General features: G+C 53.0%; 1 protein-coding gene and 1 non-coding gene across 2 annotated transcripts; one reads left to right on the plus strand and one right to left on the minus strand.

Annotated features, from left to right (window-relative positions):
* Positions 1-22,293: 22,293 nt before the first annotated feature.
* LOC116477507 (U6 spliceosomal RNA) lies at positions 22,294-22,399 on the plus strand. Its single transcript, XR_004250480.1, has one exon. It is a non-coding gene; the product is annotated as a U6 spliceosomal RNA (small nuclear RNA).
* A 4,557-nt stretch (positions 22,400-26,956) lies between these two features.
* On the minus strand, positions 26,957-95,729 carry NECTIN1 (nectin cell adhesion molecule 1). Its single transcript, XM_032167709.2, has 6 exons — positions 94,831-95,729; positions 44,542-44,892; positions 43,682-43,984; positions 43,232-43,349; positions 41,294-41,445; positions 26,957-31,268 (listed from the first exon to the last, which is right to left on the minus strand). Exons 1-6 carry the CDS (start codon positions 94,907-94,909, stop codon positions 30,718-30,720), a joined length of 1,554 nt encoding a protein of 517 aa, XP_032023600.1. The 5' UTR covers positions 94,910-95,729; the 3' UTR covers positions 26,957-30,717.
* Between the last annotated feature and the right edge of the window lie 46,182 nt (positions 95,730-141,911).

Genomic DNA, 141,911 nt, shown 5'->3' on the forward strand with positions numbered 1-141,911 from the left:
ACAATCTATGTGATAAGAACGATGTTTGAAAAGTGACTAGCCAGGTGCCTGGCATGCAGCAAGTGTTTCACACTGTCATTATGATCCCTTCTGTTGGAACCGGCAGGCCCATGCTGTGCAGACTGGGATGTGGGGGTGCACCTCAGATGAGAAGGAGAGTGGCACAGGAGCTGCCCAGCTGCTGTTTGAGGAATGGATGTTGTGTCCACAGTGAGTTCTAGCTCAGTTCCATGTCTCTAGGTTGGTTGAGGAATAGCAAATAGCTGGTGGTCCTTTGTGCCCTGGGTAGTATCAGAAGGTGGAGGCTGGGCTGGCTCTCTGGGCTCAGTACCCTGGGAAGGGAATGCTACCTCCCTGGGGGCAGGATTTGGCACCTCCAGATGAGTTCATGTTGGTACTTCCTGCCAAGAGTGAGGATGGCTGTACCGTGGAGACAAAGGCCTGGCTCTCCTGCCAGTGCCAGGAGAGTGTGTGTTATCTTTGGGTCCAGGTGGTCTGGCCTGGGTCTCTGGGCTGCACTGTACAGTTAACACCCCTAGCCCCCAAGTCTGCTGAAAGGAGCCAGATATGGGCAAAGGTGGCAGCCATTCAAGTGGATGCTGGCCCTCTGAGTGGCTGGGAGTGGGGCCAGGAGGAGGGGCTGTTGGCAGCACCGGGAACTAAGGTGCAGAGTACAGAGCTGGAGGTGGGGCTTGGGGGAGGGAGAGGTAGGCACCAGGCTGGGGGGCCAGACTCATTGGAAATGCCAGTCTCCCAGAATGGTCTGTCCAGCATCCAGTCACCCCTTGCCCAGGGTGCCTGCAGTGCTTGGGTGGGCCTCCCTGTGCCGCCCTGCCCTCACCTCCTCCACCTCATCTGTCTGGTTTCCCTCTAAGGCAGCTGGGCTCATGGCCAGGCTGGGTGGTGCTGGGCTGGGGGCACTCTCCTCAAGGTTCGGTTGTCCTTACCGAGGGGTGGTAGGAGGGGGAGACCCCCAGATCATAGTAGGGGGGCTGCAGGGACAGCTTCTGCAGCTCCTCCTCCTCTTGCTGCTGCTGCCTCCGTGGGTCCAGGTGGACAACCTGGAAGAGAAGGCGGTGAGTGCTGCACAGACCTTTCCATGCCCCTGCTCCAGGTGGCCGTCATGGACTCCCAGTTTGATTGGGACTCCTCAGTTCCCATGCACCCCCATCCTGGCATCCCCCACACTGGTGGCTGTCTTGGAGGGCACAAGTGCACCCTGAGCCTTTAGCTTTGCTGGCTCTAGCAGGGACCCAGCTTGGGGCCAGGCACCTACGAGGTGCTCAATGCATTTTTTAAATGAAGAGAGGACTGTGAGGTAGAGAAGAGGTCCCCTGGGAGCCCTGGGTAGGGAGAGTCCTAGGGTGTCGTCTCTTAGGGTGAGGCAGATGGATCCCTCTAGCATGGACCTGGCCTTGTGGGAACTGGACCATGGAGGCATGGGGGCTCTGTCTTCAGCTTGGGCTCTCTCCCTGGGGCCATCTCCCATTTTTCTCCATCCCCGCTGTCCAGGGACCTTGTCCTCTGCTGCCTCAGGCCCACCTGGATATCCTCAGGCACAAGGGAGCTCTGCCTGCTGGGAGAAGGCTCCGGCTTCTGGGAGAGGGGCAGGTCAGTCCAGGCCACTAGACAGCTACCAGTCCCTGAGCCCCACTCACAACAGCAGGCCTGGGAACTCTGCTTCCCAGGCAGCCTCCTGAGAGGCCAGAGCTTGGGCTGGGTGGGGCTCTTCAGGGTCACGGGTTAGAGGCTGAGAGTGCCTGGCCACCTTTCCCGGGTGTCTCTGCCCCAGACCCCAGCCCAGCTTGGGATGGGAACCATGTGAGTCTCAGGTCTCCTAGCTCAAAGGACAGGGGGGAACCAGCAGCAGTGCTGTGCGCCCTCACCCAGGGCAGGCATGAGGCCTCGGGTGCACAGTATGCGGCACCGACAGCCTTAGCCAGCACGAGAAAGAACACGTGATGCAAGATTTTAAAGATGAAAATCAACGTAAAAATCCATGATGAACAAAACGTCCACATTGTTAAGACAGGATCCGTCACAGTGGTGTGCTGGGTGCCTGCGGCGAAAGGAAAAGTCACTTATTCTAATCCTGTCTTTATTTACAATGTGGACATTTTGTTCATCATGGATTTTTGCTTTCATTTTGATTTTTTTAAAATATCACATTAAAATATGATTTATCATGATGGTTGAGGGTTTTGGCTCCCCCCATATACTTTGTGCCTCTCTCTCCTCTCTGGTCCTGGGCCTGCCCTCACCTCTTGTCAACGGCTGGGAGCACGTAAACTCTTGCAAATTATTTAACCTCTCTGTGCCTCAGTTTCCTCACTATAAATCGTGGATTGTAATCACGCACCTGCTCCTCTGAGCTGCTGTGAGGATAAAATGCATCTTTATGAAGCCCCTCTGAACTGGGGCGGTGCCTGGCACGCAGCATTCGCCACTCAGGAGGGGCAGCTCTTCCTGCCAAAGGGCTAGTTCCTGGTCCCCCAGGGTGGGGAGGCCCTGGAAAGGCCCTGAGCTTTCACAAGTTTAGGTGCTTCAAGTCTGGGGCTCCCAGGGTGGTGGGGAGCAGACCAGTGGGAGTTTAGTGGGCAGAGTCCTGCCTGGCTCACCCGGCCCCATCCGTCTCCGGTGGGCTCTTCTGCTGCCGGTTGTACAGGAAGAAGACAGTAAGCACCGCACCTAGGATGAGGAACACGGCCACGGTGCCCCCCAGGAGCCTGGCTGCACTTCCCAGACCCCTCTGGGGGTGGGGCTTTTCTGGAAACAAAAGATAGGGAAGAGAATTAGAGAAACTCAAGCGACCCAAGGAGAGTCAGAGATGTGAGAGAGTCAGACCCTGAGGCAGTACTCTGTCCTTGACATTCCATCCCCAGCTCCCCTCCCCATGGTGCTCCAGTTCTAGGAGGGGCTCCCAGTCAGTGTGGGACGGAGCCTCCTCCTCTAGTTCCCTATGACCCTGTAACCCCAGACCCTGCTCTGACTGTGGGATCTGGGGCATGGAGGTAGAACGAGGGTGAGGGTGTCTCCTGGGCAGGCTGCAGGTGCTGAGATGGGGTCCCCACCCCGTCATTCCATTTCTGGCCCTGCAGGGAAGATTCCTGTTGAGGAGTTTAATTTCTTTCCCCTCCCTATGCAATTAAACAAGCAAATGAACTAATTGGTGCTTCGCCCTCCCAGCTTGGGAGAAAGGGTGAGGATCAGGAGGGAAAGGCGGGAGCTGGGAGGGTCCATGAAGAAGGGGCACCTGGCGGTGCCTCCCGGGAAACCAAGCCTCTTCAGTACAGATAGGTGAAAAGCCTAGAGGGCTGCGGTCTAAGGTGAGGGGGCTGAGCCCACCTTCTGGACCCACCTGGCCATGGACCCAGAAGATTGCTGGGCTTGTTGAGGTATTTCACGGTCTGAGCTGGAGACACTGGTCTGTCCCCGAAGCCCAGGAGGCTGCAGAGACTGACCCTGTGGCCAGGGGCACATGCTGCTTCTCAGCGGTCCAGGCTTGGCTGTGAAGCCACAGCTGGCTCTTTCAGTTCCTCCTTCTGCTGGGCTCTATTTCTCACCTCTGACCTTTACAACCCCAGCGTGGAGTGGGGGGTAGGGACTAAGGAGAAAATCACACACTTATGTACTCCTTTCTCTCCTTCTTCTCCATTACCATATTACATATAATTCAACACGGAGAGCACCTGAATAGAGATGCCAAAATTGCAGTTCGCAGTAAACATCATGGAGCCAGTTTTCCTAAAGTGGAATTGACAAGTCCCTTCCACTCACTCACTCACTCACTCACTCACTCACTCACTCACTCACTCTGTCTCTCTCCTCTTCTCTCTGCTCCATTCCAGTGCCCCGAAGGAGAGGGTATCTGGCTCCCAGTAAATGTGCAACCCCTCTTTGGCCTCTCTGCAAAGGCTCTGGCCCCAGCATCCATCCATCCACAGCTGGTGGCTGTGGCCACCTTGGGAAGGCAGTTTCCCGTGTTGCCCAGGCTGGTCTCAAACTCCTGAGCTCAAGTGATCCTCCCGCCTCAGCTTTCCAAAGTGCTGGGATTACAAGCATGAGCCACCACGCCTGGCTCCAGAGTGATCATTCTAAACTACAAATCAGATCAGGCCACCTCCCTACTTAAAATCCTCCAAGAGTTTGTGGCCTTTATCAAAGCGTCCTAGGGCTGAGGCCTTCCATGACCTGGTTCCTGGAGGAAACGCCATGCCACCCCCAGCCTGGACCACTTGCAGCTCCCAGACAGGGAGCCCCTGCTTCCTCTCATCCTCAGGTGCTAGTAGGAGCCACTCTGTCTACCAGGGTCTCTCTTTCCTCCCCCTTCTTTGCCAGGCCAATCCAGCCTGCAGGTTTAAGCTGGATGTGCTTCCTCTAGAGAGCCCTCCCTGCCTCCTCCACCCGAATGGGGGTCCTCCTCTGGACTTCCCCTGTACTCTGTTTCAGTCTCTTTTCTTTTTCTTTTTTCTTTTTTTTTTTCAAGACGGAGTCTCACGCTGTCGCCCAGGCTGGCGTGCAGTGGCGTGATCTCGGCTCACTGCAAGCTCTGCCTCCCGGGTTCATGCCATTCTCCTACCTCAGCCTCCCGAGTAGCTGGGACTACAGGCACCCGCCACCATGCCCGGCTATTTTTTTTTTTTTTTTTGTATTTTTAGTAGAGACGGGGCTTCACTGTGTTAGCCAAGATGATCTCTATCTCCTGACCTCGTGATCCACCTGCCTTGGCCTCCCAAAGTGCTGAGATTACAGGCGTGAGCCACCACGCCTGGCCTCTTTCAGTCTCTTTTCTACAGACTGTGATTGCACTTCTGACTTGTCTCCCCAGCCCTGCACAGTGCCTGGCATGCAGAAGTGCTGAGTAAGTGTGGTGAATGAATGAAGGCTTGACTGAATGAATGTGTAGTGGACAGTTCTGGGAGAGGGTCCACCAGGCCTCTGGAATCTCACCTTCCACTAGGGGGAGCTCTCACTTTGAGTCCAGCCACCTCCACGCTGGATGCTACGAATTCAGTTTCCCTGGACACAACTCAAACCTATATCCCCTTTTCTTCTCAGCACAGCTGAGGCAGGCTGGCATTTCCAGAGGGCTAGGGTGGGAGGGGGGAGCAGTAGGGAAATGAACACATACCCTGTCCGGCTCACAGAGTTCAGGTTTCTCTTCTACCATGGTTGGCCCCACATGGGATCCAAGCAGGAGAGAGAGACAGGTTCAGGACAAAAGGCTGGAATTTCAGCCCCTACTCCCTGCATCCAGGGAACTTCTCTCAGAGGCTTTCACCCATCACCACCTCATGGACTCTGCAGCCACTTTGCCAAGAGAGGGAGGCAGCTGTCTCTATAAGGGCCCTTTCGTCATCCTTACAGTGAAAACAAAAACACAGCCATTCCTCGGTATCTCTGGGGGATTGGATCCAGGACCCCTGGCGAATACCAAAATCCAAGCATGCTCAAGTCCCTTATATAAAATGGTGTAGTATTTGCCTATAACCTATATATTTGCCTATAACCTCCCATATACTTTAAATCAACTCCAGATTACTCGTAATACCTGGTACAATGTAAATACTGTGTAAATGGTTGTAATACTGTATTATTTAGGAATAACAAGAAAAAGGCGTACATGTTCAATACAGACACTACTCTCCATTTTCTTTTTTTCTGAGTATTTTTGATCTGCAGTTGGTTGACTCCACGGATGCAGAACCCATGGATACAGAGGGCTGACTGTATAACTAGTGAGTCTGTGAATGCACTCATGTGGGCATTAGGAAAACCAAAGGCTAAACAGGGTGGGATGTGGTGGGCAAGGCCTCACACGTGCCAGGGCCACAGTGGATAACTCTGATTTCGTTCCCTCCAAATTGCCCTCTTTCCCTGTCCCACCCTCTCAACATCTGAGTGCAACTTCCATTGTTACCGTGGGCCTTGCCTGATCCACCTGGAGGGTCCCACCCTAGTGGAGACAAATTGAGACGTGGGGACAAGAAAAGGGAAATCCAAGGAGGAGAAATTGGCCTCAAGTCTCTGGCATGCAAGGCGCTGTGCCAGGTGCCTTGGCTGATTTGGGGCATATGTGATCCTCATATTGAGCCTGCAAAATGAGATAATGCTATCGCTGATGAGCAAGATAAAGCTCAGAGAGGTTAAGTAATTCGTTCAGGATCGTCCAGATAGTCCGTGGCTGAGGGCACTGGGATCTGTGCCTGTGTGCTGTCCTCCTTGCCTCAGGCTGTGGGGTCTTAGTATTCCTCATCCCTCACTTGGCATGGGCCTGCCATCCCCCCTTTCATCCCTTATCAGACATAGCCCTGCCTACCCCCTCCCTGAATAGGGGGGCCCTGGTTGCTTTTGTCTCTGAGCCTCCCCTTGACAGCTGTGAGGAAGGGGCCTGGTGCTGGCCCCAGCCAGAACCCTGGCATTGAGCCCCCAGACACTCTCTGGTTACACCGTGACAAATTGGTTCCCCCGCTCCCAGCTCCGCAGGCTTGAGGGCAGGCCCAGTCACCTGCAGGCAGCCGGGTCTGGCTGTGAGAAGGGCCTGGGCCAGGGCTGGAGTGTGAGGCCCTGGAGAGCTGGAATCAGTGTCGGGGGGCGGGGGGGCCTCCAGGGAGCACTTACTGCCCGCCAGGCTCTGGGCTGGACCCCGTCCTTGCAATGATCCTGGGAGGTTGGCTATGTGCCTCTTGCTGTACTGCAAAAGGGCAGAGCAGTCAAGTCAGTGGTCCAGGTCCCACAGCTAGGGCTGCCACAGCTGGACTTGGGTCCAGTTGACCACTGAAGTCTCTCTTTGTTCTGTTAGTCATCAGGGCTTGGGCTCCTCTCAATGGCTTCCCTGGGAGAGCCTGCACTCAGTCCTGGCTCAGGCCGCAAGGATGGCCTCTGGGGGTCACACCAGTGACACTCCCTGGGCCTCAGTTCTCTCACCTGTCACATGGTGATAGTGCATCTGGTTTTCCTGTCCCTCAGACTGAGATAGTGAAATCCGTGGTTGGGGGTAAACACAGACGGGTTCATTCTGGGGGCTGCAGGCCGCGTGCCGCCGGGGGCTTTTTGCTCTTCTAGGAACAGCTCTACTGGATTCACTGAGGCCTCGTGGTCGGGGAGCCTGAGGAGCTTTGGGTCACACCCAAGTAGCCAGCAATCTTCACCTGCTTCTCCGGACCACCGCCCTCTTAGCCAGATGTCAGTGTTCCTGCACCCCAGGCTTCCCTCAGGGCGGGAAGCGAGTCCAGACATCCAGCTTCACAGCGTGCTCTCTTGCCCTACCTGTTGTTCCTCCTTCAGTTAGACAAATGTGTGCCTCACACTTCTATGTGCCAGGCATTGTGCCCGGTGTGAGGGGCTTGTCCCCTGGCTAATGGAGGAGTCATACACGTGCACAAATAAGTACGCTATTTTGTGATTCATGCTGTAAGAGAGATCTCTTCCCACAGAGCAGGGGGCCTTCTGAGCAAGGTTTTGATAGCATAGTAGGAGTTCACCGCGAGGAGAACATTGTAGGCAGATTGAGGAGTGCTACTGGGGCACGTGTGTGAAATGTGGGGTATATGAGGGAAATTCCAAGTATTGGATATGGCTGGGAAATGGGCTGCAAAGGGAGAAAGACAAGGAATCAGGGGTCTGGGAGGAAGGAGCAGAGCACGCACAGAGGTTTAGATTTCTAATAGGTGACATTAGGTAATAGTAATGCTCTCTTTTCTGCCGCCTCTCCCTGGGGACACAGACACTACCTTTCTCATGAGCTGGACTGACCAGGGCTCTCCTGGAGTCACCTCCTCCAGAGCTCCCCAGGGCAGCCACTTGGCACTTATGCCCCTGAAGCTGTCCCGGGTTGGTCTGCCCTCTGCTTGTCTCCTCTGATGCAGGCCACGCAGGTGTTTGCGGGGAGCCAGGAGCTCAGAGCAGGCTGGGAGTTTGGACTTGGTGCCTGGAGGTCAAATTGGCTGGAGGAGGGGCTGATTTTACCACCCAGGGCCCATCCAGTGGCTGAGTCTGCCTGGCCATGTCTCCAGCCCACGTGTGCCGGACTGACCTTTCCCCCAGTGACCAGAGAGGCAAGGGCTGGAGGCAAGTCATCCTGGCCAACCCTCCTGTGTTCAGAAGGTCGGGGGCAGACTCCAGCGGTCTCACTGCTGGGAGGGCTCCCAAGTCTTATCTGAATGTCATTGTTATGTTGAAACCCAACTGTGAGAACCCAGGACCCCATCCACAGGGACAGGAAGCTTCTGACTTCATGGGCTGGAGCCAGGGAACCTTGCAGGCCATCAGGACTTCTGGCACACCCTTCATGCTCAGGGACCAACAGTGGCCATCCCTGCACTCCTGTAGCGTCAGCATCCAGGCTAAGCTCCTCAGCCTGTCCCCCAAGGCCCAGTCAGGCCCACGTTTTGTCCCACACGTGCCTTGCTGGGTGTTTCCAGCTTTCTCTGTCTCCGTCTCAACATCTCATTTCCATTCCATCTTCCCAGAACTGCAAGCTGGGCTGGCTGCTGCACCGTCACACGTGGGGGTTGTGGGAATCTCCCCTCCCCTTGCTGGGAGGGGACATACCCCTCTCCTCCTCAGTTTAGCTCATACAGGAGGGGACTCTTCCAAGTACTTTCCTCTGATCCATGGTGGCGAGGGAACCCACCTAGAGACTCAAAACCGAAGAAGTCACAGAGTTCTTTCCTTGGCTCAAACTCAGCCAGGCCTCTGTCCTCTCCTTCTCTGAGGCTATAGGGCTCGGAGGTTCAACCCTCTTGTCTACAGCCTGAGGTGGCCTTCGGCAGGCTCTGCCCTGAAGCTGCTGGGAGTCCCCTGCATCCAGGCCTTTTCCTTGAGTTGGGCTCCCGGTCACTTCCTCTAGCCTGGACTGGGTTGCATTTCAGCCTTGTGTCTGTTCTGGTGGGCCCCTCAGTGCAAAAAGCCTTTTCTCCTTGGCCACACAGAATTTGCTCTGGTTGTGAACTCAGGTGGAGGTCATCTTGAAGTCCCCTTCTTCAGACCTCCTGGATGGAGGCTGGAGGCCCTGGGCTCTGCAGTCCTGCCCTCTTTCCTCCCTTGCCCGACTTCCAATCCATCTCCCTGGAGCTGACGTAAAGTGCTTAGTACAGTGCCTGGCACATAGTCAATATGTAATACATGGTTGCTATTTTTGTTATTAGCTATTCAATAAATGGAAACAGATGAAGTTGCTGCTGACGGTGATGGGGATGATGTCGGCCCATCCCCCCTCCGTGGAATCTCTGCTGCTTCACCTGTGCTGGCTCTCTGGGCCAAGTTAAACCTGCGGTCATATTATCATAATATCAACTATAGGTTTCATGTGGTTTTACTTAAATTATTTTATCTGATGCCCCCACCCCTTTGCCTCTGTTGACAGGTGGTAACTGGAGCTCAGAGAAGGTTGGTGAAATGCTCAGGGTCACACAGCTCACTGGTGAGGGAGGTAAGGGAGGAACCCAGGCATCCTGGTTCTCAGTGCAGTGCCTGGGGCCATTTTCATGCCCCCCACTGCCTCCATCTCTCAGTTTATCTGCAGAGGAAGATAGCTCAAGGGTGAGCTGGTCACCTTCTTAGCTGTCTAATCTTGGGCAAGTCACTCAAACCCCTTGAGCCTCAACGTTTTCATTTGTGAAATGAAATAAGAGCAGGACTGTTGTCGGCCATGAGTGAGGTAATACTGCATGTTAAAGCATGGTGGCTGTGGACAGTCGGTGCTTAGTGAGCATTGGTTCCTGAAGGCAGGGACACGTCTGCTCCTGAGGTAGACCTGCCAGGCAGCCGGGGCTCGCATCCCTGCTCTCATCCTGCCTGTTGGCTTCTCTCATCCCTGCTCTCAGCTTTCCTTAGTCCCTTCACCATCACGATCCATGGGCCACACACCCCTAACTGGTCTAGGCCTGTACAGGCCTCAGGATTAGGGGCCAGAGCTTGGGTGGGTGGGTGTGTGTGTGTGTGTGTGTGTGTATGTGTGTGTGTGTGTGTGTGTGACAGTGACCCCCTTTGGGAAGGGTTGAGGATTGTCACTTCCCACTTCACCTATGATGTTCCCTCTATCTGGAATGCTCGCTCCAATGTCACCAGCACCCCCGCCTCACCGCTCCCTGCCCTCCACACCTTGAGTTGTCATTAGGAGTAAGAAGGAACCTGAGCAAGGCCGACTCTGAACCCCCTCCAAGCTCAGGCTCAGCTGGAGAGAGTTACTGGGATTTCATGCACATTCCTGAGGGGAGAGGGACTATCTCCCTGTTAGGGACCCTGCCACTCAGGGACCTGACTCCCAGTCCTCTTGGAGGGGGTGGCTGATCTGTTACACACCCAGCCTGCCCACCTCCTCTGGGTGCCCTCTTGCCTCTCCTCTGCCAGCTCCTAACACTTTCCTCCCTATCTGCTTCTCACAAAGACCTTCCTTAATGCGGGGGAGGCGGGGGCAGGAAGCACCAAATCTGCAAAAGCACAAAGTGCAGTGGGAAAGTCATGACTGGATTCTCCCCTCGCCAACAGTGTGACCTTAACTGTGCTGAACCTTAGTTTTCTGTAAAAGGGAGAAAGGGGACTGGGCGTGGTGGCTCACGCCTGTAATCCCAGCACTTTGAGAGGCCGAGGTGGGTGGATCACCTGAGGTCAGGAGTCCAAGACCAGCCTGGCCAACATGGAGAAACCCCATCTCTACTAAAAATACAAAAAATTAGCCAGGTGTGGTGGTGGGCGCCTGTAATCCCAGCTACTCAGGAGGCTGAGACAAGAGAATCACTTGAACCCGGGAGGCGGAAGCTGCAGTGAGCTGAGATTGTGCCACTGCATTCCAGCCTGGGTGACAGAGTGAGACACTGTCTCAAAAAAAAAAAAAAAAAAAGGTCAGGTGGGGTGATGGTGGTGGTGTGATGGTACTGGTGCAGTGGTGGTGGCAGTGATGATGGTGGCGGTGGTGATGGTGGTAGTGGTGGTGGTGATGGTGATGATGGTGGTGGTGGTGGTGGCAGTACTGGGCCAGCTGCATGAAGATGAGCACCAGACTCTTCCAGCACCAGCAGGATCCTCCTTCATCACCCGCCATGGCTGAGGCCTCCTGGAGCCACTGTCCAGCAACCAGCGGGACAGCTGGGCAGAGCAAAGGGCCTGAGACTGTTTCTGCAGAAACAAAACATCACTGGTTTGGGGTCATTGTCCCCCGAAGAGCTCTAAAAACAGCCATGTTCTAGGGTCCCAGCCAATGAAACCCCTGGGGCGAGCCCAGGAAGCTGCCTGTTTAGGGAGGGCTGTGGGAGTGTCTGGGGTCTTTGTCAGGTCTCTCCAGCCACCTTCCCTCCCTCAGTTGCTGGCCACTGCACAGGGACTCCCCACACCCAGGAGGCTTCCATTTTCCCCGAGGGTGGGAATTCCAGTGGGTCTAGGTGGCTCTGAGGGAGCCTCCTCTCATCTAGGCTGGCAGGGCTCCGACACTCCTGGCCTCCCTTCCTGGGGCTTGGGTCTGGGGCTGGAGCAGGAGGGCATGGATGGCAACAGCACTAGAGCAGCTGAGTGGGACTCCTGCCTCACTGGCACTGTGTGCAGAGTCAGAAAGATGTGAGTTCAAGGCCCACGGAGACAATCCCTGGGCATCTGGGAGCTGGGCTACAGTGCTGGATTCAAAAGCAGGCTCCAGGCCAGGCACAGTGGCTCATGCCTGTAATCCTAGCACTTTGGGAGACCACAGCAGGTGGATCACTTGAGGTCAGGAGTTTGAGACCAGCCTGGCCAACATGGTGAAGTCCCATCTCCACTAAAAATACAAAAATTAGCCTGGCATGGTGGTGTGTGCCTGTAATCACAGCTGCTTGGGAGGCTGAGACAGGAGAATCCTTGAACCCAGGAGGCAGAGTTTGTGGTGAGCCGAGAGTGTGCCACTGCACTCCAGCCTGGGTGACAAGAATGAAACTGCCTCAAAAAAACAAAAACAAAAACAAAAGCAGGCTCCACCCACAACGCATGGTCTGGAGCTGGGTGGAGAGGAAGAGGGAACCTGTATTTGGGCTGGTGAGAGGAGGGAATAGCAGCCTAACTGCCCCTCTCCCCACCCCAACATACATACTTCCCCAGGTCTCAGAAACAGCCTGTCCCCTGACCCTTCTGCTTCCTGTTTTGGGGGCTCATCACTCTCTCCCAGTCTTGGGTGCTCAAGGAGACCCTCACCCACCCACTCGCCCCACCAAGACAGGATCTTCCTGGATGGTTTGAGGGGTGGTCTGGGGAGGGGCCACACATCCAGCTCTTTCAGGCTCTTCCCTTGCTCCCCATCTCAACAACCCCTACGCCACACACACATACACTCAGGCCACCCTGCTCCTGCCAGCTTGAGCTTCTTGCTACGACAGTCACTGCCAACGGGGACAAGGTGTTCTTCCACCTTATTTCACCTGGGACAAGATGAGCATTTTTTTTTAAGAGGAATGTTGCCAGGCACAGTGGCTCATGCCTGTAATCCCAACACTTTAGGAGGCAGAGGTAGGCGGATCATGAGGTCAAGAGATCGAGACTATCCTGGCCAACATGGTGAAACCCCATCTCGACTAAACATACAAAAAAATTAGCTGGGCATGGTGGCGTGTGCCTGTAGTCTAGCTACTTGGAACGCTGAGGCGGGAGAATTGCTTGAACCAGGGAGGCAGCGGTTGCAGTGAGCCAAGATTGTGCCACTGCACTCCAGCCTGGCGACAGAGTGAGACTCCATCTCAAAAAAAAAAAAAAAAAAAAAGGCCGGGCGCAATGGCTCACACCTGTAATCCTAGCAGTTTGGGAGGCCGAGGCGGGTGGATTGCATGAGCTCAGGAGTTCAAAACAAGCCTGGGCAACACGGTGAAACCCCGCCTCCTAAAAATACAAAAAAATTAGCCAGGCATGGCAGTATGGGCCTGTAGTCCCAGCTACTTAGGAGGCTGAGACAGGAGAATTGCTTGAACCCGGGAGGTGGAGGTTGCAGTGAGCCAAGATCGCGCCACTGCACTCCAGCCTGGGTGACAGGGCGAGACTCCGTCTCCAAAAAAAAAAAAAAAAAAAAAAGAGGAATGTTACCAGGAAAATAAGAAAAACAGAAAATATAAAAACACAGGAATGGCAGAGTTTCTGGAGCACCTATTTCTTCTCCTGATATAATTGATCATCCAGCCGCAGACTCACTAGAAATCTGTCCAGGTCAGCCCCGCCGGCAGAGTTGGGCTACTCAGGAGGAAATGAAGTTCTGGCCACTGAGGTTTCATGCGCGTCCGTGTGAAGAGACCACCAAACAGCTTTGTGTGAGCAACAAGGATGTTTATTTCACCTGGGTGCAGGAGGGCTGAGTCTGAAAAGAGAGTCAGCGAAGGGAGATAGGGGTGGGGCCGTTTTATAAGATTTGGGTAGGTAAAGGAAAATTACAGTCAAAGGGGTTGTTCTCTGGCGGGCAGGAGTGGGGGTCACAAGGTGCTCAGTGGGGGAGGTTTTGAGCCAGGATGAGCCAGGAGAAGGAATTTCACAAGACAATGTCATCAGTTAAGGCAGGAACAGGCCATTTTCACTTCTTTTGTGATGGAATGTCATCAGTTAAGGCAGGAACCGACCATCTGGATGTGTATGTGCAGGTCACAGGGGATATGATGGCTTAGCTTGAGCTCAGAGGCCTGACAGAGGGTATTCTAGCTGGGCCTTGGGGTCCCTTTGGTGGAAAATGACCTTGAAAGGTCATTGCATAATGATAATCCTTTACGCTGGCACAGAAGTTCATGGTTTATGAAGACTTTTCACCTGCATTCTCATGTATTTGCTGAATCCTAGAAAACACGCCGAACATGGGTTGATAGTACCATTTTACAGATGAGAAAACTGAGGCACAAGAGCAAAGTGACTTTTCCAAAGTCACATAAGAGGAGTGTAAGCTTGCTGGGCTTTTCAGTTGGATTCTGAGCCGTGCTGGGGCAGTGCTACTCCAACTTCAGGGCACCCACGTTTCTTTTCTTACTCGGTCTGGCATGGAGAGCCCACCCCCACCAGCTTGCCTCTTGCTCATCTGTTTACCCTCTTCTTCCAGGTACGTCCACCTTTTCAGGGCACTTAGAAGGCAGGAAGAGGTGATTCTGGAGTTAATGAGCCATCAGCAGGGGGAGTGGAAGCATCACCCTCCCATGATCATATTAGCAAGACAGACCCCGACACCCAGGAGGGAATGGGTGGAGGAGGGGACCTGAAAGCTTAGAATTCCCAAAGCAAAGAGCCAGAAGCTGAGGGGCCTCCTGTCTTCCTGGAGTGATGGAGGTTGATGGTTGAGTTGTCTGTCCATCTGAGCAGGAGGCCCTCTGTCCTCCCAGGACCCCACGCTGTAGCCTCAGGTCCTTGTGGAAAATCCCCCAAATCGAGTATATATTAAGATAACCTCAGCATGGTCTGAAGTAATTAAAATGAGAGGGGATTTAGATATGTAAATGCTTCTGTTAAAGTTGAACCCCGTGGAGTTTCTCCTGGCCTGGCCGAGGTGGAAGGCACAATCCACCCTCCTCAGGTGGAGTTCTGGTTTGAAGAGTGCGTGTGTTTTTTGAGGGGATCGGGGAGAGGATGAGCTCCAATACGCTAGGGTGACTGAAGCCTCAAGGCATCTGGGGAACTTCAAGACTAGAACATATTTATGGATGTGGTGGGGAGTGGGGTAGTTTAGTTCTGGCAATTTCCGTGAGCAGCACCATGGGAAGCTTCAAATCAGGGCAAGAAGAGAAATGGGGACAGCTGGCCTCCAGGTCCTTCTTGGGGAAAAGCTGGATCTGACTGGGATTGGGGGTGGCTGTGGGCTGGGTGAGGCGGCATGGACATGGTAGTTCCTGTGCACAGGCAGTGGGCGTTGCATCTTGCTTGCCCCTCACTGCAGCCCTGGGAGTCTCAGCCATTGTCGTCTCCATCTTACACTACTTTCCCCAAATCACTAACAGACAGACTTGATGATTGAACCCAGGCCTGCATGACTCCAAGACTGGGCCCACTGACCAGCGTTTGTGTGTGTCTAGACTGTGCTTTGAGATCCTAGAGCACTACCTCAAGCTGGGCTGTGGATGCTCAATGCATTTAGTAAGATATAAGCCAAAGGAAAACTATGAGCCATGATGGCACTTTGTTTCTTTCTAAAGGGCAGTTGGGGCAGTGTAAAGAGCATTTGGCCTGGAAAGACCTGGATCCAAGTTCTGAGTCTACTGCTCACCCCGCCGTGTCTCCTTGGGCAAGGCACTGAACCTCCCTGGGCCTCGGGTGAATCATCAGCTAAATAGGCCTGGGCAGACCTGCCCCTTGCTCACCTCCCCTGGGTGATGAGGATCATGGCGCCAAGGTCCCCTTCCTGCAGGTCAAGGGGCTTGGTCTATTCTAGTTACTACTGGCAACATTTACATGGAGATTTTCATGCACGTCCATGTGAAGAGACCACCAGACAGGCTTTGTGTGAGCAACAAGGCTGTTTATTTCACCTGGGTGCAGGCAGGCTGAGTCCGAAAAGAGAGTCAGCAAAGGGAGATAGGGGTGGGGCTGTTTTATAAGATTTGTGTAGGTAAAGGAAAATTACAGTCAAAGGGAGGTTGTTCTCTGGTGGGCAGGAGTGGGGGGTCACAAGGTGTTCAGTGGGGGAGCTTTTGAATCAGGATGAGCCAGGAGAAGGAATTTCACAAGATAATGTCATCAGTTAAGGCAGGAACAGGCCATTTTCATTTCTTTCATGGTGGAATGTCATCAGTTAAGGCAGGAACCGGCCATCTGGATGTGTACGTGCAGGTCACAGGGGATGATATGATGGCTTAGCTTGGGCTCAGAGGCCTGACAGAGGTCTGTGCTCCTTCCCAGTGCTGCGTATTCTACAACTTCTCCAGATCACTTCTGTTCTACAAAATCATCTTCCATAGCATCTTTTACAGGAAGTCTTTCCTCATGAGCCCGGCCTGCCTCTGATGATGCCGTTTGATACCAAACACGGTTCCCACGAGCTCAGGTTTCACCCTACCTGGGGCATTTGCTGATTCATGGGTGTATAGAAACTTGTATGGGGCCCGGGATCCCCTGTGGAGTTAGGCTGGTGCAGTCTCCTTCCTCTTTCCCTGATGCCAGGGCATATATGGCTCTGCCCTTCACAGTTTCTATGGCAGCAGGCAGAGGGTAGGGTTGCAGAGTGGTTAGAGACACGGCTTCTGGGGCCAGACTGCCTAGGTTTAAAGCCCAGCTCCTCAATGGCTAACTATGGGACTTTGGGAAACTCTCTTCATGTCTTCATGTCCCTGTGTTGGGAATGATAGTAATAGTAGTAATACCTACCTCCAGGGATGGAGGTGAGGATTCGGTGTTATAAAGTATGTTGAACAGTGCCTGGCACTTAGGGAGTGATATCGTTAGTCTTAGCTGTTTTTATTTTTTTATTTTTTATTTTTTTTGAGACGGAGTCTCGCTCTGTTGCCCAGGCTGGAGTGCAGTGGTGCAATCTCGGCTCACTGCAAGCTCCGCCTCCCGGGTTCACGCCATTCTCCTGCCTCAGCCTCTCCGAGTAGCTGGGACTACAGGCGCCCGCCACCACGCCCGGCTAATTTTTTGTATTTTTTTTTAGTAGAGACGGGGTTTCACCGTGGTCTCGATCTCCTGACCTCGTGATCCGCCCGCCTCGGCCTCCCAAAGTGCTGGGATTACAAGCGTGAGCCACCGCGCCCGGCCTAAATGTAAATAATTCTTCTTGTTGTTAGGCTCCTGGGACTCAATTTCCCCATTTGAGAGTTGGGGAGACTGATCTTTGAGGTTCCATCTGGTTCCAACGGTCTGTAATTCTTGGATAGGTAGTTAGGCCTCTTGCTTGGGGTTTGCATGAGTTGAACTACAGGGACAAAAGAATCAGACATGGAATAGGACACCTGTGAGCCCAGGCTTTGGAAGGGAGAATTTGACCTCTGGGAGGTGACAGCAGAAAACAAGAGGGGGCAGAGGGTTTCAGAGGGAGAGCCTTCCCAATCAGGGAACTTTGGGTACTGTCCTTATCCCAGAGCCTGCAGGAAGGCCAGCACCAGTCCGCTGGGGGTTCCAATTCCCACTTGGGCTTGGGTGTGTCTTCAGAAAGAGTATCATGTGAGAGACCTACGGTTTTCATTGATCAAGCCCCCAGATCTTCCTAGGGTGAACAGATACTTCTGTGGAGGAAATCCCGGAGACGGACAGCCCCAATCTTTCTTGGGGGGTCTGTCCTTGACACCCCACATTCCTTAAGTGGGCTGTCGGAGGAGACATGGGGAGCCTGCTCCTACCATGGTTTTCCCTGGAGCCCCTTCTCTGCTCCCCTCTCGTGGGGGCTTGGATTGTTTATTTCATTAGCAGGGCAGCTCTTTCACTTCTCTGCAGGGAGGGCAGAGTGGGTCACTCTCACAGTGAGGGATGAGACCATGCCCACCCCAATCCCCCCACTCCCACTGCAGCTGCTGCACACCGGACTTCTCTGGAAGCAACCCTTGGCCACTATCACCCCAGGCACCTGGGCTCAGGATCAATTGCAGTAGATCACGGAGATGGAGTGGGGTGCGGTGATTCATCACTGTCAGGGCTGTCTAAGAGCTCTGGGGCGGACCTGCTACCCAGCCCTCTTGCTTTGTCTTCAGGAGCAACTTGGGAGAGGCCACTAGGCTCCCATCTTCCATTGCCCAGGCTCTTTGTTCCATATGCAGAGAGGGGTCATGGAATCAGAGAGGCAAAGGGCCTTGCTCAAGGTCACCTGGTGAGAAGTGGCAGAGCTGGTTGCAGAGCCCAGTCCCCTGCCTCCTAGTCCAGGCCTCTTGCCAGCATATTACCTCCCTCCCGTCGGCTGCCATCCAGCCCTGACTGCCTGCCCTTCTCTTCTAACCTGTTATAGTCAACAGGTAAAATCCCATTTGGTGTGGCTTGCTGTCCCCTGTCCTTCTTGTCATGAAAGCCCCAGGAAATTTCCATTGCTTAGGGTCAATTGTGGGGACCAGAGGAAGGTTTTCCAGCGAACCTCACCCGGTGTGGTCACCATGACACCTCGAGGCCTCATGCCAGTCACTCTGTTGTGCCCCACCACTCCTGTTTCTTGATGGCTGGCTTGTCCTTCCTGTTCCTGCGGGATTGCCCCAGAACACATCTCCTCCCCCTCCTCCTCTGGCTCCACTCATCCTGTCCCAGCCTCTCCAGTGCCTCCTAGGCCACCAGAACGGGGGTTTCTTCTAGGAGGGCCCCCACCTGGCTGATCAGATACACACCAACCCTTCCTCTTGAGCTCCAGGGAATGTATGACAATAGGCCTTCAAACATACTGTTTTTTTAAAAGCCTTGGAAACTTTCAAAATCCTATGTCTCTGATAGTCATATGAACAAGTGCTCAACATCCTTAGTCATGGGAAAATGCAAATTAAATCATAATAACATACCACTACGCCCTTGCCAGAAAGACTAAAAGCTAAAAGGACGGATGGCACCAAGAGTGGGTGAGAAGCAGAGCCATGGGAACCCTCATACGCTGTTGGTGGGAGCGACATTGGCACAACCACTCTGGAACACTGATTGTATCTACTAACCCTAGTTCCACTCCCAGCAGAAATGAGGGTGATGGGCCCCAAAGTTACATACAAGAATGTTTGTAGCAACTTTATTCATAATTGTCCCAAACTGGAGACTGCTCTCAACCCCACTGATGGTACAAGAGAGAGGCACATTGTGGCCTTTTCACACTTTAGGATAATAATACACAGCAATGGACAACAGACCTCATGGGTGAGGCTCACAGACATCATGTTGAGTGAAAGAGCTGCAAAAATAGTATACTCGATTCTATTCTATGAATAGAATAGACTAGGTATGACTCCATTTCTGTGAAGTTCCAGAATGGGGGTCATGCCTGGGAGGGAGCATGAATGACTCACAGTCTTGATCCGGGGGTGGTGACATGGGTGTGTACAAATGGAGCTGAACCCCTAAGATCTGCGCGCTTTACTCTTGTTACCGTATTCCTCAATAAAAGAGCTTGAAAATGAAAAATAACAAAGTACCAAAATCTTACACAGGATCCTGGTAAGTAAAAATGATCACGGTTGAGACCTATCCTCTTGTTTCCCATGGCAGGCGGCTCCTGGGGCATTTCTGTGGATAAAACTGTAGAAGGCACTGGAAGCCTTTGCTCTGGCGTGAATGTGGCCTCACGTTCCTGCAGCTGGCCTCAGTGCCCCCTGCAGGAGGGTGGCCCAGTGCAGGGATCCCAACCCAGCCGTGCCCTGAGGGACACATCCCAGTTCCTCCAGACCCATGCCCCTCCAACAGGCTGGTGGGTCATGGTGCGAGACGATGTAAATCAGAGAGAAAATAAGGGAGTGGTGCTCACCACGTAGCCAGGAAGGCATAGAGCTGGGATCCTACCTGGAACTTGGCAAATGTCTTACTTCTTGATGTTGTTTCCATGACGAGTTCTGTTTCCCCGCTTAGGGCAGATACCCAGTGGTGAAAATAACAGTAAGTAAGAACACTATCCTAGTTCAACACAGCTGAGCAGTCTCTTCTAGGTGTTCTGTTGAGTGCTTTACAAGGAGTCCATTCTCCTTTAATCCTTATAGCCGTTGGTGGCAAGTATCCCTATTACCTGTTTTACAAATACCTTACTCCATATATGAACTATCTTTATTCATCCCAGCAGTCTACTCACATAGATTGAGAAATAAAATTCAGGAAAGGCAAGCACCTTGCTGAAGGTCTGCAGAGCTGATAGGTGATGGAACCAGGGATTGATCAAGGTCAGTTTGACTCTAAAGCCCTGTCTCTTTCCTTGCACCAGGTTTTCTATAAATGTCTGCCATGGACTGAACTGATGGAATAAGCATCCAAAAGGAATGCCACAGGCTGAGGCCGGGCGCGGTGGCTCACGCTTGTAATCCCAGCACTTTGGGAGGCTGAGGCGGGCGGATCACGAGGTCAGGAGATCGAGACCACGGTGAAACTCCGTCTCTACTAAAAATACAAAAAATTAGCCCGGCGTGGTGGCGGGCGCCTGTAGTCCCAGCTACTTGGAGAGTCTGAGGCAGGAGAATGGTGTGAACCCAGGAGGCGGAGCTTGCAGTGATCCAGCCTGGGCAACAGAAGATCCGTCTCAAAAAAAAAAAAAAAAAAAGAATCCACAGGTGAATGTGACCTCTACCAAGTAAAACATTGCAGAGTGATAAGTTTACATTTGGGTAATAGGCAGCCCAAGTACAGAGTGAAGAAGACCTGCTTAGAGGTGGCACACATGAAAATAACTCAAAGGTTTACTTGCCCATACAAATATTCATCCATCCATCCCATATCCATCCATCCAACCCCCTCCTGCCCTCAGAAGTTTAACCACCAGGATTGAGCCCCTCTGTGTCCCATGCCAACCTCCTAAGGTCAGATGGGTTTGCTGTGCCCACTGTGTAAGAGGGGGTAGGCCAGGTTCAGGGAGGACACACAGACAATTCCTCACCCCTCCACCCCCATTCCCTGCTGGTCAGACCAGCTCCAGGGATCAGTATTTAATACCTGGCCCTCAGAATGAGAGGGAGATGGCTGTGTGTGTGTGTGTGTGTGTGTGTGTGTGTTTTTCTTCAGGAACACCTTTTTCTTTTTTTTGAGATGGAATCTCACTCAGTCGCCCAGGCTGGAGTGCAGTGGCACAATCTCAGCTCACTGCAACCTCTGCCTCCCCGGTTCAAGCAATTCTCCTGCCTCAGCCTCCTGAGTAGCTGGGACTACAAGTGCCCACCACAATGCCCAGCTAATTTTTGTATTTTTAGTAGAGATGGGGTTTCCCATATTGGCCAGGCTGGTCTCAAACTCCTGACCCTGTGATCTGCCCACCTTGGCCTCCGAAAGTCCTGGGATTACAGGTGTGAGCCACTGTGCCTGGCCCAGGGACTTTTCTTTAAAAATAGACTTAAATTTATTTTTTATTTTTTATTTTATTTTTGAGATGAAGTTTCACTCTTGTTGCCAAGGCTGGAGTGCAATGGTGCGATCTTGGTCCACTGCAACATCTGCCTCCTGGGATCTAGCTATTCTCTGGCCTCAGCCTCCTGAGTAGCTGGGATTACAGGCGCCCACCACCACGCCCAGCTAATTTTTTGTATTTTTAGTAGAGATGGGGTTTCACCATGTTGGCCAGGCTGGTCTTGAACTCCTGAGCTCAGGTGATCCACCCACCTCGGCCTCCCAAAGTGCTGGGATTACAGGCGTGAGCCACCGTGACTGGGTAACAATTTTAGGATCACAATAAATTGAGTGGAAGGTACAGACCGTCTATGGGAAATAGACTCCCTACCTCCACATAGGTATGGCCTCTCCCACTATCAAAAATCCCATACTAAAAACAAAAGAAAAAACATTCTACACCAGAGGGGTCCATTTGTGGTAGTTGGTGAACACACACTGACACACTGCGACTGGTCTGTAGGTAACTGGGGTCGTTTGATGTTGGCGTGAGGGCTTGCTCTGAGCTGGCCATTGTGACAGTGCTTTCCCACAGCTACTGATCAATGGGGTCAAGACTTGAAACCAGGTTTGCCTGACTCTAAAGTCCAGGTTCCTAACAGCTGTGTTGCCAAGTGGCCTGATGACGATAGCATAGGTTTAAATATATCTGAAAAAGTGGTTTGGTGAGGAGTAGCCATCTTCCAATATTTGAAGGACTATCCCAAGAAGGCTAGATGGAGTTATTCTGTGTAGCTTCCCAGGGAAATACCTAAACCAATGGGTGAAGCGTAGGGGAGGGAAATTTTGTCCGCATAGAAGGGTAGCCCTGTGGCATCAGGGCTTACCTTCAGAGGTAATGAATTGCCCAGCACCAGAGGCTGGGCGCATTTGGAGGAAAACCCCTGTCTTGGGGAAGGTTGGGCTTCACCACCTGAAAGGTCTCTTTTATTTTGATTTATTTATTTTAAGACACAAGATCTCATTCTGTCGCTTACCCTGGGGTGCAATGGTACAATTAGAGCTCACTGCAGCCTCCAACTCCTGGGCTCAAGCGATTCTCCCACCTCAGCCTCCCAAGTAGCTGGGACCACAGGTGTGTGCCACACCTGGATAATTTTTTAATTCCTTGTAGAGATGAAAGTCTTGCTATGTCACTCAGGCTAGTTTCAAACTCCCGGCCTCAAGCGATCCTCCCACCTCAGGTCCCCAAAGTGTTGGCATTACAGGCAGGAGCCACCACACCCAGGTAAAGGCCTCTTTTGACTCTCATTTTGGTCCGTTCAATTTGGTTCAGCCTCTGTTGAGCACCCACTCTGTGCTAGCTCTGGGCTGGGTACTGGGGATGAGTAAGACATGATCCCAGTGCTTGCTTCGGCAGCACATGTACTAAAATTGCAACGATACAGAGACGATTAGCATGGCCCTGTGCAAAGATGACATGCAAATTTGTGAAGCATCACATTAAAAAAGAAAAAGACAAGATCCCAGTCCTCAAGGGGCTGCCAGCCTAGGTTGGAAGGCAGCTTGTGCCGTTCTGTTACTTGCTGTCTCTTTTTGCCCTGGATGCCATGGGGGCTCTCAGGGATGAGGGTCCCAGGAGTGTTGCAAAATGAAAAGGAGCTGGCTACTGAGGGGAGGGTGGGTGTGAGCAGGAGGTCAGGCTGGGGACCCTGGCCAGCTAGTCTCTGGGTCAGTCATCCCCAAGGAGGTCTTTACTCACTGTGGAATGGAAGAGGCCTTTGTTAGGGACCTTCAGGCCCATCCTCAGGCAGAGAGCCGAGGACTCAAAGAGCACAGGCCCTGCCACCCTCCCCTTCCACCCTTCCGCCTCTCTCCAAGGGTCCTCCCTCATCTGCTTAACGGGGATAGAGGGGAACTGTCACCTTCCTTCATGAAGCACCTTCACTTCTCCTAGGTTGACAGTAACATGGAGCAAGGGGCTCCACCCAGGGCTATGGGACCTCCTTCCTGGGCTCTTTCATAATCCCTCTTCCCCTTCTGACAGATGCCCAGGGAACGAGCACCTATAGGTGGTCTAAACCCCAAAAACCTGCTTCATGAGGATTATGGGTGTGGCTCCATCCTGCCCCCTACTTGCCTCAGGTGGTGACCTCCATTGCAGTCACTGTCATCGGGATCCCAAGTCTCACAGGTGACGAATGATGAATATGAAAGTGATGGATGACAACAATAAATAGCATTATTCGGCACTCAAACCCTATGTATCTTAACTCACGGAATAACTCAACTTGCCACCCCTTCAGTCCTATTTTCTTATCTCAAGACCCACCTCTTCCTCATGACTGACACCTGGGGTGGCCTCTGCCTCCACGCTGGCTGTCTATTGGAATCTCCTGGGTAGCTTATTAAAAATACGCCTGTTAGGGCCAGGCGCGGTGACTTACGCCTATAATCCCAGCACTTTGGGAGGCCGAGGTGGGTGGATCACAAGTTCAGGAGATCAAGACCATCCTGGCCAACATGGTGAAACCCTGTCTCTACTAAAAATACAAAAAATTAGCTGGGTATGGTGGCACGTGCCTGTAGTCCCAGCTATTGGGGAGCCAGAGGCAGGAGAATCACTTGAACCAGGGAGTCGGAGGTTGCAGTGAGCCGAAATTGCGCCACTGCACTCTAGCCTGGTGATAGAGTGAGACTCTGTCTTAAAAAAAAAAAAAAAAGCCTGTTACAGGGCTCAGTGGCTCACACCTATAATCCTAGCACTTTGGGAGGATTGCTTGAGGCCAGAAGTTTGAGACTAGCCTGGGTAACATAGGGAGACCCCTGTCTCTATAAAATAATAGTAATAAGACTAGCTGGGCATGGTGGCAGGTACCTATAGCCTACTTGGGAGGCTGAGGCAAGAGGATTGCTTGAGCCCAGGAGGTTGAGGCTGCAGTGAGCTGTGATTGTGCCACTGCACTCCAGCCTGGGTGACAAACCAAGACCCCGTCTCAAAAACAAACAAACAAAAAAGGTCTGTCTAGGTCCCAATCCGAATCCCAGAGGCTCTGACCCTATTGGCGTGGGGCGGGGCCTGATTTTTAAAAATCCCCAGATGATTCTGGAGTGTAGCCTGGGTTAAGTTCTCTGCGCTCAATGGGGCCTGTGATGTATGTTGATGATGCCCTGTGGCTGGTTCTCAAGCCAAGCGGCCAGCTATGTGCTTTTCTCCATGGAGCTCAAGATGAGCTTGGATGCAAAGTTGCTAGAGGCGCCAGCTTAGATGAGGCCCCAGCTCCTGGAGGGTGTATATGCTGTGTGTGTGCTGTGGGAGGCATGCTTGGCAGAGGGGAGGCTGGGGTGAGGACATTGCCTGCAGCGCCTCATCTGGGAGTTGTTCCGGGGATGGGGAGTGGAACTGCAGTCTCCCATAGAGAAGGACTTGGCCTGGCTCTGCCATCAAGCCGGTAAACCTGGGGAGAAAATAGGGTCTGGGGTCCAAGAAGCCAACAACTAGGTAGAACCCAAGGACTGCTCTGCATCATGCTGCTTGGCATAGTGTCTGGAGGATGTGGGGGCAGAGCCTCCAGCTGTGGGCGCCGGTACAGAGGTGGTTTCAGAAGCAGGTCTAGCTGGCACTCCCCTCAAGCGTTCAGAGGGCTTTCCTTCTCCAACTTTCCCACCCAATCCATGTCCTTCTCATTCTTCAAACCATGTCAGATAGCACCTTTTCCAGGAAGTCTTCCCCAATGAGCCCCATCTGACTCCGACAACTCCACTTAACACAAAATATGGATCCTGCAAACTCAGTTTACATCCCACTGGGGGTTCTTGCTACTTTGTAAGGGAACAGAAGTTTGTACCAGATCTAGCATCCCACCACGAGTCAGGCTGGTGCCACCCCTTCCCCTGGGTTCCTCCCCTCCTGCTGCTCTCAGGATGTGGCCGTGCCCTTGAGCATGATTGGCGCATGCTTGGGCCAAATCATAGTTTCCTCTCTAGATTGTAGTTCTCCATGTGCAGAATGAGTGTGTTGGAGTAGGATGATCTCTTTTAGAACAACTAATGTAAGATGGTAAATTCTCAAGGCTGCCCAAAATACTCTTAACAGATCTCTGTCTGGAGAACTCCGGCACATCCTTCAAGGCCCAGGTGAAATATCACATCAGACCCTCCCAAACACAATGACCCACTCCCGTCCTGTGCTACCCCAGCGCTTTACACACAGCTCTGCGACAGCCGATGGCTAGTATGGCACTGGACATTTTGGAATCGGGGATACCCAGCATTCTGAATTCTTTAGAGCTGGGGTGCTGGGTGTGGCTGTCACAGCATTACAGTCCCAGAGTGGCCAAAAATGTGTTGTAGATGAATAAATGAATTCCTCAATTCATCAAGTTTATCTCCTTAACCATCCGCAACCAGGAGTGGGTAGGATAGGGTAACGGAGAGAAAGGCCTCCATAGTCTCCAGAGAGGAGCTTAGTCCTGGGCCCACCAGCCAAGATAGGGATATGGTGGGCACATCCCGGGGGGACCTTAGACACTCAGACAGGTGCTGCTTCCAGGCCTTTGGTCCTCTGCTCTGCTGAGGGTGGTGCTGGAGGGATGGAGGCAAGGGTTGTGGTTTGGGCAGAAGGAGCCACAGCCTAGCAGAAAGTTCTTCCAAGGCCCAACTGGAATAGAAGACTAAGAGTATGCCCTTGGACTCCCAGTATCCTTTAGGCCGGGATGTCTGTAAGGGGACATACTGGCACCAAGTCCTGGGGAAGGGACCGAGTCTAGCTTCTCCAGCCCAAAGCTCTGTCCAGAGGGGTTGTGCCTGAGACGAATTGGCTTGCCCTCCTTCCGCTGCTGGAGAAAGTCTTGGCTAATTTGCTGGAACGCTCTAGTTAAATGCCAGTTAGGATGTTCTGTCCACTGCTCTCTTCCAATATATTAATAATGTAATTACGCATTTATTGCCTGCACAAATTAAAAATTAACCTAAACAGCCTGGAAAACTGAGGAAGTGACCGCTTAAACAACCAATTTGCATCTCATTCGAATATCAACATCTAAACACAGCCCCTTCTAGGGTTTGGCCTTCCAGCGGGGGCTCAGCCAGCTGCCAACAGCTGCTGACTTCTGCACGCCTACTTCTGCCCGTCCAGCCCCAATCCTGGGTGTGGAGGATGTGGCCTTGCCCACAATGGGCAGGAGGGTTTTCTGCTAAGCAGCCATCTTGGCTCTATTGTTCCTATCCCCTCCCTTTCCCAGGGGTCGTTGGTGTGGATTTCAGTGAAAGGAGATGCTACTGGGTGCAGGGGGTGACGGAGGGATGGCTGGGACGGGGCAGTCTCTGAAGCCCCTGCCACTCCCAGCCCCAGGATCGATTTGTCCTGCATTCCAGCCCAGGAGATGGGAAGCAGATGGTGCTGGTGGGCAGAGTGGGGAGGTAACCAAGGAACAAGAAGAACTTCTCTCCAAACAACCAGCCCCCTGGAGACAAATGGGAGGCACAGGAGGGGTGGGTCACAGGGAGAGCTTGCAGGGGATGGGTCTGGGAAGTATCTTCGAAATAGAAGATGAAAGGATAAAGCTCTCAGCTCTTCTCCATCCCCAGGGACCTAACACAGCAGGTGTGACACTGCTGGTTTTCTTCTCCAAACAGCCACAGGAGGGGATGTGGCAGGAACAGGACAGCAGGAGTGGGTGATAGGGGAACTGGAGTCTGGGGCAGGAGGCACCCGTACCCCCAGGAGGGCACCAGCCGGCACAGAGCTTTCCCTCTCTGCTGTGTGCACCCCCAGCCCTCTCAGGCCTTACTTTCTTAAAGGCCTCCCTCCCGTGTCTGTGGACGCCCACCCCTCCCTCTGCTATGCTGTCGTCAAAGTCCACGGTCTTCTCACCTGCATGGAAGATGGTTCTGGGGCAGCCTGTGAGCAGTCTCCCTCAAGGCCCCTGCTCCTCTGGAACCCTGGAACCTGGACATGGGGTAGGGGGTCCCTTCCCCTCACTATCCCTCGGTGCCACCCCCTCCAGCTCCACGCCTTCCCCGCCCCCACTACCATGGAGCAGGGCAGTGATGGGATGCAAACCAGTTTGTTTTGAACACTTTATTTATAAAAAAGTACATTTTTTTCCTCAGTACATTTTCAACCCATCATTTTTTTTAATACAAGTAAAAGGGGGTGATGCAAACACCCCCAGGTCAGAACCAGGAGGATCTGCTGGGCTGTCCCTGGACCAAAGGCGGAAAGGGCGACAAGACGCCGAAGCAAGGTAGCGCATCACGCTCGGAGGGGAGGGTGGCAGCTTCTCCTGGATTCTTTTCATTTATACAAAAAAGGAAAACCAATTTTTTCGACCAAGAATCCCATTCCTCACAGCAGGGGTCAGAAGAGCAGCAGCACCAAGTGGGACAGGGGCTCCTCCTGGCCTCGCAAGCTGGGCAGTGTTGGCAGCAATGGCAGCAGCAGAGGGGCCTGCCTCCTGGCATCCTCGGCACTGGGCGGTGTGTGAAGCCTCCCTGTGGGTGTGGGGATCTGGGGCACACTCACTTGCCCCTCACTAGGAGAGGGTTTCTGTTGGCATTCAGGCTTTGGCGGTCTCTGTCTGGACCCCCGAGGCCTGGGAGCACTCCCCTCCTCCCAGAAGGAGACACCTGTGTCTGCTTGGCTCAGCAGAGCTGCCCACACCCACCTAACACAATTCCCAATTTCTCTGCTCTGAGGAAGGCAGAAAAGTTATTGCACCAGTGACTTGGGCACGTGGGGGTTGGCTGGCAGAGGAAGCGCATGCCCGGGAAACAGGGCCCCTATAAAGCTCTCTTATAGCCCAGGCACTGGGAAATCTTCGTTTCTCCTTAAGGGCTTTCAGCAGGCTCAGACCATTCCCTCTGCCACATCTGTGCTGAGTGGCCATCTGGCTGTGCATGCACGCATGTGTACGTGTGTGTACACATGCCTGCGTGTGGGTGTGTTGGAGGTGTGAGTGTGTCCACTGTGGGCACATGTGCTGGGTCCGAGGTGGTTGCACTTGCAGGCCTGTGTTCACCTACTCTATGCTGCTGCTTTTCAGACCCTTCTGATAAAAGGGGACTCAGCTGGTTCTATTACACATTAGAACAATATCAAAATCTGTAAGGAAACAGGGGCATGGGTGTGGGGTGGGGGGCAAGGACAGGGAGGGCAACAAGAGGCAGGATGACAACTGGGGAGGCCTTGGCACAATTAATACCAAGTTTATTTCATTTCCAGCAAAGCAGAAGCTCAGCTCATGCTGTGGACATGAAGGAGAAGCAAAATGTCCTCATCTGTCTGCTGGGCTAGACCTCCCTTTTGCCAGCTGGCTGTGTCTGTGGGCCCAGCAGTAGTGCCCACCTTCCCACAAACTTGGGGCACAGAAAACCTCACATCCCTAGGTCCGAGTGATGATCCCTGCCTCATGCCCACCCTCAGCCCAGGCTGGCAGCTGCTCGGTGGGTATACTGAGGCTGGGCCCCGGCAAGTCAGGAGCCTCCTATGTGGCCCATGCTACATGGACCCCAAAATTTGTGCTTTGCTTGTGGGGAGGGTGTGGAGGTGTCTTAAAGGGGAACTCAGTGCTTTGGCTGGGCTTGGGGCCTTCAAAGTCCATCACAGAATGGGGAATAGAGGGTGGCAGTGCAGGATAAAGGAGATGCAGGAGGAGACAGGGACAGGAAATGCCTCTTATTAGGCAGGCCCCTGGGATTGCCTCCTGCCTGGGGGAAAAGGGGACCAAGCAGAGGGGCCAGAGTGTTGTAAGGTGTGATGGGGCAGTGATATAATGTGGAAAAGGTCCCCTGCCCTGGGGGGACACTAATACTGCTGGGAGAAGCAGCCCAGCTCCTCCACCTCCCTCTGCCCTGTGGCTGGAAAGACTCCATAATTTTCTCCCCTAACTTCACCCCATCCAGTACCCCAAATGTGTAGAGGGGAGAGCCGCACCAGGGCTGGCATGGCTTCAGACTTCTGCTACGTGGCTACTGGGCAGCCTGGGCTGGGGCCAGGGCAGTGAGGGCCAGACAACGATGACCCACCTGCTGGGCCCAGGGTTGCCGGGGCAGAAATGGAGCTGGCTGGGGGTTCAATAGCAGCACCAGGGAGAGGAGGGGAGGGGCTGGGGGGGGGGCTCCCTTAGGAAGCCTATGGAAGGGTAGGTCAGTGCCCGTGGGGCACAGAGTGGTCTGCCTCCCTCCTCCCCAACACTTGCCATCCTGCAGAGCCCCTGACACCCTGGGGTGAGTTAACTGGAATCCCAGTGGGCAGGCATGAAGGGCCGAGAAGCCTGCCTCTCCATCCCAGGGTCCTTCCCATAGGCATGCCTGTCTAGAGTGCCAGGGGATCTGGGAGCAGATGGAGGAACTGAGGCACTTTGAGCTGGGGGACTGAAAGAGGGCTGGGAGGGGTCTTCCTCCATTACATACATGGGAAGACCCGGTCTGGGGTGGCTGATAGGAACTCAATGTCCCATTCAAGGAGGGAATCTGCACTGAAAGGGAGGGCTTCTTCCAGGCCCTCCCCTCATCCCAGAATGAGGACCAGGGGTGGCTGAGCAGGAGGTGGCCTAGTGGCCCCACCCCCCCTCACTTTCTGCCAGGCCCGAGGCTTTGACAATGGCCTTTGTGTGTGAGGCATTGTATGGACTCCTCAGTCCCTCGGACTGTGTTTGCAGAGCTTCTGCCATGTGGGCTTCCTTCTCCACTACCCTCCGTGTGGATGCTTCTTTACCTCTGACTCCTGCAGGTGGATCCCCCTGGGATCCCAGCCCTGACTAGCCAACAGAACCAAGTGTTGCTAGATAAGGGAGAAATCAGAGAAACCTCCACGCTGTAAGAAGCAGTTTGGGGAGGGCCTGAGATCCTAGGGTGGAGGCACCGGGGGCCCAGTCTCGGCTGTCTCTGGAAGCTTCTATAGGCAGACCCCATTCTCAGCTTAAAGGGAGAACGAGGTGGAAATAGACGGGTGGGCCTTGGGCAGTGTCTGGATGGGGCAGGGTATGGGACCCCAGGGGAAAGCAGGCAGAGAGGAGCAGTGCATGCGTGTGTGTGTGTGTGTGTGCACGCGTCAGCAGAGGCAGAGAGCAAGTGTGGGCCGGAGCCCACCTGGAGCCCCTAATGGAGGGGGCACATTGGGGATAAAGAGGGGATGCATCAGAGCTAGGCCAACTCCACTCTCTGTGGGCCAATGAGGAAAAAAAATGTGAAACCACCCTCAGCAGGAAAACACTGCCCAAGGCCCCACTTAACAAACAAGACTCCCTGGGAACTGGGGAGAAGCCGCACCCCTCCCCCTACCTCTTGGGCGCACCGGCTGTCTAGACCCAAGGTCCAAACTCCCGGCTGCATCAGCTTTCATCAGCGGGTGTTGTGTTCCCTCTCCCCGGGAGGAGGAGCAGCATCTGGGGGTGTGGGGAGCTTTTCCCTCTTAGAGCCCCTTGAGCCCTCCACCCCCAGTGAAGAAACACAAATTCCAGTGTTGGGGGGCGGGGGAGGCTGGCTCCCCAAACCCTGGAGGGATGCCCAGGTACACAAGGCGAGAACAGGGCTCCCTACACAGAGGGCAGGCAGGTGGGGCCCGTAAAGGGAAGATACAGTAACACTAAAGCCACAGTCGAACACAACACCATGGGGAAGGGCGGAGGAGAGGGAGGAATTAAAACACAAAGCCAAGTCGTGGCTGCCCTGGGCTCCCCTGGCCCCCCAGGAGTTCGGGGCTGGCTTTGGGCAGCTGGGCAAGTCTCTGTTCAGCTCCTGGAATGGGAGGTGGGGGGCGGGCAGGGGGCGTGCGGGGAGGGGCTGGGGAGGAGCGGTCACAGACAGAGGCTCTGGAAGGGGGGGCTACACGTACCACTCCTTCTTGGAAATGAAAGACCCGTCGTTCTGAGAAACCATGTTCTCAGCCAAGTCCAGCTGCTCAGGGTCGTACTGGTAGCCCAGAGTCCGGTCCCCGTAGCCGTCCTGACGGGCCTCGGCCTCATCCACGGTGAAGTAGGGCCGCTTGGCGTCCTCGTCATATTTGGGGTGGGGGCCGCCCACCTTGCGCTCGCCCCCTCCACCGCCCTCCTCCTCCTCCTCCTCCTCCTCATAGCTGCTTCCACCCAGCGGGCCGGCCTTCTTCTCGTCGTCCGAGTCGTCGGGATACTGCAGGTTCTGCGCCATCGGTGGGTGGTGCTGGGGGATGCCTGCCTTGCTGTAGCCGTTGCCATACACGTGCTTCTTGGTGCTGTAGTCACCCTTGAAGGTGTGCCGGCGCCGACGCAGGGCGACCACGATCCCGCCGACCACAATCAGCACCAGCAGGACGCTCCCCGCCACGCCCCCAATGATGGCCGTGGGCACCGGCCCGGCGCGCCGCCCATGTTCGGGAGGAGATGGGGTGTAGGGGAATTCTGGGTGAGGAAAAGAGATGGAGGGGACAGCATCAGCGTGTGCTCCTGGGGTGTAGAGGGGGGTGGGGGGGCAGGGAAAGGAGAGGCCAGGAAGGACAGGCTGTCTGCACCCCAGGTTTGAGCAGCTCCAGTTCGAGGCCCTGCAGCACCCCACCCATCCTGGAGCCCTAACATGCCACAGCGTTGGTAGCTGGAGTGAGAGACAGGCAAGAGGAGAGGCAGAAGGCAGTACCCACAGCACCAGGGTCTTCCATCCCCACTGTCCTTGGTGTGGTGCTGGCCCAGCTCAACCCCCATTCATGGTGCAGTGAGACACATGTGCCAGTTCCAGCTGTAGCACACTGTCCACCTGTCCACTCCATGCCATTCACAGCCACAACCCTGAGGAGGTATGCCATTCATTCTCATTGGATATCCGAGGAGCTGAGGCTTGCAGAGGTTAAATAACTTGCCTGAGGCCACCCAGAAATGATGCAACGTTGCTTCTCCTGCACATAGAACGTGTGCAAATGTCACTGATACCCTTCTGCCAGACACCTGGCAGTCACTCTGCCCCCAACACCATCAACTTGGCTTCCAAGAACCAGGAGCCACCTAGGTGTTCTGCACCTGATTTTGTCTGCCTGCAGGGCACAGGGAAAACAGGTTCCCAGGCACTGGCTCAGGAGATGCCCCATGAGTGCCAATCAGCTGCCAAGGTGCCAGTAACCAGGGCTGTGGTTCTTGGCTGTGGTCTGGGCCTGCAGGGCACAAGCACAGGGCAAGGATGGCAGAAATGGGGATGAAAGCATGTGCATGTGTGCGTGCATGGCAATGTCGAGTACACACAAGTTGGCACATGCACACACCCTTGCCGTCATAGCAAGCCCGGCACTCAGGGAGCACATGCTGGGAGGGCCTGCATGCCTGTGCCGACATGAGGAACGTGAGTGTGCAAATCTGTATGCTCCGTGGACACAGCCGAAATGAGGAGGCAGGAAAGGTGAAAAGAAGAGAAAGGAAGCAGGTGGGACGGGAGAGAAGGCTGGGTGGGTGGCTTTCTGTGCCAGTGGGGCCGGGCCACAGTACTGTTCTTTGGCCAACACTGCCCCTTCCCTTGCCTTACAGGGCCTGGGAAGGTGGCTGAAACCAGGGCCATGCCACAGGCCAAAGATGCCCTAAGGTGAGGCAAAGGGAAATGGTTCCTGGCACCACCACAGGGTGGCACCGGAGACCACAGCTGGCCTTGGTCAGAGGCACTAGGCTGTGGGTCTAGGGCAAGCCCAGAAGGCTGACCTTGGCCGCTCAGGCCCTCCTTGCTCCAGGCCCATGTAAAGGGCCAGTTTGCCCGTATACTGTTTGCCTGTATACTGCTGCCGGCTCACTCTCTGATTCAGTATCTCTCACTCCATGGGAATCATGCTCCTCCCCTGAGCCTGCTCCTTCCTCCCGGGGCATGTGTGGGGTGCTGTCCCACTCTGCAGGCTGCAGCAGGGTGGAGATTCTAGGAAAGAGGAAAGGCCTTCCAGGAATTTGGGCTGGAAGGGCTGACGAAAACACAGGGCCCAAGGAAGGGGAGGCCACTCACTCATCCAAGGTCACGCGGCTGAGCCGGGACTGCCCAGGGGCTCCTGTACACGTGGGCGCTGGCAGAGGAGCACTGCCATGGAGGACCCCACTCCCCACCTGCCACCACCATCCTTGGTGCAGGTCAGCCAGCAGCCGCCCAGTACATATTCACGGGATCTTTGTCCTGACCGCCTGTCTCCGCAGCAGCCTCCCTGGAACTTCAAGCGTCTCCTGGCTCACCAGGTCCCATCCGTTTACCACCCTCAAAAGGGCCCCACAACTGCTCCCCACGAGGTGGGAGCAGCCTCCACCAGGGGTACACCAGAGGCAGCTGGGAAGAACCTAGCCTCCTCTGTACTCAGCCTGCCTGCCTCTCCTCGGTTCTCACCCAGATCTGAATGGTCTCTCCTGTCTACACCTGCCTTCCTCTCTTCATCCATCCCTCCCATCTATCCTGCTAGTCACGGGATATGAGAAACTCACAGCCTCCCCGGGGAAGAGAAGGACACTCAGAGACAGCACATGCAGATGTTAAGGAAACTGGCAGGGAAGTGCAGGGTGCAGGGGAACGAGGTGGTGTGTCTTGGCATTAGAGAAGGCTTCTTGGAGGAGGCTGGACTTAGAGAGGTCAGGAGGATAAGGAAGCATCCAGATGGAGGGAGCTGCCATTTTTCCGAAACATGTCCCTTGCCTTCCAGTACAAGATTCCGTGGTTCTCGGCTTTCCTCTCTGAGTGCTATCTCCAGCGGTGTTGCTCCTTCTCTCTGTTCCAGCTGTCTCGCTGGATGCTTTGTCCTGGGACCCTCAGCCTTGACCCTCTGCTTTCTTTCCTAGTGACAGACTAGTATCAACTTCCGGAGTCACCCTTATCCTGCTGGCTCTCCAAATTATTTAGGGTACATAGTTCTCACCCAACTCTGGGACTGTATCTCCACAGCATCTCCCAAACTGTGGCCCATGGAATCTCAAACCATTGGCTCAAAGGGTCAGCAAAAACAGGGGGGTCAAAATGTTGGCTTAGACAAAAGCATCAGAGCCTGTTACCTTCTCGTGCACACCGTGAACTATTAGAGGGACACATCAAATGCCATGTTTCCTAACATACTGCAGCATGAACCCCATACCTCCTGCCTCCAAGACAGTCTCACATAACTGATACCTAGGTGGACACAGTAGAAAAACTGACCTGTAGCACATCCTCATTTGGAATTCTTACCACCACTTCAAAACCCATCTGTACCAACCTGGTTTGCCATCTTCCTTCTAACCCTCTCCATTCAACACAACTTCCTGTCTCCACTGTCACCACCATGGAACTTATGCCAGGTTTTTTTTTTTTTTTTTTTTTTTGGAGACGGAATCTTGCTCTGTTGCCAGGCTGGAGTGCAGTGGTGCGATCTGGGCTCACTGCAAGCTCCGCCTCCCGGGTTCACGCCATTCTCCTGCCTCAGCCTCCCGAGTAGCTGGGATTACAGGCGCCCACCACTACACCCGGCTAATGTTTTGTATTTTTAGTAGAGACGGGGTTTCACCGCGTTAGCGAGGATGGTCTCGATCTCCTGACCTTGTGATCCACCCGCCAGGTTTTACTGCAGTGGTCGATTCCTAAATCTCCCACTTTTGTTTTGCCTCTGCCTGCCTTGAGTCACCCCACCCTCAGTCACCAGGTTAATCTTCAGCATGTAGACACAACCACTCGCTTTCTCAAAGACCAGCAACGGCTCCCCAACTGCCTGTTGGGCTGTGCAGTCTGGCCTTCAAGGCTTCCGTCATGCAACCGTATCTTGGGTTTGGTCAACTCAACTTCCTTGCTGTCCTTGTTATCCAAGTTTATTCCTTACTGCAAGCCTTTACACATGCAGTTTGCCCCGCCAGGAATGCCTTTCCTCATCCTCCCTCCCCACCTATTGCACTTCTCCAGCCCCTTCTTCAGGAGCCTTCTCTTCTCCAGTTTACCATGATCTTTTTCTTTTTCGAATTTTTATGTACTAATGGTCTGCACCTCTCATTCTGGTTGCAACAATTGCTAAGGTCATTCCATTAATCACATACTGACATAGCATAGTAAAGCCTGTATAAATTGCAAATAAATGCAAATTAGAATTTACCATGGCTGGCTCTGGTCCTTCTGCCAGTTTTCAAATGGCTAAAGTTCTTCTCTTCTGCAGGAATGAGGACAGGGTTTGAGGAAGTGGCAGCCTCGTGATCATTTGGGATTGACTCATTTCAGTGTGTTGCAGTAGTCTATAAGCTCACTATTGTTACCTTTGTGCTTTCTTCAACAGCAGAGACTCAATAAAAAATAAAGCTCTCCTACATTTTCCTCAACTAGGTTGAATTTTCTGGACCTCTCAAGCCACATCATTGCAGTATGGTAGAGTGTACGGTCTTACCTGTTTCACAAGAATGACTGGTGTCCCAGCTAGTTTGTAAGTTATAATTGAAAATGCAGGCTGGGCACAGTGGCTCATGCCTGTAATCCCAGCACTTTGGGAGGCCAAGGCGGATGGATCACCTAAGGTCAGGAGTTCAAGACCCGCCTGACCAACATGGTGAAATTTCATCTCTACTAAAAATACAAAAATTAGCCAGGTGTAGTGATGGGTGCCTGTAATCCCAGCTACTTGGGAGGCTGAGGCAGGAGAATTGCTTGAGCCTGGGAGGTGGAAGTTGCAGTGAGCCAAGTTTGTGCCATTGCACTCCAGCCTGGGCAACAGTGCAAGACTCCGTCTCACAAAAAAAAAAAAGCACCTTGAACCTGACCTCTTCTCACTGTCTCCATCACTACCACCCCGATCCAAGATACCCTCATCTTTCATCTGGATTATTGATTGCAATAGCTGCCTAACTGCTTTCCTGATTCCACCCTTTCCCTCTGTGGACTGTTTTCCACACAGCAGCCAGACAAATCCTGTTGAAGTGTAAGTCATATCAGCTCAGAGCCCTCCAATGACTCTCCCTAGAGCCTTAACATGTTCTGCGTGCCCTACGCCCTGCCCCACCTCTGAAGTCATCTGTTCCTGCTTTCCTGCAGGCTTGCCCCACTCCTGGCACACACTGCACGGGCTGCTCTGCCCCCTGGAAGCTACTTCCCTAGGGGCCCCAGGTTCACTCCTTTACCCTCTTTGGGACACAGCTCAGCCCCTTCTCATCAAGACCTTCCCCAACTACCCTATTTAAAACTGCAGCTCATAAGCCCACTCCACCTGTGTGGTCCCCAACACAGGATCCCCTTACCCTCTTTTTTTCCTCCTCAATTTCACCTTCAAAATTACTACTTTTTTTTTTGTTTTTGAGACGGAGTCTTGCTCTGTTGCCCAGGCTGGAGTGCAGTGGCACCATCTTGGCTCACTGCAACCTCTGCCTCCCGGGTTCAAGCGATTCTCCTGCCTCAGCCTCCTGAGTAGCTGGGATTACAGGCGTGTGCCACCACGCCTGGCTAATTTTTGTAATTTTAGTAGAGATGGGGTTTCACCATGTTAGCCAAGCTGGTCTCAAACTCCTGACCTCAGATGAGCCACCCGCCTCAGCCTCCCAAAGTGCTGGGATTACAGGCATGAGCCACTGTGCCCAGCCTACATATTTTTTAAAAATGTATTTTATCTATTGTCTTTCCTCCTATGCGAAAACGTAAGCTCCACAAGGATAGGGACTTTCTGTCTGTTTTGCTCATGGATTTATACCAAGCACCTAGACTGCCTGTCATGTGGCCAATGTTCAAGAAATATTTGTTGAACGACAGAATGAATTCTACAATGGCAAAATTATGTCTTAGACATAAGCCTTGTTCTAGGCGGAGCAAGTATTAAGGAGAGACTCAAATAAACCTGCATGGGGCCCACTGGGACCTTGCTTCTCTGGAGTGGGTGACAGGAGGAGTGGTGTGGTGGCTTGGGACCAGATTATACTAGGTTTTTTTTCTCCTCCAGGCCTTCTGTTTAATTTTTTTTCCTAAGTCCTTTTTTTTTTTTTGAGACAGAGTCTCGCTCCATCGCCTGGGCTGGAGTGCAGTGGTGCGATCTCGGCTCACTGCAACCTCCGCCTCCCAGGCTCAAGCAATTCTTGTGCCTCAGCCTCCTGAGTCGCTGGGACTACAGGCACGCACTGCCACACCCGGCTAATATTTTGTAGAGACGGGGTTTCACAATGTTGGCCAGGCTGGTCTCGAACTCCTGATCTCAAGTGGTCTGCCCACCTCGGCCTCCTAAAGTGCTGGGATTACAGATGTGAGCCACCACGCCCAGCCAACTTTTTTCCTTGAGTCCTGAGGAGGTTTACTCTTTCCTGGGGATCTTTTGGGACCAAAGAACCCTGGTTATTTTGTTTAGGGCTGGGCCTGTGTAGCAGCTGCAGAATGGCTGGGATGACCTTCCAGCATCAAAGACTTTCGAGTGAGGATACTGAGTGAGGGAGAGAAGAAAGGAGAAGCGTGGGGACCTAACTCATTTGCAGGCAGAAGGGGCTGTCTAGCGTGGAGTGGAGCGTCCTCCCCTCCCCCTCCATCCCTCCAGCTGTTACACTCAGCCAGTAGCTCCTGTCTCTGTGCCAGGAGCAGAGCTGCAAGGGCCGCAGCTGGGAGGAGAGAGAAGAGCCAGGCCACAGGGTCATTTGTGTTTGCTGGCAGGGGCCCAGCCAGCCTCCCTCACATCCTCTTACAAAGGGAGCAGCTTGTCCCCATTCCTGAAGGGTTGTAACCTCTCTTCTGGGGTCCCTGGCTGGCCAGGACAGTGGGGAAGTGGGGGCTCTGCATGCCTTTGTGGTTCTGGTTCTCTGACTGAGGTAGGTGGGCTGGTGCTGGGGGCTTTGGATAGATCTGAGGTGGAGTGAAGTGTTAGGGCTTACAGTCTGGATCTAGGATCTGGAGGTTTGGGGTCAAAGAGAATGTTTGGGTTTGCCTCCAAAACCAATGCCTAGCGCTTCCTCAGGCAGGAAATGCTCCGACATCAGATTAGGCCTGGAAGCTGCAAGAACTACACCTCCCAGCATGCAGTGCAGCCAGCCACAGGGAGAGTGGGAAGGCCTGGGGTCCACCTCTGGGAAGCCCTTCTGTCCATCTGCAGCTGCAGCAGCTGTGCCTCGTGTCAGACCATCAGGCAGGACCTCGTCAAGCTGGGGGAGAACCGAATCCTCCCAGAGACACGGATGCAGCTGCCTTCTCAGACCTCCCAACACACTGCCATTTGCTGGCTCAGAGAATGGCACGTTGCCACGGCACAGCCACGGGCTCCCACGTGCACACTCAGCATGCAGACGGAGCCTGCTCACACTGGTTCACATTTACATGCCCAGAGACACATGTCCATACCATGGCTGGGCATGCACACTTGCAGGCTCACACCTGCCTCCCTTCCAGGACACTGGCCTTCAAGGCCCACAACTCTGGGTCTGAAGAACTCCAGGCCTGACGGGCAGACTGTGACCCTCACCCACAAGGGATGAGCCCAGGCTTCACTGGAAATGTGAGTTGGGACAGACACCCCACACCCTGGGATGGGAGTGGGGATGGACATCCTATACCCTGGCAGCCTCCCTGTCCTGCTCTTGGGAGTGGCGAGAGGCTGGGTCCCAGCTGGAGAGGCCTGGCCTGTCTCCTCCCGACACCCACAGGGATAGAGGCTGCCTCATTTGTTTTTTTTTCAGTCTGGTCGAGGCTGCACCCTGGGCCTCTCCCCACCTTATCATTACCCCAGAGAGAGAAGGGAGGAAGCTTCATTTTGTGACCACTGGGCCCACCCCATGAAACTGCTCCTCCATGTAAGGGCCTCTGAAAGGGGCTTCTCTGGGGCCTGTGCCCACGGAAGCACACACAGATTCTGTCGGGTCCATCTCCTCAGTGCCCCCATCACCACAGCCACAGCCCGGGCCTGTTGTTTCCCACTAGGGACTCACTCATGGTGGCAGCTCCTAACAGGTGTCCCAGTGCCATCCACGCAGCCCCCTGAATGCTCAGTCTAACCCACACACCTCGCCACGGTGCTTCCCAGCTGAGAGCCCTTCAGAGACTCCCTGTGGCCAACAGACAGAAGGCCTTGCTCCTTCCTCCCTGCCCACTCTGCTCCAGCCATTTTCCTTCCCATGCTTCCCTGGCCTGGGCACCCCGCCCTCCAGCCCTGCCTACTCACTCATCTCCCAGCAACCACTCAGTGCTCCCTCCTCGGGGGCCCAGGTCCCCAAGAAGCCGTGCCAAAGCGAGTCTGCGCAGGTGTGCAGTGGCCCAGCACACACGTGTTCTGCACACGCGTGTCCCTCCAGCACACCCCCTGCTGCCCACCTTCTGCCCTGCCCCAGTCACTCCTCATTTCCCTTTCCAGATGCGCCCAGGGCAAAGTTATTACCTGAACGAATGGCCAGAATGAAAAATTAAATTTCCACTTATCCCTCTCGCTCATGCATTCCCTCTGGACCAGTGGGGCTTAGAGCAAGGGCATGGCTGTGCCCTGCAGGATGGGCTCCCCAGAGAATGTGGCAGGCACTGGCCAATGTGGGATGGAGAGTGGTGAGGTCAGCTGCTGCTTGGAAATTGCCTGAGAGCACAAGAACAAACAGCCCTGAGAAGGCTCAGGCCAACTCCCTGAGTCCTCTGGAGGGGGCTGAGAGTCCCTTCTGAGGGAGGCCAGCCGCTCAGTGCCTGAGCCTATCAATGATTCAGTGAGTGCCATGCGTCCCTGGCTCCTGCCTAATGGGGCTTTTCGGCAAGAGCCACGTTGTGTCCCTCTTCCAGCTGGGACCCTAGGTGGCCTGGCCCTCCTGCCCCCAGCCCACACCCCTCACATGTTGATAGCCCACCATCAGGGGAAGGTATCGCCACGTAGGGAGTACTGCATGATCGTGAGAAGCCTGAGACAAGTGTGAGTATCCCCATATTAGAGGGTAGGAAGCCAAGTCTCAGACAGGTGAAGCACTTGCTCAAGGCCACACAGCTAGAAAGAGCCAGTGTGTGAACACTTAGGCCAGGTCTGTGCTGTCCCCCATGTGACAGTGCCTCCCTGACGGGTAGTCATGTTCCCTATGGCCACTCCACATGGAACACAGGCCCTGCCCTTCCCACCTCCCCCTTGACTCCCCCAGTATCTCAGGGCTGGAGCTTGGGTAACCATGAGGCTCCTTTTGAGCTCTACTTGGACTTTCCCCGCTGAGGAGAAGTGTGTGACACCGGCCCCTTCCACCTGCCAACCCGTGGGAACACCCCAGCTTTCCCCAGGCTCCAACCCTGATGCTCCTCCTCCTATGACCAGTCTTGGGGCCAAGGCCAGGGATTGCAGACAACAGCAAGTGGCTCTACACTCCCGCCCCTGGGCGAGAGACGTGACAGAACGGCTCTGAGGACAGGTAGGTGCAGACCCTGGACAACTTCACATGGCTCTTTCTGCAGCTGTGCCCTAAATACACCCACAAAGGAGGTCTCCCACTCCCGAGACACTGGCTCAGAGCTCATGAATCCTCATGGCTTGCAGGTGTGCAGTGGCTTTGTGGCCGGAGTCCAGGAACTGCCGACCAGTCTTCTGTGTCCCTGAGCATGTTACTTCCTATATCTCAGTCACAGTGGGACACCACTTCCTCTTTTAAGACACTCTGTCACTTTGTCACCCTGCAGCTAGCTCAGGTCCACTGTAAAAGACACTCTCCATGTGAAGTTGTGATGGCAGTTTACCCCTGTGTGGACTTGTTTTGATGCTTCCATTAATAATAATGATATTGATGGAGGTCAGGGTAATAATCACGGAGCATTGGCCATTTATCGACAGACTGATCCGTGCTAGGTGCTTGACCTACATCATGCAGAATTCTGACAACAGCCCTTCAAGGCACATCATACTGTCCCCGTTTTACAGATGAGGGCCTGTCCAGGGTCACAGCTGTCTGACATTAAGCCTATGCTCCTTTCACATCCCAGGTGAAGTCTCTCCTCAGAACATCCTACCTCTTGTCCTCCCTTTGCCCGGATAGATAAGTTGACAGAAGAAAGCTGCAGGGAAAGCTCAGTTGCAGGGCACACAAAGCACTATGGCTTTGGGCTACATCTTCGCTTTCTCTCCAGTCTCCCTGCTTGAGGTAAGCCTCACTTTCTGGCCCATGAAGAGGTCCTCGACCACAGGTGCAGAGCTTGGAGGAGATGAGCTCCACCTGCAAACCTATCCCCACCATGCCAGCATCCCACAGCGTGTTCTGCTGGCAGATCCACGGGCAGGCTCTATTGGCCCCCAAAACAGCATTGCTGTAAACAGCACTTCCTTCTTCCCTCCCAGAGCCTTCCTCCTGCCCCTCTCTGATTGGAGGTCACCCTGAGTGTCTCATTTGCACCCTTAAATGAAAGAAAGAGAAAAGCAAAGCAAAACCAATGGCCAGAGCTCAAGGGAGAACTAGAGAAGCAGGAAAAGGAGATAATCTTCCTGCAGTGGCACCACTCAAAGGTGAGGGATGCAGGTGGCGAAGGAACCCGTGGGTAAGGAGAGGCTGGGGAGGATGCAGCTTCCTACCTGTGATATTGACCTCCACCTGGCCTGAGCGTGTGCCGATGGGGTTGGTGGCCTCACAGATGTAGGTCCCTGCCAGGCTGTAGTTGATGGGTCCCTTGAAGAAGAGGGTTCTGTTCTGGGCCTCCACACCCTTGGGGAGAGAGCCATTCAGCCTGTGGGAAGTGGGAGACACAGCATAGGGTTATGACTCTCCAGCCTCAAGAAGCTGTTCCTGGGTCAGCCACTTGGCTCCAGGCCCCCTAGACCTTTTGCTGAGCTTGTGTGGTAGAGTCCGTCTTTGAAGGAAGAAAAATAACAATAATAATCTCTTTCACTTGGTAGTTTTGTATTATTCAGCTTTTCATATTTGATCATAATATGGGAATATAGGCAGGCTAGGTAGGTGCTGGTCCCACTTAACAGATGAAACCTGAGGTTCAAGGCCAGGGAACCATAGCCGGCAGGCAGCAGCATGGGAGCTCCAGCCAAATCTCGGGACTCCTGGTAAAGTGCTCTTTCTACTTTCTATTCACGTCTCATGGTTGTTGGTCCTTGGTCTTCTGGGCAGCTGGTTAATAATACAGATGCCAGCCGGGCGTGGTGGCTCACGCCTGTAATCCCAGCACTTTGGGAGGCCGAGGCAGGTGGATCACACGGTCAGGAGTTTGAGACCAGCTTGGCCAATATGGTGAAACCCCATCTCTACTAAAAGTACAAAAATTAGCTGGGCGTGGTGGTGCACGCCTGTAGTCCCAGTTACTTGGGAGGGTGAGGCAGAAGAACTCTTAAACCTGGGAGGTGGAGGTTGCAGTGAGCTGAGATTGCACCATTGCACTCCAGCCTGGGTGACAGAGTGAAACTCCATCTCAAAGAAAAAAATAATAATAATAATAATACAGATGCCTTGGTTCTAACCCCAGATCTCCTGAAGCAGAACCATTGGGACAAAGACCTGGGAATCTATATTTGACAAGCCACTCAGGTAAGGAGACAGGAAGTATGTTCCATTCCACTACTTTGTGTTTTTGCTGGGAATGTCACAGGACCTTTTCATGTGGGAAGTGACTTGCAAATTTGCCAAGGACAAGGGATCTTCTTCCTTCCTCCTGACCCCCAAGGACACAAAGCTATTCTGTTGAACCTAGCAGCTCCTGGGTCCGCAGAGCTGAAACTGTCCAGCAGGCTCTGCCCACTCACACCTTCAGAAGCACTTTTTATTCCAGGAAGTGGAGGATCATAGGTAGGACATACCAGTGCCCTCTGCTCCCCAGAAAAAGAGGACAGACTGCTGGGCAGCTGTCTCCTGGCAACCCATATCAACCTTCTCCTTGGTTCCCCATGTCCCTGTCTTTCTGTGTGTTCCATCCAGCTCTTCTCTGGGAAGAGCCTTGGCCCCAGCTGTCAGAGCCGGCTGGAGGGGAGAAGGCGAAGGCACGGCAAGGCGAAGACCGTGAGGCCAAGAAGGGGGATGGCGGGCCGCAGGGCACGTGCTCTATGAGCACAGGCGTTCTGGGCTGGCTGCTGCCTCCTCCCCAAGAATCTGGGGGTGCCAGAGAGAAGGAATAGGAACAAGGAAAGAGCTGAGATGCTCCAGAACACCGGCTTCCCTGGGGATACCTCGATAAAAATAAATACTGGGGGGTTGGGGTGGGAGTGACTCAGGCTGAATCACCAAAGGAAAATGACAAAACTCTTTATTAGGAAGAGGGAGGGAAGCAGATCACAAGGGAAACCCCTCTGGCGGAATGGCTTGTTCCACTGACCCTGACACTGTCACATATGGACGTAATGTATATGTGTGTGTTGCAGGGTGGGGTGTTCTCTCATGGCCCTGCTTCTCACTGAGCCCAGACCCTAATTTCTTCCCTGCCTAAAGGTAGAGGTAGGGTGGTTGCCCCTCATCACCCGTGGTCCAGCCAGCCGTCTTCCAAGGTGACTGGTCAGCCCTGCAGCACTTACGTGGTCCAGTGGTACTCGGTGGCTGGGGGGTTAGCATCAGCTTTGCAGGTGAGCTTCACATCCATCCGCTGCAGGTACCAGTTGCCATCAAACCCCTCAATGGTTACCTCAGGCTCATCTGTGGGGCAAGGGATGTTTGAAGAGAGTGAGGTGAGGAGAGCGGGACTTAGAACAAGGGAACTTCAGCCAGGAAGGGATGGAAGGAGCAGTGGCATGGAAACAGCCAGGAGAGAGGGAAGCGTGGGAGGGAGGGTGGCAATCACAGAGCCTGGGAGTAGAAACAGGAGGGGGACAGGGAAGGAGAGAAAATGAGCAAAGGGAGGAGATACGGGAGACAGGAGGGGAGAAGAAAGCACCCCCAGAAAGAGAAAGGGGGGAGAAAGGCGAGGAGGAAGGAGGAGGGACAGTGGCGCCCACCCCAGGAGGCCTCTGGCAGCCACCCCTGCTCACACTGCACGTTGAGAGTGAGGCTTTCCTTGAAGCGGTCCATGTGGTAGTTGACGATGCAGGCCAAGGATTGCTGGTGGGCTTCCCTGCTGGGCACCAGGCGGTAGCGGCTGATGACCGTCACTGTGCCGTTGGGGTTCCGGATCTCCTGGTACTCTGCCTCACCTTTTAGCCGAGTTTCCCAGGATACCACACTGGGAGGCTTCCCATTGGCTGAGGTGCAGGTGGCCACCAGGACCTTGTCATCCTGCCCCTTCTTGGCTTGAAGCACTGCCTGGGTACCCTCTATCCAGTTGGTGGGTTTGGCTGCGAGGAAGCAGAGAGAGTGATGGGACTAGCCCTGTTGACTTGTCCAAGATGCACCAGCCAAAAGGCTGTGGTGTACGTCAGGCCTTGTCTTCAGGTCCCCTTGGCCATCCCTGCCTCTCAGCTGTGCTGCACCAAAGATTGTCCCAGAACCTCTTGCAGGAAGTTCATCATGTCTAACGTTATGTCCTCCCTGCCCTACTAGTCATATCCCCGTCATCGAGCTTAGGCCTCCTGGAGTCCCGGCATGTCTAAGGCAAGCAGTGCAGGTGGCTCCTTTCCTTACCGTGGTGTCTGATGCTGCTGCCAGCACAGTGCCTTGTGGGCTTCAACCTGAAGAATCACGTTCCCCACTGTCTAGAGCTAAGCCCCTGCCCCTAATCCCTAGTGAATTGTAGGGTGGCCTGGCTAGAAGGGACTGGAAGCCTCATGCCTGGAATGATGGGAGCATGCCCACCCAAGGGGGACGTCTGGGGTCACTGAGGCATCCTGAGGATGGCCAGGCCCCGAGGTCACAGGCCTCTGGATGAACAGGGAAGGGGCCCAGGGCAGCTTACCCATCACCGTGAGATTGAGCTGGCTTTCCCGATTGCCCGTAGGGAAGGTAGCAAACTCGCAGATATAGACACCTTCATCCTCCAGCTCCAAGCGGGAGAGGCGGATGGTGCCATCGGTGAAGGAGGGCCGCAGGAATTCCACGCGCTCGCGGTAGGGAGCCAGCACGGACACGCCCATGGATGGGTTATAGATGGCCACGTTCTGCTTGGAACCATTGGTGGACTTCTGCCACGTGACCTGGGTGATCTTCACGCTGGGCAGCGGGTTGGCAAAGCTACAGTGCAGAACCACGTCTGTGCCAATGAAGCCATACATGGAGTCGTTCACCTGGACCACCTGGGAGTGGGCGCCTGGCCAGGAGGACAGCAGGAAGTGGTCAGTGTCAGGCACAGCCTTCCTCCACCCACAGAGTTCCCTGTGCTCTGGTCTTGTCTTTTATAGCAGTCATTATTGTTTTTACTCTGATTGTAAAAATATTAATTACTTGTTATAAAAACACTCTAGGCAACACTGAAAAATCATGAGAAGAAAGTGACAACATCTCATGATCCTTCCACTCAGGATAATCTTGAAGGATCTATCTTCTTTTACTTTATATCTGTGTATATCCACATAACCATCTATTTTAAAAAGTCAGAATCATGCTGTACATATTATCCCATAAGCTGCTTTTTTACTTAATGATAGATTATAAACATCACTATGTGTTAGTAAACATACGTCTGCACCCTCATTTTTGGTTGCTTTTCGAGCACAGCCCCAGCCTAGGAGCCATGCACTGGCTGCTTTGTCTTCCTGGGCCTTGGTTTCCTCCTCTGTTAAATGGGGTGGAGAATCCAGTCCTCTCTACCTCACGAGGTTACTGGGGAAAACAAATGGTGTGATGGACGAGAAGATGCGTCAGAGGCAGGAGGCTCTGGGTGAGCTCGAAGGCCCATGGTGGCTGTCATCATGGCCACCCCTGCTGTCTTCTCCCTCGTAGCTGAGTCCCCATCCCCTGGGGTGCACTAGCTGGGCCCCTCTTACCCAGCTAGGCAGAGGGAAGTGGGCACTGCATAAGGCCAGGCCTCTGCTGGCTCCCCATGGCCTTCACAGCCAAATGTAAATGCCTTCTCTTGGCAAGACCTCCTTGCCACATCTCTCCATCAGCCACCCTTTCCCACCGTACCAGACTGGGCCCATCCTCAGAACATGCCACATTCCTGGTTTCCTTCCCTCTTCTTCCCATTTATTCAGCCACGATATGCCGAGTGACATATTCCAGGATCTAGTGTGAGCATTTGGGTCATATCAAGGAGCAATTCAGTCCCGGCCTCCATGGAGCACAGAGCCTATCCACCCAACACTCCTAGACTCTTACCCAGGCAGCTCCCTCCACCTAGACGGCCCTTCCCCTTCTCCACCTGTGGATGGCCCTCTGAGGCCACCTCCTCCTGGGAGCTTCCTTGATCTTCCCCACCAGAGCTAACCTGGCCACCTCTAGCTTGGCTCTTTCCTGCCTTGGAAGGTGGTGGTTACACATCTGACTTCTCCAGCAGATTACGAACTCCTCCAAGGACAGGGTCTGTCCTTTCCATCTCTGTATCCCCAGTGCCCAGTGCAGCATCTGGCACATAGTAGATGCTAGTAAATATTTGTTACTACACAAATTGCAATGGAAGTCAAGAGAGCAGACATTTGCAAGAAGGAGGGAGTGAAATTCCCTCCAGTCTCCACACGGGTTGTGTTAGACCCTTTAGAATGTCCTTTGTTTGGGCTTCCTTACCCCTGAACTTGGCTCAGCTCCCTTAACGTGGGGCAGCTGTCCTCAGCACTAGGCTGTACCCTCCAGCTCTCTCCTGAGTCCTGCCAACTCCCCATAAGCCTTGTCCTTGCTGTCATTTGTATACTTCATGTCTTTGTATCCTTACTTCACTCACTTTATTGAGCGTCATCAATAGCATCAACACCAGGACCTGTACTGACTCAAGGCAGGGGGAGGGTCTAAATGACCCCCCAAAGGAGTCTGGGATCCAAGAGTGGGAATTTGGGGCTTATGCTCACTCACCTCCTCGGCATGACAGGGATATTGTAGCAGCACAGGCTCCTCTGAGGGCCCCAAAACCCATGGTCAGTGCAGTAAGTTGCTCCCCTCTCTTCCGCTCGAGAGGCCACAGGCCGGGTCTCTAGGTCACTGCAGTATCCCTGGTGCTCAGCATAGAGTGGCTACTCAAGAAATGCTTGCTGAATAAGTCTATCTTTGGCTTCAGCAAGCCAGACCCTGCCATGTTCTGAAAGTTTCCCTGAGGTTCGCCCTTCTTTGTGCTGATTCACATCCACACAGCCCTTCAAGGTTCATCAGGCCTATCCCCACCTTCACCCCTCCAGCTGTTCCCTGTGCCAGCCTGTGGGGTGCTTCAGAGCTGGTGCTCCCTGGGCAGAGGCCCCATGGGCTGGGAATACGATGGGAGAAGCATCCAGCCACGAGTTGGGAGGGCTGGGCTGTAGCCTGCCTCTGCCTTTAGCAGGCAGTGGGACTGTGGCCAGTCACCTCCCCTTTCTGAGCCCTATCTTCCTCTTCTGTAAGGCAGCAGGCTGGCCTCCCGAGTCCCAGTGGTCCTCCTGGCCCTAACTGTCTGATGGCAGCCCAGTGCAGCTGTGGCCCCACTCCAGAAACAGTCCCACGGTGAGGTCAGTGGGCCACACGGTCCAGCACTCTTGCTGACGGGCTAGTTGGCAAGCAGCTAAATGCTAGGCCCTCTCCAGCAGGATAATTGGGTGCTCCCCACCCCTCCCCCAGCCTGCTGGAGGCTGCCCAGCGGCTGAGATAATGTGGGCATAATTGGGGAACTTGCGCCACACAAAGCTAGGAACAGGAAAAGCCAGTTGGGAGGGCTTGGGCCCCAGGTGAGAGCGCAGGGAAGGGGTGTGGGCTCCAGGAGCCATTTCGGGATTGGTGCCATGCATGGATTGGTGCTATGCATGGTGGACCCGCAACGGGACACAGCCCTTTGAGCCCCTGCAATCTTATCTCCTCTCATCCCCTGAAGGTATGGAGGCAGGCAGGGCACAGTCCCAGGGGCACAGGCTGACATTCATTGTCTGTCTTCAGTGGTGACCTCACCCTCAGAGCTGTGTCAATGCCAGGAGGGGAGATGGCTGATAGCGGCCAGGCATGGGGTGGGGAGGGTGCTGCAAGGTGGCCGGGCACCCCAGAGGCCCCCTCACGTCTACCAATCCCTCACCAGGCAGGGGCGGCCCACGTCTATGTTGGGGTGGAGGTTGCTCTTTTCTGTGCACTGTGGCACTCCCAGAAGCAACCACATGGTGGGGAAGTGAAGGATGTTCGTAGCCTCTCTCTTACTGGGCACCAAGTGGGTGCCCCTAGTCCTGGCCCTTTTTGCCCTGGTGATGGGCAGGGTGGGGTGGGGCAGGGAGGATCTTTAAGGAGCAGGTACAGACTCACTTTGGTGTTTGCCTCTTTGCTACATCTGACTGCTGGCAGGGTCGGGGAGGTGACCCAGGGGGTGAGCATAAGGGAGCTCTTGGAGTAAGGGGTTTGGGGTCATTGAGGGTGGGGACTGGATCCCAGAGTTCTGGAGCAGGGAGGTGCTGGAAGATTGGAAAGGCCTAAAAACTCCACTTCTCCACTCCAAACTTAGGGACCGGGAACCCAAGCCTCTTATTAGGGGCTGCCTGCCTTGGTCCAAGGACTCAGGGTTGGGGAGAAGGACCCTCATTCTTTAGATTGGGAGGTTTTCAGAGGGGAGCAGAGTCCAGGTGACTCTAACAGGCAGGGTTAGAATGTTAGAGTCAACAGAGGAGCAGGGATCACCACCGGAAAGAAAGAAAGAGCTGGATGGGGGCCAGAATCCTGGAACAGGTGGGCCATGAGAAGGGACCAGGATTGATTAAAGGCAGCCTGCTCCAGGGACAGGCAGCAGAAACAGGGGCTTAAATACTGCACAGCCCCTCTCCTTGCCAAGCTTCTCCAGACAGTGCAGCCCTGACAACCTGAAAGCTGAGCTAGCGTCTCCCACCTTTTTAAGGGCTGTTCCGTCACCACCCTTTCAGGCAGCATGGCGGGGCTGTTAGGAGCCAGGCAGTAGGGGTTTGCATTCCACCTCTGCCATTGGTGAGCTGTGCAACCTTGGCCAAATGACTTAACCTCTCTGTAGCTCAGTTTGCACCAAGGTTGCACATCTGCAAGATGGGGATTATAATAGTTAATACCTGCCCTATAAAACTGCTGTAAGGATTAAAAGAGGGAGTCCATGGGAAACTCAGAAAGCAGCACTTAGGACAAATGAAAGGCTCATTAGATGCTAGCTTCCATCATCATCATCATCACCATCATCTTTCATCTATGAAGCAATAGGCCTCCCTCCCTGGAACTTCATTCAACAAATATTTGCTGAGAACCTACTCCATACTGGACACTGTAGGGAGTGCTACTAGGCGCCCCTCTTCCAGGACGCTCTTGTGACTGTCATCTCTTCCTACTCAGCTGACAGCTCTATTCATACCCCAATAACATATAACACTGACTTGTACCCCTTTATTTTCTACTTCCTGGCATATGTGTCTAGCCTGTCTACTGTCTCCCAACCAATTGTAAGCCCCTGCAGGAGATGAAAGGAGCAGGCCTGGCCTTGGGTTGAGCTGACCATGTCACACCTGACACTGGCAGGGTCCAGGGCTTGGGGAGTTCCCGGCTGACTTTCTCTGATTCCCTAAACAGTCAGGGCTGGTCCACAGAACACATCCTGTCTCCTTCCCCGCAGGTTCCCTCTTACATGAGAAGCAGAGGCTGGCCCAGATGTGGGAACTGGGACCACTAAAATGGTAGCATATTGGAGCTTAATGGACCATGCACTCCATCACTTACAACGGCTGGAGGGATTAGGTCACCTGCCCAGGGACACAGAACAGCAGCACCCAGCCCAGTGCTTTCCCACCCTGCCACAAAAACAGACTCTGGCTCAACCTAACTCCCTGGGGCCTCTTTCTGGGTGGTGTCCCTTCTAGAATATAACCTCAGTGCCTCCACTGCCCCTTGTGAGAAATGGCACAAACACCAGCTACAATACTGGTGTGGCCACTGCATCTGCAGGTCACCTGACTGGGTGTCAGGTGATAGGTCAGAAACAGGGGCTTTGGGGATCCCAGGTATGTATGTGTGTGTGTGTGTGTGTGTGTGGCGGGGGGGGGGGGGGGGGGGGGCGGACACTTGCAGGAGGCTGCTATGTGCTGAGCAATAAGAGCCAGAGAGGTGGGGAGTGAAGGGCAGAGGCATCCATAGAACCTGTGCCCTCAGCAGAGGGGCTCTTGAATCCCACAGATATCAAAAGAATCAGTCTTTTTTTATCTGACCTCAAGCACTGCCTATATTCTCCCTGACCACCGTATGAGCTCCAGGATCTGGGACCCATGCCCCTGGGGCTTGTTCTCAAGTGCCTCAGTTTCTCCACTAGAGCTCAGGTTGGGCAGTTCAGGCTGCCTCGCTTTCCAGAAGTGCTGAGCCAGCATGACGGGCCTCAGGCCGGCCCCCTGAGACGTCACAGACCTGCAAACGCCTGAGCTCAGCAACAAAACACAAAGGCTCCTCAGTTGTGGCGGACAAACCTGCTCCCCAAGGCCCTGCCTGCCGTGGAGCTCATCCACAGGCCAGTGCCACAGGTTCCCACGCAGCGGGGTGTGGCACACTCCGCTCCCCACATACCCACTTCCAGCAGTTTCTCCTCCTGCCGTTTTAAACCCCAGACCCCTCTCTTCCTAGCCAAGCAGGCTGGAACTGGGCTCAGGGGTAGGTGAAAGTGGGTACCTAGGTGAGGTGAGGGGGATTCGGGGCTTCCTGGCACGAACCACTTCTTTTGTCCTGGCTGTGCCAGCCCACCCCAGCCCCTCCTTTCCTGAGACTCTGCCTGGGGGCCTTGAAGTGGCTGGGCAGAGGAGGCCAACCTGGCCTGGAGTAAAGTGGAGGCACATTGCAGAGAGGGAGTGGCTCTGTGTGCACCTGTGTGTCTGAGGTGGGTGCTGGGCTCCCCTATAAGGGCCTCTGTGAAATCGATATCCTTCGGGATGCATTTCTAGGGCTTTCCAGGGATGCTCCCACCCCCACCCCAGGAACTGGCAGAAGGGGACAGGATGTCCGGTGAGAAACCGGCTAAGTGGTAAGTGGGAGTGACTCACCCACTGGGAGGGGCAGGGCCTCCATCTGAAACCCTGCTGAGGCAGCACAGTGACCTAAAGGTTATAGGCCCCCTCCTCCCAGTGCAGCCGCTTCCCCGAATGTCAACGCCCAGGGCTGGCCAGCTCCATACCTTCTGAAGCCAAGGCCAGCTCCACCTGGGAGAGACGCTGGTGTGGAGGAGCGTGCAATCAGGACACCCGCTCCCTTTCTGGGGTCCCCTCCTTTCACCGGTTTTGCCAATCAGTGTCACCTAGACTCCGACCATTCTGTCAGCAAAACCCAGAGGGTCAGGGCTCTCACTGAGCTTGTCCTGTTTCATTTCCCCATTAGTCCAGGAGATTCACGGGTGCCCAGGCTGCCCCCTCCTGCCTCCAGACTCCCCTCTACACTCAGGAAGGGGAGGAGGGCTCAGCAAGGCAGCAGAAGCAGACCCAGCAGACCCAGTTCTTGTCCTGGTGCTCCGGCCACCTTTCCCTGGGGCTGGGCACAGTCTGGACTTGAGTCCTGCCTGGCCTTGCACTGCTGTTAGTCTGGCATCTCTGTCTCCCCTGATGCCTGCAGTGCAGAGACTTTGGCTGGTGGGAGGTGCTAATAACATCCCACGAGCCCACAGTCAGGGGCTAATTGCTACCATCCAAGTCAGTGCCTCCACCCCTCCTTTGGGGTCACAAAAACTGCCGATGTTTTCCTCTTGCATGATGACCCCCTAACTCCCCACATGGAGCTGTTTAATGATGGGCTGTGGAGCTGGCGCCCAGCGCCTTGGGCGGATGAGCACAGTGCGTGGGAGAGGAGGGGGCATGGCAGCCTGGGAAAAGCCCCGAGAAGGAGCCAGTGCAAGAGCCCAGGATCTTCCAGACAGGCCAGGCTGGCCCCGCTCTGCTCCCCCAGCAGTGCAGAAGCCCCAGGGTGGCGGCAATGATGGGGGTGCTCTGGCAAGTCCCGCCTCCCTCCAGCAGGACAGGCTGGGGGACAGAGATGAGTCAGGGAGCTGAGTTTTGCCTTCTCATACCAGGTGGCTGAGGACACCTGGACTCTGTCCTGCAGGCCTGTTTCATGCTGGCTGCCCCATCTCCATGGCCCATCGTGGGGCCGGTCCTGAGCCAGCCTTTGACTCTGTCGTGGCACCCCAGGAACACAGAGCCTCTCTCTTGGCCCTGCCCACCTCTAGCCTTCAAGGCATCACCTCTTGGATCACTCTCCTGTACCTGCCACCTTTGCTCTGCTCACCTGGACGTTGGGAGAGGCGAGCTCTGGTCCCCACTACTTGGTCACTGTTTTTCTATATGGCCTTGGACAGGGTGGTTTCCTTTGCTGTAAAATGGGAGTATTGGCTCTGATGACCTTGGGGGACTGCATTTTGGACATGACCTGTCCAGCTCTCTCTGACCCAGCTGTGCCTTTGCCTTGGATCAACTTCTGGGGACCTATCTACCAAGTGGCTGCTCTGCCTCTCTACACTGCCCAGCTCTCCAGGAAGACCTCCCAGGTGAAGTGGGATGCCAGGAAAACCCAGGCCACAGCATGGCAAAGCTGGAGCACACAGGGACTCTCCTGCAGTCAAGTAATCACCAGGTCTTACTGATGCCAGCTCCTAAACAGCTTTTGAATTCCTCTTGATTTTCCAGCCCCGCTGGTCCCGATTCAAACTTCCTAAGCCCTCTCCCACTAGTGCACACCTCCCTCCACCTCACCTTCAGCAGTCTCCCTTTCTTATTTTCTCAATACTCCCGGGCTGGGATTTTTGCACTAGCCCTTTCCTTTGAACCTTAGCACCTGCCATCTCATGCCTCCCTCCATTTCCCCAAGCTTTGCCCCTTGCCCAGGCCTACATCGTCCCTTCCCTAGTCCACTGCGACATCACGCTAAGTCTACAGTCTCCTGCCTCCAGCTCCGCCCTGAAACTCCTTCACTCAGCTGCCAGAGGGATCTCTGTAAAATGCAAATCACTTACTACTTCAGACCCTCCCATGGTAACCTGCAGCCCTCAGGATGAAGTTTTTCCAGGCTCTAGACCCTATCTTGGGCATCCCCAACCTCCAGCCACTTCCTCTCCCAACTTTCTCTCTCTTCCTTGCCACACTGAACAATCCGGTCGGTTCAGGTTCCTGCCTCGGTGAAAACCGCACCACTACCCCGTTACCCGCGCAAGTCCTTTTCATTCCCCCCGGAATCACCTTAGAGTTGACTTTCAAGGGGGAGGCTTCCCGGAGCCCTCCTCTTCCCACCATCATGGGTTGCGTGTTCCTGCACCCCCAGGGTCCCAGTATCTCGGCGCGCACCTGTCATAGCATTTCTCCTACTGAGTTTGGAAAAGGCCAGGACTTCAATCAACCCAGTGCCCGGCACATGAGAAACACGGGGGGCCCAAGTGGCAGGTGGAAAAGGCTGTGGGCAGCTGGGGGCCTGAGCCAGGGTTAGCCATTTCTCAGGTCTGACTGCAGCTTCCTGGAAACTGCACATTATCCCAAACGCAGAAATGGGAAGTGAGGCCTCACACCTGCATGGAAGGGAAGCAGGTCAGGGTCCGAATCTTCTCCTTCCTTGACTGAAAGCAGGAAGCCACATCCCAACAGGGGGAAGGTTGGCCCGATCCCTCACCCACCTCCAACCCCACAACTTCTGCTTGCTTCCCCGAGACATTTCTCAATTCCTTTCCTCTCCTCTGCCCCAGTTCCCAGCACCTGGGCCCTCTTCCTTCCTCACACCAGACCATAAGGTGACAAACATTTTTCTCACCCAAGCAAACTCCATCCCCGAGGCCCTGCTCTGGAGATCTTAGCCTTGTTTGTGTCTGCCCTCCCCGGTTCATCACCCCTCCCACCACCGCTGGGGCTTCTGCTGTCCCAGCCTTTCACGGTCTGGCCAACCTGGAACCCCCTGGCTCTGAGGCCAAGATTCAGGCATGTCCCATTGTCTGCCACTGATGCCAACCCTCTCCACCCCAGCTGCAGCAAACGACACTGTCTCGTAGCAGACACGGCAGCCTGGATTTCCCTCGGCAAGTGTGCATTTTTAATGACACATTTTGGGGAGTGTAGGCAGCAGCCTCTTTGGAAGGCTAGTGTGGGGGTGGGAGAGGCGGGGGGCTGCCGAGAAAGCAGAGGGAGAATTCCCCAGGCTTCCCCGGAGAATCTTTTAAAAGCTCAGTATTGACATCTGCATTGTCTCAGCCCTGCAGGCTTCATGCTGATGTTCAACACCTGTTTGGAAGCAGAGGGTTCTCGATCTGCCTCATCCCAGGAGGGGCCTGTGGGGCCACCCCAGCGCCCAACCCTCCCGATGCCCTGTCCAGCTATGGGCAGCTGCCTGCTCGGATGGCTGTGGGGGTGAGGGGAAGGCAGTGGGGGGAGGTATACAATGCTTACCTGCAGGGAACGCTCATTCTAATAGGGATGGGGTGGGAGCTCTAGGGGTTGTGTAGAAGGCCTGACAGATGAGACATTAAGAGGAACATGGGTGGGGGGGGGTAGAAAGTAATCTATGAGCGCTGACTTTGAATTCAGATAGACCTGGGTTTGTGTCTGCTGCTTTTTAGCTGGTTGACTTCGAGAAAGGTGCATTAATCTCTCCATGCCTCAGTTTCCTCATGTATAAAATGGGGCCAATAATAGTACTATCTCCTAGGGCTGATTTGAGGATCCAATGAAATAATTCGGTTTTGCTCTTGGCATAGTGCTTGGCCCATAGCTATGCTACACAAGCAGTTGTATTATTCACTAGGAGAAAGAACCTACCTAGAAATCACGTGCTCTGGTTCCCTGATTCCCATCCCGGCTCTAAGCCCACCCTGTGATCCTGAGCAGACCCCTGCAGTGATGAGGCTACTCCCCCAGGGCACGAATGAACTCTGCACTAATGACGTTTTGGAGGCGGGGGGACTGTCCTGTTGTGGGGGGCTGTCCTGTGTGTTGCAGAAGTTTAGCAAGATCCCTGGCCTCTACCCAAGTGCACCCCCTCCACTTGTGATGACAAAATAACCACAGACATTGCTGTATCTCCCATGGCAGGCAAAATCATCCCCGGGTAAGACCACCGGCCTAGAAGAAGGGAGTAAAGCTCAGGCAGGGATGGTGGAGCTCACGATGGATATGCAGGGCTGCCTGTGGCAAGGTGGTGCAGAGAGGAGTGGGAAACATAGTTGGGGGGCACTCTGGTGGGGAATTGTCCTTGTTTGTCCAGGGACAGAGGGTCCAGAGGTGGCTGGGAACAGGGGTGTAGGTCTTCCTGTCTGGAGAGCCTGGGCTCTGTAGGAGGGGCAGCGAGTTGTGTTTGGGGGAGACAGGTAGAGAGAACAGGGCCCTCTGGGGAGCTGGCTGTCACAATGTGGGTTATAGAGTGGCATGTGTGTCCTCAGAGGATGCAAGAGGGTGGGTAGGGGCAGCGAGGGGAGGGACACAGGGGACATGCGGTGGGGTGTTGTGAGCACCTTTAGATAGGGAGGGGAGGGAGGCTGCCAAGGTAAGGGCTGGGCTAGGTTTCTAAGAGCTGAAACAAAGTCAGGCAGCGTCTTCCTTCGGCTGGTAAACTGCTATCATTTTGGAAGGATTTTCACCTCATTTGGTTTCTGCTTAAGTGAAATCCACAACATGTGTTCTGTGCATTAGTGGAGTGTTTGTGCTTAATTAGTGGCAAATTCTTTCATATTAAAGTCATTAAGTTTTGCAATTTGCGCTCCTCACCCTGGGCCTGGTTCTCCTGGCTTTTCTTTGAACACAGGAGGGCCTGATTGCAGACTTGCAGGTGGTTCCAGCCTCGCAGCCTCAGGAGCAGCACACACATGTGCACGCACACCTTCCCTGTGGCATTCAGACCCTACAGCACCAGCCCTTGGGCCCGTCCCACCCAAGGCTGGCATCTGGCACTCCCAGCACTTCCATCCATGCCCCAGGCACCTCCTGCTCCTAGGCAAGGCTTTGGAGTCAGAATTCTGCCTGCCCAGAGGCACTCTGCTGTGGGAGGGAGCTGCAAAGTGAGGGACTATCGGTTCAGGCTTCAGGGTGTGGGTGGGGCCCTGCTGCTGAAGGGGCAATGAGGAGAAGGCAACCTGACTGTTCAGAAGGTTGGCCCCGCACATTCCAACCAGGCAGCAGGGCTAGGAGCTCCATGAGAACTGCCAGAGCAGCAGGTGGGGGCCACTGGAGCAACACTGGGACGGAGGGCTCTCGACCCCGTCCCCTCAAGAAGGCCTTGGTCTCACCAATCCCCACTGCAGTGACCCCTGAGATAATACTTTGTAGCCACAGCACAGTGGTGACCTTGAACTCTTGGGACAGCGAGTGGCGATCAGTGACCAGGGCCCCAGAGCAATCTCTTCCCTCCACCTGCTTCCAAAGCAGCTTGAGAAGAAGGAGGTATCTGCATAGGCACCAAACCTGCTATTTCATTTCTGGGCAGAACTCACTGGTCTGGACCCAATGAGCGATACTGTGTTCAAATTGCACATAAGGTCTGGGTTAGACATAACATTCCCAGGTGGGGCTGGGCCTTCTGCTGAACCCTTCCCTGTATGGATGATACAAGAACTGCACCAGGCCTTGGCACAAGGTGCTCAGGGCCTCTTCTGTACCTGGACTTAGGCGATGCCAGGAAAGGGAGTTGTGATGCTGGAGGAGACAGCCAGAGCTCCTTTCCTTGCAGCCCCTCCTTGGTGAAACCTCACCCTGCAGTGTCTCAGGTGGCACAACCATGGACTGAGACCCCAGCAGGCCAGCCTCTCCTCTTTCCGTGTTTCCTGGCTCAGGGCTGTCTCCATCCAAAAAAAAAAAAAAAAAAAAAGCCTTCTTTGCTTCCTTGCCACCCTATGGACTCTGCTCCTGAATCAGGGACCTCAGAGCCGGTGGGTAGCAGTCTTTATCTGATGCACTTCAATGACCAGGGTCTGGAGCCAGAAAAAAAAAGGGGGCGGGAAACGGAACTGGCAAAGGCTTAAAGTCGAGTTTTCTCTTGACTTCTTCAGCTAGTGTGGCCCCAGGAGCCCCCACCAAAGGGTCTCCAGCAGGGCTGCTGGAGGTGGGCCAGGAGGGCGAGTCCCCCAGGCACCAGCAGATCAGGGCCTCAGGACTGCTGGGGTAAGAGGCAAAACCCCTGGCTCTGTGTTCCCTCAGCTGAGAGAACCCAAAGCCCAGAGGGAGACCGGCCCATGCCCAGATGTTCAGGTTTATGTCTGAGTAGCATCTGGGTGGGGCCTGGGGTGGGGAGGGTCCCACATCACAGGATGCCACAGAGGTGGGGGAACTCAGGGACGGGGCAGGGACTCTGAGTGGCTTTTCCATCACTGTAGAAGCCACTCACTTTTCACACCACCCCCACCTCAACCTACCTTCCGGCTCAGCTACCACTACAACCCTGATTCTCTCCCCTGGCCAATGGTCCTGTGAAAATGGGCAGTTATCCTCCAAACATAAGCAATGGCCTTTTGTTCAACTAGTGCTGAGCCTCCCAAACTCATCCACCCTTTCTGAGGACACCAGCCTGAGCTGGAATACCCCAACTCAATGTACTTGCCCCAGTGTTAACCACCGAAAGCATTCTCCCCAACCACTCACAGAAACCCCAAGAGTAGCCCCCACCCAGGTCTCAACATCAGTGCCAACCTAGACCACAACACAAACCCGGGTCGTGACCCCAACCCTAGTGTTAACCTCTTCCTGGTTTAACCACAGAACGAAGCAAACTCCAAGCATGGCCCTCAGTGCAGCAGCAGGCCTGAGCTCAGCTCCTCTGGAGCTCCAGGTCTAAATCCAGCCCCAGCTTGGGGTCACCCTGGAGGGCAGGCAGCCACAGCTCACAGTTTTCTTTCCACCTGAGAGTCCCCTATCTTGAGGTGGGCAGGGAAAGTGGGATCTTCAAAAGGTCGTGACGTGGGGTTTTGGGGAGAGGCCAGCTGAGCTGAAGGCTGCTCTGTGGGTGGTCTGCCTGCGGGGGGCACAGTGCTGACCACTCTCTGCCTTGCTCTTGCCCCACCACAGCAGGGCCTGTGGACACGTCCAGGTCCCTGGGCTGTCCCTTTCCCCAGTGCCCAGAAGGCTGAAAGGGGCGGTGGGAAGGCAGAGGCTTCCTTGTTTTTCCTGGTGCTAATGTCAGCCTTGGCACTTAACTAGCAGTAGGACCTATGAACAAGTCTCATAACTTTCCCGAAACCCAGACTTTTCACCTGTAAATGGGCTGGAGCACATCCACCTCGTTTGGGTGGAGGGAGAGCTCCTGTATAAAATGACCTCCTCAGTCCCAGGAGTCTTCTGGGAGCCCTCCTGCCTGGCCTGCCCTGCTCCCAGCTCCTGGCTGTCATCCTCCCTTCCTCCCTCTTTCTCGGCAGCACTGAAATCATCACTTGGCAAAATGCTGAGGGGAGCACATCCCTCCTCCGCTGCGGCCTGTCTTCTTCCTGCCCTGCCAGGCAGGGGCATGTGGGGTGAGGGGCCTGAGAGGCAGAAGGTAGAAGCCCTGAGCCTGGCCGCATGTCCCCAGCCCCACCTGCTCCCTCCCAGCGTCCCCAGTGGTGTCAGAGTTTCGAGAGTGGGGTCTTTCCCATGCTTCCCCCGCCCGACCATCCCTCTGCCCAACACGAATCTATCAGAAGCCTCGCCCAGCCCCGCTTCCAGCTCAGACTTGTCGGGGTTTCAGGAGTCACTGGGTAGGGGCTGGCGTGCCAGGGCCTGCTCTGCATCCTGCCTCACGGAGGAGCCAGCACGTAGGCTCGGAGCTCGCACCCAGCTGCGGACGCAGCTCAGCCTCGGTGGCCACCTGCTTCCCTTCCCTTCCCTCCTTCCATTCCCACACCCTCTTGGCTCTGTGCAGAGGGGCCCCTGAAAGCCGAGGAGTGGCTTGTGGCAGTGATATGTGTGTGTGTGTGCGTGTGTGTGTGGGTGGCGGGGGGGGGAAGTGGACCCCATGTTTGCCACATCTGGGAAGAGTGTTGCCTGCCCCCTTTTGGCCACCCCAAGGTTGGGCCCATCCCCTTAGCAGCAGCAGAAGCTGGGGCTCAAGTGCTCCCCTCCTTCCCTCCCTGGGGGAGAAAGTACAAAATGGTCAGGTTCCCTGCCAGGCCTCTCCCAAAGGATGGCAAGAACAGTTAACACATGTGCACTGCTGACCTGTGCCAGGCCCAGGGCTGGATATTTACATACATTAATTCACTTAATCCTTACAACACTCCAGGAGCGAGATTGTCCCCTAGAGATGAGGAAACTCAGGGAGGTCAAGTCATCTGCCCACGGTCACAGTCTCCAAGGCTGATTCTGATCGGGGCAGTCTGTCTCCACAGGTGATGTTCTTCACCACACTCGTGGCTCCACGGCCTCCCTCTCTCCCCTTCCTGGGGAAAAGAGCGGCCAGCACCCTCTGAACCAGACCTGGGTGAGCAGTCCCTGCCTGCTGGCAGTGCTGGCCTGAGGCTGACGACGGGGCTGCTGGGAGCTCCTTGTAGAGAGGGCAGGCACCATCCCCCCGCCCCTGCCTCTCCTCCTTCACTCTGGGGGAGGCTGAGCTGACACCTCCGCCTCCCCCAGGACTACAGGGGCTAGCAACCCCAGCAGCCCAGCACAAGGATATGACTGAAGACTCCAGACGTGAAAAGCCCCCATTCTTCCCCTGTTCCCCTTGCCTCCTCATCCCAGAGCTCAGAGACTTGACTTCCAGTCCAAACCCTGCCACTCTCGGGGTGTGTGTCTCTCTGTCTGCCCCTCAGCTCCTCCACCTGTGAAACCTGGAGGTGGCACCCGCATGCTTTGCCTCCTGGGGCTTTGGGGTGGTGAGGACCAAGTGAAAAAGGAACACTGAGCACCTCTGAAAACTAAGGGGTGAATGACAGGTGCGTATCAAGCACCTGTGATGTCATCCATTTACATGTAAAATCTCATTTAATCTTCACAACTACCCTGGGTGGGGAGTCCCCTCAGCCTTGGGCCAAGAGAGGAGAGTGACTGCCAAGCTCTGTCCTTTCCCAAGGCCTAGGAATGGAAGGTGCTGTTATTCTTTTCCTCGTTTTTCACTCAGCCCCTCCCACTCTGGGCCATGACCACCATGAAGCCCAGGAAGTGGCAGCAGGTGCTCATGAAGAGTCAGCAGAGGCTCCTCACACCCCTCCCTAAGTTGGGGCACTGGGGTCCTGCAAGGCCCAGCTCAGCCTCCAAGACAAGCAGGGGGCTCCAACACACCTCTAATGTTGAACGGTGAAGCTGGGCTTCCGCAGCAGAGGCTGCTGGGATAGCACACCAAATTAGCTTAATGAGCGAGGCCCAGCTTTAATAGGGGCCCTCCGTGTTGCAGTGCTGACTCCTGCTTTCATTTTTAATGCTGGAAAAGGGTGAGTTTTCTTTTTCTCTCTCCCCTGTGCATTTTCACCCTAGCTAATGACTCCTCACTCAGAAAGGCCCCTACCACTGCTAATTAGATTTAATTACTGGAGTAATTAATGATTTGATTGGAAAACTAGAATATTGTGGGTGAATTTTGTGTATAAATAGGAAAGTCAAAGGGACAGGGAACTCAGGCTGAGACCAGTCTGGGGCAGGAGGAAAGACCAGGCTGAGCATTGGTCAGCTGGCAGCTCTGAGACAGGGACTCTCTGCTCTCGGCTCCCCATTCACAGAGGGGGAAATGGAGGGGCAGAGAAGGAAACTCTTCCAAGGCTGCCAAGAAGTTGGTGGGAATCAGGGGAAGCAGGAGCTGGCAGGGTCAGACCCAGGGAGAAGAGGGGGGGAAGGAGTGATTTGAGCCTGGATGGCTTGGCTGGCTCAGCAGTGTGATCATGGCCCAGGAGCACCTGGGCAAGAGTCATCAACTGAACACTGGCCCATAGAAATGTACTGTGGTGGCTTCTCTTGTTGTGACTACAAAGACCCTGCCTCTGGGTCACCAGATAAGCAAATAGCTCAAGCCAGGAGGCAGCCAGGTGTGGTGAGAAGGAGCAGTTGGCAGTAGGCAGGCAGTTGGGAGGCCTGGGTCCCCTGGAAGGTCACTACCTCTCATTGCAGAAGGTTCCTGACCTTCTGTCTATTTCCTGCTTGGCTCACAGCCACATGCCTTGGCCTGAAGAGGGCAGGGTGGGCGACACATTTGCTCTTTGAACTCAATGGTGACACACCAGTTTTGTATTACTCTGGGGAGAGGAACACTGGAGGAAGAAATAGGGGAGTGAAGGGGATGGGGATGCTGATTTGGTCCACGGTCCACTCCAGGGCAGGCCCTCAATGATACCTCTGTGCTGAGGGCCTGAACCCAGGTGTCCTGCTGCCCTCCAGGCATCTTGCCCTCCATGTGCACTGAACTCCTCTCTCCAGCTGCTCCTTCAGCCCTACCCCTCCCAGGGCCCAACCATAGTTGCATCAATATAGCCCCTTGACTCTCCTTCTGCTCCCTCAGCTCCCTGCAACTCCACAGGGAGGTGAGGCTCCTACTGTCTCTCTTTTTTTTTTTTTTGAGACGGAGTCTCGCTCTGTCGCCCAGGCTAGAGTGCAGTGGCGCAATCTCGGCTCACTGCAAGCTCTGTCTCCTGGGTTCACGCCATTCTCCTGCCTCAGCCTCTCCGAGTAGCTGGGACTACAGGCGCCCGCCACCACGGCCGGCTAATTTTTTTGTATTTTTAGTAGAGACGGGGTTTCACCGTGGTCTCGATCTCCTGACCTCGTGATCCACCCGCCTCGGCCTCCCAAAGTGCTGGGATTACAAGTGTGAGCCACTGCGCCCGGCCCTACTGTCTCTTATCTGGAATCACAGTACTGAAAATATGTCACCTTTACTGAGCACCCACTGTCCAATGGGTATTATGTTAGGTAATCCATCTCCCTAGTATGCTGAGAAACTGAGGCTCAGGCTCGTGAAGTGATCTGTCCAAGCCACACTGCTAATAAGTGGATTTAAATACAAATCAGATCTTGTTACACAAGTCCCCAGTCACTCTCCACTGCCTTGGGGTAAATCTAAACTACTTATCAGGCCTTCACAATCTGTCCCTGCCCATATTCCCATCTCGCTCTCCCACCCCTCCCAGGTCCCCACCCTCCCCACCAGTCCCCGCTGCCGGTGGAAAACTCCTACCCACCCTTCAACACTCAGGTCCCACACTGCCATCAGCTCTGACCTCAGGTTCCCACAGTATCTGGCTCCTTGCTCAAACAGCTGTCCCTGGCACACAGTGTTGGCTGTGCCATGAAGAGAGATGTGCTCGCCCCCGACGTCCCAGCACACAGCCTGACACCCGGCACGCGGTAGGCCCTGGATCCAGGCCTGCTCAATGAACTGTGAGCTAGAGCCAAATCCCAGAGAACAAACTCAGGGATGGGGGTGCCTGGTGGCTTCTCAGGTCACTGCGATCTTTTAATCAAGACTTCTTAAGAAGCTGAGTGATCAAAGAAGGACCAGAATCCCTGGTGAGGGCCATGCTTATTTACCAAAACGAGATTCTCCGTAAGAGAAAGGCTGATGGGCTGCATATGTGGGGGGCTGCATTCAATTCATGCCTCCAGTGGGAAGTGGGAGCACCCCGCTTTGCTTCCCAGGTCGGTTTGCAAGTGCTGATCCCATCACTCTCCTCCAGCTCCCTTTACCAGGAGGGTCCTGGATCCTGGAATAATCAAGAGGAAGGCACTGCCCATTTTGTAGATGTTGAAATTAAGACCCAGAAAAGTGAGGTATCTTACATGAGGTTATATAATAAACTAATTGAAAAGCCAAAAAGAATCCAAGTCTCTTGACCCTTCTTCTACATTCTTGGTGCCAAAGGGGTGAGGAAGAGGCAACAAGGCACAGCCTTACAGTCCTGGTGGGTGAAGGTGTCTGGGTAAGTCTATATATATATTTTATTTTTTAAATTTTTGGTAGAGTTGGGGTCTTGCCTAGGCTGGTCTTGAACTCCTGGCCTCAAGTGATTACCACCTGCCTCAGCTTCCCAAAGTATTAGGATTACAGGCGTGAGCCACTGAACCCAGCCCTAAGGTAAGAGTCTGTCTTTGGAGGGCAGGTTGGTGCCCCCTGCGCAGTGCTCAGCGACCCAGGCTGCCTAGAGTCAGGTGAGGATGGGCAGCACCCCACCCCCAGCTAGACTTCAGCATCACAGAGCGGAGCGGGCCTCTTGTCAGTGCAATCAGGAGGTGTTCTGGAGTTCAACCCCGCCCGCCCCCCTCGGGTGGGGTTGGAGGAGGGAGGGAAGCTGAAGAAGCAGGTCAAAGCAAATCCTCCCCAGCTGCCCCACCCCCACTGAGAGCGGGCAGAGCCTGAGCCTGTAGGACCAGAATCAGGTGCCCTGTCCTGACATGTCCCAGAGACACAGCTTGAGTGGGAAGCGAGGGAGGTGAGTCAGGGCTGGGTGTTGGGGGTAAGAGAGAGGGGCAGGAGGTCTGTCCCATTTCTGAGGACACAGGGACCAGGGCTGGAAGGGACCAGGAAAGGGTGGGTTCCCCAGGGTGGGAATTGCACAGGGTTGGCTCAGTGGGTCTTTGGCCGAAGGCCTCCACCTCTCCTGGGTTACAGGCTCAGGCAGGCCCTGGAAAGCAGGACTGCTGGCGGCATGGGGGCGGTTAGGGGCGAGGCTGGAAGGCATCTTGCCACATTGTCTAGGGAAGAACCAATGCTGAGGCCTGAGAATAGTGAGATAGCCGCGCCATGTCACCCGCACAATTCGCTAAGATCAACAGGAGGCCTGGCAGGGGAGGCGGGAGGGCATCCTGTCTCTCCAGCCCCCTCCCCGCCTCCTTTCAGGCCTGCCCACTCTGTATGCTGCCCGCTGCAGCGGGCAGAAGCCGGGCCTGGGAGGGGCAGCGTGCGAGCAGCTCAGGGAAAGGCCCTCTCACCCACAATAGATATGGGGGTAGGGAGGTCGTGGTGAGGATTAGGGCGGGGAGACGCTTTGAACCCCAGAAAGACTGGTGGGAACTGGTTCTTGACTCACAGCCGAGAGAGGGGGGTAGGGAAAGGGAAGGGCTTGCGCTTTATTATTTTTTCTTTTATGAGCTGTGAACTCAAGCAATTAAAAAATATGCATTTTATTTTTACACAATTGGCCCTGCTGTGTCTCTTCATCTCTGCTCCAGCCCTGGTCCCATCAGCACGGTTGGCATTTCACAGCAACTTTTCATCTTCAAAGTGATTAGACAGATTATGTGCCCAAGTTTTTATAAGGCTCAGCCCCTCTCCTTCGTAGGCTCCCTCAACCCTAAAAATAAATACTGGTGGTCAGTATCTGTGCTTCCTGCTTCCCAGAATTCTGGCAGCAAGTTATTTTATTTCCACCACTATTGGCTGAATACCTTCTATCTACCAGGCACTCAGAATGTCCTATTTTTCACTTCCATCTTCTGGAGCAAGGACTGATAGTCCCATTTTACAGAGGGAGAAACTGAGGCCCAGTGGTTGAGAAATTTGCCAAGTTGCATAGCTAAAGGGTGGTGGATCCAGAACCTGAACCTGAGTCTTCTGGCTGTGGTCCACTGTGCTCTCTTTCAGACCGACACTGCCCTTTAGTTTTCTGCCTCCTCAATTGGAACCCTCTCTTAAGACCAGATTCCAGCTTTCTAGGCAGGCAGTGCCTAATCACTGGTGTGCACATTATAAGTTCTCAACAAATTTGCTGAAGAGTGATTTCCCCAGAGGACAGGCAGGGTGGGCTGCAGAGGCTGAAGCCCTCGGTGTCCTGCCCAGCCTGGGTCTTCTCCCAGCTCCTTACCAGGGACAGGGAAGGGGAAAAGAAAGAGCAAACACTGGGGTTTTGGCATGGCAGAGCTCTCGGTGTGGATCCAACTGGTGCCCAGACAGGTAGCTGGGGACCACACCTGCCCAGGCCCAGGCCCTGCCCTGCCTGACATGCCGCCCCAGGCACTAGTTGGCAAAGGCTCCCAAGTGGACTTGGACAAGAAAGTTCTTGGAAAAGCAATTACCATGCCGGACCCTTTTGGCAAGGTGGCAGCAGATAGAGGTCATACCCCACCAGAGTTGGGGGCCTGAGCCTCTAGACTTTCCCAACTGAAGGGTACTGTCATATACTACCCCCGATGCTGGCAAGGTTTTACTCAAAAAAAACACCACCCAGGTGATTAAATCATCTCTTCCCCTTCTTTCACGGTCTTCAGCATATGAGATTCTACCATTTCCCCCTGGGAAACTGCTAAACTGTTCTATACCCTTGAGTAGTGGAGAACTTCTTCCTGATATCTACTCTCAATTCCTCTTATTATAAGGGAAGCACACTCTGTCCTGTGGCGTGCTTGGGCCTGTGAGATCAGGTACCAGTGCTGGGGATCAGGTAGTTCCTCCCCATAAGGAGAGAGCAGTGGGGAGTAGAGAGGGAGTTCGCATGGTGGACAGACCTGGGGCTGGGCTCTTCCACTCACTGGCAAGTTGCCTTACCCTGTGAGCCTCAGTTTCCTCATCTGTAACATGAAACCCTAGTTTTTAATACTTTATCACAAAATGGCTATAAGTATTCAGTAAAATAATGTATGTACATGGTTAGCCAAGTGACTGACACAGAATAATTGCTCTGGAGGTGGCGAACTGCTATGTGGGTACCCTAGGATCATGGACAGGGCTGCAAGCTGAGACCATCCCTCAGCGTCAGAGCAAGACGCTTTCTAGCATCCCAAAGTGGGCTCCAGGCCCTCTCGAAAGGCCACGGCTACTTCCATTTGTGTGGATTCTCTAAGCTGCCCTGTGCCAGCCTGCAGAAAAGTGGGCAGCCTCAAAGCTCCACAACGGGTGTCAGACAGCTCAATTGTTTCCTCGAAAATCAGCATCCTCACTCTGGCCTGTGGTGCCTGCCCTGGTCCTGGAGTCCTATGGTTTTCAGGTAGGGGCCCAGGAGAGCGCTGCAAAGAGCTAGGATCATCCTCTCTGCAGAGGATAAGGGGAAGTGCCGTGTGTCTCTGCCAGCCGGCCCCCTGGTAGGTACGAGCACAGGCCTGTGTTTATACCGTGGCATGTGATGAGCCCTAAGGATGCAGGAAAACAAGGACCAGTGCTGGAGCTTTGACCAGAGCTGAGGGGACTTTTCCCAGTCTCCTTCCTGAGTTCCTGGAGTCTAAGAGTTCCGACTGTCCTCAAGGGAACTCTGGGACTCTTTCCCACGGCTGGCCAGCAGACGCCAACTAGCCCAGCTCCTCCCTCTCCCTGCGTCCTTCTCCCCAGGCCGGCCACACCCAGCTCTGTCAATGCCCAGCCCCGAGTCCTGGAGAGCAGAGGCCCCCGTCCCAGCGGCCCGCCCCACCCCTGCACTCTGGCCCCTCTGGCGGGCAGGCGCGGCTGGGCCTCCAGGCCTGGCTGGAGTCACAGGATGACTGGAGGGCCCGTTCCATCTCTGCCTGCTCCCTCATCACCCACAAACATGCAAGGAAGAGTGGCAGGAGCCTGGGGTAGGGCCTTTTGAAAGACGCTCGGGTGCATTCCCTGGAGTGCTCATGAAGTCCTCAGCCTTCCGAGGCAGGTGTTAGGAGACAGCTGAAGACATCGAGACTAAGTGGCATTTGGGATTGCCAAGGTCACGGTTAGTGGCAGAGCCAGGATTCAAACCCAGGTTTCCTGACTCCAAGTGTAGTGTGTACCCCACCAGCTCACCCTTTCTCTCCAAGACCTCAGAGGACAGGGCTGCTTTCCAGGCCTAGCTCTGTCGAAAAATCACAACCTCTCTGGGTCTCTGTTCCCCCTCTTACATGTGGGAACCACCACCAGCCCAGCCCCTGAGGTTTTGGGAGACCATCAGATGAAACAAACTCTGGAGAGGGAACCGTGTTACTGGAGAAGAGGCACTGTAGCTACAACTCTGTTCATGATTCGAGGCCCTGAAACAGGACCCTATGTCTCCTGCCGGGGTGAGGGCCTGCCTGAGGGTTTTGCCAGGAGGCCTGGGGGAGAATCTGCCCTTGTGGTCACTGAGGCAGGGAGGGGGTGTGGTGTGACCTAACACTGGACGCTGACCTTTGGTCTGACACCATTGGCATACACCCCACCTACCCTGGAAGGTTGCCCGTTCTTGGCTCTGAGAGTCCCTAATGGGACAAATTCACTTAGTTACAATGTCATTTGTCAAGTCCGGACACCTAGTTCATGAAAGGGGCCTGGCTTGGGAGTCAGGAGACCCAGGTACTCATACTGATGCTGCCAAGAGCCAGTGAACTGTGTGGCTTTCTCTTTCCAAGCCTCAGTTTCCTCATTTAAAACACAGGAAGGCTGCTCAGTTGATCCTTCCTTCAGGTTCCAGCTGGCTTGGCCAGTCTGGGGGTCTCTGCTCTGCAGCCACCCTCCAACAGGCTGCCGGTGTGGAAGGCAACAAGCTCTCGGGCCTGGGGGTGGGACGGTGGGTGGGGAGTGTTCACTTCCACGTTCCCAGGGTCCTGTAGCTCAGCGGAAATGAAACCTCTAGGATGTGATTGCAGCATGGCGGGATATGAAACAGAATGGATTTTGCAACCCTTCAAGGTGTTGTATGCAAGGTGTGGCTCTGTCAAGGGCCTCTTGCACCTGTTGAGGGGTGCTTCTTAGGGCTGGTGACTCTCTGAAACCAGGGCTGGCCCCCTTTCTGGGATGGGGGACTATATGAGAAAAGGCACCAACTCTGCGAAACAAATCCAGGCTCTTGCCCAAGTCAAAGAGCAGCCCACAGTAGCATTGGAGCTTCTGTGGCTTAGGGTGTCTCCTGGGCTGAGACCTTGAACTTACACCCAGGAAGTGAGGCGTCTGTTAGTAAGTGAGACTCCCAGCCGTGAGTCAGGTCTCTGCAGTGGGGCAGATGTGGGGGTACGGGTGTGTGCTCAGGAGGGGAGGCTGGGGAGCAGGGTGCTTGCTCAGCTAAGCGCTGATCCTGCCACTGCCAGCCATTTGCTGTGTGGCCTCGTAACATATGTAACTGCTCTGTGCCTCAGCTGTGTCATCTGTGAAATGGGAACACCAATTATAGATTCTTATAGCTCTTGGGATTATTGCTAGGGTCAAACCAAAGTGACCTCACGAGTATGAAAGAACTCTGAGAACCTTCCAGAGCTTTACTGAAGTTCTGTCTCTCAAAATAATGAGAGCTGACTTTTCTCTGAGCAGTGCTTGTCGCAGGCCATCCTCCCACCAACTCTGAATGAGGTGGGCACTGACTCTGTTTCATTGAAGTGACACAAACACAGATAGGTAAAATGCCAAGGGGTGTCTGGGGCTCAGAACCCTAGGCAAGTGGACAAAATGCATTGTGGGGGCCCTCTCAGCTTGCAGTCCCTAGAACGGGACCACAGACCCCCTTTGAGTGACACCTCTTCTGTCCTTCTCTGCTCTGGGGTTGGTATTGTGGGGAGAGGCCAGGGCTGGGATTCCAAAGCCCAAACTGGCCTCTCCCAGACTCTTCCCTTCCTCCTGGCTCTAGGGGGCATCTGGAGAGGAGACAAACCTAGGGGAGATGTTAATTAGTTCTGACAAATTAATAAAGAAAGCCTAATTTATTCTCCAGATCTCATTTCCTTCCCAGTGCTTTATTTTCCTGCCCAACAAGCTGCTGCTAGGGAAAGGGAGGGGAAAGGTGGTGGGGGGTGGTCAATCTGAAGACAGGGGCAGCCCAAATCCACCTGCCTCCTCCTCACTGGCTCCCGCCCCATCCCTATCCCTCCACCGCTTCAGGAAGCCAGCCCCAGACATTAAGCTGTCAAACCACTCCCAATTATCTCCCTCTATGCCCGCCGGCTCCAGGGGCGACAGTTGTAGCAAGCTGGCGTTGACTCATTCTGTCACCGGCCTGCCCTGCTCTGGGAAAATGCAATTTAATGAAGTCCGATGGCAGGGCTGGGGCAGACAGGGTCCCAGCAAGAGGGTGGCACCAGCCTGGGGACGGCTGACAGTGCCCTCTTCCTGTGGGACAGTGTTTTTGATCTGTATGACGTGATCTCATCTCTAGACACTGGAGGGGTCATCCTGGACCTCCCCCTGCCCCACTCACCTCTCCAGCAGCTCTGAGCAACCAAAGCATTAACCTTTCCCACCAGGGCCTCCACCTCCCTCGGCTGCCTGTTTTAATAGCGTATGGTCATGACAGCTGGGAAATTCGTCCTGTGGTTTCATCTCGATCCCTTCTGCTGAAGAGCAAGTCCATTTCCCTAAGCCTTTTGATACAGAGCCTGGGAGTGGGTCAGCCACCACCAGATGCCATCAAGGCGAGTCCAGGGCTGTGGCCGAGGCCATCTGTGTACTGCTAGGCTAACTCTGCTGCTGGGAAGAAGCAGATTGTTCCTTCTGCTTCTGGTTGGGCCTAGCCTGGCCCTTCCACTTGCCTCCCTCTAGTCCTACCTCACCAGGGGCATTTACTGAAGATCCCCATTCTCTCTAGTTATACAGCAGAGAAGCCTCTGACTCCAGGCTCCTGGGTTCAAATCCCAGCTCTGCCACTTGCAAGCTCTGCGACTTCTTTTTCTCATCTATAAAAATGGAGAGAGAATAATCACTCCCTCAAAGGCTGTAGGGAAGAATAAATAAAGCTCTATAAGCAAAGCCCTGAGAGCTGACCCTGGCACAGGACTGCTCAGTAGATGGTAGCTTTTGGTGCTGTGGCCCCCAAACCTTTGGCAGATGCAGGGCCTTCCCAGGGTCTCTTCCTTTTTTTTTTTTTTTTTCCTCTTTCTCCATGGCCCATTCATTCTTCATGCCTTGAGTAACATCCCTGACCCTGGGAGGCATTCCTGTCCCCCAGTATGGGTTAAACCCCCCTTGTTCTATGTTCCCACCAGGCTCAGGCCTTTGCCACACTTAAAAAGCATATTCAGTGTCTGGCCTCCACCAGCCTGTGAGCTCCATGAGAACATGCATGGCACCTGTTTTGCTCAAAGCTGATGCCCAGGACCTCCCAGGGCCTGCACATGGGAGGTGATCAACAATTAGGAGGTGACTGACACACAGCATGACCAGGAGGCCAAGGTGCCTCAAAGCTTCCCCAGCTCCAGTGGGAAGGGTTGGGACCCACGTGGGTTTGAGAAATGCTCCTGGCAGAGGATCTGACCATGAGTTTCTTCTGCCTGGCCCCTCTCTGTGTCCCACGTGCTGGAGGCCCAAGTAGTCAGGAAGGGCCTTCATGCTGGCACCAAAGGGACAGATAAATGTCTTTCAGCAAGGGGCAGTCAGGCATCTCCAGAGCTCACAGGCTGGCTGGCCCTCAGAAGTCACAATACCACGCTGTCTTGTACCCTTCTTGGTGTTTGCCTTGGACTTGTCCAAGTGGTAGGATTATAGTAGCTGGTCCCACAAAGATCCCCTGTGCACCCGGGATGGGCCAGGAGACTCCAACAGCTCCCCAGGAGCAACAAGCCCAACCTACTTGCTGTATAGATAAGGAAATTGAGGCCAGGGAGTGCCTGAGGTGACCCGAGCCGCAAGTGGCTGAGGCAGGTCTCCCGACGACGAGGCTGACGCTCTTTCGTGAAAGCACACCCGGCCCACGTTAGCAAAGAGCCTCCTGTCTGCTTCATACCCTGAATTTCCATCACCCTGGATTATTGGTAAAGTCCTCTGCCACCCACACTCTTCATGAGATCCCGAAAGGATTGATCGTGGAAAACGCAAGGTAGCTTATTGCTAGAGTAATGAGATGCGTGGCTCAGCCCGTTCAGCCTGTCAACTCCACTGCATCCAGGGTGCTGGGCTCGGAACTGGCACACAGGTGCTCAGGAGCGGTGCTCACAGGGAGAGGGTGGCCTTTATCATGCCCATCCTGTCACACTCGGAGTATGCCTTAGTGTGCCTTTTTGCCACCTCTTCTCCAAGACAATGGCTCCTCCTGGCAAATCTCCCCAGCTTAACCCAGGAACACGGTTCTCTGGGCAAGGAGCTGCCTCAGAAGGCTCACCCAAGGTCACATAGCTGGGTGCACCCCTCATACCCCACCATCATTTTCCTGCACACGAACCTGTGGGCAGGGGCTGTCTCCTTCCTCCTTCTGGGTCTACATCCAGGACCACCCCAGTGTTTCCTTTTTTTGTATTTGAGATGGAGTCTCACTCTGTCGCCCAGGCTGGAGTGCAGTGCTGCAATCTCGGCTCACTGTAACCTCCACTTCCCAGGCAGGCAATTCTCATGCCTCAGCCCCCCAAGTAGCTGGGATTATAAGCACCCACCACCACACCCAGCTAATTTTTGTATTTTTAGTAAAAATAGGGTTCATGTTGGCCAGGCTGGTCTAGAACTCCTGACCTCAAGTGATCACCCACCTCGGCCTCTCAAAGTGCTGGGATTACAGGTATGAGCCACTGTGCCCAGCCCACCCCCATGTTTCTTGAAATGGAGAGCCCAGAGCTGGAGGGAAGGGCTTCCCGGAAAGAGGCTGTGGATTTCAGCCCCTCGCCTGAGGGTAGGAAGAGGTCCATTGGATGCTCCCAGCTTCTACTGCCCCATGTGTAACTTGGTTTACTAAGTTTTGGGAGGGCTCAGAATGAGTCTCCCTCTCCTCTGTGGGGTATGAGGCAGGCCTTGGTGGCGGTGAGAATGCCCCACTCCACCCCGGTAGGCTCTCTCCGGGCAGGTGAGCAGATGCAGAAAAAGGGCTGAGAGCTCAGCCATGACTGCGCACGCCAGGGATGGGGAATCAGGTGTCCTGGGACCTTGGGCAGCAAGGGGACATTTCTGGCTAAGATCTGGTTTGAGTCCTGGCCCTGCCACTTACATGTGGTGATATTTTCAAGCAAATTAGTCATTAACCTCTGAACTTTCTTTTCTCAAATGTAAACCAGGATGATAGTCCTGACCTCAGAGAGCGCTAGGAAGATAAGGTGAGAGAAGTGTGTAGATGCCATAAAGCTCTGCAGGATGATAAGGCTCTATGGGAGGCCAGCCCACATCACAGGCCAGGGTGAAACCATAAGGGAGATGCAATGTGTGCTGGCCAGGCAGGGCTCGAGATTAGGCCTTCATGAGCAGGAATTTCAGGGAGACTTCATGTGACCGCGTGCAGAAACAGGGTGTGCAGGCACAGGAGGCAGCAGCTGTCCATTAGGGTATTCATTTATTAAAATATTCCTGTTGTCATTCAGTACCTATTAGGTCCCAGGCATACAGCATTGGACAAAGCAGAAAACATTCTCTATCTTCATGGAACTTATGTTCTAGCAATGGCAACCAGACAATAAAGAAGATAAAATGTGTGTAGGATTAATTAATTTTAGATCAAAGATGTCCAGAGAAGATCTCACTGAGAAAGGAGACATTTGAGCAAAGAACAAAACAAGGTGAGCAAGCCAACCATGTGGCCACCTGGGAGGAGACATTCCAGGCACAGGCAGCAGACAGCAGGTGCAAAGGCCCTGCGGCTGGAAAGCGTCTGGTAACTGTGGCCGGTGTAGCTAGACAGAGGAGACTGATGCAGGGGCCAGGCCTCTCCCCTGAGCTGGACTGTGCTGTTGGAGGCCGTGAGTAGAGGTATGAGATCTGTGACCCAGCTTTGTTTTAACAAGACCACTGACAACTGCTGAGAATGAACAGGAGGGAGCGCAGGCCGGGAGACTGGCGGAGGTGACTGCAATCGTCTGGGGCATCTTCGCGGCCCCTGCGGAGCTGAGGAGGGAGCCCCAAGGCCAGAGGCAGGGCAGAAGCTGCATCAAGGTCTATGGAGCCCTCCTCTCCCACCCCTCCAGGTGAGACAGCTGGCAGCCCGCTCCCTCTCCCTGCAGACAAGCTGTCTTCCCATCCTGGGCTGAGAGGGAGGCGGGGAGGGGCAGGGGTGAAGAGGAAGCCCTGCACAAAACAATGGCCTTGAGCCAAGACAAGAGAGATGCTTGTTCCCCTTTATTTATGATTGTTATTGGGAGAAATAAAGCCCTCAGCTGCAGCCTCCCCTCGGCCGCCAGCCAGGCCCTCGCTCCTCTCTTCTTCCACCTTCCCCTTCCGTCCCCACCTCTTCCCTGGGCACCGGCTTTCCTCTGACACACAGAGATCAAATAACTTTTCACTCAAAGGGAAAGATATGATCTCCTCTTACTATTCAGCACCAACACCAGCGGACCGACAGCCCAAGATTAAAGGCAATTAGACAGGTTTGTTTTTGTAGGGGCAGAAGGTCTGTTTGGCACCCTCCTTGGGAACTGGGTCCCACAGTGGGGAGGGCCAGTGGCTCCTGTAACTCCGAGTGGAGAAAGCTTTGGGCTCACACCAACTCACCCCCCAGCACCAGGAAGGACCCATTTTCCTTTGCTCTGAGAACTGCTGGTTGCCTAGGAAGAGGGAGGGACCTCCTAGCCAGGCACCACTGTATCTTCTCTCTGCACACATTGCACCCTTGGAGTAAGGGTGGAGGCTAAATTTGTGTTTCCCCCCAGAAAATATAGTATTGATTGCTTTCAAGTCGATTTCAAATAAACAGCATGATATTGCCCCCACCAGGGCTTCTAATCGCTTGGAAATGTCATCAAAGACAACAGCACAAAAGAGGGCAAGGGCCTTGGTGATTCCTTCAAACTGTAGACCCTGGGCCTCTGCTTCCTTCCTTGTCACCTTGTCCTAACAGCACACAGGAGAATAAATGCTGGCACAGCCCTTTCAGAGCATTTGTATATATTATCTTATTTAATCCTCATGAACTCCCTCTAGGTTTATATCATTATCCCACTTTTGTCCTCAATGGGTCAGTATTCATGGAAGAAACTGAGGACCAGAGTGTTGGTGTAGGGCGTCCAAGGGCACAAAGCTAGTATGTGGCGGGGAACCCAAATCTGCCCCCGTCCCTCAATTCTCCCCCTGGAGCTGGGTGAGGAAGGAGAGGGGTTAGAATCTATCATTTGCCTTCTGGTAGCTTTCATCTGGCAAAGGAAGTAGGCCCACTACTGCCCCTGCTGGCTGGGGTAGACAGGGAAAGGCCATTGATCCTTAAGTGACCCTTGAAGGACAGGGAGGTGTTCATCAGACATAGGTGTAAGGGCCACCACCCTCACCTTGTCCTAAAGCTCTCTGCGTGACCAGGCTGCTCCTCACTCCACCAGCCCAACCTCACCACTGCCCTCTCTCCCCACCCCATGCTGGGCTCCACTCCTGGGTCTTTTATGCACTGGCTCTCACTTGCCTTGGGGCCTTTGCACAAGCGGTTCTGTCTGCTGGGATCACCCTCCCCTGTACCCACCACTCCCCTTTTCTTGCTAAAGGTCACCTCCACCTTCTCTTTTATGGCCGTTCCCCATTTTCCCACCCCTGCCAAACCTTCCACTCCATCTCTCATGCTAGTGACCACCATGACACTCCACAAGGCTGTCGAACGGGGTGAACGACCCCTCCCCACCGTCTCCCCACTCCAACTGCCCATGTAGGCAGTTCCCAGGTCCAGTCATACCCCACCTTGTCCCTGCTACGCCAAGTTGCGGAATCCTCTCCTTCCTCCAGGTTCCTCTATAGGGTTGCCTCTCTCAGATTAAATCTACTGTCTCTGGTTCTTCTCCTTGCTTTTATTTTTTTGGATTTTTAATTGATATATCATAGTTGTACATATTTTGGGGGTACACGAGATCCCAGCCCTGATTTGATAATTACACATTGTAAGGCAGGTATCAAAATATCAAATCAGGGCTGGACTATCCATCACCTCGACACTCTTCTACCCCTGCTTTAATTCACGAAGCATTACCACACCTATACAATGTGTCAAGCATGGTGCTGGCATCTTTTGGGTGAAAGTGACAGTGGTAGTGGCAAGAGGTAGGAGCGTGGAGGAATAAGAAAGATTAAGACATTTTCTTTTGCCTTAAAAGCTCTGTCTAGCAGGGGCCCCAGACATGAAAACAAACAATGACTGAGTGATAAACGCAGTTTTTGTTTGTTTCTGAAAAATACAAACCCAAAGCAATGGGAGCTCAGAAGGGGGAGTGATTCTGTCTGAAGGTGATGGAGGCGCCACAGAAGATGTGAGATTTTTTAGCTGGGTCCTGCAGGATAAGCAGGAGTCCTTGAGACAGACAGAGACAGAGACAGACAGACAGACGGGGCATGGCGGGGAGGGAACAGGAGGGGAAGAGGAAAAGAGGAAAAAGTGTCTTTAAAAGCTTGGATGTGGCGAAAGCCCTGGATATTTGGGGCAGGGGAGAGGGGAATACAGGGTGAATGGAAAGCAAGGTAGGAGCCAATTGTAAAAGGGCTTTGTATTAGATGAGGGTCTGAACTTCACCTTGTAGGCAACTGGGAGCCACTGACGCCTTTTAAGCAAAGTGGTGACATGGTCACATCTGTGCTTTGGAAAGAGGCATGTGGAATGCTAAGTAGAAGATGTCAGTCACAAAAGGCCACATACTGTATGATTCCATTTATATGAAATGTCCAGGATAGGCAGATCCATAGACACAGAAAGTAGATGAGTGGTTGCCAGGGGCCGGGGGAGGGAAAATGGGGAGTGACTGCTAATGAATACCGAGGTTCTTTTCGAGGTGATGAAAATGCTGTGGATTAGATGGCTGCACAACCCTGTGAATATACTAAAGCCACTGAATCGTATACTTTAGGAGGGCGAATTTTGTGGTTTGCGAATTATATCTCAACAAAGACAAAAGAAGAAAAGAGGCACATGAAGAAGGATGGATGATGGCACAGCTAGGCTGGAGACAAGCAGGCTACCAGAAGACCTCTGCAAGCCAGCAGCACCCCCAAGCGTGGGGGCCCTGGGGTCCCACGGCTCAGCGCAGCTGCTAAGAGCACCGGCCTTCTGAAGTCTAAGACTCAGCTTCCCTCCTCAGGACTGCCCAGGACTGATTCTGCCCAGGACTGATTTTGCTGGGGGAGGGGGCACCGGAGAGATCCTGAGACACTCCACCCCCCACGCCCGCCCACGTAGCCAACATATCGCACATATCCTGCATGAGATGCCTGGGACCAGAGCGACAGACGGTCACCTGACAAGCCACACCACCTATTTTTGAAGACAGGCGGGTCCCTTGGTAATAGAACAGGCACGAAGAGGCTTTGCCATAGATGCGGAAATTAGGGCAGAAAATAACACCGTGAAAACAGAACTGTCTGTTCAGAAATAAGAGACCCCCTCACTCATACCCCCAGTGTACCAGGACCTGTCTCAGCCCCTGAGAATCTGGGATCACCAGCTCCACATCCGGGCCCAGGGTGCCTCTGTCTGCCACGCACTTGCCTGGGCCACTCTGCTACCTGGGGCCGGGGGAGAGCCTGCAGGGGCAGGGGTGCAGAGGAAGCCGAGACTACCCTCTAAAGAGTCCTTTCTGTGGGGCCCTGAGCGTCTGTAACCAGGCTGTGAGGAAGCACTCACTTCCAGGGGTGGAGGTTCAGGGGTTGGGGAAGGGAAGGGCTAGCTCCCTAGTCTGTAAGGGCAGAAGGTGCTCTTGAATGGAAGTGGGGACGGAGGGGAGCCCCATGTGGGAAGCCTGAAAGGAGCCTGGGAAAGACTGGGGCTGGGGGCTGGGAGAGGAGAGTGATGCTCGGGGACTCCCCAACTCTCAGGCAGGGAACAGCTTTATTTTAACTCTGGGTTTGTGGAGAGAGGGCAGGGCGAGGCGGAGCGGGTTTGAGGGGGAGGACCTAGCTGGTTTTTCCCAGCATCCCCCAGGCCACTTCTCTCACCACAAACCTCAGTCTCAAGCCACTTGGTTGTCATGGAAACAGGCCGGAATAGAACAGATGGTCTCCACTAGCCAAATTCCAATTAAACAGGGCAGAGATGGATAAGGAAGGGAGTGTGATGTGACGAGGCTGCAGAGAGCTCAGCCCCCAGGATGGACGGGAAACCCTGGGTCACCATTCTTGGAGGGGACATCAGGTGGGTAGAGAAAGCTGCCTGGGGGAGGTCACCACCCAGTCACCCCTTCAATCCTCAAAGGTGGGGGCGTGGTGCTGAGGGAATGTCAGCTTGGGGAGGGGCAGCCACAGCTTTCCATTTACAGAAGCACTGAAACAGAGCCACATGCACGCACACACGCATACCCAAGCACACATGTGCAGCTGAACGCTGCAGTATGCACACAGGTCGACATGCTCAGGAACGCGGCAGCAGTGCAGGAAGGTCAGGCAGAGTCATTGCACAGACACATTCCTCTAACGCAGTACAAAGAAAATGCTTTGGAAAACCAAGTAAGCAATTTATTCTCATTTACTTAATAAATAAGTATTAAGAATCTACCAAGTGCCTGCCAGTAGGGCTATAAACTCACGCACACAAACACACACACTGCATGCGTGTGTATGCATGTGAAGGATATCAAGGACACAGGATAAATTCACTCACATGATCACTGCTATGGTAGGACTGTTCACAAAGTGCCATGATGATACAGGGAAGAAATGATGAATGTGGGGAGGAGAATTAGAGAAACAAGAGGTGTCCCACAGGAGGTAAAATTTCACTGGGCTTTGAAGGATGAGTAGGAGTTTGCCAGCTGGTGAAGTAGGGTCCTCCAGGCAGAGGAGACAGGAACAGCAAAGGCATGGTGGACTGAAAGTTCAGAGCTTATGGAGGGGATAAGCCCAGTGTGAGAGGAGTTTGAAGTATAGAGGAGTTCATGGGAGATAAGACCCCATACAAGTCCTGGTGTGGAGGTATAATTTCTGACTCAAACACGAACACCCCACATAATGAACCATGCCATCACACAGCGCCCGCCTGTCAATCCACACATCCACGCACAACTTCACACACACATAACCGCAGACCTTCCTGGTGCTTATAAATGTTGAGCAAATGGAAAAAAGATGATTTTGTTTACTGCAAACAAAATGAGATGGGAGGGGAGGTGTCAAGTAAAAGGGAAGCATCAGAAGTTTTCCTTTCTTGGCATGGGGGTTAAATAGGGTTGCCAAAAAAAAAAAACAACAAAAAACCAGAAAGAAAGGGGCATGGGAGGCTGGGCATGGTGGATCACGCCTGTAATCCTAGCACTTTGGGAGGCCGAGGCAGGTGGATCACCTGAGGTCAGGAGTTCGAGACCAGCCTGACTAACATGGTGAAACCCTATCTCTATTAAAAATACAAAAATTAGCCAGGCATGGTGGTGGGTGCCTGTAATCCCAGCTACTTGGGAGGCTGAGGCAGGAGAATCGCTTGAACCCAGGAGGCAGAGATTGCAGTGAGCTGAGATCGTGCCACTGCACTCCAGCCTGGGCAACAGAGTGAGACTCTGTTTCAAAAAAAAAAGGCATGGAGAAGGAAACCTCACAGCTTATCAGGGTTATGAAGCCAGCCAGTTCCCATCGGTTTACTGTACATTTATGGGGCACCTACTGTGTGCAAGGCACTGAGCTAGGGTCTGCAGAGATTTTAAGGCTGGGTCCTATCCTTCAAAGAGCTCAGGTGCTGGGTGAGCGGAGGAGAGAAAGTAAATACTAAACAACACAGAAGGGGAAGGGGGGCTGGTGTCTGGGAGCCTCGCATTTCACAGGTGGGTGTGTTGGGGCTCAGCCATCATCAGGAGCCAAGGCCGAGGAGTGCACTGGAGAAGCTAGGAGCAGTTTATTTTGACTGGAACCTAAAATAGATCCATGTAAAGTTGTGGGAGTGTAGAGCAGTCAGTGGAAAAGTAGTTTTGGAAGAAGAGGCTGGTTGCAGTGAAGGCCTAGACCAGTGTTTTCTCAACTGGGGTGCTCTTGTCCTCCAGGGAACATTCAGCAATGTCTGAGGACACTTTTTATTGTCACCCTGCACAGGAATGGCTGGATGGAGGTGGTGGTGCTAGGATTGGGGAGGGGTCCTGCAGAAATGGGATAAGAACTCACAGCAAATCAGAGGCAGGGGTGAAGGAGGGAGCCACGGCTCCAGTGCACAGCAGAACTGGGCTTTCATCACAGAAATGGGAAGAGCCCAGGGAGGGCTGTGTCTTGGGAAGAAGAGGACAAGGGTGGCTCTGGACAAGTTGGGTTTGGACTGTGCACAGGTCAGGCTGAAATCAGAGAGAACAGATTGCGGGGTTGTTCTTTTCAAGTCCCAGTCCACAGGCCGTGGAGGCGCTGGTTTTCTTCCAGGCATGCTCATGGCTGGGTCTTCCTTGGCTGTCCTGGTCATGTCCCAGCCCACTCCTTCTCAGCCTCCAGGTTTCAGAATCAAGGCCACGGTCCCAGAGAAGCCTCCCCTCCCCTCCCCCAGTTCAGGCCCCCGTGTCTCCACCATAGCCCTGGGCATAGTTTAATCACCTAAGTAAATCTCTGGGGGCTTTGTGCAAAGATCACTTGGGAGACAGGGGCCTCACCTGTTTTGAGGCCAGTTCATCCATCACTACTGTACTCTCAGCCCCAGCACGTGCAAGGTTTAGGACGGGAGAGGGACCCCTCATTATTTTGCCTCAACCCTTCAAAAAGAGGGAAACTTCAAAACCTTCAAAAAAAGGGGAAGGAGGCAACCCCCTTCCCCTTTCCTTCCTCCCTCCCTCTCCCTGACCACCACAAGCCTTACAAAAGCAGATCTCTGCCCTTGGTGCAATCTTGCAAAAGGGACAGAAACCCGGAAAAAGGCCTGACCTTTAACGGAAGCATCCCGGAGTTAGAGATGAAAAATGCCCAGTGTCCCCTTTTCTTCTCACCCTAAACTGCCAGTCCTGGAGTCACCTGGTCTTCAGGTCCCCGCTCACGTGCATCAGCCTTTAACCTCAATTCCAGTTGCTTACAGTATTTTTTTTCTTGACACATAGTGCCTGGCACACAGTAGATGCCCAAGGAACATCTGTTGACTGACCTCACCTGAAGCATTTGGGCAGTTACCCACAGGGTGCCCCATGACACCTTCTGGTCAGCAGAAAGGGCCTGCAGCCAAGTGGGTCAATGGATGGGGCGGGTGGCACTGTCAAGGAGGGCACCTGGAGACGCTCTCTGGGTGGCCATGGGGGCCTGCCCTTCCAGCAGGGAATATTTAGGGGCATCCAAGCAGCCTGTGGGGGAGGGCGGCGAAAGCAGGTCACTAATCTCTCTTGGAGATTAAACACCACGCTGGCTTGGGAGACCAGAAACCAGCTGGGGGAGGGGGCAGAGGCCTATGGAGGGCTGTGGAGGGACAGAAGGTGAATCTTGCCTGGGAGGTGACAGCCCAGGGCAGGGGTAGGCGTGGGGGCTTCCTTTCTGAGGCCTGGGCAGAGCCTAGAAAGATCTCTAGGGTTGTGGGGTAGAAGGAGAAGCTGAAATTAGGAAAAAAAAAAAACCATCCATGATTTATTAACCAGAGTCACTAATTATTAACTAGTTCGACTCCTGGACTTGAGGCCCCAATTCCTGGCCTCCCCTAGCTTCCTGAGCGTTGAGCTCCCCAACGTGCCCCGCCTCCCCCCTTCCCCTGCCCCCTCCCCACCCTTACCCCTGACTGTGACTGTCTCCGCCCAGCCTTGCCCTTATCTCCTCTTATCTCCAGCTGTCCTGGTGGCTACTGCTACTGAACACCAACCCCTACTCCCAGCCTTGGGGGTGTCAGGAAAGAATGGGACCGCAGTGATTGAAACTTATTTGGGGCAGGCGAAGCTTGGCCTGGCTGACCTGAGGGGCAGTCATGTCCTCTGGCCCACCCAGTCTTCACTTCTCACCTCCTCACCCCCCACCCTCTGGAGGGCAGCTCCCATCTCTCCTGGGTTAGCCTCAGAGTTTGGCGAGGGGAGGCACCGTTTGGGGCTGCAGTCCTGGGCCCGGCGTTGCTTGCCAGTGAGACGTCTGATGCCAGGGGGGTGCCAAGGAGCAGTAAGCCTGGGGACTTGGGGAGAAACTCTAAACAGTCTCCTGGGCTTTAGGGGCAAGGGATGCTGCAGACCCTGAGTGGCCCCCCTTGGTATTCAGGACAGAGGCTTCTGAGTTGCTCTGAGGATATATCGAAGCTCAGATTTTCCAGGGGAGAGAGATTCCTTCAGCCATTGCTGCAGGAACCCCAACTCAGTCAGTCCCATCAAAGAAGCAGAGGCAGGAGCGGCAGCCTCTGGGGTGGGCCCCTTTTGAGGGGCAGCCAGGGCCTGCCTGGGGGTTGTGTTAGTGCCTGGATGGTACTCATGAGCCACCTGTGGGGTGGTGGCCCCTGGACTTCCAACTGCAGAATGTGCCTCTGTATCCTAATGCCAACAGCGGGGCGCCTCACCCTGCCACATGCCGTGGCTCGCCCTCCCAGGGCCATGACATGCCACAGAGCCACTGTACCATGGCATGAAGCACCAACAGGTGACACGGGAGGCTGCCAGATCACCCCACCTGCAGGATCCCTGTGATGCACCTCCTTCCACAAATCACTACGCCCATCCCCAAGCAGCCCCACATCCATCCCCCATGACGGTGCAGGCAGGTGGGGAGCGCAGCCCAGCCCATCCCAGGGTGAACTGATGCAGGCAGAGGGACTGCTCCACATCCCCGCCATCCCCTGCCCTGTCCTGCCCTGCTCACGGTCCCTCTGCATCCTGACCCTCTGCAATATGCTCCCTCTCCCAGTCCCCTCTCTCCCCATCGTCAACTTAATTCCTTAATTCCTACTGGAGATAAGCGGATCTTTCACTGAAATTTATCATTAATCCTAAGGAAAACAGGGGTGGGAAGGGGGTGGGGGGTGGGAAAGGGATAGAGGGAGGTGGGGAAGCTTGGAGGGCCCACCCACACTGCCTCCTCCTAGATCTGGGACAGCTGTGGCGGCTGGGAATCCTAGGCTGACATCCCTGGGCGGGGCAGCCCACATCTGGAGCTGTTCCTGGGGATCTGAGGGGAGCACCTGAGATGGTGAGGTGTGTGAGACTCAGGAGAGGAGAGACGGGGCCGAGCTGTCTGTAAATGCCTGCAGGATCACGTGAGCTCCATGCGATTCCAACACTAATGGGAGGGAGCTTCAGGGGGAAGGGGGAGCTGGGGGCAGTCAGGGCTGTCCTGGCTTCCATGGAGGGTGGTGAGTACCCTGTCAGTGGAGAGATTCAGCTGCAGCTGGAGGATGACCAACAGGCCAGAATGTGGTTAGGGGTTTTAGGAAGTGAATGGGGTGCTACAGCATTTGATTTCCCTTCCAATGCTAAGACTCCAGGATTCTCTGACATCCTCTCCACCTTCCCCTGCAGGGCAGGGAGGTACCTTCAGCTGCAGGCCCAGCTGGGAGGCTCTTTCCAGACCTGGGTCTGGGAGAGGAACAAGTGGGCTCAGGTTATTTTTTTATTTTCACTTTTTTTCTTTAAGATGGAGTTTCACTCTTGTTGCCCAGGCTGGGGTGCAATGGTGCGATCTTGGCTCAGTGCAACCTCTGCCTCCTGGGTTCAAGTGATTCTCCTGCCTTAGCCTCCTGAGTAGCTGGGATTACAGGCGCCCACAACCATGCCTGGCTAATTTTTGTATTTTTAGTAGAGACAGGGTTTCACCATGTTGGCCAGGCTGGTCTTGAACTCCTGACCTCAGGTTATCTACCTGCCTGGGCCTCCCAAAGTGTTAGGACTATAGGCATAAGCCACTGTGCCCAGTGGGCTCAGGTGTTTAACACATCTTTGCAGAATGAAGGAGAATGCAGGCCCCTGCCTAGTGTCACTGTCCCTTCATGTCCAAGCAGGATGGCTTAAGGAGAAGGAGGCCTGACCCACAAGGCCGTAGCTCCATCTCTCCACCATCCACCCAGGCCTCAACCTGACTAGCATTCCTGCCTGAAAGAGCTGACACCCTCAGGGGTCACCTGCTGTGTGTGAGGTCAGAGGTCAGAGCGTGGATGCCATGCAGTGCTGGGCTGGATATTATGTTTGTTGCTGTCTACAGCTCCCACCTCTGTGCCTGGCACATGTTGAGTGAATGCCGGGATGAACCTGTCTGCCTCTCCCACAACACATCCAGGGCAGTGGGATTCCTACAGGGACTGGCACTGGGCACTTAGGGCAGCCAGAATTCTGCACCTTGAGTGAAACCCTTGCTTTCCTTTCAGAATGGAGCACAGGAGGCACCTGCCCAGGTGATCATCTGGGGGTGGGAGGGATCTCCAGTAGCCCAGGGTCCTGAGACTAAGACATACCCTGCTTGCATTGACCACCCTGGAGAAGTCACATGAGCCCAGCAGAGGGGCTCCGCACAGGGTTCTGGGACACACACAGCCAGGAAGGTTCCTGGGCCTGGCTTCCCCAGCCCCAGGGAACGGACCCTCCTTCTCCAGACTGGGAGTCCCTCTGAGTGGTAGCTCACAACAGCCCAGTGGTGCAAAGACTTTCTCTGGATCAAGCAAATTATTGCTTGTGCTAAGCACACCACATGCATTATTCGTCCCTTCCAGACTCTTATCATCTCATCCCATTGTACAGCTAGGGGAACTTGTTTAGAGAAGACAGATACACCCACTACACAGGTAAGTCATAAAAGGCTGAGATCATTTGACTCCAAAATAACCACTGGGTTCAGTCAATTTCTTGGGGAAAAATAGTCAAACCAGTTGTTTGTGACCCTGTAGACAAAACAATGATCTAAGACTGACCTTCGCCGGTTCTCTAACTGGCGGCTGGGGGGCAGTGTAGACCTTGCCCGGACAGTCATCATGTTTGATTGGCTCCCCCTCCTTCTCCGCCCACCCTTAGTAGCCAGGCTGTGTCCCAACCCCAGGAGTGGGGTGAGAGCCCCCCATCTGTGTGTGGGAGAAGATGGCGATCAGAGTCTAATCAGAAGCAGGCGCGTGCACACGTGCGTGCACACACGCACACACACACACAGCACGTGACCTCATACGCGCACACATACCATAAACCTTCCTCATACACACACAGAGGACATAAAAACACTTGTAAAGAAACACATAAACCAGCACAGATTATCATTACAGCGCAAACTGTGTACACAAGTGCCGAGGGGCTAGCAGTAATGGAGTGATGGGATATGAGAGAGGGTAAGGGGGATATTTCCTGGGAAGGGCGTTTGTGAGCACAGCTTGGGGAGGAGGCCAGAAAGACTCTGCAGCAGCACTGAGAGGTGGGCGCCGAGGACTGATGCTCTCTCCCTCTTCCATCATCACTGCCCCTTCAGGACTGGCCACGAGGCCCATCATCTGACCCCTGGGAGGGTGGGGAACGGTGCTGTGGTCAGGGCAGAGGCAGGCCGGGAGCAGGGGGCTGTCGCAGACGTTCCCCTAAAGGCCCATCCATCACGCCAGTGGAGATCATCAGAGTGCTCTGCCGGCCCAGGACACTGATGACTCTCCAGGCACCATAAAGACAGGGAATAAATCTGGGAAGTTGCTGGGTAGGAGGGTGCCTCAATGGCAGGGCTGGCCACCCTGCCCGGGAAGGGAGAGGTAGCCCCTCCATCATTCTGAGAGATGCAGCAATCTAGACCAATGAGATCGGGACAGTTCAGGGGGCGGGGGAGGTGGGCAATCACGATAAAATAATCCATTGCAGTGTGGCTGCTCCACTCCAGTGTTATTTACACTCAGGGAGATGCCTGTCCCTGCCTCCGCTCCAATTTATGCCTAGGAGTTGCTGCAGAAAGCCTCTGCCACTGATTCAAAACCCTCAAAGGGGCCTGGTCCCAGCGGGCAGAGGAGAGGGACATAAAAGTGGCTAAGCTTGGGAGCCCGGCAGGCACCCGCAGGCCCTGGGGTAGGGGGGCTCTGGGCAATGCTGGTCCCCTTGTGCTTGCTGGGCAATGCTCGGGCTTGGATGGGAGTCAGGCAGATCCTACGCCCTCCTTCCTCCTGCTGCTTCCAAGCACTTCCTAGGTGCAGGGCAGATCCAGCCCCGGGAGCTGATCGCATAGCTCTGGCTTGTGTCTAGGCCACAGAGGCCGCGCGGTAATTCAAGCTAACGGAGCATGGATAATCTAGAACAGCAGAGGGTCTAGGAGGAATTTCGCTTTGGCGTCGACACAGATCAGATGACTGTTTTGCAGCCGAATTACCTTCCTAATTAAGCAAGAGAGTCTGTGAGGCCTGAGCCTGCATGGTGACCTGCAGGGTCAGGGTGTGCTGGGAGGAGCATCGCCCTGGGTGACCCTCGAGAGGACAATCTGCACAGGGACTGTGTGGAGTCAACTCCTAGTCCTCAGCCACAACCCTGGGGAAGGGCTTTGATTTTTCTGCCCCCGTGATCTTCTTCCCTGGGATAGTTCTCTGCCCTCGCCTGTGGAGCTGAGGACGCCTGGACCCAGGATCAATGCCTCTCTCCCCAGCTTGCTGTCCTGATCCTGCCTGGGGCAGGGGAAGCACCAGCTCTTTCATCCCAGGAGATCAAAGCAGCCGGCACAGGAGAACACCCTAAATCCTTTTCCCCATCCACACTCCCTGGTAGGGGCCCCTCCCTTGCCATCTTTTGGGATCTCTGGGTGAGGGCAAGAAGGCCTGAAACCGTCCAGAAGTTTAGGACAGGCTCTGGCATAGGATCAGCTTGCTGAGCCCTGGATCCACCCAGGATCTGGGGCTGGCCTGGGAACACGCGCTGGGGGACCAGGCAGATTCTCTCAGAGGAGCTACTATACCTGCCTCTGGTCTCACCGTGAGACATGGTGTGTGTGGGGGGACCCAGATGGTATGAGTGATGCCCAAAGACTCAGGAGATGCAACAGTGATAACATCAAGACATTCCACTCTGGCACAGCCACGTGAATACTCCCAAGACACAACAGTGTCCATGGCAGGATATACCAGTAATACAGGTTGAATATCCCTTATCCCTAATGCTTGAGACCCAAAGTGTTTCAGACTTCAAATTTGTTCAGATTTTGTAATATTTGTATACATGAAATGTTATCTTGGGGATGGGACCCAAGTCTAAACATGAAATTTCATTTCTATTTCATATACACCTTATAAACATAGCCTGAAGGTAATTTTATACAGTGGCTTTAATAATTTTGTGCATGAAATAGTGTTTTGACTGCCTTTGGATTGCGACCCTTCAGGAGGATAAGTGTGGAATTTTCCACTTGCGGTGTCATGTCGGCGCTCCAAAAGCTTTGGATTTTGGATTAGGGATGTTCAACCTGTGCCAAGACTCTCTGAAGATTCAGCACTAATAACTCCCCAAATGCATCAGGCATGTACAACTACAACACCAGGTTATCGCTGCACCATCGAAGGGACAGGAACGTGAATAAGAAGATGCTACGCAGGGGTGGGAAGAGATTCTGGAAGCGAAGTCTTGTGAGGACTCCAGGCTTAGGAAACTGTCTTCCTCCATCACCTGTCTGCCACCCACCAGGAAGAGAGGCAGCTTAGCCACATGGTATAATCACGGACATGGGGCCTGACTTCTGGAATCAGAATCCTGGCTCTGCCACTTACTAGCTGCGTGACCCTGGGCAAGTTACCTAAGCTCTATCTGGACCTCATTTTTCCATATATAAAACTGGGGAGAACAGAAGTACCTTCCATATGAGTTGTTATGAAGATTAAATAAGTGATTACATGTAAGATGTTTACAACAGTGCCTGGCATCCAGGAATTCTCAATATAAGTGTGTTATTATTATCCTCATCAATGGTTCCAACAAGCAACTGTCTACCCACCCAGCATGGCCTACTGGTCCCCTATGCCAGGCCCTGGAGAAACCAAGCCTCATCAGCAATGGAGCTCTCAGTCTTGTGATGAAGATAAATCCCAGGCCCAAGTGACTGGATAGCAGGATGGAGAGTCATTGGTGGCAGGGGGTGGCATGGGTGAGGCGCTGGGGGATTTGAGATGAGAGAAGTTATCCTTAGCTTGTGGGGGTGGGTCATGGAAGCTTCACAATAGAAGTGGCTCTTGACCTCAGTATTTAGATTTCATATTTATGGGAAATAAGTGGGAATGTGGGGAACAGCATGTGCAAAGGCACTGAGGCAAGAAAGTGCTGGGCATGGAAAGCATGGTGGGCAGGGGAGGACAGTGGGGGACCAGTTAGGGCGGTGCTGTGCCCCCTCAGGTGTGCTTTAGGTGGATTCACCCAAGGAGCAGTGTGGGCAGACTGGAGCAGCAGACTGAGGATGTGCCACCATCCTCCCCTGCAGTGGGACCCACATGACGTGGTGGCAGAGTTGGCTAGGACCAGAGGCACCTCCTCCACTGCCCTTGTCCTAGCAGCTGACAGCATTTGTCCACAAGACACCGGGACTGAGGGACAGGGTACATGGGGCACAGAGAACAGTCACAGCAGCTGCCTCCCCAGTCCCGCCTGGGGCACGTACCCCAGACCAGCTGCCGGCAGGCCCTCACAGGGGCACTCCACGAGCTCACGCAGTCCTTCAGTCCCCCTTCCTCCACAGCAGGGCAGACTCACATCTGCCCCAGCAGACTGGCGCTCCCATCTCCACTGACTCATTTGGCAGGCACCTGCGAAAGCGTGGGCTGACCCGTGTGACCCCCCATGGGAGCACCCCGAGTGAGCCTGTGTGTGCTAAAAGCCAGTTATTTGGGCATGGTGCTCACTTTCCTTCACAAGCCTGAGGCATCGAGAAGGGACACGTTTGCCTTGGCTCCTGTCTTGTTTCTCATGGCCACATCCTTCAAGCCATGGCAGTGTTCTGATGACCAGCAGGTATGCGGGCTTGCAGGGGAGGGACGCAAAGCAGAGGAGAAGGTACAGGCAGAGAGGAGGCTGCTGGTCAGCAGGCACCAGAATCTGCTAAGAAAGAAATCCTCCTGTCTTTGGTGGGAAGAACCACAAGATGGAATCCAAGGCCCCAGCACAATGACTGAGGACAAAGTACTCAAGCCGGGGAGGGGTGGGACTAGGAAGCCCCTGCCAAGGCTACCTGCTGGCTCTCCGTAGTGGCTGGCTCTTTCAGCCATCGGTGAAACTCCATCTATAGGTGAGGGGAAATGCTTCCTCTCTAGGGTACCCAACTCCCTACATTCACTTTTCAGACAGAAAGGCCAAGATTCAGGCCAAGGCTGTTGCGAGGACTCCAGAGTCCATCTCTGGTGCCAGGGCGTATATCTCAGAGCACATCCAGATGTACCGAGTGTGGGAGGCTGTTCTGTCCCCTGTCCCCAAGGGCCTTCCTCCATGGAATGATGATTTGCTGAACTTCCACCCAGCTCCTCCCAGAGAAGGCCGGCTCCCCAGAACAGCCCTGGAGGGAGCCGTGTCCTTCTCCTCTTCAGGCAGGGGGCAGAACTGAGCATCCAAGTGGGTAGGCAGGACACACATTTCCAGCTTTGGGAAGCAAGCATTCCAGGACTTTGTGGGGAGGGACTCCATTTAAGCCCATAGCTTGAACTCAGACTCCCAGTGGGACATTCTGGTGCCCAAGGCCACTGGCCTGTTTTGCTGCCTGGGCCACGCCCGCAGCTGTGTCCCAACTCCCGAAGCTGTGTCCCTGTGGAGCCACCAGCCAGTGGAACTAATGTCCTCTAATGAGATCCAGGCCAGAGTGGCCAGGAGGGTTTTATTGTCTGTGGTTTGGTAATGAGACTTCTCATAAACTGAGAATGAAATTGGGGTCTGTGCTGACCAGAGTGGATGGGGGATTGCCCAGGAGAGGGCCAGCCCCCGTGCCTCTCTGCTGCTCTGTCTAGTCCACACCTGCTCTCTGCTCCGGGCCAGGCCCATACCCTGGCACTGTGCCTGCCTGTGCCCCGGGGCTCCATGCTCACACCTCAGGGGCCCTGCCCATGTCTCAGCCCAGATACCCAGAGAGAGATGCTCCAGGACACTGCTTCCCTGGCCCCCAGGAATGTTCCATTGTTAGGCATCCTCTATTCTACACCAACCTGGGCTCTGTGGTCAGCTCCGGCTGGGCCACCCTCCAACCTATATCCTCAACTTATTCCTCACTTCCCCAGGGAGCTGACAGGCTCTGCCCTGCTGTGGGGGGAGTGTGAGCTGGTGGTGGCTGGTAAAGTGGAGGACCATCCCATGGACACTTTCTAACATCCTACTGGCCCGGTTCATCTTCTTCCGTCTGTCCATTCCCGATCTTTTCATCCTTCTGGTTTACTGGATTTGCAGTCAGAAGACCCAGTGTCTAATTTGGCCACAACAGCATAAGACGGTCCGCAAATTACTAAACCTAGGTCTCACTTTCCTCATCTCTAAAATGGAACTAATACAACACTAATGCCATTCACATGGGGCTCCTGAGAGGCTCAGCTGAAACTGTGGCTATAGAGTGCCACAGACAATATTATGACAATTTGCAAAAGGATTCAGTCTGTAACAGGAGACTGAAAGGACTTTCTGCAGTGAGAAGGAGGTGACACCAGCAGGGATTCTCTACCCATCAGGCTGATACCATCTCACGGGGTGAGTGGAGTCCTGGAAGGAGGGTGCTGTTGCCCACCTTCCCCTCAAATGTGAAAGTGAAAGAAGGCAGGGGCTGAGTCCCAGGCCCTCTCTACAGCCATGGCTAGCTTCCAGATGGGCAATGGTGCCCCAGCTGGGCCACAGCCTGGGAGTGAGGCAGGTGCCAGGAGAGCCCTCAGTGACATGCGGCAGAACAAAGGCCGCACAGCACCTGCTGCCTAGGTAGCCCTCAACCACCCCGGCTGGACCTGTGCAGGTACCCACAGGCAGCCAGGCTCCCGACTGGGGGCAGGGACTCGCTTCCCAAGTAGCACCTGGCTGGGGACACGGGAAGTGAGGTCAGCAGTGTGCAGGCAGCTGAGTGGCTCTTTCTCAAGGGAACACAAGTAGCAGACTCAGAGGGGCCAGGACCATTGAGAGGGAAGGCATAGGGATAGAAGTTCACTTCACTGCATGTGCTGACGTGCCTGGCAATGTGCTAAGCACTTTTCATACAACGTTCTCAATCTCACCTTCACAAACCTCTTTGGGAATCTGCATTAACAAAAACCTATTTTAAAGATACGAAAACTTTGGGAGGCCGAGGTGAGCGGATCATGAGATCAGGAGATTGAGACCATCCTGGCTAACATGGTGAAACCCCGTCTCTACTAAAAAGACAAAAAAAATTAGCCAGGTGTGGTGGCACGTGCCTGTAGTCCCAGCTACTTGGGAGGCTGAGGCAGGAGAATCGCTTGAATCCAGGAGGCGGAGGTTGCAGTGAGCTGAGATCTCACCACTGCACTCTAGCCTGGGGGACAGAGCGAGACTCTGTCTCAAAAAAAAAAAAAAAAAAAAAAGATGGGAAAACTGAGGCCTATAAAGTGACTTGACCAAGGTCACTCAGCTAGTAATTGGTAGAGCTGGGATTCTAACCCAGGCCAGTGGGCCCCACTTTGCAATCTCATTATGCTGGGCTGCCAAGATGGAGTGATCATCACGTTGTAGGGAGAGGAACTAAGCTGTCTGCTGCTCTCCCTCTACCAGCGCCTGGGACTACTGCTGCTCTGCTCTCTCCTGGGAGGCTGTGAAAGGCAGACATCCCACTAGCCCCCTGAGAATACATACCTATTGCCTCCCCTGCCCCCACCCAGGACAAACCTGGGATAATCTATTGCCCTGAAGATTCTACAGTCTGCTGTCAGAAAGTCTGTCTTTGTGTCCATCTCGGGTCTCTCCTGTTACACTGAGTTCATCTCTCCTTGTGGAATGGGGTGAGGTACAGATATTATGTTCCATATGTTTTCTCATATCTCTTCCATTTCTCCATCTCCTAGCCCCCAACAGCACGAGAGAATCCAGAGCTTAAAGAGTTAACTGGACTAAAGGGTGTTATCTCCAGCTCAGGGCATTCCCTCTGCAAGGTGATCCCTGCTCAGATCTTAAGTTACCTCCTGCCCCGCCAGCACATCTGCTGCTGGCTCTGCAGACCTGGTCTCTGTGGACAGGGGTGGGCATCATGGGGAAACATGTTCCAGTTGGGCTTGGGCACAGGGTGCTGGGCTCCCAGGACCACCCTCTTCCCCACTCCTCGTCCCTTATTCCCACTTCTTTTTCCAATAAGGGGGCTGCTGCTTTCTGCTGCATGAACCCAGGATGCTTCCAGGCACACGTATGTTGCCCACCTGGGCACACACAGCTCTGCAGGGCCCTCATGGAGGACCAAAGTTCATGCTCACACTCTTTTTAAATGCCCAGAGTATGCTACCTCCCCTCCCCCCACACACACCATGATTCTTTTTCTCAAGTACCCATGTAGGAAGCAAAGATGCCAAATTAGGAGCTGAAAAACTGCCTCCCTTCGCCCCTCCCAGCCGTTCACGGATCATGAGAACTCGTGGGGCAGGCCAGGCCCCAGGTAATGCCAGGTTCCAGTGCTGGTATGCCTGCCAGGGAGGCAACAGACGGCTGACAAGAGAGGAATATCTCTCCCGGTGTGGTCAAGGTCTTCAGCATCTCCCTGTGAGAAGGCAGAGGCCCAGTCTAAAGCCAAGGGCAGAACAGAAAAAGGAAGTGGCATAGAGGCTTCCCACCCCCCAAAAGACCTGGTAGTGTGTCCTAGAAGAGCTAACCAAGGGCAAATCCTAGGTGCCCTCCCAAAGTCACCCTCACTGACACTCTGACACATAAGATAGGCATTTTCAAGTCCGGACCACTCACAAAGTCCTAGTCAGAAAGCTCTAAGCAGTCAGTTATATGTGAATATACATTTGATGTTATATATTTATGGCCCTGGTCCCATAGTGACCCACAGACACAAGTACATACACCTCCTACTCCTAGTCCCCACAGATGCGCACATGCACAGTGAATGGCAGATCACCAACACACACACACACACACAAAGCCCTGTATACGTGTGTGCACACACACACTTTATACTAAAGGTGAGACCCTATGCAGACTGTCAGAAATGTCACAGCTTAAGTTCCACAGCTGGCTCATGACCATTTTAGCCTGGCACACTGGCTAATGTTTAAAGTTTTTTTTTTTTTTTTTTAAATCAGCAAAACAGGTGAATATGCTGACACCTGTCTGTCTGTCCCTCTCTGAGGCAGGAGGCATTCAGTTCACCAGGTTAACCAGGAAAAGATACAATCAGAAAAATTGAAGATACATTCACACCTCCCTTGGGTGTTTTCTGTTTGTGCTGAACAATGAACATTAGTCAGCTGCTAAACAATGGCAGTATCATAGACACAGCAACTGGAACTGACCCTCTGCCCCCCAAGCCTGGCCCACTTGCTCAGTCACCAGCACTAGGGTTCTGGCCGGCTCAACCATCCTGGCAACATACAACAGAGTCCGGGGGTCAAACAGTAGCCAGGGTGGATTCATTGTACAAAGGTGAGTGGCTGAGAAGGGAACCGATAACACTCTTAGCCTCAGCCAGCCTCAGGCAACAAGGGCTACCTGTCCCATTTGCTCAGAAGTTCAGGTTCAAGAGATGCCTTCTGGGCCACTCAGCCAGGGCAACTGGGCCCAAGCTCTGCAGTATCTCCTCCTCCCCTCCAGCCTTGACTATGGAGGCCTAGAATCCAATTCCAAGGCACTCCACAGTGCTGCCTTATAAATGGGTAAGGAGATTCCCATTTGCACCTGCTGCAAACCCCAGGCCAGCAGAATTGGTTTTGCCGTAATGCCTTGCCCAGCAAGCTGAAGCACACCACTGTATTTGAGAAATAGAGAGGAAGGAAAATAAACCAATAGCCCCGATACTTGGAATTTCAAAGACCACATAGCAGCAAGCTCTGCACAAGCTGCAGAGAGAGGCTGCAGAGAGGGGTGTGCTGTGACCCGACAGGTCTTCCGAGGGTGTGCATGACACCTGGGGTGTGTGTTCTCTTTCCAGACAAAAGGTGTGGGGAAGCCAATTAGGGAGGGTGTGGTGTAGGTGGGACAACAGCTCAACACACCTGCTTCTCAGGCAGGTCCTCTGCCTCCTCCTCGGGCTCCCCCTATCTCTTTTTGGGATGTAACCCACCTACCCCACTGACCCTCTCAAGTTAACAGGAAGAAACCGTGGATTGTCATCTCAGGAAACAGGCCTGTGGGGCTTCACCACACTGCTCAGTAAAGTCTGTGTTGTTGAAAACATACTTCTGTGTTTACACTTCAATAGCCAGATTGGGAGTGTTTTGAAGTTGGGGGCAATTACAAACACTCCAGGCCCCTCCCTCTTCCTCTCCTCAAACCCCCAGACCCAGGTTCCCTGTCACAGCCCAGGAAAACCCTGAAAAGAGCATCAGACTGGCAAGTCCCTAGAGAGACGCTATAGCGGGCAATGGGGAGGAAGCCAGCAGGTGATGCAAAGTAGGGTGTGGGCTTGCAACTTCTGGGCCAACCAGCCTCCATCCAAGTGTCAGACTGGGCACAACCGTATCCACCTGCCTTCCTGCACCCGTGGAGCCTAGAGCAAGCAAGCAGAGAAGGCACCAGGAGCCCAGGCACTGGGCAGAGGAGCTGGGCGGTCCGGGAACTTCAGTGCACGGATGCTACCCATCAGTCAATTACAGTCAATGGAAGAGCATTTAAGTACCTCTCTCAACCCTGGTTCCTTTCTCTGCATCCCACCCTTTCATGTAGATTTTTGGCAGGGGTTGTAGCCACCTTGAGCCAGGTGAATTCACTTCCCTGCTCCTATTTCCTGAGTGGGTGGAGCACAGCAGGCCTCTAGCCCCCAGTGAAGGAATTAACCATGAAGGGATCACAAAGCTGGGGAAAGAGAATAACAAAAGGAGGGGAGAATGGGGTGAGTTCCTTCTCCTTCTCCCAACCCTTCCCACCACACTTTGTCCATCCCAGGATTACGTTAACCCCTAGTGTGCTGGACCAACCAGAGCTCTGGGAAGCTCTCCTTTCTCTGGGTTCAGGATGTGGACATATGTAATTGAAGGGTTCCTGGAAGCTCAAATCCCCCATGGCCAGGCAAGTCCTAGAGCCCGAACTTCTGTATCTCTGGCTGGCTTCCTAGGCCATCCAGTGTGAGAAGACCTCTCACTCTCACCAAGACCACCCTCTGGGGGCAGGGTGGGCAGTCACACCTGTGAGCCCTGGATTTTCCCCACCCCCCACATCCAGCAGGGCAGCACCCCAGGCTTCACGGGTAAAGGCACCCCAGTACTGGCTTTCACAAACTGCTTCCCAGACATCCACCACTCAGCGAGATTGGCGGGGCCCTCGTAGTGAGCTGGCTGGCAGCAGAAGAGGCATAGAAGGGAATGAAGCCAGGCTTCTGCCTTCCAGGAGTGCACCCTAGCCCCGGAAATAGGCAGCCAGACTGGTCCCTCGATAACAAACTGCCTGGCCATTCTGCGGCAAAGCACATTGCAGGAACTCGGGATCTAATATTCCTGCCCCACGAGGAGATGGTCTCTGTACACTGACCCCCTATTCTGCCACCCCAAGGCGGGGACTACGTGCTCCAGTCAAGATCCGCCCCCCTCCCCAAAATCCCGTCTTGCTAGAGCTGCTGGTCGTCTCTGGTTTCCACCCAGAGAGCTGGAGGAACTCCCAACACCCCTTGACCCGCGCTTGGTATCCAGTCAGCCGGCCAACTCTGCAGATTCCCCAGGGACACAAAGGGTTAAATCCAGGCGAGGGGACTCGGTCGGATTTGCCTCCTAAACGCATTTTCCAGTTCATTCCCCAGCACAATATGCCTGGGCTGGTCCCAGCCTCCGTCCCCACCCCACCCGTCAGAATGGGCCACCAGGGCCACCCCGGGGTCGGGCGCGAGGTTAACCCCTCGGCTGCCGGCAGCCCGCACCTCGAGGAAGGACACGCGGGGCACCCTCGGGAAAGTGGGTCATGCAGCTACTTGGATGGCACGAAGCCTGCGGGTGTCTCCTCCAGGGAGAGCCCCCAGAGCTGGGAGCAGAGTTCCGAGGGGGAGCCAGGTCCCGCGCAGGCCAGGAGGAGGCCGCCCCGGCCTCACCCTCCAGGAAAGGAACCGCAGGTGAGAGAGGAGCCGCCTCTGCCGCAGCAGCCGACTCTCCGCGCCCGCTGTGGGGCAGTGTGGGGCGGGAGGGGGCCGGAGCGTCCTGAGCCGTCTGGCAAAGGGGCCGCCGAAAGAAACGAAGACCCCCCCCGCCATACTCCAAACCCGCAGCTCCGAGACTGACGCCCTCCCCCTGGGGCTGTTGTCTCCCACCCCGAGACGGTGATTACGGTGATTATTTTGCATTTATGTAACACGCAGTGTTTCCAAACTGCTTCCCGAGCAGAGAGCTGGTTATTAAATAAATAGAACGCTATTACATATTATTATTTTTGTGAAGAACTGAGCGGAGAAAGTGCTTTCATGCTACATAGAGACGTGTATCCGACTGCTTCCCTGCAGGGCAGGCTGTTCGGCTTCTCAACCTCTCTCTCCGTCGTGCCACCTCCCACCCCCTTTACCCAAGCCGTGACCCAACTTTTCTGGCTCCTTTCACTCCCCACAATCCAGTCGTGCCCGCCATCCGGCTCCCAGCCCCGAGGAGGCATTGGATGGGGGTGGGGACAGCAGAGGTGAGCGCTCTTACCTGGGAGGAAGAATGCGGTCAAGCCGAGAGCGAATCCCCACCAGCGTCCAGCGGCGCCCGCAAGCCCCATCCGAGCCATCGGGGGCCGGGGGTCCGGCGATAGGGGCGGCGAGGGCAGCGCTCCTCGCGCAGCAGAAACCAGCCCGGAAGATGAGGGAAGATCGCTGGCGGTCGGCGGGCGCTCGGAGGATCCAGGTCAGCCGCAGCCGTCGGCCGGGGCGGGGTGGGCTGGGTGGGATCCGCGCGGCCGCAGTCCGGACCCCGGGCCGCCGCCGGCTCAGAGGCTCGGCAGATGCCCGCCGCAAGTTGCACGAGTCATGCCCCTTAGCCTCCTCCGCTCTCCTCCCGGAGCCGGTCCCCGCCCTCTTCTTCCACGCAGAGCGGGGCTGGGGAGACGGACCCACCCCCGGCGCGCCCGGCTGCCCGGTTGCGCGGCGCGGGCTCCTGGCCCCAGCGCGCTCACACCCTCCTGCTCGGCTCTAACTTGCAGGCGTCCATGGCCGGCCGTCCTCCGAGGGTGGCGGGACGCACCCGGGCGGCGCGGGAGGCTCCGGGCCCAGGCGGCGGGCGCGGGGCTCGGCGGCCAGCGGCCCGGGTGGCTCTGGCTGCGCGGCCGGGCGTGAGGAGAACGGGTCGGAGGCGCCGCGCGTCCCAGCCGCCGCCGCTCTGCCGGGTGCCGGCGATCCGCAACAATGTGGAGCCGCGCTCGCTGCTCTCGCTCTCTTTCTCTCACTCGCCGAGCTCCAGCCTCTCACCCGCTCGCCCGTGATGTCAGCCAGAGGGGAGGGGTTAACGTTAACCCCCTCCTGGCCTCGATGCGCGCCAGCTGGGGCCCGGTGGGAGCCCGAGCGCACGCGCCTTCCCGACCTAAACAGAGGCAGATCGCGAGCGCGGGCCGCGGGGTCCGGCTCAGGACCCTCGGTCGGGAGCTACCCCTCGGCCGCCTTCCAGCTGGGGAGCCGGCTGGAGCGCGGGCTGCCCTCCTCCTCCGCTGACAAAGGCAGGCAGTGACCCCTAGCGGCCGGCGGCGCCGAGGCGCGGCGGGTGGGGGTGGAGTTAGCGGGGGGCCGGGGGCGGCGGTGGAGGAGAGGGCGGGATGGAGAATCCCGGCTAGCAGCGTCGGAGCTGGCAGGACTCCTGCAAGCCCTCTGCTCCCACCCTGGCCCCATTTCACAGACGAGGAAACAAAGGCCCAAAGAAGAGTTCCGCCCGGGGCGGAACGTGGCAGAACTCGCAACAGAACCCAGTCTCCGGAGATCCCTCTCCTCTGCACCACTTGGACGTTCCACGGAGAGGCAGCGGTGCGCAGGGCGACGGGGAGCTGCCAGAGAAGTCAGTGGTGGGCATGAGTGGGTGAGACGGGCCCACTGAGGTTTCTGGTAGAGTTTCTTTTCTAATCCCTGCTCCCTTCGGGGGTTCCTTTTCCAAAAATTGAAGCACCCCGCGCCCCGCCCTTGCCCAAACATAGCCCGAAAACGAGCTCTCCTCCAGTTTCCAGGACCTTCGTTTTGAGAGATTTGTGGGATTCCCGCGAAAGTGGATCGTCCAGTCAGTGTCCCTGGCAGGGCAGGGACTCTCCGCCCCATCCCGTTCACCACCCACCACATCCGGCTGTGGAAGGATTTATGCCAAGGCGACTGCACCCTCTGGGCCTGCCCTGTTCCCCTTACTCTGGTCCTCCTATCCCCATCCCCTCCCCCTGGGGGAGGAAGACAGACAGAGTTTCCCACTAAGGAGAGCCGAATTCTCCCCAGACCCTGGCCGGACACTGCTCCCTCTACCCTTTGCCCAGCCCTCTAGGCGGGCAGGAGCGGAGGGGAAGTTGCTGTTTCTGATAACATGTAAATTCTGGTTCCTCACTGGAGAAGGGGCAAAGACAGCGCCATATTCCCACTGTCTGGAATCCGGCCCTGGAGTGTCTCGGTTTCTCGCGGAAGTAGTCAGATCTGGCATTCTCATGAACACTCACCCACTCACTGTATGGTCTTTTACATTTAACAAATGTAACCTGGGCTTTCTTTGTATCAAAACACACTGCCTGGCCTGGGGATACAGAGACATCATCGTTGCCCTGAAGGAACTCAATCTAGTTGAAGGGTGGGGGAGGATAGACATAGAAACGGATGTTGTAAACAAATATTTAATATGGGATCGTGTGGGTTTGGCGGGTCACAGAAAAAGTGCCCAGTTTAGCCCGGGGTGGGGGTTGGTGTAAAGCCTTCAGGGAAGGGAACAGAGGGTCTCAGTGAGTCATCTGTCAGACCAAGGTAAGTGCTAGAGGGCAGAGACATAAAAGAGACTGGATTTAAGGTAGAGGATCAGCACGAGCAAAGGAATGAAGGTAAGCGATAGTCAGGTGAGTAGGGGGCCCACAAAGCGTTGACTGGTGGCAGCCTTAGCCTAAGACTTGAGGAAAGGAGAGGCCTGCAGATTCGTGAATCATGCTTGGTAGCCGCTAGGAGGGTTTTAAACTGGGGAACACGCTATCAGATTTAGTTTGTGGCAGCTGGGAATCTCCCATCTGGCTGCTGAGTGCTTTAAGGGCCAGGGTTGAATTGAATTCATTGTGGTGGCCTTCAGCTGTGTGCCAGGCACATTGTAGAAGCTGAAGGCATGGTTTGAAGGGGCAATCCCAGATGTACCAATGTCTTCTTGTTCCCTGCTCTTACCCTCCCATCCTCTCCATCTTTATTTTATTTTATTTTTTTGAGACAGAGTCTTGCTCTGTTGCCCAGGCTGGAGTGCAGTGGTGTGATCTCAGCTCACTGCAACCTCTGTCTCCCAGGTTCAAGTGTTTCTCCTGTCTCAGCCTCCCGAGTAGCTGGAATTACAGGTGTGTGCCACCACGCCTGGCTAATTTTTGTATTTTTAGTAGAGACGGGGTTTTGCCATGTTGGCCAGGCTGGTCTGGAACTCCTCACCTCAGGTGATCCGCCCTCCTTGGCCTCCCAAAGTGCCGGGATTACAGGCACGAGCCACTGTACCCAGCTGCACTATCTCCATCTTTAAGTCAGGCTTCTTTGATCCTCTGATCTTAAATGAGCTTCCAAAGAGGGTGTGGCCAACGGGGAAGACATGGCTGCCTGGGGATTGGTTGGGTGGAGAATGTGGAAGCAAGTAAGTGATATAGCATGGTTGTTCACTCATCATCTTTAAATAAGCAGGGAAGGTTGCTGGGGGAGGGGACATTTAACTGCGACCCTGAAGGACAGATCAGATTTGGACCAAAAGAGGCAGGAGAGAGAATCCTAAATGGAAGGAACAGCTTGTACAAGAACATGGAGGTGTGTGGAGGTGGGAGAGGTGCCACCTGTGTTAGGACAGTAGGCAGTCCAGTTCGTTTTGCGTTTTAGGGATATATAAGAGAAAGGGACAGGTAGGCGCAAACAGAAGGCAAAAGGACCAGAAGGTTTCCTTTAGTGACAGGAAGAAACACAGGACCAAGCAGCAGGAAAGCAGGCTTTGGTTCCTGCTCTTAAGCTGTGAGCCCAGGAGTCACTCTTGCTTCTTAACTCTTCCTAAACCACCATGTTCCAATTTTGTTGATTCTGCCCCTGAGATATATATATAAAGTCTAGTGACATTGCTCCATTTCTCCTGTTATTAATCTAGTCCACGCGCTCATGATTTCTACCTGGTCTTTACAATACTGTCTGACAGTATAGCCAGTCTGCACTGAAGTGGGGAGTAAAATGTAATGGTCTAGCACATGGAACTCTGGAGACCTAATCTGCCTGGATTGGAATTCTTGAACTCCAGCTCTGACACCCAATAGCTATGTGTTCTTGGGCAAGTGACTTAACTTCTCTGTGCTCAGGTTCCTTCCCTGTAAAACAGGGAGAAATAAGAGCACCTACCTCTTGAAGTTGTGAGGATTAAATGAGCCTTGAGCCAAACATGTGAAGTGCATGGAACAATGCCTGGTGTACAGGAAAAACTGTTTAAGTGTTAATCATCATTATTATTGTCATCTGTCTCTCCACATCCAGTTTTCCCTTTCCTGAAAATGGTTTATATATATTTTACAAGCTTTATTTTGAAATAATTTTGGATTTGCAATAGAGTTGCAAAAATGGTGCAGAGTTTTCATATGCCCTTCATTCATCTTCTCTGAATGTTAACATCTTATAGAACCACGGTATATCTATCAAAACTAAGAAATTAGTGTTAGTATAATACTAGTAACTGAACTACAGAATTTATTCAGATTTCCCCAGGTTTTTTCCCACTAATGTCTATTTTTTGTTCCACAATTTAATCCAGGATACAACATTACATTTAGTAGTGGATTATTTTCAAATGCCGACGGTCAAGTTGCAATGTCCAGGAACAATTTCTTGGCCTGCCAGACTCTGAGACCAGTGTCAAGTCCTCAACAAGGCCTAAGGGGCCCATGCCTGCTTCTGCAGCCTCATCTCACCCTGCTCTGAGGCTTCGAGGAGGAGCCACTGGGATTTCCAATCATCCCCTGCTATAGACTTTGCATACTTGGGACCACTTTCGTGATGGTTTATAGTACCTGATTCACTCCCCATTAGACTGTCAGCTCCTCCAGGGCAGGGATCATGTTGCTCTTGTTCTCTGCTATATCTCTAGCACCTAGAACGTGCCTGGTACCTGATAGGCTTGTAAGGAAAATGTGTTGATTAACTCACATCCTGTGCCACTTTCTGCCAATCACTTCCCCTCTCTGGACCTCAGTTTTCTCGTCTGCAGACTGAGGAGTTTAATTTGTTCACTGGTTTTCCAATTGTGTTTTGAAAACCCTAGAATTTCCTGGGCTAAATAGGAGCCACATTTAAAGAGCATGTGTTTTCATGTGCTTGAAAATTGGGCTTCTGAGAAAGATATCTCTTAATGGATTTTGAAGATTCTGCTGCTTAAAAATGTTTGAAAACCCGACAGATTATTGTATATTATGAATTACGTATAGTTGCATGATTTTACAACTCCATTATTATTTATTTATTTTTGCAGGCAGTGGTGAGCCATGGAAGGTTTCTGAACAGAGAAGCACTTATTGGGAACTGTCAGAGTTGTGCTTCAGGAGATGAATCTGGCAACAACGTGGACAGATGATGATTGGTCAGTGAAGGAGGAGGGGAGTGAGGAGAGAGGGTTGTCATGGAAGCCAAGTGAGAAGAGGATTTAATAGAGGAGGTAGAGGAGGTTGCTAACAGTGTCTGATGCTGCAGAAAGCAGGTGGGGATCAGAAGGGGTCTTTGGAAGCAGTGGCAAAACCACCAGTGACCTTTGAGAGAGTGATGTTGGTGACCAGGCAGGGGCTGAACCCAGATCAAAGTGGGAGGAGGAGCAACTGGAAGGTGAAAAAGCAGAGGCAGCAGGTATCCTCTCTGCTTTTGAGAAGTTTGGTGGCGGACGGAATGAGCAAGGTGGATGAGAAGCTCCGAGAGGGTTAGCAAGACAGACCAAGAGGCTTATTTTCTCCTTTTTCATCGGAAATCAAAAGCTACTGAGCATCTTGTAGTCAGAAGGAAAAGAGCTAGTGGACAGTGAGGGAGTGGAGAAGCAAGTGTAAGAAGTGAAATAGGGTGTCATTTATGGAGCAAGCCCTGGGTTGGGGGGCACTGAGGGTGGGAAGGGGTCAGCCTTGGAAAGGAGAAGACCATCTTCTCTGAGCCTGGAGGGAAGGTGAAGAGAGTAGTGAAGGTAGAAGTTTTGGGGTGGAGTAGTGAAGGTGGAAGTTTATAATAAGGTCATTGCAGTACAGTGGGAGCTGAAGTTATCTGCAGAGAGAGGTTGGAAAGCGGCTTCAGGCTTCACAATTGAGAAGGCCAAAGGGAGTGTTAAGGGGGGTATGACTACAAAGCTCCCAAAATCTACAGGGAGAGAGGAGCAAGCATCATCTGTGTGTCCTCATAGGGAAAAGTCAGGACCAATGGGCATATTTTTGGGGGAGGTAGATTTCAGTTTAGTCTAGGCAAGACTGTTGAGGGATCCTAGTTGACCGACAATGGATTGACCTCCCAGTCACTTTTCAGACTCAGGCTGCAGGCCCATTCATCAGGCATGCTGTGCATGGGCTTCTTGCTCTGGCATGGAGCATGGATGCAATGAGGTCCATGTTCCCTCCTGGCCCTGAGACTTGATAACTGCAGGAATGACAGCCCACTTGAGCAGGCAGTTGGGCTCACCTTTCTCACTCACCTCAGGGCTGGAGGCAGGAGGTGGGGCGACTAGACAAGAGATCAGCCCTGGGGAAGGTGCCATCCCTAGGAAACTCTCCTCTGAGCCCTCCCTTGACTTCCACAAGTTCTTTCAGAGAGGCAGCTGCTGGGCTTGGAAAAGGCCCAAAGTCAATACAATAATGACTTCCCCTTCCGGTCATATCCCAGGCCCCTCTGTGTCATTCATAAATTGGCTAATAAAGTTCACTTTGATGTGAGAGGAGCCCTATTAAGAGTTCCCCAAGATTCCCCAATCCCCTGAAATCTGTCAATAGGAGAAGATATGTTGGAGTGGCATGCTGGATGGGGGTCACCCCGTTTTGTGTCCCCAGTCCTTACCCTGGTGTCAGTTAAGGCTGAGAGCAAGAGGAGAGGAAAGGAGGAGGAATCCCATGAAGAAAGTATGGCTAAAGCCTTAGCCAACCACAAAGAGGACCCACCTGGCATGGCTACCCTCTTGCCCTAACCTGAGGCCAACCTCACCTCAGGCAGTGCTCCCAGGGTTGATGGGAAGCCGCAGCACCTAATTACTATGATCATCACGCTGGTGGCTGTGGTGATTATGATGGTGCCTCTGTATCCCACAGCGCTTAGCAACATTTAATTACTGTTATTCCTATGGAGATCACTGCAGAGTCTTGGCTGCCATTGCTCTTGGGGATGGAGCAACTACACACAGCTGCACCCACTCCCCGGTGCAATGATCCACTGTGTTGAAGTGCTGCCAAGATGGTTAACAGACACCAGCCTCTCCCTTGTGGGCCATGGTGTCCCAGCGATCTGCATGGCATTTGGGGCTGAGCTCTGAGCGGTGATAGGAAGGCCCAAGTTCCATCTTGAACCATCCAACTCTCCAGAAAGAAGGGAAATTGATCTAGGCCTTGTGTCTGGTCAGAAGGCCCTCAATATACTGCTGTGAATCATGACATCCCAAATCCTAAAGAATTCTGGATGTGAGTAGAGGCGGAATTCCTGATTAGGGATGGGAGCACTTAAAACTCAACAGTCATACTGAGAACAGGGTTTCATCCAGGATCCACATAGACCAGACAGCTTAGGTCATGAAGATGGGAAGCGGCGGAGTGGAGCTTCTGTGTGGAGCATACCTTATGTCGAAAGACAAAAGGGAAAAGGGCTTTGAGAAAGGAAGATACTCAACCTCCCACCCACACTTTCCTCCCTTTGATGATGCTCTTATATCCAGGGATGGGTGTTATGGTCAGGATAATGATCAGGATGGACTACTTGTCTAGAGGAACCAGATTTTTCTTGCAAGTTATGTGGAAACCAAGAAATAGAAGGTATTGTTAGGGAAGAGCAGAGTTCCTGGATCAGCCTAACCCCAGCAGAAAAAGCTCATGGTTGATGCCTGCCTGGGAGTGGGGAGGTGAGGCTGGGGCTGTAGAGCTGTGGGTCTTGACTCTTTGGTCTCAGACCTTTTCGGGATCTGATGAGCGCTGTGTCCCTGAAAACTGCACATACGCACAAGGACAGTGTTTGCATGGCAACCTGCTGAAGCCCAGCTGGGGCCTTGAGTTAGGAATCCCTGCTGAAGAAGGAGTGCTTTGGGAAGGAGGCAGCCCTGAGCCCAGACTCCCTGTGATCTGGGCTAATGACTGATGCTAATGACATGGAGAACCCCAAATGAGGAAAGTCCAACCCAGACACTTCTATAATGTGAAGTGAAAAGAACAAGTATTATCCATAGACTGCATTATAATTCTGTAAAAATATACACTTATAAAGAGAAAAAATGTGAAGGTGACATGGAGAAATGAAAATAATTTGTGGGTGAAGAGTTTTTATTTCATTTAAAATTTACTTTAATATCATTATGAGGCTACTTTAATAATAGATTTAATTTTTTTTCTCTATTATGTAAAGTGCTTTTCCTGAAGAAATGAGCTTTTGAATTATATTTGATTTAGGTTAATATTAATGCCCTGTACATCCTGAGTACATGTTTCCAGAAAGAGGTGATCCAGGAGGCTGCCAAGTGGCCTGCAGGTGACATCCAGAGGGTAGAAAATGCCCATGCAGGTAACTGAATTCTGAGGAACATGAGACCACGTGCTGCCCAGGAGGCAGCCAAGGGAGAGGATGCTGTGTTCTGGAGTTAGGTTTGAGTCCTGGACCCGCCATTTACTAACTGTGAAACCTGGAGTTTACCTGGGGCTGAGGAGCGGGTGGTTCCCAGGACATGGGACTTTCAGTGCTAAAACTGGGAAGGTCCTAGGCAAAGTGGGACAAGTTGGTCACCCTATTAATGAGCTATTAATACCTCTCTCAGCCTCAGTCTCCTCACTTGTAAGATGACACTGATGACTCCCAGGATCTTTGTAAAAGCATTTTGTATGCCATCTTCATACCTGTTGGGGATGACAATTATCACTGGTGGGGTGGGATGGAGGAGGGGAGTGGGGAAAGGGGTGTTTCTCCCCAGCCTTGAGATCTGAGAGACCAAGAGCCTGTCTGGATGGGTACCATGATTTGTATATGGAGAGCTTAAGACAACTGGTCTCTCACAACTGGCTTTTAACAATAATTCATTCAAGAAATGTGTATGGAACACCTACAATCAGATCTGTGCTAGGCATTTGGATATTCCGTGAATGGCTGCAACATGCTGTCTTCCTTCCTGGGACCAAAGACTAATGGGGGAGGCAAGGATCCATAAGGAAGTGGACAGCAGGGAAAGCTAGGGAATTCGGGAATGTCAGGTGTGCAGGGACCCTTCCCTAGCTTAGGGGGTCGGGAAGGGTCAGGGCATGTTCCTGCAGAGATGAGAAGAGCCCCCTTGAGGGCTGAGGACTGGCTGGCCAGGGATGTCATGTTGTAGAGAAATCAGGCACAGGAGAAGACAGCAAGAAGGCCCAGAGGCTGGGTGCTCTGAAGGACTGGGAGTAGTTCATTCAGTCTGGCTGGTGCGGTGCAAGAGGAGAGTGTTAGGGAGGGGCCTGGGGAGTCACGTGCCCATGTCACGAGGGCCTTTGTGCTGCATTATGGAGTTTGGACTTCATCCTGAGGGTTGCAGGGAGCCGTGCATGGTAGGGCTGTAGCCCAGCAAGCGTGTTTTATACCTGGCCACTCAGCAGCCCCAACCCGTATTGTGCTCAGATGGCATTCCTGGTCCAGGCACTGGTTTGCCTGTTAGGCCCAGGTCCTCTGGGCTCTGTCTGTCTTCCTCTAAGGCTCTGAGCCTAGCCCATCTGTGGAGCGCTTCTGTAGCTCCAAACCTGGTGTAGTCAATCTGGACATTCCCCTGGCAGGGGTCTACAGCCTGGCACAGACTGTGACTCCAGAGAGCAGAGCGGCACTCCCTCCCAAGCATGCTGCTGTCACCACAGTGTGTCTGTGTGGGTTTGATGGCTGCATGGCAATGGCGCTCAGGGCATGCCGGGGGCTCACACAGCCCAGGCAGCTGATGATTAACAAACAATTATACTAATCGGCCTAGGAACAGGAAGGCAGGTGTGCACCCCTATGCATGTGAATGCACACACATGCATGCACACACACATTCAGATTCACTGACATTTATGCCTGTCCTTTCATTGAAACTCAGGAGAGCACATGGAGAGATTCCCTGCTACCCGGATGAGATGAATAGGCACTGCATTACTTTACATGCCATTACCTTCATCAGAGACATGCCCTTCCACCACTGACACATGGATGTCACAAATGCTCTATACATAGCCTCACATAGATGCCCGCACACCTACACTGGCCCAGACCCCTTCTCATGCCTTTACAAACACATTACAAGAATTAAAAGGAAGCATCCATATTAAGTGTCTAGCACAATGCCTGGCACATAGGACTATTATATTCTATTTTAATACGCTATTATTATATTAAGACACTTTAATATGTGCATATGTACTGATACACTCATAGACGCACACACATTGCCCCATACATTCTTTTAAACCCAGGTGCACACACAAAAGCTCGACCCTTCTGCAAACTGACACATACACTTCTGTGTACACAAACAAGCTCACTCTCAAAGACGTGCAGGTTGCCATAATGTGCTTTCCCATTTGCACCTACACACAATCACCACCACAATAATAATAATAGCAAAACTGGGGTGGATGATTGCTTCATATTTTTCAAAGGGCTTTCAGGCCTGTAATCTCATTTGATCCTCGCAGCAGCCCTGTGAGACGGGTGGGTGGAGCAGGCATTATTACCCCAGGTTTATGGTTGAAGCAACAGAAGCTAGAGGGGTGAAGTTCGCCATCTGGGAGGTGGCCTGAAACTCAGATTTGACTTCTCGGTAGTGAGCTTCCCATGCCTATTTGACAACTTCCAGCCCTCACTGCAGAAAGCAGCAGCCAGGGCAGGGGCCTGCTAGATTCTTGATTCCTGGTCAAAACATTTCCCCGAGTCAACCCCAGCTGAGAAGTGGGAATTGGAGGCTGATAAAGGGAAACCGCCATCATTAGAAATCCCATAAAGTCTCATTTACAACTCCCTGCCAGATGAAAGGAGCAATTGACTGCATTGGAGGGAAAAGCAAATACTGATTTCCTTTAGGACTGCCCAGCCTCAGACAGCTGGTCCTGGAAGGTCCTGAGGGTGGGGGGATCCTGTTCCATCAGGGCTGTCCTCAACTCTGTGCACTTTCGCTCCCCTCTGTCTAGGTCCACGTGTGGGTCCTTAAGCCGCTTGAGGAAAAGGGAGGAGAAAAGGACAAAGAAGGCTCTCCCCTTCCCTTGGATCCCCTTCTGCTCCCACATGCCTAGTGGGAGCCTCCCTCTTCTGCTTGAGACTTCAGGACAGGTTCAGGACGCTGTCTCCTACCTGGCTGGGCCGGAAATGAGGAACAGGTTGCAAGCCCTCCTCCACCTGACTTGCCAAGTCCATACAGGCTGGGGCCTTAGATCCAACAACTTACAAAGGTAATGAGGGCAGCTTCCTTCAAAGGGCCATGTTCAGTGGGGAGGTGGCCTGATGATGAGTGGAGAGGTGGAGTGATAGCCCCTTAATCTGCTTCTGATGCTGCTGCTGCTGCTGCTTCACTCTGGTTTCATCATTATTGTGTGCCTTAGTTTCTCTGTCTGCAAAATGGGAATAGTAACACCAAACTTATAGTGCTACTGTGAGGTATATGAAGTCCACGCCACAGCGCCTGGCACAATGCTGGGCCCCACAGGGTCAGGCCCTGTTGCCTGCCTGGGCAGCTTCTGGAGGAATGCCTCCACTGCCAGGGCTGGAGGGGTGGTGTGGCAAGAGATGCCTCCCCAGCCTCCTGGGTGTGCCAGCTCTGGCTGGGAGGGAGGGGCAGGGAGGGGACATCTGTTTGACACTCTTATCAGCATCCATTACCTGGTGTGTATTTTCCCAGGAGCTGATTACATTACAGCATGTGTTGATAAACATTTGGAGTCGGAGTACAGAGGAAACTGAGCAGAATGTTAAGCGGGTGGTGCTTTGGTCAGGAGATGCTGAGAAAGGGCTGGCTGTGATGAGCTGGGAGTGGTGATGAGGGCCCCAATCTGGAGGCTTCTTCACCTGCCCAGCCCCTTTCTCTTTCTGATCTCCCTCCACCCTACTGCTCTGGCCCTAGCAGGGCAACCAGACATGGTCCTAGAGGCAGGCTGTTATAGCAGAAGAGGTATGGGACTTGGGCCTGAGGCAGTTATGGGGTCCAGTCCCAGCTCTGTCATAAACTGGCTCTTGGCACTCTGGGCCAGTCTCTTACCTCCCTGGGCCTCAGTGTCCTGCTCTGTAAAGTAGGCTTAACATCCACTCCACACAGTGGACCAAAGGTTAAAGGAGTAACCATGCACCATGCCCCGCACATAGAATTAAGCGCTTTGTCTCCAGGCTCTTTTCCTGTGGTCCCCAGTTTACCCCCAAAAAATGGTCACTCTTGCCTTGACTGTGCCTCAGATGTTAGACTACTGTTTTTATTTCTATTTCGAACTAAGAGGAAGTGATTTATGTTCTTCATAAGGCAAACACCCCTACTTCCAACCCTAGTTAGGGCTGGAGCAGGCAACCCAGGGCGAGGGTTGACTCTTCTCCCCTTTTTCTACGCCTGTGCACATGCAAGACAGCTAGCTAGGGAATTATTTGTGTAGTTATCTGCCTGATGTCTTTCTCCCCCACTAGTCCATAAACTCCCCGAGGACAGGTCACAATTGAGTGTCCAAAGTCCAGCTCAGGGCCTGGCAGTGGCGGGAATGAGTGACTCTCCCCCATCTGATTGGCCTGGCGCAGAATGGTCAAGATAACCCATCTTGGGGTTCTGTGCTGTCGAATTCCACGGTTGTTTCTGAACTTAGCACACTGGGTATACCTCTCGCTTGGCCTTTGCCATAGATGACCTTGGATTCACTTTTCCTGTGGGCTATCTCTCTCTAGTCTCTCTGAGGTTTGGGCATTTAGACCTTCAAGAGAAGGATGTGCACCTGTCCCTCTGTCCGACTGTCCAATTTAGTGGGCATGGACAAATGCACGAATGAATGAGACTGCGGGAATGCTGCCCCCACCTCCTCTCCGCCTCCCCAGCTCGCCTCCAGGTGCCCTGGGCGCCTGGGACCCTGCGGGGCCTTCCTGGAGGCGGGACGGGCATGGCGCCACCTAGCGGTCGCGGGCCGCGGAGAGAGCGTCCCGTTCCTTCCCCGTGTGGGACCTGCGACCGCCCCATAGCGCAGAGTCCGGGAGGCTCCAGCCACCACCTCTGTCGGCCCCATTCTCTAGGTCCACAGAGGGTGGAGACCCTCGGGGGAACGTACTTTTACTGGGGTACGGGGAGCCCTGCCCCACCGCTGTCAGCTCGGGTCGGGCGCGCCAGGTGCCCAGGAGACAGCCTCCCACCCTCCCCCGCACACGTTGTTCCAGTCCTTCCGCCACAAAGAGGCCATTGATTGAGAAGAGCGGCCGAGTTGCGGTAGGAAGGCTGGGGGGGACACGCACGCACACACACGCACACACAAAGGCACACACACGCGCGCACACAGAGGCATACACACGCACACACAGGCACACACAGAGGAACACATGCGCATACACAGAGGCACACACACGCACACAAAGCGCACACACAGAGGCACACACACGCACACACAGGTACACACAGAGGCACAAGCACACATATACAGAGGCACGCACACACACACGCACACACAGAGGCACACACAGGCACACCCCGCCTCCTGCCGCGCCTGACACTCCGCAGGGTCCGGGGGTGGGTGGGCAGGGGTGCGAGGGGGCGTGGGGCTGGGCGCGCCAGCCTGAGGGGAAAGCCCCGCCTCCCGGATGTCGTCTCTTCGCCCCCTACTCGCTCTCGTCTCCTCCCCAACCCCTCGCCCCACCCCCTGCCTAATTTTTGCCAATGGATCATCGGCCTTTGGATGAATCTGCAGCAAATGGCTCATTCGGGGCGGGCTCGCCTCCCCATCCCCCCAGTGTGCGGTCTCCTCTCCCCAGCAAAGATGTTCGATGGCACTTACGGCCCCTTTTTAATACCAGGCGAAGGCAATATTGTTAGGAAGGAAGAACTGCTGTGGCAGCTGCTGCAAAGACAAATCATATGCAGTAATGCATCACGGGCTGAGGGAGGGTCTGAGTGTGCGGCCGCGCGGGCTTATCAGCGCGGAATGGCTAATGGGGGCGCGGCTCCCAGCGGAAGGAGGGCTGGAGACCGTGCGCCGAGCGGCGAGGAGAGGAGAAGGCCAGAGCAGGAGAGTTTAGGCAGCAGGGATTTTCGCAATCTCTCTTCTTATCCTACCCCTAAAAGGAAGCTGCTTGGACCTGAAGGTGGAGCTGAATTTGAGCGTTTGCTGGAGGTGGGGTGCCCGGCCCTTCTACAAACGCCTGCTTGATTCCCTCCGTGATGGGCAAAGGCCTTCACTCCCACAACAGCTGAATTCTGGGCACCCTGATCTTTGGAGGCCAGGACTTTCCCAGGTTCCCTATCAGTCCACCCACATGAGAAGTAGAACGAACACCCTACTGTCTAACCCGTTCCTGGCTCCTGCCCCCAGCCCTGCCTCGTAGCTGGGCTGTGGTGGGTGGGGTGTGGCTGGCAGTTGGTACCCGTTAAAAGAGAGCTAGGAGTGATATCTACTTGGTACCTCCCTCAAAGCTCCCGCTCGCCACCTGGATGCCTGTGTGCACACAGGAATTGGCTGGGGGCTGGGGAGAGCATGGGTGGGGGTGCTGGCTTGCTTGGTTTATAACACTTCTTCTTGCTCCTCAATGCCAGGGCAGAGAGTGTGCCGCTGTACATGTGTCCTCATTTGCGGGCAAGGCTCTGCCCACGCAGGTGCCTGGAGATGTGGGTTTACTCACACATTCCCAGGCTCTCAGGGTTGGAAGGGACTTTGGAAGAGGCCTTCCCCCTCCTCCCTCACCTGTTCTGCCATATCTATGCCAAATGCTCATCTGGATTCTGCTTGATCACTCCCAGTGACTGGAAGCGCACTTCTTCCCCAGGCAGCCCATCTCTGTTGACTGTTGGAATACCGAGCTGGAAACTGTGCCAGCAACCTGGACAATTCCCCACCCCCTACCCCATCTGCATGAAAACGGGACCAGGACAAGATGCCAAAAACACAGCACCCTAAGATAGTTACAGCTCATGCTTACAGAATACCTCCTTAGCCAGGCACTGTACTAAGTGCTTTACATATATTCACTCTAATAATCTTCATGAAACTCTGTGAGGTCATGTTTGTTGTTATCCCCACTGTGTTGAAAAGAAAACCGAGGCACAGAGAAGTTAAGACACTTGCCTGAAGTCTCACAGCAAGGAGGTGGCAACGCCTGATATACAATCAGGAAGCCTGGCTCTGCCTGAGTGTAATCACCACATTATATTGCAGGCACTGCCCAGAGAGAGAGAGAGAGAGATGGAGACAGAGAGAAAGACACAGAGAGAGCAAGTAAGAATGCGCAGGCATGTGTGTGTATCTTCACCACCATTTCTGGGAAGCAGAGCTCAGTGGTGTTAGAGGCAACTGGGAAGACTGGATATGAAATCAAGACATCAGGAATTGCCTTTCTTCTTCCTCCTCCCCACCTTTTCCTTCCCCTCCCATTCGCTTTCTCCTTCATCACCATTGCCCTCACCTTCATCTGAATTAAAAGCCATCTTCTCAGCACTAGTGTGTTCAGGGGTTCCTTGCAAGCTGGAAACGCCATCTGGGTGCTTCCAGGCCAAGACAGATACATTGGCCTAGACAGACATAGGGGCCATACTCACAATGAAGTAGCATGAGATTAATGTGGTTGGTAGATGGGAAATAAATAGGGAAGATCGGTATTTACGTTCCACACCAGCCAAGGGTTAGGTGGTACACGGTTCAGAAAGTTTTATGTTCAATTTTATGTCTAGACAGAGCTTGAGATGAGGTTATCATTTCTCTTCTAATTAGTGCAAGAAGGCTTCCCCAGGCGCTGCTTTCACGGGTTCTGCTGTCTTGGCTTTGCCATTTGTTCCCAAGAGTGAGACATAGGTGGAGTGGGGAGAGGGAATGAGCACTGAATTGGGAGTCATGATACCTGGATCTTCGACCTTGACTGTGCCACCAGCTTGCCATGCCATCATGGATAAATTAGCCCACTCTCCTGGGTCTCCATGGCTGGGCTGTCTATCAAGACCCTTCAGTGGGTGCAGTCCCTGAGTCTGTCAAACGGGGCTGCTGTGTGCAGGTGGCTAGGTTGTGCACTGTGCAAGGACACCTGGCCAAGAAAGAGTTGGGGGCTGAAATCCAGCCTATGCTTTTCTCATCAGGCCTGCATCCACCTGGAGAAAGAGGCACGTTTTCTAATTTGTACAAAGTTATCAGAGGGACTAGCAGTGGTCCTGTGATTAGAGTTGGAGTTAAGGTGGAGATGGGAAGGGGAGTTTCTTTAGCAGAAAGTGAGATTGTGAGTTTGGGGTTGGAGGATAAGGGCTATGGAGGGAGGATCAGGGAGAAGTGCTGTGGTCGGTGAACGTGGAGGTGGGGCAGAGAGCAGTGGGAATGTGTCAAGGGAGGTTGGTGGGGAGAAGGACGGGTCCATGCTGACAGTGGCCCCTTTAGCTGTGTTCAGGGTACCCCTGGGAGCGGTGGTTCTCCTGCTCCCCAGCCTTGCTTACTCCTGTGGTATAAGCAGTGGTCTCTTTGGAGTGACTCTTTCTGCCAAGTTCCCCTCTTGGGGGAAATGGCAAGGGGTTAGGTTTTCTCCAGGGCCCTCTCTGAGAGGCTGCAGGCTCTGTAGTGTGTGTTCCCTTACTACCGTGGGCCTACTAGAGAGGCATGGACCCTGCCCTCAGGGAACTTGCCATCGAAGGGAGCTTTTGTGCACAGGTCTAATGCCAGTGGCCCTGGTCTCCTGGGGCAGGGTGTGTGGGTGTTGCAGACAGTCTGGTTTCTGTGTTGGGCTCAGTCTGCTCTGAGGCGAAGGCTCTTACCCTGGGACCGAGGACTATGAGGAGTCACCAAACTGGGCCTCACTGGCCCTTCAGAGGTAGACGATCTGTTGGGGACAGATTTCTGAGGACCCCCAGTAGCCAGGGAGGATGTGGGAGCCACTGAGGAGGAAAACTCGGGACGAAAGGCTTCTGCAAGGATGAAGGGGAGGTGGGCAGGCTGGGGCTTCTGTGGGGGCAAAGCCTCCCTTTCACTTTGTCGGGTGGTAGCAGAGTGAGGGGACCGTGGGAGTGGGCATTGGGAGGGGCTTGCTCTGTGAGGGAGACCCACAACCCATCAAGGACTGGACCTCTGGAGACCGTTTTGTCTGCCTGGCCCCACTGCTAGCCCGCCGCTGTTCAGAAGTAGCCCTTCCCATTCTCTTGGATCTTCTGAGGAATCCCACGTTCCTTCTGTCTGACTCGAAGTCCTTCCTACTGTAGGCCTTGCTCATCCCCCCATAGTCCAGCTGGCACAACGTTTGGATGGCAAACCATTTAAATGGCCAAGCCTGCCCCAGCCACTCTGTCTCCTTGGCAGTCCCAGTTGTGTGAGGATGGGGTAGGGTGCAATTAAGCCCCGGGGCTGTCCTCTGTGCACTCACAGCTATAGGAATGTCATCATGCCTGTGCCAGGCCCTCCCACCGCTTTCTTCCAGGGTGCCCACACTCCTGTTCTTTAGAAGACAGGGACGGCAGGAGTCTGATCATCTGTTTGATGCCCACATAGTGGCTGTGCTGAGTGATGTGTTGTTTTGAGGATGTCCCTAACCCCTGGTCTTGCCTGTGGTCTCCAGTACCCAGCAAAGCAAGCTGTGGGCTCTGAGGAGCTCACACCAGGGAGGAGCTGCCCTGGAGCAGAGCGACAGCGTGTCCTCTCCCCTGTGTGACTGCAGTGCTATAATAATAACAAAGAGCTGGCATTTCTTGAGCTCTTACTGTGTGCCAGAGACACCACTCTAAGTGCTTACACATATGTATTCGTTTTCTGTGGCTGCTGTAACAAATTATCACAAACTTTAAACATTGAACTTATGGCATAAAGCAACACAAATGTATTATCGTGTAGCTCTATGGTAGGTTAGGAGTCTGACACAAGTCTCACTGGGCTAACAATCCAGATGTTGGGGCCAGGTGCAGTGGCTCACGCCTGTAATCCCAACACTTTGAGAGGCCGAGGCGGGTGGATCACAAGGTCAGGAGTTCGAGACCGGCCTGGCCAATGTCTGTTGAAACCCCGTCTCTACTAAAAATACAAAACATTAGCTGGGCGTGGTGTTGGGTGCCTGTAATTCCAGCTACTTGGGATGCTGAGGCAGGAGAATTGCTTGAATGCAGGAAGGGAGGCGGAGGTTGCAGTGAGCCAAGATCGTGCCATTGCACTCCAGCCTGGGCGACAAGAGTGAAACTCCGTCTCAAAAACAAAAACAAACAAACAAAGATCCAGATGTTGGAAGGGCTGTGTTCCTTTCAGGAGGCTCCAGGGGTGATTTCACTTCCTTGCCTTTTCTGGTTTCTGGAGGCCACCATCTTCCTTGGTTTGTGACTCCCCTCCCCACTCCATTTTCAAAGCCGGCAAATAATGCCTCTCTCTCTCAGATGCTTCTTCTGTTATCCCCTGTCTCTCTAACCCAGCCAGGATGGGGTCTTTGTTTTAAGGACTCATATGATTAGGTCAGGGATACCTAGAATGTCCAGGATCCTCTCTCCATATCAAGGGCCATTCTGTAAACACATCCACAAAGTCCCTTAGCCACGCAGGGCAATGTATTCACAAGTCCCAGGGATTAGGGTGCTGACAGCCTTGAGGTCCATTATTCTGCCTACCACAACATATTTGAAGTTTTTCACACAAAAGATGGATGTAAGATGGGTAGTGTTATTACCCCCATTTTAAAGATAAAGACACCGAGGCACAGAGAAGCTAAGTAACTTGCCCAAGTTTACTTTGACAGTAGCATATTCAGGATTCAAATAGAGGCAGCCTGACTCCACAGTTGTACCTCAGTCACTGTCACAAGGAAATATCCAAATTTCACGTGGTATAAGGCCAAGTCCCCTGTAGGTCAGCGGAGTAGTGGAGGATCATGCATTTATTGAGCACCTACTATGTGCCAGGCCCTAGGAGGGGCTCCCAGAGGTACACGACAGAGCTCCAACCTGAACCTAGGTCCCAAGCGCATCATCTCTCCTCATCCTATTGTTGTGTGAAAGCCTGCGGGACCCTCCTGCAAAGGTGAAACAGGAGAAAGGACAGAGCTCCATTGGGGGCTTGTGGCCCAGGGTTCTGGATTGGGCCCAGGTAGAGGAGGAGGGAGGTGGGTGCCCTATACCTTACAGGACCCGGCTGGGCCAAGTCAGAGCCTGCAGTGGCTTACTCACCAGGCTGACTGTGCCTGCCCATCCATCACAATGGGGAATGGGCCCTCCGTGAGCCTGAGACCTGCAAATCATAGAAATTAAGAGCAATTAGAGAGGGAACCAGCAGCCCCTGGCAGCACTTCCGGCCACAGAGGCAGTTTGGCAACTTTATGGGATGTTTCCTCCCATTTTGTGGTCCAGCTGGGTGGCAGAAACAAGCCAGCTCAGCACAAGGCCTCCTCAAGGTGCTTTAGTGCAACTTGAAGGTGGGACCCACAGCCCCTCCATAACCTGCCGCCCACCCTGCCTTCCCATCCTGGGGCCCTGTCCCAGCCTCGCCCTGAGGGTTTCTTTCTGGCTGTGCACTGGCTCTGTCCTCTACACTAGACCTCTAGAGAGCTGTGTCTGGGGACCTGCAGGAGGGAGAGAAACAGCCAGGGTCACCTTGACGGGCTGTGGCACGTGCTGCCTCCGCTCCTGCGTTCTCTCCCTCTGCTCTACCTCACCCCGCCCAGCTGGAGGGGTCTTTCCACTTCCTGGCCAGGGGCAGCTGTTGAACAAACCTTCCTCTTATTCCCCTTGCCCCCTAGGGAAGAGGTGGCTCAGCTTGTGGAAAGCATGCAAGCCAAAGCACTGGAGACCCCCATGGGTTTCAGGTGGTGGCGCCAGAATGGTGCCATCGGCTAAAAGGCAAAAGCCAGAGGAATTCTCTAGTTTCCCAAGTACTTTGCTGCCTTTAATCCTTGCCCCTTGCCCGTGTCCTTCACCCCACGCCCTTTCCTGAGCTGTGATGAGGACAGAGAAGGGCCTGTGCTCCTGGGAGAGGGACTGGCTCTGAGAAGGGCAGAGGTGTCTCTGGAGTAGGTGGAGGGGGGAGAGGAGGTGGGGTATCTGGGACAAAGGAGAGTCGTGGTCTGCACCCTTCTCTGGGTGGAAGCTATGATATTGCAAGGGCACCCTTTGCACCTCTCTGGGGCCTGTTTTTTAAGGATAGGCCCACTGTGCTGGGTCAAGGTCACCTGGAGAGAGAGACCTGAGTGGAGTGGAGGGGCTCCTCTGCTGCTCTCCACCACCCTTCCTGAGGCCTCTGAGCTGGCCATGAGCCGACCCTTCTCCTTCGCCTCTTCCATCACTGTGGGTGGGGCAGCCTCGGACTCGGCCATACCTGACTCCGCTGCCGAGGGGTGACTCTTGATGTGGGCAATAGGGCTGGGTGAAGGGATACGAAGTGGGACAAGGCAGTGCCCCTGCCCTCACTAGTGTGGGCAAACTGAAGGGGGAGGGAAGGGCAGACTTCAAGGGCAGCCTAGACCCCTGCATCCTTGGAGGCGGACGGGTCAGAGAGGCAGCGCGTGGAGCAGCAGGTGCCGCCAGGGGTGCAGGGTTGCTCCACGACAGCCTCAAGTCTGTCCCGTCCTCCCCCTGGGCCTCTGACTGAGGGCTGCTAAGGCCGTTCCCAGCGCCACCATTCTCTGACTCTCCGCATGGTGACTCTGCCTCATGCTCCATCTAACTGGCCTTGGGCAGGTGGCTTAGCCTCTCCATGCCTCAGTTTCCTCACCTGTAAAATGAGAATAACAATAGCACCTACATCATAAGGTTATGATGAGGATTAAATGATTTAAATATATAAAGCTTATAGGCTGATACCTGTCATGTAGAAAGTGCTATAGAAGGATTGTCTATTATTATAGTCACCCATGTTATTTCAAAGATCATAATGAAGCAGACCTGGGTTGGAGTGCTACCTGTTCCACTTAAAAGCTCTGGGACCTTGGGAAAGTGGCTTATCCTTTCTGAGTCTGTTTCCTCACCTGTAAAATAGGTACAATAATAATCACAACACTGACTGCATAAAGTTGTGGTGATAGAATGAGACACCTGGAAACATTTGCTGAGCGAACTGTAAAGCACCTCGGACAATCCATTGCTTCATCTTCCTGGCTTGGGATCAGATTGAGGACAGTCTCTATGGGAGATAGTAGGACTCCTGAGGGGGAGCTGGGACCTTCAAGGTGGCCAAATTGTGCCTGGAAATCCCACCGGAAGAGTGCCTGTTCTTGATTGGACAACGTGAGGACTCGAAGCAGGAATCCTGGTTCTGTTCCCAGGCCACCTTGGGACCCAGAAGTGGGGTGGTAGCAGATGGCAGGTAGCATGTAGGAGCACTGGTGCTGCCTGGGCTTCTCACGCTGAGGGTGTGAGCAGACACATGCTGTGGCCAGGCCTGTGAAGGGCACAGGCTGGGCTTTGTCCCCACTGGGTGCCTGCTGACACTGATGGCACCCTCAGGATGGTCAGACATGGCAGGGACATGCGTCACCCCCAAGAGCTCCTCTCCGACCTGCAAATCTCAGTTAGTGCCCTACAGGTCCTCAGGGCTCTGCATCCTTGGTCTTTGTAGCTCTTGTCACAGTTTGTTATATATGGACAGTTTTACAGGATTAGTGAAAGTTTGTCTCTCCCATGAAAATGTAAGCTCCATGAGACCAGAGGCTGCATCTGGATAGTTCATTATGGGATCTGGAGCCTGAAACCGACCCTGACATATGTGCTCAATAATTTCTTGATGACCAAGTATATGACAATAGCAGCTAGCAGAAGCTTAGTTTCTTATTACATGTCAGCCATTATTCTAAGCACTTGACATACACATATAAACCTCACAATACTCCTATGAGGTAGCAATTGATATTGTTGCTATTTTACAGATGAGGAAACTGAGCTACAGAGAGGTTAAGTAAATTGCCCAAGGTAACACAGCCATCAGTTGGTGGAGCCAGGCAGTTTGGCTCCAGAGTCCATGCTTTTAGCTGTTGAGCTCTACTGCCTCCTTAGAGGAATGAAGGAATGAATGAAACACTTTATTTATTTATTTATTTTGAGATGGAGTCTCACTCTGTCACCCAGGCTGGAGTGCAGTGGCACGATCTTGGCTCACTGCAACTTCCACCTCCCGAGTTTAAGTGATCCTCCTGCCTCAGCCTCCTGAGTAGCTGGGATTACAGGTGCATGCCACCACACCCGGCTAATTTTTGTATTTTTAGTAGAGCCAGGGTTTCATCATGTTGGCCAGGCTGGTCTTGAACTCCTGACCTCAAGTGATCCACCTGCCTCAGCCTCCCAAAGTGCTGGGATTACAGGTGTGAGCCACTGCACCCGGCCCACATTACATATTTATAATGTATGCCGCTTTTGACAAATAAGTTTTGGGGAGGAGTGAATGGTGCGGCTCCTCTGCATTAGACCACATGGTGCTGATGAGTAGGACACCCCTGGCTCCTGATCATCTCCACAGGGAAAGGAAGGCCATGAAGAGCCCTTTGGAGAAAGCCTCCTTCCCATTCCCGCCTGGGAAGCCCCTGGGACTTTTTAACAGAAACTTACCCGCTTGGAGCATGACTTAAAGAGACCAGAAAGGGAAGTACCTACTTTGTGGTTGGCGCAATGCCAGGGGCTTCACATTCGTTAACTCATTAGCTCATTTGATCCTCACAAGAACCCTATTCTTCTTCTTCATTAACAGAAGAAATGGGGGCTTGAGAAGGCCTAAGTGACTTGCTCAAGGTCGTGTGGTATAAGAGGCAGAGGTGAACTTTGATGTCAGGATTGTAGGACTCAAGGTCTGTACTGGATCCACTGCTTGGAGACAGAAACAGGTGAGGTAGGATTGGGGGTCTAGGGTTGGAGCTGTACCAACTGGGATGCCATCCATTGTCCCCAAAGCAGAGATTATTGTCCCAGGGCTGGGACTGTCATATTCTGGTGACATTAACCCCTGGGGAGGAAGAAGGAAACTCCTTAGCAGAGTGACAGGGTGGCAAGCGTGGGAGGCGAAGGCAGGAGAGGACCTGAGTAGTGGCTGGGGGTAGGGGGGCTGTTAGAAAAGATCCCAGGAAAGGGACAGTGGGGAAGCCTGGCCCCAGAAGTGTAGGAGCGTGCTTTTGGGGGTGTCTAGTCCTGTGGGCTGTTGAATGCAAGGGTGCCCATGGTCTTCTTGCCTTCCAGATTACTGGGGCATGCACCCACACTGTACACATGCACAGATATGCTCCGTCATCCTCTGTCATAGCCTGTCATCACAGACAAAAACAGGTCTGCACCAGGCTCACTCTTACAGCCCTTCACCTCCTGGTGCTCCCCTTGGCTCTTCTGTTCCCAGCCTTATCCACATCCAGTCTCTCTCTCTCTCTGTGTGTGTGTGTGTGTGTGTACGTGTGTGCGTGTGTGTCTCTTCTTCCTAAGCCTGCATAATTTTCTGCTGTCTGTTGGCCTCTCTTAGGTTTGCACAAACACGTGTACATAGTCTGATAACTGTTGTGTGTCACACACACGCACCCAGGCATACACATGCACACACAACCCTCAGTCTGTCCCTCCCTCTGCTTCTTAGCTGCTTGTCTTCTGGTCTTTCACTCCAATCCATGCACAGCTCTGGGGCCTGGAGAACCCCACTAATCTTTAAACGGTCTGGGCTATTTCTTCTCCTGTTTCTCTCCCCACTGCCTAGTGCCCTCTGCCTTCCTGTGAGCTCTGACTGTTGAGGGGGCTCTACCAGGCCTGCTCCTGACCTCTCAGTCTGTGTAGCCTTTTGGGTCCCCTTCCCAGCCTCCATGCAGGCTCTCCTAGCTGGGTACAGAGCTGGGCAGGCCCCCTCCTGGAAGTGGCAGCCGCCAGAGCAGCTGGCCAGGGAATGGCTACGTGGGTGGGGACAAGCAGGGCTGGAAAGGGATTTGTTTGCCTTGGATTCTTTTCTGTGAAAATTTTTGTCCATTTGCCATGATCCATTGATTTTAGCTGATGTCATTCTGGTACGTGGGAGAGGCTTTGACGTCCATCTAGATCGGGGGCCAGAGCCTGCACCCAGGAGTCAGAAACCCTGGGTCTTGCTCCAGAGGAACCTCAGTTTCTTCATCAGATATATCAGTTTGGAATTAAAGGTCTTTAGTTTAGTTCTAAAATTTTGAATTTTAGACTTCTACTTTATCTAGGAGACTTCTGCTTTATTTAGAGTCTAGCTGCACCCTGATCATTCCAATTAAAATCTCCCTCTCTGTGACTTATTTGTTTATACAGACAACGTATGTGCAGACATGCGGACACACACATGCACATGCAAATGCAGCTTTAGCTACTCTGGGTTTTCTAGGAACTTCCCCAACTCAGGTGGGACCTCGCCTCCTTCTCAGGATGGGGGGGGGTTTTCTAGGAACTTCCCCAACTCAGGTGGGACCTCGCCTCCTTCTCAGGATGGGGGCTGCCTGCAGTGTGTGCTCACTCCACTCCACTCCATGGCACATCTCTGGGTTGAAATGTGCCTACAGATGACAGTGACCTAGGACAATGACCCATCTCTCCATCTGTCCCCACACCCACTCCCCTAAGATTAAAGACCTGAATCCTGAGTCTTGCTCTTGCTTCACCCGCTTCTTGGCTGTGAGAAAGAAAAGGGAAGTAGGAATAGCCCAGGAGGGGTGTGGAGTGATCACGGGACTCTGGAATGTCAGCGCTCAAAGGGACCGCCCTGATTTCTAGCCTAGTCAGCAGGTTTCCAAACATTTCACTTCATGCGTGGAACCTCGGCTCTGACCACGCTTACCAGGACATGCAGACAAACAAAACTGATTAAAGCCAAAATGCCTGCGTTAAGGTGGATGGGAGCTCTGCACAGCACCCGCACCCCCATGACCACTTCTGCATGCCCGTGAGTGAGCAAGCATCCTGCAGCCCTTTTTAACTCTGACAAATATGGCTTAAAATCCGGTTAGCCAGCCCACTGGCTCCTGGTGTGGTCCCCGAGACCAGAAGCATCAGCATCACCTGAAGACATCTTCAAAATGCAGATTCTTAGGTTCTGCTGAGTCAATAATCTGGGGGTAGGCCCAGTGACTCATGTTCAACGGGCTCTGTGGGTGACTCTGACGCACACCCCAGTTTGAGAACTGCTGGTCTAGTACAACCCCCTTGCCTTACAGATGAGGAGTTGAAGCCCAGAGAGAGGTGTGCCTTACCCAAGGTCACAGAAAGTACGTCACTGTCAGGTTATGACTCTGGGCCAGACTGCCTATCTGTGGATGTCTTTGTGGTGAAGCCATGGATTTTTTCACTTGTCCTTCCCCTTAGCTGGCATAAATACTCAGGGATCAGGGATCCAGAAGCCAGAAGGTAAGAGAGCCTGGGAAATGCACAAAACAGGGCAGGGAACAGCAGGCAGTGGATCTGGGAGCCACAGCAGATGATCAGCATGCTCATTCAGGCTTTCACTCCCTCACTCATTCATTACATTTCTGGAGCACCCAGGGGCTGGGGAGAAAATGACAAGAATTCTGCGTCCTGTCCTCGCCAAGCTTAAAGCCTAGCACTGCCCATCCCCTTGGCCAGGGGCACCTGCTTACTTCATCTGGGGGTCAGGGGGAGACCTTTTCCCTCAGGGAGGCTATGCCGAGTGGTGATCAGCTAGGAACTCCTGGGCCTGGACACATGGGGAGGGATGTGGAGAAAAGCCAGGTTGAGGGCTGGTCATCACTTGTGTGTTATGTCTGGGAGGTCTTCTTGGAAGAGGCAGATTCCAGGAGAAGACATCACTTTGGGAAGCAGAGATGGGTTGAGCACAGGCCAGGGTGAGGGAGGAGGGGTGAGCTTCATATAGAGGAGCAGCCTTCAGGGGGGACCGGGCTGAGGTGAGGCTGGCGTGAGGTGGGGCGAGCAGGAACAGAGGCACCCAGCTCACTGGCCCTGCTATCAGTTCCCCAGAAGCCTGGGGACTTATGTGAATTAGGGAGCGTTTAACATCTCCCTCTGATTAGCTGCTGCCTGCTACGGTTGAGCGGGGAGAGGGGAGAGGGGAGATTGGAGCCTGGCAGCTTTGAAAGGCAATGCTGCTCCTTGACAAAGCCGGCCTGGGGAGGTTTCAAAGGCAACTTCTGAGCAGCCCGCACGTTTTATGTTCACTAGATCCTCGCTTCCCAGGCTCCAAAGACAAACAGTGGGATTTAAGGGTTTTCTTCTCTTTTTGGAGACATTGTGTTCTGAGCTGAGCTTTCAGCTGAGGAGGAGGCAGAGCCGGCTGGGCTCCTTGCTCCACCACATCCACAGCCTAAGCACAGCACAGCTCCATCTTCTCTGTGCACTGGGAGCTTCCCAGGGGCCCCCAGAAGCTTTGCAGCAGCCTTTGCCCCCAGGCTAGGTGAGAGGGTGCCCCTGGCCAACAGGGGTGGGCAGTGAGGGATATGGTCCAGGCACTGCCGGCCTTAAGCTTGGTGAGGACAGGACCCAGAATTCTTGTTTGTCATCATGTCCCCAGCACCTGGGTGCTCAATAAATGTTGACCGAACAAATGAGGGAGAGAAAGGATGAATGAGTGGGCCGATCACTTGCCGGTGGCTCCAGATCTGTCTCCTGTTCCCTGCCCTGTCTGGTGTTGCTGGGAGCTGCATTTCCCAGGCTCCCTTACCTTCTGGCTTCTAGATTGGTTCAGCCAATCAGAGGAGGCACTGGAAGAAGGTGGATCGTGGGAGGAGGGGAAAAGCCAGGATATTTCTTCCCTCTGTCTGTTTCAGGCCATGTCCCTGCAGTATCTGTGTCTCCTCTGGCTTCTACTGATCAGCCCTGTCCTGCACCGCCCAGCTCCCTGTGGGGGGCCTGCAGTGGCTCCAGTTTCTGTCTGATGGCCTCAGCATTGAGGCTCCTAGAGACATTGCCTCCTTCCAGCCCCAGGAAGGGGACAACTTCCTGCTGTTGCTAATCTGGGTTGCTCTACTTCTTCTGTTACCTGTACAACCAAATCCCTCGTTTAAATCCCTCTGCTTGAAAGGCCTAGAGTGGTTTCTGTTTTCCCAGTGGACTCAGTGGAATGAAGAGTGAACACACTGCTTGCTCCCTTCAGAAAGAAGATTGTGTATGAGCAGCCAGGCCTGGGTGGGTTTGATCTGCCTGGGCCTGCGAATCTTATAGATGTGTGCAGCCCTGTCCTGGACAGGACACCCCATCCCACTGCCAGGGCACATGCCTCTGCATGTGAGTGCTGCTCTAGCCCTGGGGACACTGCCCACCTATGCCAGTATTGTTCATTTCCTCTGAGCTTGGCTGTACTGCGTGATGCAAAAATATAAGACGCGGCCCACCTCACACCCATGAGGATGACTACTAGCAAAAAACCCCAAAATGACAAGTGTTGGTGAGGATGTAGAGAACTTGGAACCCCTGTGCGCTGTTGGTAGGAATGTGAAATGGTGCAGCTGCTGTGGAGAACAGTATGGCAGCTCCTCAAAAAATTAAACATAGAATTACCATGTGACCCAGCAATTTCACTTCTGGGCATATGCCCAGAAGAACTGAAAGCAGGGTCTTGAAGAGATATTTGTATACCCATGTTCATAGCAGCATTATTCACAATAGCTAAAACACAGAAGTAACCCAGATGTCCATCAACAGATGAATGGATAAGCAAAATGTGGTCCCTACGTACAATAGAATAGTCAGCCTTAAAAAGGAAGAAAATTCTGACTCACTACAACATAAATGAACCTTAGGACAGTATACCAAGCAAAAGCAGCCAGTCACAAAAAGACAAACACAGTATGATTCCACTTATATGAGGCAGCTAGAGTAGCGAAAATCATAGAGACAGAAAGTAGCATAGTTGTTGCCCAGAGCTGGGAGGAGAGAGAACGGGGAATGATTATTGAATGGGTACAGAATTTCAGTTTGACAAGATGAAAAGAGTTATGGAGCTGGAGAGTAATGATGGTTGCACATTATGTATTTAGTACACTTAATAATGGCTAAGATGGTAAATTTTATGTTAAGTGTATTTTTGTGTTATACTGTATATACCACAATTTTTTAAAAGTGAAAAAAAAAAGCATAAGACATGGCATAAAGGCACAGCAAGAGGCAAGGAGGAAAAGACCATTTACCACCTGTCAGACCCTGTTCAGGCCTTTTAGCCTTTATCTCTGCGAATGCCCACAATGACCCTGTTGGGCAGATCGTCTTATCTTCATTTTATAGAGGCAGAGACTGAGATTCTGAGAGCTTAAATGACCTCTTTCCTCTCTCACAGCCAAATGGTCACTCGGTTCTGCCCATTCCATGTCATGCTTGTGCCTCTCCTTGCCTGCCTGCTGTCCTCACTACTCTGCCCACTGGAAGCACCTGGGTCCCTCGCCAGCCTCCAGACTGGTGTGCCTGTCCCCAAGCTCACCTTCTCCCAACCCAACCTCCACACTCGCGCCAGGGCCATTTTCTAAAACACAAATTGAATACATACTCGATTGCTCAGCATCCTTCAGTAATCCCTGTTGCCTAAGGAATAAGGTTCTATCTCCCTGGCATGGCAGTCAGGGCCCCTGGGATCTGGACCCAGCCCCCATCTCCAGCTGTGTCTCTTTGCCTCCCTCCACCTCACATCCCCTACCCATAATTCAGCCCCACGAAGCCACGTGGAGTTTCTCCATGCACCCACATGCTAGAGGTATGTGTCCTAGCTTTGGGATGGGGTGTCCTGTCCAGGGCAGGGCTGCCACATCTGTAAGATTACCAGGCCCAGGCAGATCAAACCCACTCAGACCTGGCTGCTCATACAGTCTTCTTTCTTTCTCTTTTGTTTTTTCTTGAGATGAGGTCTTACTCTGTCACTCAGGCAGGAGTGCAGTGGTGCAATCATGGCTCACTGCAACCTTGACCTCCTGGGCTCAAGCGATCCTCCCATGTCACTCTCCCAAGTAGCTGGGACTATAGGCACATGCCACCATGCCTGGATTTTTTTTTTTTTTTAGTTTTTGTAGAGATGGGGGTCTTGCTATGTTTCCCAGGCTGGTCCCCAACTCCTGGCCTCAAGCTATCCTCCTGCCTCAGCATCCCAAAGTGCTGAGATTACAGGTGTGAGCCACTGTGTCCAGCTCAGTCTTTTTTCTGAAGGGAACAAGCAGTATATCCACTCATTCATTCCACTGAGTCACATCTCCTTGCCTTTGCAAGGGCTGTCTTCTTAGCCCCAAGGGCCCTTCATCCCCATATCCCTGGGAAGCTACTGTTTTTTCTTTAAGACCTGGCCTCAGCATCTTTCTCCCAGGATGCCTTGCACAGCTCCCTGGATGGAGGCTGTCTTCTCATTCCTGTTGCATTCATCACACCACGTTGCAATCATCTGTTTACATTTTGATTTCCTTGCCTGGACAGCAAGTTCCACGAGGGTAGGAGCTATGTTTTATTCAGTCATTCATTTAAAAATATCTACTGAGCCCTAACTTCGTGCCAAGTACTGTGCCATACACTGAGATACTTGGCTCATGTCGTGGAATATATGGTCTAGTGTGGAATAATCACACCAAAAATACAGATACTCTAGGTTATGAAGGAAAGGTAAAAGATGTGCTATCCCTGGTGTCTGGCACTGGTAGGAGTGCAATGCATGCTACTTTTTGGCCTCTGCCCCATCCCTGGGCACCAGTGGACCCTAAAGGCCCAGCATAGTTATAGTGCTGCTCCTCCACCAGCCTGTGAGCTTCCTATGGGAGAGACTTTGTCTCTGACTCATGTCCCCAGAGTGTGGCACATAGTAGGTGTCTGATAAATGTAGGTTGAGATAAAGATGGAATTGCCCCCTTGTGTGTGAGTCGGGATGGACTTTGCTATCAGAAGGAGCCCAGGCCACCAGACAGTGGGGTCAGGGCTTTGGACAAGGCTGCCCTTCCTCTCTCTAAATACTCCCTCCCCCCTGCTATGGGAAACAGGAAAACGGGAATCCTTTCAACTCTGTTACTTACTAGTTGTGTGACCTTGGGTGAGTCATGTAGCTTCTCCGAGCCTCAGTTTCTTCATTTGTAAAATGGACGTAATAGTAGTATTAGGTTGGTGCACATGTGATTGTGGTTTTTGCAATTTAAAGTAATACTGTGTCATAAATTTGCTACGAGCAGGTTTAAGTTAATATTACAGAAAGGATTAGCACAATGCCTGGCACAGAGCACCTGCTCTATAAATATGAACTATTGTTATTTTACTGCGGGTTCCCAGTGAGTGCCCCACTGTCATGCACATGCATCTCCCCGGATCCCACACCCGACCCAGCTCCCTCTGGATGGGCACAGCACCGGAGTCCTGTCTTTTCCTCTTGCTCAGAAGCTGTGGGTAACTGGGGTTTAATTAAGCATGGTTGGCTGGGGTATGATTAGCGGCTGCTGTATGAGTCAGCAAAGAGGGCCGGGGTGGGAGGAGGGTTGAGGGGGCTGGAGAGAAAGTGGAGCGGGAAGAAGGCTTCTGGTGCTCGGGGCTGTATTTCCAGGCTCCATAAACCCACTTTGTTCGACAATCGAGGGGGATAGGGTGAACAATCCCTCGGTCTCTTGAGTCCCTCTGATAGCTCTCAGCAGACACCCCACCTTCGCATTGAGAGCTGTAGCTATGTTGTTGTACGATTCATTCATTCTTGTCTTCGGCACATATTGCTTGCTTGCTATTGCTAGACATTGTCTGAGGTGCTAGGAACAGCGCAGTGGACAAATGGACACAGGTCATTGCCCTCATGTAACATAGAGACTCGGGGAGGACACAGATAAGTACACAGAGATTGTGACACCCTTTGACCCGTGCCGCCATGTGTTGGAGGGAGCACACAGAAAACCCCAGAAAAGCTCGCTTTTCTTTCCTCTGGGTGTCCTGTCCTGCATAGCCTCCCACTATGCATTGAGGTGACATGATTTGCTTACCTGTCTCCTCCACCAAACTGCAGGCAACTTGACGCCATAGAGCATGTGATGTTTCCCTCCAGGTCTTGGCACAGTGCTTGGAGCATAGCAAGTGCTCCAAATATTGGTTGGCCGATTGAACGAACCCCAGCTCAGGAAGCAACTGGCTACATGATTTCCTAGAACAGGGTTTGGCAAACTGTGGCCTGGGGGCAAAATTCTGCTGTAACCAGCCTATTTTGTATAGCCCTTAAGCTAAGAATAGTTTATACATTTTTAAATGTTGGATTATTTAAAAAAAATCAAAGAATAATAGCTGTAGAGACATATATGCAGCCTGCAAAGCCTAAAATATTTACTCTCTGGCCTTTTACGGAAAAAGTTTGCCTACCCTGCTCTGGAAGCCTGTCTGCACCTCGCTCAGTTTCCTCATCTATGAAACACGAGGCCTGAGTTAGATGCTGCAAAGGGGCGAAGTGCTGTGAGTCTGCATCCCACAGTTCCCGTCTTTGTCCTTGATTGTCCGTGTTGCGCTCATCCCCATATTGCAGGCATCTTCCCCAACACCCCACGCACAGCAGGTGCTCAGGAGATGCCGGCTGGCAATATGGGGGTGTGGCCACCCTCCCTCCCTAGATCTCCCAGGAGGGGCAGAATCGCACGGCTCAGACACAGACAGAATGGAGCCCATGCTGGTCTCTGGAAACTTCACGGCTTCCCAGTCCAGATCCTCTCTATTTAGGAGGTGAAACGTCTGCAGGGCTCTGTGAGGAACCTCAGGGGCATTAGTGATGCATATGGGGTTATGGTGGCTCGAGAGGGGCTCAGAGCCTGCTTTTGTTTCTACACAGCTGTGTAAGCTTAGGCAAGTTATTTAGCTCTCTGAGCCCCCTCATTTCCTCAACTAAAAAATGGGGATCATAATACACCACCTACCTTCTAGGGTTGCAGTGAGAATTAAGGAAGGCAATTAAACAGGCCTTGTAATTCTGCAGGATGTCCAAATGCTAGTAACGATTGTTACTGTTATCACAGGACATTATGGGGACTCAGCTTTTGTTACTTGCTTCCACTGGATACAGTGGAACACATCAAGTGGTTCTGGTAAGAATGATGGTTTTATTCTTGAAGGCCAAAGTGGATTCTAAAGCTACTCATCAGAAAGGCCCAGGGTGAGTGGGGTCGGGGTGGGGTGTTTATGGCCCTGAGTTACCCCCTGCCTAATCTCTGCCTGCTCCTTCAGTTGTGAAGGCTGAGAAACACTATGGGAAGAGACTCCCCCAAAGTCTTGAGCCCCTGTAGACCTCAAGGTAGGGAATGGGGCCAGACCCACATGACAATCTCAGCAAGGCTCCCCCACCACCTCTGTCTGCTGGGAGGGAGAGTTTGGTCCTGCTGCCTAGCCCGGCTGCCCCTGGCCACCACTCCCTGGTGGCTCATACCGTCACAGGCTCCAGCTTCATCCCTCCACAACCTGGACTGACCTCTGTTTAGCATTTCCTTTTCTTTTCTGTTTTCTTTTCCTTTCTTTCTTTCTTTTTTTTTTTTTTTTTTTTTTTTTTGATGGAGTTTTGCTCTGTCACCCAAGCTGGAGTGCAGTGGCACAATCTTGGCTCACTGCAACCTCTGCCTCCCGGGTTCAAGGGATCCTTCCGCCTCAGCCTCCCGAGTAGCTGGGATTACAGGTATGTGCCACCACACCTGGCTAATTGTTTTGTGTCTTTGGTGGAGATGGGGTTTCGCCATGTTGGCCAGGCTGGTCTTGAACTCTTGACCTCAAGTGATCCGCCCACCTCGGCCTCCGAAAGTGCTGAGATTAGAGGTGTGAGCCACCGTGCCCGGCCAGCATTTCCTTTTCAATGAGCTCTTGTGTATATAATCCCCTTTGTTTTCCACAAGAACCCTATGTGGTGGGCATATTATTTTCTCTATTTTATAGATGAAGATACTGAGGTTCAGGGAGGTTAGGTGATTTACCCCAAGGGAGTGTCCCAGCTGGGATGAGACCTGGGCTCCTTTCTCTCAGGGCTTTTTCTATGGCACCAAACTGTCTTTCTTCACCTGCCTCGGTTGTCCCCACCCTGAAATCTGCCTTCTTGCTCCACCCACACTCCTTCCCTTTGCCCCAGCTGACTCACAGGCCTGGGAGAATCCCTTTCTCCTACCCACCTACGCGGGTGTAGGTGCACGCCAGCCCCTGCAATGTAAACCCCCTGGGCCACAGCGGGGCTTCAAGGCCATCCTTTGGCTGGCCCTGACCTTCCAGGGTCCTGGGGTAGAGGAGGCTGGGAAGGTGTGTGCCGAGGGCACCAGGGAGATGTCAGACTCAGTTACCATGATGTGGACTATTCACGCTGCCTTGGGGGCTTGGTGTCACCCTGCATCAAGTGGGCACTCAGGGGTTACTCCCTCTAGCTAAGAGATCCAGCCCCACTTTCCCTTCCCCCTGCTTGAGACCACTCAGAAGCATTCTCTATCCCTGGGGATGCAGTCAGGGCCTCCTGGATGCCCAGCCTTTGGGAGGTGCCACTCCAAAGGGACTGAGTGTTCAATGTGGGGGGCGGGGGTGGGAAGCCTTTTCCCTCAACAGTTTTATCTGGCCTCCCCGGGTGGCCAGGCTCCTATTTCATGGTTTGGTGGGGAAGAGTCCAAGCTTTGAGGACCCCTGTCCATGGGCTCAGCTCAAAGGTGGTGCTCAGCAGAAGGCCGGATGCAAGGGTAGGCTGCAGTGGGGAGAACCTCAGACCTTGCTTCTGAAAGGAGACCCTCCGAGGCCTGCAGGGAGACCCGGCAGCCCATTCCTACCACAAAGGCCCCCACTGTACCTTGCTCATCTCCTGTTTTGTCTCTGCAGCTCTTCCCATTTCCTCTATACACAGCATTAAGTTGAGGCTGGAGGTTGGGGCAGCAAAGGGAGGGCAGAAAGGACCTACATTCATACCCCTGAGGGAAGGGTGTTTTGGGTTCTGTGGGGTGCCCAGCATGCAGAGTGAAGGGTGGGAACAGAGAGCATGGGCTGGGCACAAGCTGAGCCCCAGAGTGCAGGGACCAGAGCTGCCCCACAGGGTCTGCCCAGCGCCCTCCCTTCCAGCTCCATTGCTCTGGACCTCACGGTTGCCCACCAGGACACAGGTCTCTTCAGTGTCCACGCCTCCCACCTTACACCCTGGACCCCATTGCATCCACCAGGCTGCCGACACCCTAAAATGCTGTCCAGGTCTCCTCCTTGCTCCAGACCCTTCACTAGCTTCCCATTGCTGACAGAACGACATATGAACATTTGAGCACAGCACTCGCTGCCCGTCTGGCGTCATGTTCCCTGTGTTCCTCTGCAGCCCGCCTCTCCCTTCTCCCTACACCGAGGGTGGTTCTCTGGCCATGAACTTGTGCTGCCGCTGATGTACCACGCTCCCTTGGTTCTTGAGACCTTGGCCTGTGCTGACCCCTCTGTTGGGATTGGCTATACCCTTTGGCCACTGAGAGAGATTCCACGCATTCTTTGCATCTCCTCTGAGATCCACCTCCACTGAGAAGTCTCCCAGGCTTCTGCTCCACTGAGAAGTCTCCCAGGCTTCTGCCTCACTGAGCTGGCCACACAGTTAGGCACATCTCTTTGTTTTAACAATTAACTGCTTATGGTTTGGCTTTTTCTGTTGATGTTTCTCTCTGACCCTTGATAGTGAGCCACTGAGAGTGAAGGCCATGTCCTAACCACCCAGCCCCTCAGCAGTAGCGCTGTGCTTTGCCTGCCCTGTGGATATTTCAATGTTTGGAAAATACATTTTTTTAATTAATTATTTTTTCTCTTTCTTTCTCTTTCTTTCTTCCTTTCTTTCTCTTTCTTTCTTCCTTCCTTTCTTCCTTCCTTCCTTTCTTTCTTTCTTTCTCTCTCTCTCTGTCTCTCTCTCTCTCTCTCTCTTTTTCTTTTGCTTTTTTCTTTTGTAGAGACAGGGTCTTTCGATTTTGCCCAGGCAAGCGTTGAACTCCTGGCCTCAAGTGATCCTCCTTCCTCAGCCACTGTGTGAGCCACCACACCTGGCCAGAAAATGTTTGAATTCACAAACTCATTAATGACTGAAGTCATTGGAGACGTACTCGAGGAGCTCTTCACATCCCCCTGGTCCTTCCCCAGTGTTCCTGACACCTCCACACGGGACTTGGGAGACAGACCTCGCAGCACACAATCTAAGCTGCCCTTAAAAGGGCTTGGAAACCAGATCCAGGTGCCTAGAAGAGAATAGTGTCTCCAAGGTGCTACTAGTCCTGCCCTTAGTCCTGCCCCCATCTTTCTCTGATATCTCTGTGGACAGCATGCTGTCCAAATTTCCGGCATTTAAGCTGAATCCAGCCTCAGAGCCAGCTCGCTAAGTCTCAGTCTGAGGAGCTGCATTCTCTGTGACATCATCCTCCTCGGCTGGCTCTCAAACTAGGTCAGGGCCTGCTGGCAGGAGCCGGCTAGCACTGACTGCCCAGCAGCCTGCCACGCGGTTGCAGCTTCTGGGTAGACAGAGCAGCGGGGCTGCTGAAGTTGACAGGGAGGTAACTGGGGGTGGGGCAGGGCAGGAGAAGGTCTAACACTGAGACCAGAGCAGGTGGGAATGTCTTCCTTACCTCCCTTGCTCCCATGAGTTAATTATTAACAGCTCATCAGCCATTCGTCCTTTCACTTGCTTATTCCACAAACAGGTGTTGGATGCATGCCTGTGTCAGGCACTGTACTAGGTGCTAGTGTAGGAAGAAGAGATCTTTGTCCAGAGAGGGAGGAAGACATGACCAACCACAGGTGGCTGAGCCAGAGTGTTCTGGGTATGTCCCAGGTTCTCTGGGCTGCCTGGGGGAGGGAATGATGGAGAGGGTCTATGGAGGTCAGAAGGCAGCCACGTCCTGAGGACCAGCTGCACACACATATGCAGGAACAGCCTGGAAGCCCCCTTTTTCCACCACGCCCCTCTCACCAGTATGTGCTCTAGACCCTATCTCAAAACCAGATTTCAGAGGCCTCCTCCCACCTCCACTGCCACTACTCTGGTCCCAGCCTCCTTCTCCTGCCTGGTGACTGCAGTAGCCTTTCCTCGGAGCTTCCTGCTTCTACTCATGCATTTGCAATCTATTCTCCATATGACAGTGAGAATGATCTGGTTTTAAATATGTATTTTATTTTTAGTAGGTAATACATGCCTTTTATACAAAATAAAATGATTTTTTAAAACTCCAAATAATCAGGAACAGATCATGTCACTCTTCTATTTAGGATCCACCCAGTGGTTTTTCACCTACTTAGAACATAAACCAAATCTCCTGCCTGGTCTGCAAAGCCCCACTGTCCTGGGTTCATCTGCCTTTCTGACCCCATCTTGCACCACTTTCTCCTCCCTGGAAATGAACCTGTCTGTTGCTCAAACAGGCCTGTCTCCTTCTCACCTCCTATGGCCTTGCTGTTCCTGCTGCCTGGAATGCTCTTCCCCAGACCCCCGCTAGGCTGTTACTTCTTGTCAATCAGAGCTCAGCTTAATGTCATCGCCTCAGGGAGGCCTTCCCTGATGAATAATCTAAAATGGCCACCAGATGCTCTATCCTATCACTGCATTTGTAAAAATAGCTTTATTGAGGTATAACTGACACACAGTAAACAGACGTATAACACTGAATTGGAGACATTTTGACATATGCATATACCTGTGGCCATCACCACGATCAAGATAGTAAGCATAGCCATCACCCTCAAATATTTCTTCATCTACCTTTGTAATCTGTCCCCTTCTCTCCACCCACTGCCCCCCACAACCACTGGTCTGCCTTCTGTCACTATAGATTAGTTTGCATTTAATAGAATTTCATATAAATGGAATTGCGCAAGATGTACTCTTATTTTGGAGGGTCTGGCTTTTTTCACTCAGCTCAGTAGAGATTTATCCATGCTGCATGTGTCGATGGTTTATTCCTTTATGTCTCTGAGTAGCACTCCATTATATGGACTTACCACCGTTTTGTTTGTCCATATTCACTGGCTGATGAACATTTGGGTTGTTTCCAGGTTTGGCTATTATATATAAGGCTGCATGAACATTTGTGTACAAGTTGGTTCTCTTTGGTAAATACCTAGGAGTGGAAGGGCTGTGTTATACTTAACTTTTTTTAAAATTGTATTTTTTGAGACAAGGTCTCACTCTGTTTTCCAGGCTGGAGTGCAGTGGCACCATCTCAGCTCACTACAACCTCCGCCTCCCTGGCTCAAGCGATTCTCCTGCCTCAGCCTTCTGAGTAGCTGGTACTACAGGCATGCACCACCACATCCGGCTAATTTTTGTATTTTTGGTAGAGACAGGGTTTCGCCATGTTGGCCAGGCTGGTCTCGAGCTCCTGACCTCAAGTGATCTGCCTGCCTTGGCCTCCCAAAGTGCTGGGATTACAAGTGTGAGCCACCACACCCGGCCCATACTTAACTTTTTAAGAAACTTGGCTGTACTGTTTTCCAAGGTGGTTGTACTATTTTACTTTCCCTCCAGCATCCTTGTATGTATGAGAATTCCCATTCCTCCACATCCTTGACAAAAATTGGTGTGGTCAGTCTTTTTATCTTTAGCTATTCTAATAGCTATGTAGTGATTGCTCATTGTGGTTGTAATTTGCATTTCCCTAATGACTAATAATGTTAAGGATCTTTTCATTTGCTTCTTTGCCATTTGTATATCTTCTTTAGTGAACTGTCTATTTATATATCTTGCCCGCCTGTTTGACATTGTTTGATTTCTTACTATTGAGTTGTAGGACTTACTTTCAATATTCTGGATACGAGTCTTTGATCAGATACGTGATTTGCAAATATTTTCTTCAGTCTCTGGTGTGTCTTGTCATTCTCTTAATAGTGTCTTTCAAAGAACCAAAATTCTTAATTTTCTTGAAGTCTAATTTATCAATTTCTTCCTTTACAGAGTGTGCTTTTTGGTGTTATATCTGAAAAATCTTTGCCTAACTCATGGTCATGAAGATTTTCTTCTAGAAATTATATAGTTTTAGTTTTAGGCTTTACATTTACACATATGATCCATTTGGAGTTAACTTTTGTATTTTGCATTTATTGTACAAAACAATTTTGCATTATGAATATATGGTGTGCTGTACGGATAGTTCTTTTTTGCATATGATAGCCAATTATTCCAGCACCATTTGTTGAAAGGTTGTCCTTTCTTTACTACATTGCCTTTGTACCTTTGTATAACAGCAATTGACCAGACAGGTGTGAGTCTATTTCTGGTCTTTCTATTCTGTTCCATGAACCTGTCTGTCTGTCTTGATGCCAATACCACGATACTGTAGTTACCATAGCTGTATAACAAGCCTTGAAGTCAGGTAGTATGAGTCCTCTAACTTTCTTCTTTTTCAAAGTTGTTTTGGTTCCTCTAGGTTTTTTGCATTTCCATATGAATTTTAGAATCAGACTGTCAATTTCAATTAAAAATCCTGCTGGGATTTTGGTTGGGATTGCATTGAATTTATAGATCAATTTGGATAGAATTGATATTCTCACAATAGTGAGTCTTTTGATCCATGAACACAGTATATCTCTTTTTATTTAGGTTTTCTTTAATTTCTGCAATGTTTTGTAATTTTCAGTGTACCTGTTTTGCACATCTTTGTTCAGATTTATCCCTAAGTATTTCATACTTCATGATGCTATTGTAAAAGATATTTTTTAAAGTTTCAATTTCCAAATGATTGGTGATGAAATACAATTGATATGTGTATTACTGAGCATATATCCTGCAACCTTGCTAAACTTGCTTATTAGTTTTTGTGGATTCTATTGGATTTTCTTTTCTTTCTTTCTTTTTTTTTTTGCAGCCCCACTGTCACCCACTATTGGATTTTCTACACAGATTATCCTGCCAACTGTGAATAAACATAATTTTACTTCTTTCTTTCTAATCTGGATACCTTTTATTTCTTTTTATTGCCTTATTGCACCAGCTAAAATCTCTAGTACATTGTTAAATAGAAGTGGTGAGAGCAGAAGTCCTTGCCTTGTTCCGGATCTTAGGGGGAAAGCAGTCAGTCTTTCACCATTAGATATGATGTTAACTGTATTTTAAAAAGACATAAGTGCATTTTATTGGTTTGAGGAAATTTCTTTCTATTTCTAGTTTGCTCAGTTTTTTTTTTTAATCAGAAATGGATTTTGGATTTTGTCAAATGCTGTTTCTGCATCTATTGAGGTAATAATATGGTTTTTCTTTTGTAATCTATTAAAATAGCAAGTTATGTTACTGACTTTTTAAAAGAGATAGGTCTTGCTGTGTTGCCTAGGCTGGAGTGCAGTGGCTATTCACAGGCACAATGATAGTGCATTACAGCCCTAAACTCCTGGGCTCAAGTGATCCTCCTGTCTCAGCCTCCTGAGTAGCTGGTATTACAGGCATGCAACACTACACCCAGTTAAATGATTGATTTTTGAATGTTAAATCAATTTTGTATTCCTGGAATATACCCCATTTGGTTATGATATATTATCTTTTTATATATTGTTGAGTTGTATTTGATAAAATTTGGTTTAGAATTTTTGCATCTATGTTTATAAGGTATATCAGTCCATCATCTTCTTGTAACCTTTGTCTGGTTTTGTATCAGAGTAATGCTGGTCTCATAAAATGAGTTTTTAAGTAGTTCCTCCTCTTTAACTTTTTGGAAGTGTTTGTGTAGATTTGGTATTATTTCTTCCTCAAATGTTTGTTAGAATTCACTAGTGAAACCATCTGGGTCTGAGGTTTTCTTCTTGGGAAGATTTTAAACTACAATTTCAATTTGTTTAATAGATATAGGACAATTCAGCTTATTTTTTCTTCTTGAGTGAACTTTGGTAGTTTACCATCACACTATTATAAATTATTTGCACAGCCCTTTGTATTATCTGGCAAATTCTTGTTTTCTTAATTAATTACTTTTTATGTGTTTCTCTCCAACAAGACTGAATTCCAGGACAGAGATGGTCAGGTTCATCTTTGCATCTAGCACAGAGTATGAGCTCAATGTATAATTGTGGAGTGAATAGATGCTATTTTAATCTTTCTGAAAATACAGAAACATGGATGTTCTCAGGTTATGCCTGTGAAAGCTGAGGCTTCGAGAGAGAGGTTAAGTAAATTGCCCAGTACTGGATAACCTACGAAGTGGGTCAAACCCATGATCTTGCTTGTACATGGTTTTTCCTCTTTCTAAGTATTTACTTGGTAGCAAATATGAGAGTGATGGCTGCAGAGAAGCTAGACAGGGCTCTCAAGCTTTAGTGTGCAGGAGGCTTACTTGGGGCATTTATTAAATGGGCCAGGAATCTGTATCTTTGACATGGCCCCCAGGAGAGTTTGATCTACATCATCAAGAGACCACACTTTAGGAAGCTCTGACCCAGCCTGTGCAAAATGCACGGGAAGGGAAAATGCTGCTGTGTTCAGAGAGGGAGGGGACATGGTATGGATGGGCCTAGGGTCACTGTAGGGGGTGGCTATGAATTCAGGACCTCAGCCTGAGGTGGGGCATTTGCAGACATGTGCAAACAAGCCCCAAGGGCACTAAATCAGCCCCAGGAAGTTCTTTTTCAGGGTCAGTGGCTTATGAACCAATTCCTTTCCCCTGTACCCCTGTTTCTCAAGTGGCCGGAGGTAAGGCCAGTGCAGTTTCTCTGCTTTTAATAAAAGGATAAACTGTAGGGGTCTTTCAAGCTGTCTTTGGTTAAGCTTTCAGAAACCTCTCTGCCCCATCTAGTCCCATTCCTTACTTCTCATCTGGCCCAATGGGGAGGTGTGACCAGGATTGAAAGAAGGAATGCAGGGAAACAGAGAAGTCCTGGGCTACTTACTAGGGAAAGGTGTAATTAGCAGATGTCTCTCTCAGGGGCTTGGGGACAGCAGCCCTCTTGCCATATTCAGGGGACGGGGGAGTGGGTAGGTGAAGAGACTCCGGGCCCTGGGAACTCTGCATAGGTTTCCTCACCTCCAGAAGTTCGCCCTGCTCACCCTCAGCCTGTGTAAATCAGTGAAGGAGTCGGGCTCCACACAGGAGTGGGGGCAGGGGCTGGGGGAGGTGATTGGATAAGGGGATAGGTCACGTGCTCCACCTGCACACCCTCATGTGCTCCACCCGCAGGAGGTTTCTTTTCTGGAAGCCTAACCAAAGAGAGCTTCCCAGGGCCTCCATACAGGACATTCCAAAGCCTCCACCGGTTTTCTGCCCCCTGCCCTCCAGTGTCACATTGGCTGAGACTCCTGCTGCACTAGGGCAGAAGCGGCAGGCAGAGGCAGAGAGGGCTTGTGTCCCAAAGGGCAGGCAGACAGGGCAGGAGGGGAGACGCAGAGGAGGAAGGGCAGAGGGCAGGCCTCTGAACTGGGTGCTAAGGTGCTCCACTGTGGAAGGTGGGAGTGGGACACCCTCCTGGAGGCAGTTGACATAATGCCTGGCTTGGCTGTCAGTTGGCCTGGAAGCTAATGGAGCCATTTGCCTGCCATCACCACACTGGCCGGGAGAAGCGGAAGGGCACTTGTCCCCTGGGGTAGTCTCTGCCATCCTGTGTTGGCACTGGGCTGGACAGATGTCATTGCCTTCATGTGGGAAAAGGCAGCCTGTCCTGGGTAGAGGAGCCACTGTCTTTGTGGCCTAGTCTCAGCGATTAGGGTCGGAGGGAGGGATCCTGGTCAGCTCCCAAACAGCAGGCACGGCAGAGCACTTGTACTTGGCGTCAGAGAGGATCCGGACAAACTCCTACTGGAACATGCTGTTTGGGTGGTGTTTTATTTGATTAGATATTTGTGTTTATTTTCTACGCCTGAGTAAGGAACGACCACAAACACAGCAGCTTAAAATGACATCCATCACCTCACAGTTTCTGTGGGTCAGGAGTCCAAGCTCAGGTCAGCAGGGTTCTCGCTCAGGATCTCCTAAAGCTGCCGTTCAGGTGTGGGCTGGTCTGTACTCCTCTCTGGAGCTTGGGGTCCTCTTTCAAGCTCATGTGGTTGTTGGCAATATTCAGTTTCTTGTGGTTATAGGAATGAGGTCACATTCTCTTGCTGGCTGTCATCCCATCTCTCTTGGCTTCTAGAAGCTTCTCAGAGTTTCCCGCCATGTAACTCTCATAGGCTCCCTCGCCTGGCAGCTCACTTCTTTAAGGCCGCCAGGAGACTCTGTCTCTCTCCATTCAGGAAGGGCCAGTTCCTCTTTTAAGGGCTTTCACCTGTTTAAGCCAGGCCCACCCAGGATAGTATTCCTTTTAAGTGACTCAAAATAAACTGATCTGAGACCTTAATTACCTCACCCCATCATACTCACGAGGCCCACCCACACCGCAAAAAAGGGGATTGTGGTAGAGCATCTACACAAGGAGGCACGAATCTTGAAGCCATCTTAGAATTCTGCCTTTCACAATATTGAACTTCATTCATTCACTCATTCATTCATTTATTTTGAAAGAGAAAAGGGAAGAGAGAGAAAATAGAGAGTATGAGAGAGAGAGATAGAAAGAGAGAGAGAGAGAGAGAACGTGTTTGGATGTCTAAAGATGAGAGGGAGTGGCCGGGTGTGGTGGCTCACGCCTGTAATCCCAGCACTTTGGGAGGCTGAGGCGGGCGGATCACAACGTCAGGAGATCGAGACCACCCTGGCTAACACAGTGAAACCCCATCTCTACTAAAAATACAAAAAAAATAGCCGGGCATGGTGGCGGGCACCTGTAGTGCCAGCTACTCGGGAGGCTGAGGCAGGAGAATGGCATGAACCCAGGAGGCGGAACTTGCAGTGAGCAGAGATCGCACCACTGCACTCCAGCCTGGGCGACAGAGCGAGACTTCATCTCAAAAAAAAAAAAAAAAAAAAAAAGATGAGAGGGAGTGGTAGGTGCTTGCTCTCTTGCTCCTTGTTAGCAGAACAGAAGAGCTGTAAAGAGTCCACCTGCAATTCTGTGCTGCTCTGCTCTCCCCTTCCTTGCTTATAATGAAAACAGTTGATAATTCAGAATTTTTATTATAAACTGTTTCATGGATAGGAGCCAAAAAGAGCATTTGCTGTATGTGCTCATTTCTTACAGGGAATTGGTGGGAACCAACTCAACCAATGACTATTACTGTTGGCCATCTGCTGGGACATGCAAATAGCTATAGAACCAGAGAATCACAGACTCTTAGAACCAGAAAGGGCTCTGGGGATCTTGTAATCCAACTTAGTCATTGCACGGATGATGGAACTGAGGCCCAGAGAGGAGATGTGAGTTGGGCAAGGTCACACAGCTAGCGGGCAGCAAGTTTTACTGGTAACAAATCAATGCCTACTCATTCAGCAAGCAGGTCTTGGGTGAGGATTAGGAGGGGGCACACGTGTCCTAGGCCAGCTCGCGTACTTTCCACTACAACAGTTTGCCTCATTACACAGTCTCTGCTTCTCTAATGGCACTGGCTTCATAGAATTCTTAATGTGTAAAATATTAATCAGCAGTTGCCTTCCTTGTCCTCTTGGCCATGGGGAGTAGACAGAGGGGGCTGCAGCCTGAGCACAGATGGGGTGGCAGCAGGAGGAGGGGGCTCTGCAGCCTGTGGAATGGCAATGTTTGTGCGTGCGTGCATGTGTGCATGTGTGTGTGTATCCAACTGAGATTCAGCCCTGAAAGCAGGACTCAACCTTGCCTCCCCCTCCCCCATGCAATCACATCCTGCCTGTGACTGTGTCACCTCCATCCCTCCAGCAGCCTTTATCAGTATCACAGATGCTGATTCACAAGATACAGGTTGCGATGGAAGGTGATTAATGATGGCAGCTATAGTCCCTCTTACTCTCCCAGCCTCCCTGACTTTGTTCTTCCCCTCCTCTTTCCGCTTCCCCTGTCCCCATCATCCCATAAGAAAAGAGATAAACATTCAAGACATGAGGGGAGTTGGGTCTTTCTGGAGCAGCTGCTATGAGCCAGGCACTGTGCCAGGCTCTTTTGTTTGTTCTCATTTAACAATGGACATAGAGAGATGCTGTGGGATGTCATGGGATGGGAGGAAGTCAGTGTTCTTCCCATGTCTCCATAGAGGGCAGTGGCAGGCTGACTTCCAGCAGACAGGTTTGCCATCCTTTGGCACACATGTTGTTCATGTTGGTTCTGATGTGTATGTTGTCAGTGTGCCAGGCTTCAGGGTTATACATGGACTTGCCCTCTGAAGCTGGGCATGCTGACAACGTGCACATCAGAACCAACATGAACGACATGTGCCAAAGGATGAAGCTGCCAGGAACCCTAGCAATCATTCGCTTTACTAGCAGGGTGAGATGGAGGCCCAGAGGAAACTTGACTTGCTCAAGGTCATGCAAAACTGGCCTCTCCTGATTCCCATTCTAGAGGCCATTCTCATATCCAGCTTCCATTTCTCCTGCTGCACTTTTACTCTACTCTGGAAGCAGGGGCATGGTCACTGAGCATCTCAGAGCTTGCGGGTGATAAGGGCACAAGTCTTTAGTGAAGGAGATTTAAGCCACAAGGACAGCCTCTCCCAATACCATCTCTGAGCAGCTTTGCCCAGTTTCCTCTCTAAGTGATGGGCCTTGTTGTCATCATGACTAGAATGGATTGCTAGCCTATTGACTGGGTCAGGGATGTGGCAGAGCCTCTGACATTGAGGCAACCTCTATACCATGGGCTGTTTCCTCTGTCCCTTTCATTGTGTCCATGTGTGCCCACGTGTGTGGAGGGGGGTGGGCTGCAGAGTGTGTATGGCTGAATTACTAGTGTACATGCGAAACTCCAAGCCCAATTTCTGATTTGTAAGATATGACAGTGGGGTCTTGCCTTCCTCTTATATTTTTGAGACGTCCAAGGAATCATGTAAATGAGTGACAGATTCTAACTCAGGAGGAACCAGAGGTGCTTTTTCCTGCCTCTGTTGGCTTCCTCTGGGTCAGGCTGGGAAGCTGGGGAAGAGGGCTGAGCCCGGCTCCTGTCATCCTGCTGTCTGTTGCTTGGTCCTTCAGTGAGTTTGGTTGAGGGAGAAATTAGGTCAGAGGAGATAGGTCTGGGAACCCAGATCTGGCAGATGTGAGAATGTGGGCTAAGGTCCGTAGGCTCTGTTTTCTTGAGGCATATTGGGTTGGGTAGCAGAGTCAAGCAGTATTTCTCTCCTTTGGAGAAACCAGTCAGCTCAGTGAATTCAGCACCCTGGACAGAGCCTAAGAAGGCAGGGAGGCTCTTCATGCCCTTTGGTGCCCCCACCAGGCTGCAGGCCTGGTGGTCATGGGTGCCAAGGCCCAGAGTTCCCAGGTGTGGGCCCCTAGACTACAGAGAGTATTAGGCTTTCCCGATTAGACTCTCAGAAGACTTGACTGGCTAGGACTGATCTGCAGGCAGGAGGGGGTATTGGGGGTTGGGCTGTTCCTTTGAGGAAGAATCATGGACTTGATGCCAGGGCTGAAATGGCTGGTCCTGGGTCTGGGAAGTTCAGTGCACAAGCACAGAAGTCTTCTGCCTGTTTGAATATCCCACTGTGAGCCCCTTGAGGACAGGAACCCAGTAGATCTCACTGCTGTTCCCCGCACAACTAGCAGATGGCCTGGCCGGGGGTAGGTGCTCTTCAATGACTAATTACTGACTGAATGTTGAGGAAACAGGCCACAGAGAGTGAAGTTTGCATGGAGCTGGATGGGAACAAAGCCAGGCCCTCTGATGGGACCCCATTAGGAGCTATCCCCCCATTCCTTTTCTCCTGTCCTCACCAGCAAACTCCTTCCCCACCCAGCCCAGTTTTCTCAGTGCACTTCACTCCCCCATGCCATGAATGGCCCCCTTTTGACATTTCCCATCTCTGCCCTTGCCTTCAATGCTTTCCCCAAGGCCATCGCCCCACCCCTTCCTCACACTGCAGTGAGCCATCTCTCTCCTAAACGTCCGGGTGCTGACTCTCTGATCTGTTAGCACTAACAGGGATTTTGTCTTTGTTCCACAATGGGGATGCCATAGTTAAAATGGTTTTCTAAAAATTTAATAATATATTTTATTTAACCCAATGTATCCAAAATAGTGTCATTTCAATGTGTGCTTAATATGAAAAATGTATTAGTGAGCCAGTTTACATTATTCTTCTCAGAATCCACGGTGTATTTGGTACTTGCAGTCTATCTTATTTCAGAGTGCTCCAGAAGCCCCAGGTAGGGTGGAGGGCGTGTTTAGATAGCTTTTGCATGGCACACAAAGGGTTACCCCTGGCCTCTTTTCTGGGTGTCAACAGGTTAGAAAGCCCCAAGAGGCAGAATCTTGGATTCCTGCTTCATCTTTGCTGTTCCTCACTCTATAGCTATCCGCTGGGACTGGTCCTCATTGCTTCTGTCACCTGCTCCTGAGAAGGGGGTGAGGCGATCATTTCTGCTTCCTCTCTGTAGCACCAGAAGGCTCTAACCTGCTATCTCAGGATTCCCACAAACAGAAAGTGCTATATTTTCTTTTGCATAAAAGATTTTAACCTATATGGCCCCACCTTCTACTTGCATCACCCTTCCCTCCTCCCATACCACCCCCCTCCACAAGCTATCCTAGAATATCGAAACGCTCTCATTCTAATTGGAACTGTGCACCCACTGATGGGTGCCCCGAGTGGTACTGAGCTCTCCATTATTGGAAGTGACCAAAGTTAATACACTCTTGTAGCTGGCCTGAAACAAAGGGGAATCCTGCATGGTTGAGAAGCTGAGTAGGAGAAATTAAGGGAGTCACTTCCCACCTTGAGATTCCATGATTCCTTCAAGTACCTAGCATGGAGCTAGACAATGGGAGAGACTTTGGAGGAATTGAAGTGCAGTCTCTGGCCTCAGAGTATATGCAGTTCAGTTGGGGAGATAAAACAAATGCGTAAGAGATCCCTAGAAAAATCTGGGGCCGGCACAATTGCCCTAGGACACAAAGGAGAAACCTGGACAGTGGGAGGGCATGGGAACCCTGGAAATAGCACCGAGTAGAGGTGAAAATGAGTCAGACCCCTCCTTCCTCATACAGAGTTGAATCTGGCCTCCCCAAACACTTCCCAGTGCCCCAGGCTGCTGCCTTGGGTCACTCAGAACAGCATCTGCACATTACATCTGCAATGGGCTGCCCCACTGCTTGCCACTCTGCCTCTTCCCACTGTAGGGTGAAGACTCCCTGTTGTCTGCTAAGCTCTTCTTATGAGGGTGGCAGCAGAGCGTGGGTTTAGGAGCATGTGTTCTGAAGCCAGATCTCCCAGATTTGAATCTTGACTGCACAACTTCCTAGCAGGATGACCTTGAGCAAGTTATTTCAGCTTGCTGTGCTTCAGCCTCTCATCCCCCCAAGTGGGCTGATAATGGTGCCTGCCTCACAAGGGTAGAGTGAGTTAATAGTTGTGCTGGGGACTTGAAAGTGTGCTCAGGATACAGCAACACATGTTTGTAAAATTAAATACAGGACAT

Source organism: Hylobates moloch, unplaced genomic scaffold (genome assembly GCF_009828535.3).
Source record: "Hylobates moloch isolate HMO894 unplaced genomic scaffold, HMol_V3 SCAFFOLD_11, whole genome shotgun sequence".
Lineage (NCBI taxonomy): Eukaryota > Metazoa > Chordata > Mammalia > Primates > Hylobatidae > Hylobates > Hylobates moloch.

Coding starts and splice junctions, on each gene's coding strand:
- NECTIN1 (XM_032167709.2), bottom strand. CDS start 94,909: ATGGCTCGGATGGGGCTTGCGGGCGCCGCTGGACGCTGGTGGGGATTC. Junction 44,893..94,830: donor GACCGCATTCTTCCTCCCAG/GTAAGAGCGCTC, acceptor CCTCCTGGCCAG/GCGCCCACTCCCAGGTGGTC. Junction 43,985..44,541: donor GCTCAATCTCACGGTGATGG/GTAAGCTGCCCT, acceptor GCTTCCTCGCAG/CCAAACCCACCAACTGGATA.